Genomic DNA, 144,179 nt, shown 5'->3' on the forward strand with positions numbered 1-144,179 from the left:
ACCCTTGGGAAACATTCTAGATCCGAACTCTAGAAGACAGATGGAGAAAAGCACCCACCACACAGTCTAGAGAATGGCTTAAAGAAGGGGTCACCCTGGCAATTCCACGCTGGTTTTGAGGATGAGCAACTATCAAGAACCATGATAAAAACTGGCATTTGTAAGTTTCCCAGCACTTTCTCATACAGTATTTCACTTGAGCCCTTGAAAACAGACAGCCTTATCAATGTCCTCAACTAGGAAGAGTCTCAGCAGTCATCAGTGCCCTCTTTGAAACCGTACAGTAGGAATTGATTGGCAGGTCTACTGTCTCCCGAGTCTAGGATGCTATGGAGTTAGAGATAGAAAAAGAGCTGAGGGTACCAGGCAGAATACGGAAGGGAGTGGTCATTGGGAAGAACTCTTTGAGAAGACATGACCAGACCCTAGACAGCACTGAACTTGATGGTCAAACCTCTTAGCCCACATATCACCCACTGCGAGCCCTTGGGCAGAAGCACTTATGGCCACGTGTTTATGATCGCACGTTTTTCACCGTGTCAAGTTATTTACGTGCATGTGATCTCTTTGGATCCCACAGTGACCCTGTGTGATAGGAGGTCAAGTTGAAGATGTTATTGCATCCACCATGAAGGTAGAAAGATGTAACACAAGGAGATTCTGAAATTTGCCTCACATGAAAGAGCCCTCAAGTGACAGAGTGAGAACTTTAACTTCTTGCCTCCAGATCTGGGGGCTTTTCCCTCCCCAGGTGTGTTCCACTGTAGCCCCTCCAGGGATCGGCTCCTTGTCCTGCATCTCAGTCTCCATACCACCCTGCTGCTCTGCTCTTCACCCCCTTCTCCGGCCAACACAGCAATACATTTGATCACCTATTTCCTGTTTGATCAGCACCCAACTAGATGAGGATCCTTCTGAATGAGTTGAGAGAAGCTTCAGAGTGGCCACCTAAGGAGGATCCTGCGCCCCACCACCTCCTCCCCGAGCCAGCCTGAGATGTGAGCCTGTGTTGTGTCAGCAAGAAGCCAGCCTGGGCCAGGCCCACCCGCCCATCTGCTGGGACATGTCTCCATTAGTCATCACATCCTCTTCCCTCAGGACTGCCCAGCAGAGCTTCACACAGACAGAGTGAAGATTCTGAACTCCTAAGATGCTTCCCCCGTCCTCTCCCAAGTGCCCCTAAGGTTTGGCGGTCTAGAAGGGTGGGCAGCCCAGCTTCCCCAACCCCACTGAGGCCGCCTCCTGAGGAGAAGCAAGCCCAGTACTCTACTACTTCTGATCAATGTTCAGGGACCTGCTCTCTGAGAGCTTCCTGTCTACTCCTCCCCTAGCTGGGTCTGGCACAGCCTGGCATGCACAGAGACACTTCTCCATAAATGCCTGCGGACTCAGCATAATTAACACATGGCCTTTTGCTCAGGGTGGCTATGAGGAATTAATGAGATGATTCAGGATAAGCAAACTCTGAAGAGATTAGACAAACATCAGGGATGATTTGATGGTGGCTGTGACAGAGCCAGAGCTCTTCCAGGTAGCTCCTGAGTGGGAGGGAGGTGTGTGCCAGTGAACTCTCTTCCTCTAGGCAAACTCTCAATGCTTGGAGATGAACTGATGTTTTTAGAATTTTGCCCTTTGTTCAATTGCACTGGCATGCTTTCGGATTTCATCAGCCTCTGCTGCTGCTGCTGGTGCTGCTGCTGCTGCTGCTGTTGCAAATTGCCGCAGGTTGCTCGCTGGCCGCTGGTCGAGCGGGCTAGCTGAGCCCCGTTCCTGCCGCTGCTATCGCCGAGCACTGCCTGCGGCACCCCTGCTGAGCGCTTCCCTGCTGAGCTGTCAGTGCACGCGGGCTTGCAATCTTGCAACCCAGTTGGGCACAAAAACACAAGCCAGTCAAACTGAGACAAAGTTTTATTTAGAGAGAGGCCGTGTGCATCCCCTAACAAGTGGGTCCACCACGTGTGTTCTACCTGAGCCGGGGGGCCTCCACTTCCCCCGGAACACCCTCCTACCATCCTTTCCCAACCAATGGGAACTCTCCCATTACAAGAGTGACATGAGTAACCTGAGTCCTGAAATGGGCCCAGCTAAACAGCATGAGTCCAATTACCATATGAATGTGAATTGCTGGCTGGCAGTCATTAAATCCAAAGGTGCCTGTATTAATATTTTTGCTGTGGCTCCTAACAGCAAATGATGCCTCAAGGCTTCTGCTGAGGTCCTGGTGCCCCAGCCCACAGGGAGAACTCTGTGTGCCTGCTGAGGGCCAGCCCAGAAGCCAGGCAAGACCTTTCGCAGGATCCACCCTTAGAGGAGCCCTGGGACCCTGGCTAGATGTGCAAGGCGTACTACAGGACCTGTTCCTCAGGGGGGTTCTCCAGGTTTGGGGTGGGCCGTGGGGGAGGGGAGTTTGAACCTTTCAGAAATGAAATTAACCAGACACCCGGGGTATGGTTAATTTAGGCAGTGACAATCTTCCTCAGTGTAGAAATCATGTTTTGTTTTTTAAAATTCTTACAGAGAAAAAAAAAATTTCTTCTCCAGGTCTCGGTATTATTCTTGCCTAAACATTTGAATCTCCGACTTAGACACAGGCTCACCTGGAACATGGTTCTCATTTCTCTAGTCAAAGTCTGTGTCCACTCCCCTTTTACTGCCCTGAGGCAAGGGCTTTTATCATTTTCTGAAAGGTCAGTGTTTCTGAACTCTGGCTATGGTGAAAGCTCTGAAATTCTCCCAGCCTCCCCTCCATCCAGGGGACTTGCATTCTTTTCATGCTGAATTCTTCCATCTCTTTGAGTCACCTACCTGAGAATTTAAGTATTTTCCCATTTTTCTATGCTTCATGGAAATATCATTGACAACCCTCAGATTGATGAATCAATGGATTGATTTCTGGCCACTTTACCTTCTTGTTCTACAGAGTAATTCATTTCCATGATGAGATCATCACTCTGAAAATATTAATCAGCATTAAAAAGCCAAGAAAAGTGACTGAGAGCTCCGGGCTACTTTAGAAAGTATTCTGCCAAACACACACGCACACAATCAGACCTACAGGAAAGCTTCAAAGAGCCAATGGAGGAACAGAGAAGATTGGGGTTTGCTCCTGAGATTCAGAGCCCAGTACTTCGGGAGCCAGTTCGAGAATTTTCCAGGAGCCCTGGCAGTAGGAAACCTCTCTCTCTCCAGAGTAGAGAAACTTGAGGTCAGGGCTCTTGACTCTCCCAGATGTGTTGGCCCTCAGAACCAGGGATGCATTTGGCAGAAGTTCCATGAGCATCTGTTAAATTTAGCTAAATCGCTTGAGTTGGAATGGGCGCCATCCATAATGCAGGCTGGAGACGGTTCCTGCTGCGCTGGGCACAGCCTTCTGCACCATGGTCAGTTCATTTAATAGGCAGTCATGGAGGCTGATGTGCTGTGCTCTGTGCTGAGAAGGTCATAAGACGAATTTCTCATCCTCAAAGAATTCACATTCTAATGGCATCTGGTCTCCCCTACTGCCCGGATCTTTCCCTATCAGCAACCATTCTTCCCCTTGAGCCACCATACAAAAGCCATCAGTTGACAATCTCCTCCCCTGGAACAGCATGACAGCCCTGGTAGTTCCACAGATAGCATTAATGACACCACGGTCCTCCAGCCTGGCTGTACTTCAGAATTACCTGTAGAGCTTCTAAAGCATGCCCACAACTGGGTTCCACCACGGGACATTCTGGTTTCATGGGCCAGGGCTGGGCCAGGCATCTACCCCCAAATTTCTGTTTTCAACCCTTCCTCCCATCAGAAATAGCTGTGTGTGTGTGTGTGTGTGTGTGTGTGTGTGTGTGTGTGTGTGAGAGAGAGAGAGAGAGAGAGAGAGAGAGAGAGAGAGAGAACGCACTCCTACATTGCCAGAGCCCAAGAGAAAGAATTCCCACATCTTTGCTAGCACTGATTGAGATCAAAACATGCAGGAAATGAAATGCAGTAGGTGGAGGGAATGCTGGCCTAGAAGTCAGGAGATGGATCGTCTTCTCCAGTCCCTCTGCTCATTCACTAGCAACATGACTATGGATACATCACTCTATCCCCGGGCCTCAGTGTCATCAGGTAAAGGTCCTGGGGGTAAATCATGAAGACTTCTAAAATGAATTCCAACTCTGAAAGTCCACAATTCTTTGATACAACAAACAGTTACTCAGGCTTCTACTATATGTGGAAAGAAAAAGAATTGCTAACTACCCTTGTGATCTGGTTGAAAGTCATCAAGGGAGAAATTTAAATGCCACTCTCCAGGGAACTTAGAAGCCTCCTAACTCAAGGAGACAAGAAAAGCCTCTCGCTTCTAGGAACTTCCACACACAACAGGGTCTCAGTCCCAAACCCCAACAAATGTTGTAAAGCTAAACACCTTGGAGCCCTGAAATGGTATGACATTTGGCTGCACCCGAATCCCTGCTGCATGCCACAGTCACATAAAACAATATGATTGGCACTGCTGACTAAATCCCCGTTATTTGGAACACCAAATCCTCATGGGTTTTAAAATGAGCCTCCTGAGTCAGAACCGAAGGCTACTGGAACTGAAACGCTTTTTCTGCTCCTGCTTTGCAGGGTGTGGGTTTACCAGATGACCATCACCATCCCAGATCTGTGGAACACGACGGGCTCACCCACCCAGATAAGGAGATGAGTGATGGTTTTCTGGAGAAGTTACAGATTGATGGGGGTTTCCTATCAATTTAGGAAGTTAGCCCTGTCAATTCACTGCTCAGCCTCGAGAGCCATAATTGAGAGCAGATGGCTTTGTGACTTGACAGGCTGAATGGAGGCAGGATGTGTCCGTCCCTCTTGTCTATCATCACTTTTCTGAGATTGGGAATAAGAGTGTGACAAGAAGGCTCAAAGAAGAGAAAAGCCCTGGGGTCAGTCCATTCCCAGAACAGCCTCAGCCTGGTCAGGAAAAGCCAAGCTCTCCAAAGGCTTACGCGGGGGAGCAAAGGCCTTCATTGAAGCTGAATGGCATGGAAGCCCAGCTCCCAAAACTAGCAGAGGTCTTTGGGTCGGAAATAACACATTGTAGCCATCTCAGGCAACATCATTTCAAATATTTCATCTGGTCAATAGGAACACGACACTGGATGCTGACACCCTGGGAAGAGAAGGCAGTGTGGCTGCAGCCCTGGATTATCCCGGGCTCTTCACCCCACCGGGAATATACAGAGGTTCTTCCCACCTGGTTCCCCACCCCCACGGTGGTCAGGAAAGACCTTTGCAGAGCACAGGAAATGCCAGCATTAGCCAGCTATTCAGAAGCAGCCAACCATCAACAATGAGAGGTGGCAGGGGCGGGAATTTGACCCCTTTCACCTATTGTGCACTGGTCATTGTTGGAGACTTTGCTGTGCCTCCAGGGAAAGAGACTCATCCCCTGTCCCTGTGGATGGGGCTACCGTGGTCCAGAGAGAAAGGAACTTGGCTGGGGGAAGAACAGAGGTGGGGTGACTAAACCAAGAATCCCTAATTCTCCCAGTTAGGGGTTTCCCATGAGGGCCTCCCCAGGCCTTCTGAAGCTGGGAGGGGCTCGAGTGGAGGGGCGAGAGGTGGGAGGCGCTCTGCAGCACCCTTCTCACTTTATAATCACGTCCCACTATGAAGCCTATGTTTCCCAGGGAAAAAAAAAATATATTCTAACTGTCCCCCTGGATCAAATCCTTTCCAGTCTGACCCCTCTTGGCTTATCTCAGTGTGTCTCCCATCACTTGGCAAAAAAGTGGTCTTGGCAAAGCATGTTTGCCGAAACCTGAACATTCCCCACCAGGCCAATGCTCACATGCCTCCAACCTACCCAGCCTCACACCCGTTCATTACACGGAGGAACACTGCTCCCTCAGCCTCCACACCCATTCAACCCAACCCGTTCTCCAAGCAGCAGGTAAAGATCCACCTCTTCCAGGAAATGTTCCCAAACCACTCCAACTGATACTCTTCTCCCTCTATCCTTGAGATATATTTCTTGCTGTTTACTCTCCTTAGTAGAGGAACTTAGAGTCTTGATGTAGCCCTTTATTGGTAGTTACATGATTATATTAGGTGCTACTGTAGTGTGGGGGTTCCTCCTTGAGAGCCCTGACTCCAGTTCTTTGGCAGTAGCTGCATAACTTGTTTCTGGGTCTATATCTAACATGTCACTAAACAAGTCCCCACCTGGGGAACCAGGTGGGAAGAACCTCTGTATATTCTGGGAGAAGAGCCCAGATAATCAAGGGCTGCAGCCACACTGCCTTCCGTTTCCGGGGTGTCACATCCATGCACTTAGACGACAAAGTGACTGTCACCTCCTCAAGCTGCACAGCCACATATGGAAGCACTCTCCAACTTGTCTCTTTGGGTAGCTATCCATCTACCAAGGAGGAAAAAAAAAAAAAAATCCCGCAGAAGATGAGCTGGGCTTGGAGTTTCGTTGAAAATTTAGCCTGTGGCCTGGGAAGCAGCCAGTTTCTGCGCTTTGGCATTCTGTAATTTATGTGCCAGAAATGAGCTGAACCAACCCCCGGCATCTGGTTTTGTCCCCTCATGGCCTGCCTCCACCTCACAATGAAGAAACCCTGTGCAGGACTTTGAAGCCAAACCCAAGGATGAACCACATTTCTGTTGCCTGGGATTCTGACAATCGTCAGTATCCAGTGGACATTTGGGACCACAAGTCTTAGAAGCTCTCGAATTCTAAGTAACTTCCCAAGATCAGGGTCCCTCTTCATTTTCTCTGACCCAAAGAGCATCCTGACCTCATGGGCTCCCCACAAGTGTGTGGGAAGCCCATCACTGGGAGACTGAGCCATTAGTCATTCTATTAAGAGTTTCCAGACAGTGCGTAAGCATGGGCCATTCTGCAGCAAGCAGGAAATTATCAGTAGAAGTAGAAGTGACAGAATGTTTAGCAAACATTCAACTAAGGGAACTTAAAAGGTCTTTGAGCATTGTTAAATAAACATTTAGGATGACTGAGAGGGCAGAATATGAAATGGAAAGGAAAGTGTAAACATTTTCTGTGGGAGAGGAGCTTGGTCATTCCTCCATCCTCTTCTGGTCATAAGTCTATGAGGATGCGGGAATGGTCTGAACAAAGCTAACTAATACTTAAAATTCAATTCCCCTTTGCAAGATGGAGTGCCAGCCAGCAAACGTGCAGAGGAAAAGAGTTGCTTCTCTTTGTTCATCTCAACAGTCTGGTTTGACTTTGATATTCATGCTCAGGGTGCTGGGTAGCACCCCAGATCCAACATGGCTGCAGGGGCATACCTGGCTCACGGCTTCACCTTCCTAACTGCCCCAGCTAGAATAACAGGAAACCAGCATAGGACCAAACAGACGCAGCTGAGTGTTGAATACCTTACTGAAATCTCAGAACAAGTCCCATGGCTCACAGATTCTTATCAAAAGGGGAAACTGAGGGCTGGGGATATAGCTCAGTTGGTAAAGTGCTTGTCTTGCATGCACAAGGCCCTGGGTTCAATCCCCAGGACCACAAAAAAGGGGGAAACTGAGGCTTAGAGGGATCAAGGTCACAGAGTGAGTGGCAGAGCCAGAGTGGCACCTCCCATCCACATGCTCCAGTGCCCACTTCTTTAACACCATCACCCTGCATTTCCACAGTGTCATGCCAGGCTCATGCCAAGCCCTTCTCAGGGGCACCTCAAGCAAGAATGAAGACTAGGAGAAAAGGTGGGAGTTAGGAGGCCAAGCCCAAAGTGACAAATGGAACAACAACAATATCAATGGTGGAGATCACAGACCTCAAGGGCTTTACAAAACACAGCTTCTGTGGCCCTCCTTGCCTCTCGGAGCATTCCCTGCTACTAATTTGCAGTGAATTATTTCTCACATGGTTCCAATCAGTCCAGGCAAAAGGGAGTGAGGAACAAGCCTGAGTCAGAGGAGGGTCCAGCCTAACATCTGAGAGGGGGATTTTTGGCAATGTCACCATTAACAGAGAATCTGGAAGTCTTTCTTCATGTTCTGCCATGGGGACTCTGTTGGCCAATAGTTTTGCCAGTGCTTCATCTATCCCTGATTTCCATAGGCTTAAGGTTAGTGGGTGTGTCTCCTTAGGACAGCTCCTCTACCCAAAACACATACGTGCACGTACACACACACACACACACACACACACACACACACACAGTTGACTCCCCTGAACACTGGTGGTCAAACACTAGGGATTGCCACAGACTCATCTCCCAACAATGTACTTTTGGATTCACCTTGTAGCTCTGGAAATTAGAACTTAAAGCAAAGCCAGACAAGGCCAGTAAATAAATAATGATTTAATAAGTGCAAAAAAATTTAAAAAGAGCCAGATGCATCTAGCAGCACCTTTCTAGAGCCTCAATGACAAGCTATGCCATTGCCTCTTCCAGATCTTTCCATATCCTTGGCTTCTTTGCCACCTGCATCCCCAAGGTCTCCCCAAGGCCATCCATTTAGAAAGTAAGAAGTGATTGGCATCTCCCCCACTGTCCTTCTATCGACCTTCAGAGTCAGCCAGCATTTTGCTCTTTGCTACCTCTTGATCTCTCTCCCAGCCCAGGTTTCTTCAGCATCCACCAGGGTGGTGTAGATCGCTTCCAACTTTGCAAACTGCTTCCATCTGTCCAGGGCCTGCTTCACCTTCCTCCTCGACCCACTTCAAGCCAGAGTCTCCTCCTTCCACTGAGTCCCTCCAACGTTCTCCAACCAAGACCTTGGCTTGCTCCCTTTGTGCCAAGTACATTAGTCCTGCCTCCTCACTGAGACCCTCAATCCTTAGGATCCGAGACTATAGCTGCTGTTTCTCTGCCACCTGGCACATTAGGAGGGCTTGTTAGTTGTCCAGGAAGGGAACATCTGTCCTTCTGGTGATAAAGTCAGGCCAGCAGCAATCATTGCAACTGGGCTGGCAGCTGTTGGCTTCGGCTGCACGGGCCGTTCCAGGACTGAAGTGAACATATTCCAGATACTTCAACCAAACCTCGGCACCTGCCCAAATCTGTGATGGTCTCAACTTATACCTCAGAAGTCCAACTTTGACCTATTCCTGCTGTGTTGAACTAAATCCAGTGATGCAAGGAAAGGAGAAAGAATTAGTAATTAGCATTTGCTATTGCATATTGAATCAGTTACGAACTTCCACAAACAAGGTTCAATCTTCTCCAAGTTGAGGTTATTTTCATAGTATAGCACACAGTGACTCCAAAGAACATTTACTGCTTGTGTGATTACAACCACTGGCAGGGCCTATCTGAAGTCTCCAACATGTGTATTTGCTTACAGAGACTAGGATGTGTCATTCTCTTTGTATTGTAATATAATTATATAATTTATGCGTGAGGCTCTTTCCATATAAATAGTTTCTCAAAACACTAAAGAAATTCTCATGTTAGGAATTGAGTTCCCAAAAGCATCAGAGATGGACAAGTGACAGAACAGCAGACTGTTCTCAGTGAGGACTCTGCAGACACGAGGCTGTGGCCTCCCACGGAGGTCTGCCAGAGGGAGGCCAGGCTTCTGAATCGGAGGAGGGCTGAGACTCCAGTTCTGCCACTGTGTCAGTCAGCTTTCCATTACTGTGACAAATAACTAAAGAGAAAAGGCTCATTTTGGCTCCCAGTTCTGGAGGTTCCAGTTCATGGTTGGTTAGCCCTGTCACTTCTGAGCCTATGGTAAGGCAGCACACGTGGTGGGCAGCAGTGTGGTAGGGCCAGCTGTCGACTTTATGGCCAGGAAGAGAGAAGAGGAGAGGGGACTGGGGAGGGAAGGGAGAGAGGGGAGGGGAAAAGAGGCTGAGAGAGGAGGGGAGGGGAGAAAGAACAAACCCTGGTAACCTCTGAGGGATTCCCCTGATGACATCAAGCCTCCCACTATACCCCACTATTACGGTTTAGATGTGGTGTCCCCTGGAAGCTCATGTGAGACAATGCAAGAAGGTTCAGAGGAGAAATGATTGGGTTGTAAGGAGTCTTAACCCAATCAGTGAGTTAATCCCCTGGTAGGGATTAACTGAGTGGTAACTGAAGTGGTGGGTGTGGCTGGAGGAGGAGGGGATTGGGGCGTGGCTTGGGGTATGTGTATTTGTATCCTGCCAGTGGAGTCTCTCCCTCTGCTTCTTGATCATGATGTGACCTGCTTCCCTCCGCCATACTCTTCAGCCATGATGTTCAGCCTTACCTTGACCTTGTATACATTGCATGATGTTTAAACCAGATTAAACATACCTATATTCTCACCATTTCTTTATGATGAAAACATTCAAAATCCCTTCTTCTGGCTTTTTGAAATAGACAATGCCTTGTCATTATCCATAGTCACCTTACTGTACCATAAAACACCAGAAATCATCACTTCAATCTAACTACAACTTGGTACCCATTGAACAGCTTCTTCCCATTCCTCCTCCCTCCTTGCTCCTGGTAACCACCATTCTGGCTTACCTCAAGGTCTTGATCTTTTTAGGTTCCACATATGAATGAGATCATGTGGTCCTTGCATTTCTATGCCTGGATTACTTCATTTGATTTCCAGTTCTAACCAGATCAACACAAATGACAGTATTTCATTGTTTTATGGCTGAATAAGTGGTCCACCGCACAAACGGACCACATTTGCTTTTTCTATTCATCAGTTGATGGACACCAAGGTTTTTTTTTATTGCTAAGCTGTTGTGGATCGTGCTGAAATGAACCTGGGAGTAGAGATGTCCTTCAACAGACTGATTTCATTTGAATATATACTCAGTAGTAGGATTGCTAGATCATATTAGTTGTTCTTTTTTTAATTTTTTGAAGAAACCTCATACTTTTTTCTACAACAGCTATAATAACTAATGTACTTAATGTAATTAACTGATAAGTGAACCTCATCAGCACTTATTATCATTTTAGTCTTTTTGATAATAGCTATTCTTGCTGATGATTACTGAAGCTGAACATTTTTTCATATACCTATTAGCTATTTATATATCTTCTTTTGAGAAATGTCTTCTTCCATTTTTATAGGATGATTATTTTTGTTGTTGTTTTGTAGTGACTTGTTTGAGATCCTTCTGTCTGGATATTAATCCCTTTTCCCATATATAGTTTCCAAATGTTTTATCCCAGTCTATAAGTCGTTTCTTCACTCTGTTGACTCCTTTGCTGTGAAGAAGCTTTTTAAGTTTGTTATAAACCCATTTGTCTATTTTTTGGTTTTAGGTTCTTGTGTCTTAGCAATCTTATTTTAAAAATCTTTGCCCATCCCAATGTCCTAAAGTGCTTCCCCTATGTTTTCTTCTAATAATTTCATAGTTTCGGGTCTTATATTCAGTCTTGAACCCATTTCAAGTTGGGCTTTATAACTGGTGAAATATAAGAGTCTAGTTTCATTCTCCTGAAGGTGGATATCCAATTTCACAACACTCTTTATCCTAAAGAGTTGTCCTTTTGCCAATGTATGCTTTTGGTACCTCCACAGATCATTCTGAAGGAAAAGCAAAATCACAGAGTATACCATTATTGGTCCATATTACCCACTGAGTTACCATAAGCCAGGTCTACACAGGATGGATCCTAAAAGACTCAGGAGGACAATAGTCTTAGGGAACGCGGTGCAAGCATTCAGGTTAACAGCATGACCCCTGGCAGCTTCTCTGGTTTAGAGAAGGTAACTACCAGCAGCTGGTTTTGTAGATAACAGGGCTTAGTTCCTAGGAACAGAGGCTGCCTAGGTTTGGAGGGTTTGAGCAGAAAAATCAGATAACATATTGGAGAATTAAATAAACATATTGACCAGACACAGCAGGATGAGAGGAAAGGAAAAGACCAAGTACAGAAGTACTCTTGACTTAAGAATAGAAAGAGCACCTGCTAACTAGGGTGTGTCAAGAGATACAACTGCTGTGGTCCAGACCGACCCTGGAGCAAAGTGAGCCTATTGTTGGAAGAAAAGTCATAAATGAGAGGGGATTCCACCAACACAACCACTTGAACTTATGTCATTTCTCTCTTTAAACTGGTGAGCGACTGTAGACCTTGCCAGCCCAGGGAGCCCTGTTTCTTTCCTTCAAACTCTGTCGGAACCTTATGAAAATCTTATGCTGTTCCAGGGCCTGGCTCAGAATCTATCTCCTCTAGAGAGTCTCCCTAAGCACACCAGCCTCCTTAATCACCACGGGCTTGAAGGGCACTGTGTACTCCTATAAAAGACTCTGTGTAATCTCTTCTCAAATGGACCATGAATCCTTGAGAGCACAGATCATGTCTTATTCTCAATATTCCTTGGGTATACCTTAAGTGGTAATCAGGATATAGTATGTACTCAATAAACACCTTCTTACTCATTTCTTATTTTTCACCCATCCTCCTTTTCAGAATGTCATGAATTTCAACAAAAGACGAATAAAGTGTCTCCAGAAAAAGAGTAGGTTCTACAAATATTAACCCTTGGAAGAGTTGTTTTCAGAAATCTGTTTTTTAAATATCAAAGCAGTACCAGTAAATCAGTATATCATACTACTCTGTGATTGAGCTGGGAAGCCTCCTCTCTTTTTTATTACTTTCAGCCACAAATACTAAGCACTTCCTATGTGCAAGACACTGTTAATCGTAAGAAATGTCAAGAGGCAAAGTCTATGCCACTGGGAAACTAGAGTGCATATTTGTCTTTTTACAACTTAACCTCATCCAGCTAAAGACATTCTGCACGCTGCTGACGTATTTGGCAAGGGTTGGCCAAGAAAAAGAACTGAGTCCATCTGCTGGAAAACAAATTAGCCAATGGGGGGAAAATAGTTTTCTGAATTCAAAAGAGAACATTAATGACGTGTATAAATACATCTTTTCTCTTCCAAGAGCTGGAATTTGGAGACCATTTTTATTTTAGTATTTGATTTGAGAAACTGGTTTAGTTGTTGGCATATTAATAATGCAAAAGAATAGGGTTGATAGAGAGTCCTGGCCCAGGAGGAAGAAGTCCAATGGGCTTGGCCAGTTCACCTCTCTTCTTCCTACACACCCACAGTGCAAGCCCATCATCAGCATTTCCCTTATATAAAGTGGCTGTTTCTGGGAGAAGAACCAAGCAGTTCCTTGAGAACTTCTTAAACTTACTATAACAAGATTGAGAGTGAAATATTCCTCTGGACCATCTAATTTAATATGGATATAGTTTTGCTGTGCACAGCGCAATAGGACCTTAGCTACAAATTGTAAGTACCAAGATAAATCATCCCCTGAATTAATGTCAACATGTGATTTGACTCTAGTTTTAAGGCCTTTAGTGTTGGCATATCACTTAACTACTTCAGCCCATTAGCTCAGCAAAGATGAATAATCACTTTCTGAAATTACCCTAAGTGTCAAAGATAGGAATAGTCACTTTAGGCGAAGGTGATAAGAATCAGAAACACACACCACCATGCAACTTCCCATCCTAAGCTTGCATCTGAAAACTTGTATTTTAAAATAACTCTTCATGAGACCTAACCACTTGTTGAGGACTTCTGAGATTTGTGCTAAAAACATAACTGGTATCCAAGTAGTCAAAGTGGTGACCAATTAACATGATTCGTTCCTGTTCTGATAATTCCTGTTCAAGTTGCCAAGGACATAAATAATGACAGCACAAAGGCTCTTAGTCCTTAGGTGATGACCTTGAATCCCTGACTCAGGACTCTCATGGTGCCTTGCCTTTTTGGAGATGACATAAACCAATCTAATCTCTCTTGGCTCCAGTTTCTGTGAAAACCAAATGAGAAAATATAAGTGAAAGTAATTTTTAAAGTTTAAACAAAACAGGAATGTTTTGCATAAACATCAGAATATCTTGCAAGACTTTCAGGGTGGGAAGACTTAGAGGAGAACAGGCCTGTGACAATCTCAAGCCCTGAGTCCATGGCTCTATATCATGCAGGTAGGGTCTTATTGCTTGATACCCAGATGTCAGCATCGATGCAAGGTGAAGCAATGTGTTTGTATTCTGAGACACAGCTGAAAATACCTTGCAACCCTCTGTCTCTAAAGGTGTCAGCATTTCAAAACCAGAGGAGTCTGGGAGGAATGTTTTCCCAAGCTCAGTGACTAAGGTGGATTTGTAGGGTGTCCACCTTGATAAGCTCTGAACTTGGCTTCCAGATCTCCTTGCATAGTCCCAGGTTAGCATGGCCCATAAGAGACATTCTGTGTAAGATTTGGAAGGCAAAGAAGTAAAGCAGAAGCCAGATTCTTTTGACCCTCAGAAGAATGAGGCAGCATACCATGGGCTGTCACAACCTATGCACCGCATCACTTTCCCATGGCTCTCTTTGGTGGCATAGGGGAGGAGCAAGCCTTCAGCAACTCCAGATTCTGCCAGAACCCACCACCCACCACCACTTGAGCATCTTCGGCTTCTGGGCCAGGAATGTTTTAGGTCCTATGACAAACAGAGTAACCTCTTCTATAGAACACCCATCACCAAAGATGCAGAATTAGATGGCAAAAGACTCATGTGGGCCCATACTTATGGGTTCTAGATCATCTGTATAGCTTCCATATTGTCTTTGTTTCTCCCACCTCCTGATCACCTTCCCAGTCTGCCTGACCTGCTAGCTTCAGGATCTGGTGCCTCATTCATAAGTAATAATCTCTCATGGAGCATCCACATGTGGATAAAGTCAAATTCCTATAATGAGCCCCTTCTTGCATGTAGCCCTGAGTATTCAGTGTCTCCAATCACATCTGTCTGATATAGAATGAGCTCTTGAGATTGGACTTGGCTTTTCTGGAATTGACTTTTTGATCTGACCAGACATAAAAGTATTAAGGACTCTGTGTCCCTGTGTCCAAGTAAACATTGTATTTATTTGTCCTGTACACCGTGCTGTTTTGAAACATGTTTACACTGTGGAATGATTAGGTCAAGGTAATTAACCTATGCATTACCTCACATATTTTTTTGTGGTGAGAACACTTAAAATCTACTGTCGGCCATTTTCAAAAATAAAAAATATTGTTATTAACTAGTCCCCAAATTGTCCAGAAGACCTCTTGAACTTCCTGTCTAACCAAAATGTTATATCTTTGATCAACATCCCCCAGTCCCACCCAATTCAGTTCCTGATAAGTATTCTACTTTCTCCTTGTATGAGTTGAACATTTTTAGATTGCATAAAGAAGTGGAACCATGCAGTATTTGTATTTCTGTCCCTGGTTTATTCCACTCAGTGTCCTCCAGGTTCATCCATGTTGTCACAAAGGACAGCGTTTCCTATTTAAGGCTGAATAATATTCCTTTTATATGTACATATCACATTTCCTTTATCCATTCATCCATTGATGAATACAGGTTGATTTCATACCTTGGCTGTTGTGAAGAGTGCTACAAGGAACATGGGAGTGCAGATATTGCTTCAACATACTGATTTCATTTCCTTTAAATATGTACCCAGAAGTTAAATTGCTAGATCCATACCATGGAATATAACTCTGCAATAAAAAGAAACAGATTATTGATGAGCATACTGCCATCAATGGATCTTAAGGATATTATTCTGATGAGAGATAAATCAATTTTCAAAGATTACATGTGATAATAAATAAAATATGATTTATAAATAAATAAAATATGATATTATTTATATAACATCCCCAAAAATGACAAAATTGTAGTGATGGAGAACAGTGGTTGCTAGGAGTTGGGTTTGAAGGAGGGTGTGACTCTGTAGGGATTGTACATGAAATTTTCTTTGGGGTGATGGAACTGTTAGTAGGGATCATATAAAAATCTGTACATGCAGTAAAATTTTGAAGAACTATTTTTTTAAAAATCAAAATCTGAGTAAAGTCTATTGTAGTGTATTAGTTTAAATTTCCTAGCTTTGACCATTGTAGTGTTATTCTTGGGATGGAGCTGAGTGAAAGGTAATGGAACTCTTTATAATAAAGCACACACATTTCACCATCATTAAGAGAAATACATTTCTGAGCAGGGCTCTGGCATCCTTGAATTTTTCTAAAGGGACTATTCTATGTACTTCCAAAAAGGCCACAGAAATTGCTTCCATCAAACTGGGATCCTTAAATTTGATGAAGTAATGTGATCCTTGGTGGTAGAGGTCAAGCAGTAGCACTTAGTCCCCTAAGACAAGGTGACATGGTTACAGTAATTAACAGCTATTATTTACTATTTAGATCTGACGTGCCTCCCAAAATCTCATGTGAGACAAAGCAAGAATTTTCAAAGGAGAAAAATTAGATTCTGAGAGTTGTAAATTAATCAGTGAATTAATCCACTGATATGAATTAACTTGGTGGTAACTGTAGGCAGGTGGGGTGTGGCTGGAGGACATAGGTCACTGGGGGCATACCATTGGGATTTATATTTTGTCCCTATTGTGAAGAACTAACTATCTCTCTCCCTCTCTCTTTCCCTCCCACCCCTTCATAATTGCCATGTCCTGAACTACTTTCCTCCATGTTATCCTTCCATCATGAGAAATGGTGAGCCAAAATGAAATTATCTTCATCTAAGTTCTTCTTGTCAGGTATTTTTGTCACAGCTACAAAAAAAATGTTGAATAAAACAACAGCAGAAATCTTTGGAGATTGTAAGAATAATATGGATAACCATCTACTAAAGTCTTTCTTGATCCATAGAAGCTCAAAAGTTCTAGGTCTGTTATTAGTAACCACAACAAGGAGTCATGGCCACTGAATTCCTTCTCCAATTAAAGCTAGTTCACAATTCCAGGGCCCCATGAATGAAAAGGAGGCCAAGTCTTCTTGAAGAAGGACCCTGCTCCACAACCAAAAAGTTGTGCTATAAATCCTCCAAGTTTTCCCCCAAGGCACCTGCAGCCATTTACCAGGATTATTATAGGCTGATGGAGGAGGGTAAATAGCAAAACTGGAAAATTTGTGACAACATGGCTTGGAGAAAGAGGTATGTCTGTAGGTATAACTTTCTGAGCACTAACTGTGAAAGTATCTGTCTCATGAATGCTCTTAGAAGACCAACCACAGCAGAGAAAGATCATAAAAATCAGATGGAAAAAATGACCCTTCCTATGGACAAAATTAGTTAGCCTCATTTGCCAAACACCTTTGCCCATACTCAATGGGTTCATGAACAAAATGACCAGGACAGCACGGATGTAAGATTTGCATGGGCTTGGCATGGGCATGTACTCACTTTGACTGATAAGACTGCAGCCACAGCTGTGTTCAGTCTGCCAACATTAGACACTTAACCTAGAGCCCTCAAATACAGCACCATTCCCTGGGGGGATCAGACATTGTAATCAAGGAAAGAGCAGCAGTTTGTTCTTACTAAAATAATCACTTTCTCTGAATGTGATTTTCCTTTCATGCCCACAGTTCTCTGTTAACCCCACCAGCAGTAGATCTTTGCCTTAGTCATTGCTGTGGTATGCCAAGTAGCACTGTTTTTTGCCTAGTGTGATGATTAATTGTGGTTGTCAACTTGACTGGATTGAGAGATGTTTAAAAAATTGGTAACACATACTTCTGGGTGAGTCTGTGAGAGTTGTTTTTCCAGAGAAGACTGGCATGTGGGTCAGAAAACTAAGAACAGATGAACTCTGGGTATAGATGGCACCATCCAGGAGGCTGGAAGCTTAGACAAAATGAGAAAGCAGACGAGGGAAGTTCATGCCCACACACAGGCTGGACTCTTCTTGAGCAAGTGTGTTTTTTGTGGCTCCTGTCACCCATGGACATTAGACTCTGAGTTCTTTAGCCTTTGAATTATGGTCTTGCACTAGAAATTCTCCAGGGGCTTGGGGCCACATCATTGGTCCCTCTTATTCTGAAATCTGCAGCTTCTTGGAGAATAGCTATTGGCTCCCCCCCCCTCCAGCTTGCAGAGATCCATTGAAGAACTATTCATCCCTTGATTCTATAAGCCAATCTAATAAATCCCCTTTTAATTGTATACATTCTATGGGTTCTGTTCTTCTGGAGAACCTTGACTAATACATTGAGGAATTCCTTTGGCCACCAATAAAGTATGGCAATGGGTTCGTGCTTACAAAGTTCACCGGTATCACCATGTTTCCAGAGTGCTAAAGCAGCTTGCCTGATAGAATGATGGAATGGCCTTTTGAAAGCTCAGTTAGAGTGCCAGGTGAAAGATAACACCTTGTAGGGCTTCTGTAATATCCTCCAAAATAAAAGATATCTAAATAAGGTAGGCTACTTCTCCCATGTTCAAGATTCATAGTTTTAAATCAAAGGAATGGAAATAAGAGTAGATTCTCTCTATATTAACCCTAATATCCTTCTTTAGAAATTTTTCTTTCTGTCCCTGCACCTGTAGGTTCTGCTGCTTTAGGAATCCTAATCTCCCAGGAGTAATCTCTTTCAGGATACAAAGTGTTGGTTCCATTAAAAGACAAGTTGATACTGCCATCTAGCCACACTGGGCTCCTCGTGTCAGTGAATCAGGCCAAAAAGCGATAACTACTGGCTGGGGTGACTAATTCTGATGATCAAGGGGAGACTGGTTGGATTATTATATTAAAAAGTTGTGGTAAAAAAAAGTTTGTAATGATATATATATTATAAATAATAAAAGATATAAAGGATCTCCGACAGGAGAGCCCTCAAGAGCATGCTAAATAAATCACCACAAACAGAATGGCTTAATACAACGGAGATTTATTCTCTCGCAGTTCTGGAGGCTTGATGTCTGAAATGAAGAAGTTCTAAAATCTCTAGGGAAGGAGCCTTCCTGGCCTCTCCCAGATTCTGATAATCCCAGTAATTTCTTTATTTATCGGAGCACCACACCAATCTCTGCCTCCATCATTATATAGCTATCTTCTCTCTGTGCCTTTGTCTTCACATGGTGTGCTCCTCTGTGCATGTGTGTCTGGGTACAGATTTCCTCACCTATAAGAATACCAATCAAATTAGGGCCGACCCTAACAACTCATCTTAACTTGATGACCTCTGCCAAGAACCCATTGCTAAATAAGGTCACATTCTCAGGTACCAGAGGTTAGGACATATTTGTTTGAGGGACATAACTAAATAACAGGTTACCTCTTAGTTGTCCTGGGTCCTGTAATTAAATTAGTAGAATTTATTTGCATAGAATTATAATTACAATGGGGGAAAAAAAAAGTAATGGAAAACTTCAGACAGGAATAAAGGCTTGGGTCACCCAACCAGATAGGGAGCTATCATTAGCCAAAAAGAACAAAAGAAATAAATATGGAATGAGAAGTACAAGAAGATACTTTTAAATAAATCTATCACCCAGTAAACAATTACAGAATAAGAAATGTAATAGTTCTGAATATGTTTTTATTTTGATAACAACATATTTGTATATAAAGTAACCCATCTTTTCTCTTTTAGTCTCTTTCAATTTCTTACCATCTGATGTGTTAATAATGGCTAACCTTATATCTCAGTATTGAGGTTAAATAATATTAATGGGGAGATGTAAGTTAGCTAGAGATGGAATGAATTTTATCCCCATGGGGGCTTTGCATTTTCTTCTCAAGAGATACAATTGTCTTCAGTTGTGTAAGAAATAATTGTATTACTTAAATGAATGAATGCTTTTGATGTTATCTATCTGGAAATTAAGAATGCTAAAATAGCTGTATGTGGGTAGGAAGTTCATAAGGAGTAAATTGTGGTAAGTTTGTCTCAAATCCGCTCAGCTAAACTAGAACCATTTCCCAGAAGTCCTAAGTTCTCATTGGCCAAAGGGCACATTTGGTGTGTGAGATCTAGAGGGCAAAAGTGAAATCAAATCCTATTCTTTTCATGCTTGGGAAGTTGGTTAGGTCATCAGGCACTGCTGCAGCCCTCACACTGACGGCCACCCACCTGCTCACTCCCCTTGTTGGAGCACACCCCCGGCTCTTGCCCATGTTAGTTTTTCATTGCTGTGACCAAAATATCTGACTAGGGCAATTTAGAGGAGGAAAAGTTTATTTTGGCTCATAGTTTCAGAGGTTCCGCCCATAGTCAGTCCACTTCATTGCTCAGGGTCCAAGATGAGGCAGAACATCATGGAGGAAGGGCATGGGGAAGGAGCACTGCTCCACTGTGGCAGCCAGGAAACAGAGAGAGGAAAATAGGACAAAGCCACAGGGTATACTTCCCAGGCACACCCCCTGGGACTCACCTTCTCCAGCTGCCTCACCGGCCTCAGTGACCACCCAGTGAGTTCATTCAACCTAGGATGTACTAATTAGGTGGCAGCTCTCATGAACTAATCAGTTCACCTCTAAATATTCCAGCATTAACACAGAGGCTTTTGAGGACACCTCCTTTCCAAACCATAACACCTGCCAGATCTCTCCCTTCCGCTTATCCAGCCCCTGAGTGGTTGACTCTGTTGATAACTTCTAGTGCACATCACTGCCCAACTCCAAAACTGGAGACTTGGAGGCAGTGAGAAGTTAATGAAGGCTGGAGTCTCTGCCCAGGGTTCTAGTTCACCTGTGTGGGTTCCAGTGCCCTTGAATTCCCAGTTCGTGTTCATCTTCTCTTTCCAGTGGCCTGCCTGCTGACTTCAGATTCTAGTACCAGATAAAGAATCAGCAGCCTCACATAAACCTTTTAACTAACTCCTGTGTAAAGGCAAATTCCTTTAACAAAGACTTTGTCTAATGGTCCTGCTTCTCTGATTAAACTGTGGGGGTTATAATTTGCTATTCCAGACCCTCTACCTGCCAATTTAAAAAAAAAAAATTATGTATTCTGTAGGTGGATGGAATGCCTTTCTTTTATTTGTTTATTTTTTGTGCAGTGCTAAGGATTGAACCCAGTGTCTCACACTTGCTAGGCAAGAGCTCTGCCACTGAGCTAGAGCCCCAGCCCACATACCTGCCAATCTTAATAGGCATTTATAGACTGTCTTAGCCATTGGTTCAGCTAAAAGCTGTCAAACCTGTAAGACATCATGACAGTCCCCCAAGAACCATTTATTAATGTTACCCACTGTAGCTATCTTCTTTTAAACCAGTTACCTATCCAAACGTGTTTATTAAGTACCATTTATTTTCCATAATATATGACTAAAAGATAATCAAATTTACTCATCAGCTCAAGAGAGCCAGCATGCCTATTCAGCACTGAAATAAGTCCAGCTGACAGCAAGGAAAATTAGCTTGTGGTCAGTTTTCCAAAGGCCACAAAGCTATTTTCAGATAAGCCTGTGAGGCAAAGGAAACAATCTAGATGTGAAGAGAGAGCCTACAGAGTGGGAGAAAATCTGTGCCACCTTCACCTCAAATAGAGCATTAATCTCCAGAATATATTAAAAAACTTAACAACCACCACCAAAAAGAAAACCCAAATAACCGAATCAAAAAATGGGCAAAGGAACTGAACAGACATTTCACAGAAAAAAAATATATTAACAGTCAACAAATATATGGAAAAATGTTTAACATTTTTCTTCCCCAGCACGGACTTGCTCCTCACCTTGAGACTCAAGGAATGTCACAACAGTGACAGAGAAATAAAAAAATTAAAACTACACTGAGATTTCATCTCACTCTAGTCAGAATGGAAATTATTAAGAATTCAAATAAGAATAAATGTTGGTGAGTATGTGGCGGGAAAGGTACACTCATTCATTTCTGAGGGGACTGCAAACTGGTGCAACCATTCTGGAAAGCAATACAAAGATTCCTCAGAAAACTTGTAATGGAACCACCATTTGACCCAGTTATTGCACTCTTCAGTATATACACAAAGGACTTAAAATTAGCATACATCAATGTTTATAGCAGCTCAATTCACAATAGCTAAGCTATGGACTCAACCTAGGTGCTCTCCAACAGATGAATGGATAAAGAAAATGTGCATATACACAATGAAATATTACTCAGTAATAAAGAAGAATGAAATTATAGCATTTGCTGGTAAAGGGATAGAACTAGATTCTATTGTGCTAAGCAAAACAAGACAATCCCCCCAAAACCAAAGGTCAAATGTTCTCTCTGATATGTGGATGCTGACTCACAATAGGCAGATGGGCAGAGGAGTTCACCAGATTGGACAGAGGGAAGCCAGGGTAAGGGAGGGAGATGGGAATGGAAAAGACAGTAGAGTGAATCAGACGTAACTTTTCTATGGTTATAGGTGAATACACAAATAGTGTAACTCCGCATCATGTACAAGCACAAAAATGGGAAGTTATACTCCATGTATGTATACTATGTCAAAATGCATTCTAATGTCATGTATAACTAAAAAGAACAAAGGGAAACTTTTTAAAAAGGAAACACCTGTGAGATGAAAGCAAATAGTACCAATTTGAAGATGGAGGATCATGACAGACCTTTTCAGTGATCCAGTGGATGGAGTCAGAACCCACTCCCCAGCAGAGCCAGGGATGCAGGAAAAAGGAGAAAGAGTGGTCAGAGATGGAGGTGAGGAGCTTGTGGAATTGCCTTCCTGGGGAGTGGAGGGCATTCCTGTAGCATTCTGAGTCTATCCTGGAAAGAAGCCACGCTGTCTGAAATAGCATGAAAGAACAGCTGCACACAGCTAGAGGAGAGGGCTGCCCTAGAGTGCTCTCAACCAAAGTGGCATCAGGGACTCATTCTGTTGACCCTTCTTCAGTTGAGTCTATCATCAGAACTTGGGAAATATTATAGAAAATCGAAAGAAGACCATCATCCCAACCTTGTTTTCACCAGGACTCTAGGGTAGAAGCAAGCAAAGAAGAGTTTATCTCATGACTTTCCTCCCCATGATAAAGAAGAAGATGGTGGTCACGACAGTGACAGTTGGCATGAATCAGAGACCTATGTTCAGGATTTCCCTCTGTTGTTAAGTTTGTGACTGAGTAAATGGTATCGTCATTTGTTATCGTTTATAGGTGGTGTCCCCCAAAAGCTCATGTGTGAGACCATGCAAGAGGAGAAGTGATTGGATGATAGCCTTAGCCTAATCAGTGAGGTAATCCCTAGTGGGATTAACTGAGTGGTAACTGGAGGCAGGTGGAGTGTGGCTGGAGAGGAAGTTAATTGGGGGCTGAGCTATGGGGTCTATATTTGTATCTGGCCAGTGGAGATCTGAATTTTTCTTCCTCGGCAAGGACTTGCTCCTCACCTTGAGCCCCAAGGAATGGAGCCAGCCTTCTATGAACTTCAAGACCTCTGAAACCAGGAGCCCTCAAATAAACTTTTCCCCCTTTAAAATAGTTCTGGTCAGATCTTTTAGTCAGAGCAGAAAAAAAAAACTCACTAAAACATCATTCTTGGCTTAGTTCCCATCTTTCTGTAAAAGGGATGCTGAATCTGAAAACCTTGGCAGAGATGCTGAATGTTCACCAAAGATCCGAGTTTTTCTTCCTCAGCACAGACTTGCTCCTGGAAAGCAGCTGCCCACCCAGGGACTACATTTCCCAGACCCCCTTGTGATCATTCTCACCAAGGGAATGATGAATGCAAGTCATTGGGTCATTTCCAGAAACCAAAATGGACAAGAAACAGATGTGTCTTAACTCTCTTCCATATCCTGGCACCCAAAGCAAAGTTGGAAACCACACTTCCAGAGTGCCCATCAATTATGTCTATGTTGGAGTGAGCCCAGTCCTTACTAATAGGACTTGACATGAATGAGAAATAACCGTTTATTATTTTCAACTTGTGAAATGATAAGGCTTATCCATCAACAGAGCTAGAATAAACTGATACAGTCCCTAAGCTGTATGAAATTTACAAATACTTTCTTTAAACTTTTGACTTACTTTGACTTAAATAATGACAACCTGTGAAATAGACACTTTTCTCATTAGACAAGTGAAAACATGAAGCTCGTGATTCTGAAATGATTTCCCAAAGTCACAGACAAGCTGGAGGGCCAAAATATAGGGGCAGGAGACCTGGAATGGACTTGGGTAGGAGAAGAAGGGTAGTGCAGACATTCACTTCCCAGAGCCCCAGGTGTGATCCTGGCTCTGCCTTTTTGATCATAAGTAATTCTTTAATGTCCCTCAGAATCCATTTTCTTAATAATAAAGAGGGAATAATAGGTAGCATCCATCTTACAAAACTGTCATAATGAAAAAAGGGAAATCATTACATGGATAACACAGTGTCTGGCTCCTGATAGATACTTGGCCAATTATACTGTCTCTCATTTACTAGGTACTTACCATGTGCCAAGGATTGTCCACCCTCCTTACATCTACTGATTCAATGATTCACCCAACCACCCAGAAGGTTATGCACAGTTCTCTCTTCCCTATTTTAAAGATAATAAGATTTAGAGAAATTCAGCAAATTTCCCCAACATAACATATTCTTATCCTAGTTTCCCGAGAAAGTAGAATTAGGAGAAGAGAGAGTGAGGTGGGAGGCAGGGCATAATCATCATCAAGCTGGTTAAGATTAAGTGCAACTTTGACACCATAAACTGTCCTCCAAGAAGCTTCGTAAATCGAGACTCATCACCATCATCCAGAGCCTGGAGGGTACACAAGCATGGGCTGTGTAGGGTCCCAGGGAAGCCCCAGAGCTGAAGGCAAGAGGAGCCCAACGTGAGCATGAGGAGAAGTATGGAGTCAATGGAAGTCTGTCCTTAACTGGCCACCACAGTGGCAGCTGGAATAAGAGATATCTAAGTTGCAGGAAGCTCGAAGTTGTACATAGTTGGGTATGTGTCAAACCTAGGAAGTTGCTGGGTGACCTTGAGTCTTCTTTTTTGTGAAAGACATTGTTACTATCCCTGACCCATTTTGAGCGGGGGAGGGTAAGTTCTTTTCCAGTGGGAAGAGATTTACACAGATTCATACCCATTCCTTCCAGTCTGTGATGGATATTTGTGTTTGAGGAATGGTTGGCCCCAACACAGGTTACAGGCGTTGGCTTCATAGAGGAAAGCCAGTCTTCTACTCAGGACAGGCAGCAGGTCGGGAGCCCTGTATCACCTCCTTGAGGAAACGTATCTGTCTGCATGGTGGAAGGTGTTGACAGGGCCTGTTATTGCATCCTGCCACACCTACCAGGGAAGGACAAGACTGCTCCTCCCACTGGTCTGTGCCCTAGAGCAGGAGCTTCTCACCAGGCTTGTGCCTTCGAATCTGGATAATGACATTTTTTTGTTGTTCTCTGATTATGTAAGCAATAACACTTTCCCATTAAAACTAAATTATGTCATTGTAGCAAAACAGGAGGTATAAATATACTTAGAAGTTTGAAGAAGAAAACTATCGTCACCCAAGATCTCTCTTCTCCAGAATATAACTCATGCTGACATTTTGATATACTCCTTTCTAGTTTTTTTTTTTAAACTGCATTTTAAAGTAAAATTGAATCACACAGTTTAAGTGTTTTTTCATTCTGCTTTGTTCTCTCAACATTTTATGATAAATGTCAGCATTAAATATTCTTTCAAAATATCACATTTATAGTTGAGTAATATATTGTGTGCATTCAGTCTGTGATTTTTCACTATTATATATAGTGCTGTGGTGAAGATAATTAAATATGTCTTTGATCATATTTCTGATTATTTTTCTTTAGAAGATCCTTAAAAGCATGGTTGACAAATGACATAAACATTTCTAAGAAATCCTTATTGCCAAATTTTATTTCCAGAAAAGTTGGATAAATTTATAGTTCTATCAGCAATGTGATAGTGCAAAAGTACTGCAAAAACAAATCAGTACTTTTAAATGCTTTTTAGATTAATAGGAGGAAATGAGCTCTTGTTATTTTGAATCGTATTTCTTTGACTAATGGTTTTATTGACCAGTTCTTAGGTTTGTTAGTCATTTGGGCTTCTTCTTTTATGAATCACCTACTCATTTTATTTGGTCATTTTTTTTTCAATTGGGATATTAGTATCTTTATTGATTTGATATAATTAAGGCTGCTTATTATTTGTCAAACTCATTGCAAATATTTTCACCATGTTTTGTTTGGTTCAGCTTTCATTTTTATTATAGAAGGTTTTTAAAAATACAGATATTCTGGGGGATTTTGTTTGTATTATGAAGTTAAATCTAATGACAGTTGCATTTGTGATTTATCTCATGGATGTGGTGCTTATAAAGCTCTCCACATCCCAAGATCAGCTACATATACTTCTATATTATCTTTTAGATAATTAAGATGTGTAAAATCATAATACATCAGATCAGAGCTGACAAAGTACTTCATGTTATAGATAATGAAACTCGGGCTCAAGAGGTAAACTAACTCAAAAAACAGATCACACAGCCAGTTAAGTGGAAAATCCAAGGTTTTATTTTTGATTAAGTTCTAATTACCACACAATAAAATGCTCACATATTTAGTATTCAATCTGATGAGTTTTGACAATTGCATACACTTTCATAAACATCACCCAAACCAAGATGCAGAATGACTCCACCACCAGCAGTAACCACCACCTGATGTTTTTACTATAGACTATGTTTTCTTATAGTTTGGTTTTATAAAAATAGAATCAAAAAATAAGTGTGTTTTGTGAATGCCTTCATTTACTTAGCATAATATGTTTGAGATTCAACATGCTGTTTTGTGTATAAGTAGCTCATTCTTTTTTTGTTTCTGGATAGGATTTCACTATGTGGATATATTATAATGTTTGTCTGTGCTTGTGTTTAAGGACATATGAGTTGTTTCTAATTTGGGGCTTTTATATGAAAAAGGCTTATATGGATATTCTCATAGAAATATTTATTTGGACATATTATTTCACTTCTTTAGGGAGTGGAATTGCTGGGCCATTGGATAAATGCATGTTTAACTTTTTAACAAAGTAGAGCTAAGATTTACTGTCTGACTCTAAAGACCATGCACCAAGCCACAAGACCACACTGTCCCTCACAGAACCAACCATTAGGAGACCTAATTTAAGTCCTATCTATCCCTTTTCTTTTTTTTTTTTTTTTTTTGGAAGGAGGATACTAAGGATTGAACTCAGAGGCACTTAAACACTGAGCCACACCCCCAGCCCTATTTTGTATTTTATTTATAGACAGGGTCTCACTGAGTTACTTCGCTCCTTGCTTTTTGCTGAGGCTGGCTTTGAACTTGTGATCCTCCTGCCTGGGCCTCCCAAGCCACTGGGATTAAAGGCCTGCACCATCGCACCTGGCTCTATTCCCTTTTGTTGCTGTGGAAATTTGAGCAAATTATTCAACTTCTCAGTTCCTTGTTCCTTCATCTGCTCCAACTCCCCAGTGCAGGTTGTGAAAATTAAATGAGTTTTACAAACAAAGCACTTAAAATAGGGACTTGCACATGGTAAATTTTATTGTTATTATGTAAGAGAATATATCTACATTTGGTTCATCAAATACTGGATTCAAAGAATGGTTCTCTTGAAAAGAGCCAGGAAATCCTCCCTCCTGCCCTTTTCCTGTGAGAGTGGGGCCACCATTTAAGACTACTGAAGACAGAAGCTTCTTCTGCCCACAGTTTCAGCTGGACTTGCCACCTGATTGTCCTCGTGTCAGGACCTGAGTGCTCAAACGTCCCAGCTGCCTCTGGGGTTCTTGTCCTCCAGTTCTTCCATTTACCCTTGTGGGACTCAGCACACACAGCTCTCCCATGCCCTGGTTTTAAATATTCCTTAACATCTGAGCAGGATTCTATGCCCAGCTCCACCTCTCCTCTCTGGGCACCATCCAAATTGCCCAAGACTCCATCAGCATGGCCAATTCCTGCTGTTCCAGCCTGCAGTCGGTTTAGAAGCATGTATTTAGGAGGCAGCCCGACGTAGTGTTGTTGGGACCGAACCAAAGCGCCCCTCTCCAATCTTGAGTCTTTCCTAGTTTCTTCTATGGTACAATCTAATTCTGCCCTTTATCCATGCAATCTCTCCCACTGACTGGTAAGCTCCATAAGGGTAGAGTCTCAGACTACAGATCCTGGCACACAGTATGGCACCCAGTAAGTATTGTTGATATATAAAGGAAAACACATTTACATACAAGTTATTCAATGCTTCTCTTCTCCTCTCCTCTCACCTCTAAAAAGATGTCTGCTTTCCCATATACTTCAACTCCTGATTTTCATTACTAAATAGTAAACCCAGGGTCCGGCTCATGCTAGGCAAGCACTCTACCTCTCTCTGAGTTACATCTACAGCATCAACTTCTGGTTGTTGTTGTTGTTATAAAGATCAAAAAAGAATTGAGAAGAAAAACAGAAACCTGAGAGGGTTTTCAGATTTCTTTGGAAAATACAAGGTGGGTTAGTCAGCTTAGCATCCCCTGTGAACAAAATACCTGACAAGAAAAACTTAGAGGAGAAAAAGTTCATTCTGGGCTCACAGTTTCACAGGTCTCAGCCAACCTGTGACTATTGGCTGACTCTGTTGCTCTGAGTCCCAAGGTGAGGCAGAAGTGCACAGTGAAGGAAAGCTGCTCAGATCATGACCTCCAGGAAGCAGAAACACAGAAAGCAAAAGGCTCTACAGGGAAGATAAACCCTCCCCCGGCATGCTCCCATGCTCCCACCTCCTCCATCCACCCCCCCACCTCCTCCATCTACCCCCCACCTGCCTATAGTTACCACCCAGTCAGTCCCTTCAAACTGGGATGGACTGATTAGGTGACAGCTCTCATATTCTAATCATTTTACCTCTGAATATTCCTGCATTAACACAGAAACTTCTGGGGGACACCTCATATCCAAACCATAAAAGAAGCAAACTATTTGTCATCAACAAGAGCATTTATAAATAAATTGTGGCTATGCATGTATCATACAGTTCAAATGCATAATCCAGCAAGCACTTATCCATGGGCTTTATTCATGCACTTAGCATGCATAAATAACATAAAGTTCGATTCTTAAAATTTAGAGAGTGGTATGTACATATATGTGTATCTGTGTCACCATTTAATAAAATTCAAACATGTAAAATCATGCTATCATTATTATGATACGTAGTTATGGATACATGATATACAAAAATAAGTAGTAGAGAGCTGGGTGTGTAACTCAGAGGCAGAGTGCTTGCCTAGCATGTGTGAGGCCCTGGGTTCAACACCCAGAACTGCCAAAGGAAAAAAAAAATAGAACCCAGAAAGAAGTACAATGAAAGACATGTATATAAAATAGTATGGAAATGATCAGTTCTAAATTCAAGATGGATATTTAATTTGGGAACAAATTATATGGATACATTGTTATTAGATAATAACTGGAAGTTCTGGAGCCACAACTGGCTTTATCAGAACTAGAATGTGTGGAAGATTTCTTCATTCAATATTTATTTTGTCCATTATGTGTCAGGCACTGCTATTGACACTTGGGATATATCAGTAAACAGACAGAAACTGCTGCCTTTGTTAGCATTCTTTTTCCTTTCAGCCCTAAGGCAGAAAACCCTGTTTCACAGAAGTCCAAATGACAGTTGATGAGGGCCTGGGGCCTAAGGATCGGAAGTGACAGGTCACTCCAGTAGAATGCACAGGCTATTTCTACATGCAAGCTATGCCAGGTATGAAAATGATTTTGCATCTCAGTGACCCAAAGGATGGGGTGTTCCTGGCTGAAAAGGGGGTCATGGGACAAGAAAGAATAATCTTATGCTATTTACTCAACCCTGCAGCAGGGCCCAAGCTCTGCAAAAAAATGGATGGCATGTTCTCTGGCCCCAGGGAGCTCACAAATTAGTTCTGACAACCATTCATTCAGCAGTTCATTCAGCAAATACTTTCTGAATGAGAGTGTGGAAATCGGCACTAGGTAACTTTTCATCCTAGCAACCTAGCAAGAATGTGATCTACGGCCCACAACAGAATGTGGCTGTGGTTCGGGGGCTTGTGCAGAGATAAGAGGCACCCTGACTCCGCATAGGAATAAATGTGAGAGAATTACGATGTGCACTTATCTCTCATTAAACCCAAGTACCGGCACCACTTTTCCTTAAACACTGTTAATTCCCAAGGTCCTGGTCCCTGGCTGGCTGGGGCCCCAGACCCAACAGGTCATAACCATAACTTTCCAAACTCAAAACATCCACTCAGGGAAAATAAATCTTTGGTTCTAGCAGTCTGGGAAGGAGTGTGAGAAAGGCGCGCCTGAGCCCTGTCTGTGCCCGTGCACTGAGCATCCGACTGATGAAGCACAGTCTGCCCGTGAGTCAGAGACTCAGGTTTAAAGTCTCAGCTCTACCACTAACTCCTTGGTGACTTTGGGCCACCATTTAATTTCTCCAAGACTCACTTTCTATGCGTGTAGGCATGCTCAGATCTCCTGGGACGATGGTAGCCATGCCATTGTGTTGGGTTTCCTATGGATCCTGTAATGAAGTACACAACAAACCGGGAGGTTTGGAATGACAGGAAGCTTAAGGTCTCACACCTCTTGCAGGCTAAAAGTCTGAAGATAAGGTGTTGGTTAGATTGGTTCCTTCTGAAAACTATGAGGGAGTATCCTAGCTTCTGGTGACTCGCTGGAAATCTTTGGTGTTCCTTGGCTTAGGGCAACATCCATCACTCATTATCTTTGCTTTCATGTTTAAATCTCTCTCTCTCTCTCTCTCTCTCTCTCTCTCTCTCTCTCTCTCTCTGTGTGTGTGTGTGTGTGTGTGTGTGTGTGTATTTGTCTTTGACAAATTTTCTATACAACACCAGTCAATTGGATCAGGATCCCATCCTATTGAGGTATGACTTCATGTTAAATGATTAAAACTACAATGACCCTATTTCCAAATACTGTCATATCCCCTGCTACAGAAGAATTAGAAGTTCAATCTATGAAATCTGAGGAAAGACAATTCAACCCATAACAACCATTCCAAATCTCTAATTTCTCCTCCCAGGGTCCTGTAGGCAACCATAACATTTATTCATCCAAACTGGGGATTTGGGAATGCAAAAGGGCACTGGGGACCATGGAAGACAACAGGTGTGACAGGAGACTGGCCCAGGCAAACGGAAGATGTGAGCAGTTGCTGCCCCTCCCTGGGCCTGCGTCTCTCAAAATGAGAAGCGGGTGGAGTGGGGTTGTGGCTGAATGGTAAAGCACCTGCCTAGCATATATGAGGCACTGCATTTGATTCTCAGCACCGCACATAAATAAATAAAAATAAAGGTTCATCAACTACCAAAAAAAATATATTTTTTTAAAAAAATGAGAAGGAGACAGGCAGAGTGGAGGAGAATGAAATTGAATGGAACAGTGCCTGGGAAGCACTGAAGGCTGTGAGGAGGTGGATGCTGGGACTTTCACACCTGGAGATTAGTTGGGGAAAAGTCCCTGCTAACTTCTGAATATGATAGGTAGGATGTGTGGGGTGTACCTCAAACTATGTGACGTACGGGTGACCTTCATTCACTTGCTGGAGACACTAGGCTCCTTAACAGCTCCTGAGTTCAGAAAAGAAGGCCTCAGGATGCTCTAGAGTAATTGGGAGGTTTACATAATCATAAAGATCATTTGAGGTCAATGGAGCAAAGGTGAAATAGTATAAAGGACAGAGACTAGAACAGCCTGAGCAAATGTGCTTCATAGAATGAATCCAGAAGTACTTCTTCCTCCTCTGTTTTCTATGGTTTTATAGAGTTTATTGACATTTATTTCTTCCTTAAAAGTTTGATCACATTCTCCAGTAGAATTACCTGGGCCTGGAGTATTCTTTGTGGGAAGCTTTTAAATTATTAATTTAATCTCTTTCATTGGTTTGAATCTATTACATTTTCTACTTCCTGAGTCATTTTGGTAATCAGCATCTTTTTCATGCCCTGTCCCTTTCATCTAGAGTATCACATTTATTGGCATAGTTTTTTCATATAGTATCCTATTCATGCCTATTGGATCTCTAATGATGTCATCTCTTTCTCCTTTTTCTTTTTGCTCAAATGAGGTAACAATGCAGCAATTTTATTTTTCTGCTCAAATATACCAACCTCTGTATTCATGGATATTTCCTTATTTTTTTTAAATCCTTTTTGTTTTATCAGTTCATATTCTTTATTATTCTTCCCATCGACTTATTTTGAGTTTAATCTGCTCTTCTATTTTCTAGATTCTTAAAGTAGACAATTTGAACATTTGATTTTTATAATCTTTCTCATATATTTAAAAGTATACATTTCCCTCTATGCGCTGCTTTAGCTGCATACCCAAAATTTTTATATTTCATAGTTGATTTTCATTTAGTATAATTTTTTTTCCCTTGTAAATCCTTTAAAGGGCATCTTTTATAAACAGCATTATTGAGCCTTGCTGTTTTATCCATTCTGACCATCTCTGTGTTTTTGTTGGTATGTTTAGACCATTAACAATTAGTGTCACTAATGACATAGCCAAATTTAAATCTATAATCTGGTTATCTGTTTTCCATTTGTCCCAGTTGGTGTTTTTGTACCTTTTATTACCCTCTTTTTCCTGCTTTCTCTTTGGGTATTTGGGTATTTTTTTAATAACCTGTCTTAACTCCATGTCTGAATTATCAGTTATATCTTTCTTCAATGTTTTTAGCAGTTTTTCTAGTGTTCACATAGTCTACCTGAAATATTATGCAGAAGGCTGAAAACCTGACGAGTACCCTTCATTTCTGTCTTCCCCTGTTTGTGCTTTTGTTATCACACATTTTACTTCCACACATATTACAGATATTTCATTGGCATAGCTATATATATTTTACAATGCACCATCATTAGTCAAAAAAAAAACTTTTAAAGAAATTTTAAAATGAAGGAAATGTCCTTTGTATTTAATCATGTATTTTCCCTTTCTGGAACTTTTCCTTACCTGTGTCTCTAAGTCGTCTTTCTCTGGTATCATTTTTCACCTGTCTTAAGCACTCTCTTTAACATTTCTGGCAGCAAAGGTCTCCTCTATAAAAATTCTCTTTGAAAAGTCTTGATTTCACTCTTCTATGGAAGATACTCTTTTTTTAATTTATTCTAATTAGTTATACATAAAATTAGAATGTATTTTGACACATCATACATAAATTGAGTATAACTTCATTGTTCTGGTTGTACATAATGTAGAATCACACCAGTCATGTAATCATATATGTACATAGGGTAATAATGATCAATTCATTCTACTATTCATCCTACCCCTCTCCCCTCTCCCCTCCCTTTACTTCCCTCTGTCTAATGCAAAGTATTTCTATTTTTCTCTAGCCCCCCCCCATTGTGAATTAGCATCCACATATCAGAAAAAAAAAACATTCGGCCTTTGGTTTTGGGGGGACTGACTTATTTCTCTTAGCATGATATTCTCCAGTTTCATCCATTTACCTGAAAATGCCATAATTTCATTCTTATTTAAGGCCAAGTTATAATTCATTGTGAATATATACCACATTTTCTTTATCCATACATCTGTTGAAGGGCACCTAGTTTCCGTATTTTGGCTATTGTAAATTGAGCTGCTATAAACATTGATGTGGCTGCATCACTGTAGTATGATGATTTTAAGTCCTTTGGGTATATATCAAGGAGTGGGATAGCTGGGTCAAATGGTGGTTCCATTCGAAGTTCTTTGAGGAATCTTTCCAGAATGGTTGCACCAATTTGCAGTGCCACCAGCAATGTATGAGTGTGACTTTCCCCCCACATCCTTGCTAACATTTATTAATACTTGAATTCTTGATAATTGCCATTCTGACTGAAGTGAGATGAGATCTCAGTGTAGTTTTAATTTGTATTTCTCTAATTACTAGTGATGTTGAACATTTTTTTCATATATTTGTTGACCAATTATGATTCTTTTTGTTGAAGTGTCTGTTCAATTCTTTTGCCTATCTATTAATTGGATTATTTGGTTTTTGTTTTGTTTTGTTTTTTGGTGTTAAGTTTTTTGAGTTCTTTGTATATTCTGAAGATTAATGCTCTATCAGAGGTGCCTGTGGTAAAGATTTTCTCTATAGGCTCTCACTTCACATTCTTGATTTCTTCCTTTGCTGAGAAGAAACTTTTTAGTTTGAATCTATCCCATTTATTGATTCTTGATTTTACTTCATGCATTTTAGGAGTCTCATTAAGGAAATCAGTTCCTAAGCCAAAATGGTGAAGATTTGGGCCTACTTTTTCTTCTATTAGGCGCATGGTCTCTGTTCCAGTGCCCAAGTCCTTGGGCCACTTTGAGTTGAGTTTTATGCAGGGTGAGAGATAGGGGTTTAATTTCATTTTGTTACATCTGGAAGATACTTTTGCTGGGCTGGAACTCTACTCTGACGATTTCCTTTCCACACCTCTCCACATTTGCTGCTCCACTGTCTCCTCACTTGCACAACTTTATAACAAACAAGAAGTTAGCTTTAACTTTTATGCTTCTACCTGGATGTATCACGTGTCTTCTTATCTTGCCTCCTCTTTTAAGATTTCCATTTTATCGTGTATTTTTAGCAATTTGATTATGATGTGCCCTGGGATGCTTTTCTTTGTATTTTCCTGCTCGAGATTCTTGGGTCTTTTTGGATTGGTGCATTTCTGCTTTTCATGAGTTTGGAAATTTTTGTGCACCATTTCTTCAAACACTTATTCTGAGACTCCAATTATATGTTGTTGACAGACTGATACAGCCTAATGTGTCACTGAATCTCTGGTCACTTGTTTCTGTTGATCTCTTCATGCTTCAATTTAGATATCATATCTATCCATGTGTCTTCAAGTTCAGTGAATGGCCTTTTTCTTCTACAGTGAACTGCTGATCTCCTTCCAGTAAATGTTTTATTTTCATTGAATATTTCAAATTATTCTATTCTCTTTCCTTTTTTAGACTGTCCATTGACTACTTTTTAAACTTTCTTTTTAGTGATTGTCCTAGAGTTTGCAATATATGTTTAGAATTAATCCAAGCCCACTTTCAAATAACAACATGCTCCCTTACAGGTAGAGTGAGAATAGTCTATAATAACAAGGATTAATACTAATTCTTTACCTTGTCCTTTGTATGATTGCTGTCATTCTCACTTAAATATATACATGGGTTTTTTTCTACAAGTTCACACATAAATATTCATTATATATACTTAGATGTAATTATGTATGCGTAAGTATATATCTTGAATACATATTTGTTATTATTCTGAACAAACTTTTATCTGTTAGATAAATTAAGAATAAGAAAATTAACTTACTTTTCCTTCACTTATTTCTTCTTTATTGTTCTTTCTTTCTTCATGTAGATCTGAATTTCTGACCCATACTATGTTCCTGTACTAAAGAATTTTTAACATTTCTTATAAGGCAGATCCACTGACAAAAGAAATCCCCTCAATTTTTGTCTGAGAATGTCTTTGTTTTTTTTTTTTTCTCTAGCATTTGAAGGATAATTTTGCAGAGTACAGAATTCTAAACTGGTAGGGTTTAACTTAATGCTTTAAATATTTCACACCATCCTCACTTTGCTTGCATGCTTTCTGAAAAGTCTGATAGAATTCTTATCCTTGTTCATCTATAGAAAGCTATTTTTCTCTCTGACTTATTTTAGGATTTTTGTGACTAGGTTGAATGTGTAGTGATTTGGGGATTTATCCTGCTGGGTATTCTCTGACCTTCCTGGATCTGTGGTTTGGTGTTTGACACAATTTGGGGAAATTATCAGTAATTATTGCTTCAAATATTTCTTTTGTTCCTTTCTCTTTCTTGTCTTTTTCTGGTATTCCTATTATCAGTATATAAGACCTCTTTATAGCTCTCCCATAGTTCTTTAATATTGTTTACTTTTTTCCCTTTGCTTTTCATCTTTGAAGGTTTCTGACAATATATCCACAATCTGAACAACTCTTTCCTCAGTTATTTCCAGTCTATTAATAAGTCCAAAGTCTATTCTTCATTCTGTTTCAGTGTTTTTTATCTCTAGCATTTGTTTTGTTTTGTTTTCTCCCAAGATGTTTATCTCTCCACTTATATTACCCATCTTTTCTTGCATGCTGCTCACCTTATCCATTAAAGCATATCAGTCATGGTTGTTTAAAATCTCCTATCATAATTCCAACACCCAAGCCATGTCTGGTTCTGATGCTTGTATTATCTCTTCAAAGAATTGTGTGTGCGCGCGCACGCATGCACGTTTGTACTGTTTTGTTTTGTGCCTCTTAGTATCCCTTGCAATTTTTTTCTTGACAGTTAGACATGATGCACTGCGTAAAGGGAGCTACAATAAATTGACCTTTAGTAACGTGGTGGTGAGGTGGGAAGGGAAGGAAAGTATTCTGTCTTTTTTTTTTTTTTTTTTTTTGAGAGAGAGAGAGAGAGAGTTTTTAATATTTATTTTTTAGTTTTTGGCAGACACAACATCTTTGTTTGTATGTGGTGCTGAGGATCGAACCCGGGCCAGGCGAGCTCACTACTGCTTGAGCCACATCCCCAGCCCCAGTATTCTGCCTTGTGATTAGGTCTGTCTTTTAGAGGGCCACTGCCTTTGGATCATGAACTTCAGTGCTACTCATTTTTTTCTCCCCTTCTTAGGTGGGACAGGACAGGTAGAGCTACTGCGGTTAGATATTTCCCTTCTTCCAAGTGGAAGGAGAGGGAGGATTGGAGTTGTGTATTTTCCTATGGTCATAATGGCCAAGCAAGATAGACTTTGGTTAACTAGTTTCTCCTGAAGAAAGACCATGTTAAGAACAGAGTGCCCTGGCATAACTCAACATGTTTCCCTCTCCCCTTTCATTCCACTTGAAGCATGGGGGACCTTTCTCCAGTATTTCCTGTGAGAACCTGGTTGGATTCACAGAGATAGAACTAACCAGTGGAAAGGGGGGGGGGTCTCACTAGATCTCCTTGCAGTTTTTAATTCTTAAACTTGTCCACAGCGAGCTTCCCACATTTGTCAGTTACAGTCCAGGTAGTCCTCCAACCGTGATTCCTACAGAGGTTGCTGCTCCCGCACGTCGTAATTCTCTGTATTTGCCTGACGCTCTCCAGTTTGGAACAAGAGTTGTTGATTTTTTCAGTTTGTTCAGCTCTTTACTGTTGCTAAGGCCGAGTATCAACCTCTAAGCTTCTTCCATGCAGAACTGAAAGCTGGAAGCTGCCGTTTTCAATTCGGATATTGTTTCAGCTGTAGAAATTGAGTTTGGTTCTTTTTATATCTTCCATCTCTCTCTTCATTATCTTCATATTTTCCACTAGATTTTTGAGCCTATTAAGCACATTTACAATAGATGGAGTTTTAATAAACTTTTATTTCAGAATAATTTTAGATTTGTAGAAAATTTGCCAAGAGAGTATTAAGTTTCTGTATCCCATTCCCCCCCCCAGTTTCCCTTAATTTAAGTCTTGCATAACCATGGTACAGTTAAAACTAAGTGCTGTGGGTTGAATTTCCCCCCAAAGATATGCTGAAGTCCTAACCCTTGGTGCTTGTGAACAAGACTATTTGAAAACAGGCACTTTGCAGATGTAATTAGTGAGATTAAGATGAGATCGTACTGGAATACAGTAGACCCTAACTCTAATATGTCCGGAGTCCCCATAAGAAGAGACTCAGAAGACAGAGGCACATGTGGAGAATGTCGCGTCTTATGAGGAGGTGGAGATGGGGGTGATGCATCTGCCAGCCAAGTTTCCTGATGACCACCAGCAGGTAGAAAGAGTCGAGGATGATTCCAGAATCTTCAGAAAGAGCATATTCCTGCCAATATCTTGTCTCCAGACTTCTAGCCTCTAGTACCCTGAGATAATAAGTCTCTATTGTTATAAGACCCCTGTTTAGGGTACTTTATTACAGCAGCCCAGGAAAACAAGACAAATAAGAAATTAACATTGGTACATTACTATGATCTAAATTCCAGACTTTATTCAGATTTCACCACTTTTTCCACTCATGTCCTTTTACTGCTCCAGAAGCCTCTCCAAGACATTGCATTTCTCCCCAGTCTCCTCTGGACAACGGCACATTCCAGGCTTCCCTTGTTTTTCACAATTTTAAGAAGCACTCCTCAGCCTCTGTAAGTGTCCCTCAATTAGAGTGTCTCTCCTATTTTCCCCCTGTTAGGCTGGGGTTATATGAGTTCTGCTGGAAGAATGCAGAGAAGTGAAATGTACGACGTCATGTCCTGGAATATGTGACATTAACATGACATACACTAGTGATGGAAGCCTGAACCACTTGGCTAAGGCGGTATCTGCCAGGCTGCTCACTGTTGGAGTTACCATTTTCCCCTCCCATGCTCTAAATCCAACCTCGCTTGGGGAGGGGAATGGGGAAAATTAAAATAGTTTTCTGCTAATTCCATCATGGCTGTTTGCTTCTGGGTATGTTTCTTTTGAGCAACTTCTTTTTCTCTCTCTCTCTCTCTTTTTTTTTCCTCTTAGTTATAGGTCGCATTTTCCTGCTTCTTTGCAAATCTAGCAACTTTGAGAATTTTACATTCTAGAATATTAAATTTTGTTGCATTTCTTTAAAGAGTGTTGGATTTTGTTCTGACAGTTGGTTAGTTAGACATCCGATGAATATTTGGGAATATTTTTTAAATCCTTTTTCTGGCAGGTTATACAGGAAGGGGTTATTCTAACCTACTTAGTACCACTGTTCAGGTGTGTAACTTCTGGGGCTTTTGCAGAAATAAGCTTTCTCCATGCTGGGTGGTGGAATGGAAGGATTCCCAGTCCTGTATGAGCTCTGGAAATAGCTTAGCCGACAGATCCTCAGGAAGGCTTTTTTCCTTAGCAGCTATTTTTCTCCCATCTCACAGATTATCATCCCGCTCAGCCAAAGACTCAAAAGGTCCCTGGTGCACATTTCTCCAGCCCTTTCCCTATATGGTTCATTTATCTCTGGTACTCTGCCTCAAAAATCCCAACTACATCAGCTCCCAAACTCTAACCTCTGGCGCCTAAACTCAGCAGGGCCTCTGGGTCTCTGTCTGAGTTCCCTTTCCTCACACCACAGTTCAGAAATTCACACCAAGCAGACAGCCAGGGCTGTTGTAGGGCTAAACTCTTCTGTTTTCCTTCTCTCAGCAGCAATCTTAGCCTGTTACCCAGTGTCTGCAGATGTTTTGTCCAGTTTTTTATGGACAGAGGAACAATTTTCATGGCAGTAGAACAATTACAGATGCTGTTACCACTGAACAGTGGGCAACAGGTCTAAGTTTTCCTAATTCCTCTCTTTCCTCTGTTCCCAGAGAGGAGCGACCAACGGCTTGCCGCCATTCCATTCTCTAAGAACTTCGTACTCCTTCACTCCTTTTCCATTCCCCGACACAACTGGAGAACCCTACTGTTCACAATTATGTATATTACATTCTATTAAAATAATGTCTGTTTTCCATCTCCTGTCAGAGCCCCTCACCTTCCTTCCATCTAAAAGGGTAAAAAAGAGATGGAGAGATGGAGGAAGAGGACTGGTGAGAATGTACTTCTTGGAAGAGGGTTGGTGGATTGGCAAGCCGATATGGATGTTTCTCTCTTTCTCCCCACTTCAGGCCAAGCAGCCGTGCAAGCCTGGCTGAAGCCATGAGGGGAGTCCCTATGGACACTTAAAGATGTTCCCAGGAGTGGGGAAGACCAAGGGTCAGGGGTCTGACTCTCAGCAGGGAATCTAAGGGCAGACCATGGCTAGTTTTTTTCAAAGGCCATGATGAGAAGGCTGCCCTGGGCGTGGCCCTGGAGAGGCCTCGGGCCCCAGATGATTCTTCTGGGCCAGAAACATTGGCTAGACTAGAGCCATCTAAATGTTCACACTGGATAATGGTTCCTCCAGGACGAGGTGACCCCAACAGAATGATGTGGGCTGTACCTACAGAAGCAGGAATGGAAGGGCATGGCTGTGACAGCTGCAAGATGGGAGCTCTCTGTGGAGAGGGAAGAGATGGCCAGTAATCCTTAGGAGTCCTCCCAGGAACAAGCCCATCACTGGGCACCAGCCAAATCAGAGGGTATTGATCCAGATTACCGCACACCAAATGAGCGGCAGGGCTTCACTCCCCTTCCCATTCCCACAAGTGGGAGAATTCATGGGGGAAATGTCAGGAAAAGGGATAAAAATTCCACCTGCTCTTCCTCCACTGCAGGTCCTAAGGCTGGGAGGAGCAGGGAAGGGAGAAGTTTAAGTTGAATAAGAACTTAATATTTTTTAATTAGCCTAAACTATTTGGTACATGAAGAGGGACTGTTCCTTAGTACCCACAAGGGAAGGAAGCTCTGTGAGATCTGAGTTCCCATCCAGGGTGCTCAGAGAATAGGCCCCCACATACCAGCCCCTGTCCTCCCAGTCCTCCCAGTCCCTGCCCCTCCACTCGCCACACAGAGGTGTAACTATGACCTGTGCCTTCTGTGGTCTGTCTGCAGGGAGGAACTAAATCAGGCTGCAGGGAGCAAACCTCAGCAAACGGCGTGTGGCTGGACAGCCTGTCACTGAGGGCAAGTGGAGCCTTTTTCAGGGAAAACAATCTCTTCAACTACCTGCCGTGGCTTTTCCTTCGATCTATCACAGAACGACACTTCATAAAACGTGATTAAAATGAATTACTTTTTTTTTTTAATTTAATAAAAACAAAGGCTACCCATGTGTATTATTGGGTGAGATGAACATAAAATGACTCTGTTTCTCCCCAAAACATTGACAGCCGGCTCTCAGATCATTCTCTGAGTACTGCTGGCCCAGCCAGGGACCATTAGCAACAGCCAGTCCAGGCTGGTGCTCTCCAGAAGCAGCCAGCCATTGAAGCTGGCATCCCAGAGAACGCCTGAATCTATCCCTCCAATCAACAGCACCATGCGCAGGAGGACCCATCTCTCCTTCCCTTCCTCCTGCTCACCCTCACTCTTTGCAGCCTCTGGTAACCACTGTTTAACCTCAACTTCTATGAGATGGATTTGTTTAGATTCCACATACAAATGAGATCACGCAGTGTTTGTGGAGATGATCGCTGCCAATGTAGACCTGAATCAAAACATCACTTTCTAGATATGCATCAATATTATGTGTCCATCAAAATAAATAAAGTGCTTAAAGATTTAAAAACAAAAAAAGAAAAGAAAAAAACCACGGGCCTTTCATTTCTCCCTGCCATTCTCTCCAATCTTCTTAAAGCAACTTGTGATGAGGAAGTATCATCTGGAGCGACGACCGTTGGTGGTTCCTCCAGAAGTATCTCCATTTCCTCATTCTCTGCTTCCAAAATCACACTGTTCTCTCTGCCCGTGGTGCCTCTTCTTTCTTCGAAGGCTCCAACTCAATGCCTCCTGCTCCACTTCTCCGATCCTCCTAGACTCTCTTCTTCTGAGACTTTGCATGGGAGTTCACACATACTTCTCTTATTTTACTTCCTACCCAGCACATTGGCTCTGTATGTCCATGTCTTCCCTTTCCTGTGAGATTGTAAGCTATTTCTGCTTATTTTTGCCTCCTTTATCATATCTGGCACAAAGGCTACCCCACAAAGTTGACTTTCGTCGATGATTAAAAAATAACACACTTCCTCCTTCAGTCTGGATGGAGCAGCCCAGGCCGAGATAAATGGCTATTTGTCTATTCTTCCTACCTCCAGTGCCAAGAAGGTCCAGGCCCTGATGGAAGCTGGCCAGGACATCCTATCAGCACTGGGGAAAATGATTGGTTGCTAAGTGGACACTTTGGAAGGGCTCTGTGCCTCTCTAAGCTCTTAGAAAATGAGGACACCAGCTGTCCCCTGTCTCAGTCAAGTAGGACATTTCCTTTCATCTCTCTCGGGCCTCTTACTGCCCAGCGGGGTGTGAGAGCCCAGTGCCAGTTGTCCCTAGATGAGGAAGCAGACTTGACAGATGGAAGATAGGTTAGTGTTGTGTGAAGGGAAACGACTTTTGTTTAGGCCCCCAGGGTGCGTGGCAGGCACGAGGCATGGGTACAGGGTAAGAAGCTCTGGGAGGAAGGTGCCGCCCAGCTGGAAAACAACCCTGGTTTGTTTTTGTTCCTGAATCTGAGAATGTGCCAGGAGTGATGGCAGCCTGCAGGCACAATGTGCCACATTTCATACCTTCAGGGACCAAACCCTTGTCCCTCCTGCCTCTCAGGGAGGCAGCTCTTCCTGCAATTCAACTGGGACGCCCCTGCCGTAAATCAGATGGGGCTTCTCCCAAGTTACAGGCCGTCTGAACAAGGCCACCAAGGTATGTGAGGAGGAGGAACGGCTCCACCTAGGTTGGCTACTGTACTGAGGCTACCTGGCCTTCCACAGCAGAGACAGAGTCCCAGCCTGCAGGGCCAAGAGCAAGCAGGTCCCTAAGGCAGACTCCCACCACCACGTCACACTCCACAACAACATCCTCCCAAGATGGGTCCCTCTGGCGAGGATTCCTTCATGGACCGGAGGAGGAGCCCAGAAAGAAGAAAGACAAGGCAGGAGAAAGAAAAACAGAACGTTCAGAGGTAGGCTTGGGGCCTCAGGAAGAGAGATCATAGGAAAACAATGTTTTCAAAGTGAGAAAAGACAGAAAGAACGTAAGAAAGAAAATAAGGACATTTGAAGAGGGTAGGAGATAAGAAATGGCAAATAAAAAATGTTAGTAGTCAAAGTTTGGGGGTTTTCTCTGTTGGTTGGCTTGTTTGGATTTGAGCTGCAATCAACAGGGCCTCACACTGTCAATCACGTGCTCTGCCACTGAGTCCCATTTCCAGCCCCAGTAGTAATGATTTTTGAGGGCCTCATTGATTGACAGAAAATGTTCCCTAGATCCATTTCCCCTGTATGGGTGCTGCTTAGGTCAAGCTCTCTGTCTGGCACCCAGGATCTGGGTCACGTGGGTAAGCTGTGAGTTTCTATGTGAAGCCCATCGTTTCCTGCCTTTTCTTTATCAGCAACCACAGTCCTGGGAGCCCAGAGGGATGAATTTCCACTACTCCAGCTGGGAGGCTGAAGAGTGGTGTCATCTCACAGAGGAAATCTGTTGAGCTGGCTGGAAAAGTGTGTGTGTGTGTGTGTGTGTGTGTGTGTGTGTGTGTTTGGTGTGTGTACACAAGTGACTTGTCTGTCGAGTTGGAAAATCCTGCCACTGTGAGAGAGCTGATCATTTTTAATTCCAGTGTCTCTGTTTTCCTTTTGTAATCCTCAGTGTGGTTGAACAGGGGATGGAAAACACTCCACCAAGGATTTTTTTTTTTTTTTCCATCAGGAGGCCACTAAACTGCGTAATTCAGAAATCAGGGTCTGCTGCACACGTAACTTTCAATTCACATATTCCTGGACTTTGGAAATTTTCTTTTGTTCCAGGAATGAAAGAAGGGAAAAATATTTTTTTAATTTATTTTTTTTTATTTTTAATTGTGGTAAATACACATAACAGAAACTTTACCATCTGACCCCCTTTTAAGGGTACATTTCAGTGGCATTAAGCACAATAGGATTGTGCAACCCTCACCACCCTCCGTCTCCACAACTCACTTCATCTTGCAAAACTGAAACTCTGCACCCCATTCCTCCTCCCCCAGCCCCTGGAGGCCCCCAGTCCACTTTCTGTCTCTAGAAAAAAATTTATTAGTGCATTGTACATAAAATTGGGTTCATTTTGACATAATCATACAAGCGTGAAATATAATTTGCTCCAACTCAGTCCCCAGTACTTCTTCTTTCCCTTCCCTTCTGGTTCTTTTCCTCTACTCTACTGGTCTTCCTTCTATTTATTTATAGTTTTTTTTTTAAAATTAGTGCTTTATAGATAAAAATAAAGGTAAAATTCACTGTGATATATTCCTATATATATAAAGGATAGTTTGGTCAATTTAATTCCACCATTCTCTCTCTAGAAAGTTGACTTATACACTTAGCTTCTAAGAACATAAATAGAATCATATAGCATTTATCTTTTGGGATGGGCTTATTTCATTCACTTAGCATAATTACCTTAAGGTTCATTTATGTTGTATCATGTATCAGAATAATCTTCCTTTTCAGGGGTTAATAATTTTCTGTATTATGTATACACTACATTTTGTTTTTCCACTCATCTACTTTTTTGAATATTGTGAATATGAATATGGCATACAAATTTCTTCAAGATCCTTCTTTCAGTTATTTTAGGGATATGCCCAGAATTGGAAATACTGGATCATATGCTACTTCTATTTTTTTTTTTAATTTTTTAAGAACCCGCCATGCTGTTTTCCCTGACAGCTGCACCATTTCACATTCCCACCACAGTGCACAGGGATTCCACTTTCTCCAACCTCACTGACGCTTGTTGCTTCCTGTGTTTTTGTTAGGACCATCCTAATGGGTGTAAAGGGACATCTCACATCAAATTGTGCTTTTGATCGTATTTCTCTAATGATTCGTGATATTGAGCATCATTTAATGTGCAAGAAGCACATACAGCCAATACAGCAAATAGCTCTTTGCATATCAATTTGCTTACCTTTTTTAGAGAAATGTTGATTTGAGTCCTTTGCCTATTTTCTAATCAAGTTATTTGAATATTTGTTATTGAGTTGTAGAAGTTCTTTATACATTCTGAATAGTAACCCCTTATCAGACTTACTGTTTGCAAACATTCTGTTCCATTCTGTAAGTTGTCTTTTTGTTCTGTTTATTTTGTTCTTGGATATACAGAAGTATATCCTCTTAATTTCTTTCCCTCTTAATTTTGATATAGTCCAATGAATCACTTTTTTATTCTCTTGTTGCCTGTAAGAAACAGTATTTCAAGACAACTAATACTGTGGGTCTTCTCAAGATGCCACTGAGAAACAGAACAAGATGGAACCCTGCCTTGATTATTGCAAAGTGTGTGGGCCCAGGGTCTCAGACCAGCCTCCAAGGAGTGGGCTTTGAGCAGGTTAGGAGCTAACCCTCCCTTTCTGTTACTTTCCCTATTGAGTCTGTACATGAGGTTTTCAGAAATCCTTTCTTTGCAGATTTGTTTTGTTATCGTTTCCTTGGGTTTTATTTTGATGGTGGTGGATTTTGGAGGGTGTTTTGTTTTGTTTGGGGTTTTGTTTTCATTTTCTAGGGTTGGTTGGTTGGTTTTCCCTTTCTTCTGAGCATGGTTTTTTTTCAAGTCCTGGAGCAAAGAAATGTAAAGAATTAACTTCACATAAAAGATCCAAAGCTGAACCACGTATTTAGAAGAAAACATTCCAGGTTTGCTGGCCAACTCAGATCTTGACTCCTTGCACCAGAAGGGATCATCCTGAAAAGTCAATAAATGGTCCCAGGGGAAGCAAGCCAAAAGCAGACATTTGAAACTGTTCTGAAAGATAAACAGTTGAAAGCATCTTAGCAAGAAGATGTTTAGCATTCAGGGTCCTGGCTGTATCTTTTATGAGTCCTAATTCTCGTCCAGTATCAGGCACTGGGTCCTCTGCCAAAGAAACACTGGGAAACCAGCTTTTCTCTAATTTCATTGGTATGTCAGCAGCTGACAGACATCATCTGTGAAGCCAGACCAGTCTTCAAAAGTACAAATCTACTGGAATGAATTCACCGATTTCCTTTCATAAAGGAAAAATAAAGTTGATCTAATGGAAGAAGACTTCAACCTCATAGTGACAACAGGAGGTGGGGAAGGGGTTCCTAGGTGGGGACAGTGAAGCTATTGGAATGCTCTGCCACCTCTTCACCATTTAGAGTAACTTTCCCTTGACCCGGGAGGTTCCCCATTGACCCTGGTCCACAACACTCCACAGACCAGCAGTTTCTACCCATTCCTCTCTCTTAGCCATCCAACGCAAGTTCCTTGAGTATAAGCCATGCGTGAGGGCAGTGAAAGTGGAAGAGGGTGACCCAGAACCCATATTCCTAGTTTCTATCTTGGAGATTCCTATAAATAGGTTAATGTGATTAAAAGTCATTCAAGAAACAAGAATGAGCAATACAAAACAGACTTAGTGCCACACAATTTAATGTTCCATTATATCCCAGGAGAGGAGATTTTGAGGAAAGGAAATCCTAGTGGCCTGATACGGGAACTGCGTTACACACAGAAATACAAGTACAAATGCAAGCACACATATCCCAACACCTTCACCCACACACGGTGACACTAATATACACCAATATCACACACACACACACACACACAGAGCTATGCTCCAAAAATTATCTCAAAATGGATCAAAGACCTAGGAATTACTACTAGAAGAAAACATAGGTTCAACACTACAGCATATAGGCCCAGAAAATGACTTTTTCAATAGGACTCCTAAGCTCAGGAAATAATGCCAAAAGTTAATAAATGGGATGACATCAAATTAAAGAGCTTCTGCACAGCAAAGGAAACAATCAGACACGTAAAGACTACAGAATGGGAAAAAAAAAAAAACTTTGCTAGCTACTTTTCTGACAGAGGATTAACATCTAGAATATATAAAGAACTCAAAAAACTTACGTCAAAAAAGCAAATAACCCAGTCATTAAATTGGCAAATGCATTAAGCAGACAATTCTCAAAAAAAAAAAAAAGAAATACAAAAGGTCAACACATATATGAAAAGGTGTTCAACATGATTGACAATTAGGAAAATACAAATCAAAACTACACTGTGATTTTATCCCATACCAGTCAGAATGGCATTCATTAAGAATACAAATAATATTAATTCTAGAGAGGATGAGAAGAAAAGATATACTTTTACACTGTTGGTGAGATTCTAAATTAGCACAATCACTATGGAAATCAATGGCATGGAACCACCATGTGACCCAGCTCTACCACTCCTTGGTATTTACTCTGAAGAATTAAAACCATCCTACAGTGATATATACATATCCGTGTTTATAGCAGCACAATTCATCCAAACTATGGAACCAGCCTAGGTGTTCATCCATGGATGACTAGAGAAAGAAAATGTGGGACGTACACAATAAAGTTTCATTCAGCTGAAAAGAAAAGTGAAATTGTGCCGTTTGCAGGAAAATGGATGGAACTAGAGACCATTATGCTAAGTGAAATGAGTCAAACTCAGGTTAAAGGTTCTATGTTTCTCTCATATGTAGAAGCTAGAGAGGAAAAGGGAAAAGAAAGATGAAGGCGGATCTTCTAAATATTAAATGGAGATCAGTAGAGGAAAGACACCAAGGGGTGCAAGTTGGGAAGGGAAGGGGAAAGTGCTGAGGAGTGGTACTGGCCAAATTGTGTTGTTATATTGTGTGTTGTGTGCATGTACAATCATGTAACAGCACATCTCATCCGTGTGTGCAATTATAATGCACCAATTTAAAAATGTGGAAAAATAAAATAAAAGCTCTGCTCACCAGGCACAGTGGCACACAACTGTGATCCCAGGGACTCAGGAGGTTGAGGCAAGAGGATCACAAGTTCAAGACCAGCCGGGACAATTTAGCAAGACCCATCTCAAAGTAAAATAAAAAGGGCCGGGTGTGTACTCAGAGATAGAGCAACCCTGGGCTCAGTCCCCAGTACTGCAAAGACACACGGACAGACAGCCATACGCACATACACACAGACGCAGAATGATTTTGAACACTCTCTTTCCCTTAAAAACTGAGAAGTGGGGCAAAATCCAAAATCTCAGGGACTTTTAAAGAAGTTCAGTGGCCCATGGCTGAATTATAATATGTCATCATCCTTTTGCTCCGTGCCAAACAGGTTTTAGGTGCACCCTATAAGAAATGCACACCCCCCCCCAAAGTTCCAGGATGGTTGGATTGTTTAGGAGTAACTTAATGTTCATGGGATGTAGTCACCGGGATTTCAGAGAAATTGAAAAGCCAAGCTTGGAGGGTTTGTTGCAGAATTCCAAGTGCTCTCTGTAGATGTACATTTGTTCTGTAAATGAATGCTCGTCTTTTATGTACCCTGGCTCGTTTTCAGCACAGGTCAAGTTCAAATGTTTCATGCAGCCTGGACAGTGACTGGGCCTTGAGGAAATCCAGGTGGTTCTGATTAGGTCTGGAAGCACATGACTCGTCCAATAGAGAACCCAATCAACTCCAGAGGTCTAAGTTCCTGTCTCTGCCTGCTAGGTCCAAGTTTCATTCCTGAAGGAATGTGATTTCCCGGTTTAGAAACAAAATCTTTGATTCCTTCTTCCCACCTACCCTTCCCACAAAAAGTCACCAAGAAAAAAAAAAGACTGGCTTGAAATAGAGGCCCCAGAGGTTTGTCTGGACATCACCCACCCTTTGTAAATCAACATTTTAATGAGTTCAGTGCACATGAAGCAGAAACACAAGGGTCACATTTCCTCCGAAATACTTGGGGGTGGGGGTGCAAAATGCACTCCAAATTTGGCCTCATCCAAACTCAGGAGGCAGTCCAGGCCCTAGTCAAGTCTTTCCTGATGTTTGGTCCAGCAACTGAGAATGGTTCCCCACACAGTCCTCAAATGGGTCAGAGCAAGAAGATGCCCACAGTCCTGTGGCTAGCACGTGACTGTGACAGCAGCACCCACCTTGGATAATCAATACCAATGCGGCCAACTGTCAGGCAGAACAGAAAGCAAGCCATAATGAAAATAGTGAAAGGGTCTGACATGGAAATTCCAGCAGGAAACAAGCAATTAGATGAGAATAAACATTCTGAATGCCACTCACAATCACCTGAACACACAACAGTGATCATTAAAACAATAGCCACAAGAGCCAAGCCCCTTGCACCTTGAGAAAAAAAAAAAAAGAGTCTTCCAGAGGTGGAGCTGTGACCCTGCCCCAAGGCACACATGCGACCACGAGTGTGTGTTTGTGTGTGTGTGTGTGTGTGTGTGTGTGTGTACACGCGCGTGCGCATATGTGCCTTTTAAAACACATGAGTTTTATTCAACTTGATTTAAAAGTTGGATCTTTTTCCCCTCGGTTGAATTCACCCCTCCTGCACAAACACGTTTCCATCCATCAGGCTGGAAGGAGAAAATAGTGAGTCAGAAAGGAGAGAGGGTTTTTCTCTGGACCTGCCATAGGTTCAGTCTGGGGATTGCTGGAAGAAAAGACTTGTCCCCCAATATGGAGCTATGCTGCCCAGCACAGGGTAGAAGTAGGGTCATAATGAAGAGCTTTATTTGCTAGGAGCTAAACAGGAACACAGCAGCTGTCCTTTTTCTTCATCAAGATTCAGGACACAGTCAGGATAATTCCTAAGATTTCAAGGATGAGTTCTTTCCCTCCAACCAAGTGAATGGAAATAAATGCAAGCCTATATCCTGGCGTAATCTAACCTGTTCCTACTTTGTCTTCATCATGGGATGTCACCATCACCAATCCCCAGCCTTATATCATTAACGGCTGTCAGTTCTGGCGCTGCAGGGAGGAGGCATCCAAAAGTCAGGAGGCAGCCTAGGAGAACTGAGAGGATGCAGAGAGTTTACACATGGCCATGGCTGGCAAGTGAGGAAGCTAAGCAGGCCTCATGCTGACATTAATTGCAATTTATAGGCTGGTACTTATTTTTTTTTTTCCATAGCCAACCACTAGCTGCCTCCTCCTCTTTTTCCTCCTCTACAGGAACCAGGGTCTCTCTAAGCCTGGCCCAAGTTATGACCCATGTCAGAGGGAGGTACTGCTGCTAGAAGTCATTGAGTAACCTACCATGACTAGCAGCCAAATTTGGATTCTTAGTGGCCTCAGATGCCAGCCTGGGGAGGGAAAACTGACCCTTGAGGAATCCAGTTAATTCTATGGCACCCTCCCTGGTTGTCCCTGGGCCACATTGTGAAATAGTCACTTGAGTCTTGGCACATAATCCCTTTATTCCTTTGGATGAGGGATTTGATCCACTAGGTAAAATTACCTAATTCTCTAGAGAAGTAGGCAGGAAAAATGAAAACTCAGGTACTTAAGCCAAGCCCCTCTCCATCCCCATCCATTCCCAGATTTAAATGAAAATGGTGGATACTAGTGTAGATCAGCAAAGAATGCAAAGAGATGGAACTGTGTACAAAGAATTCCACCAAGATCTCCCATTTTCTTTCTAATTCTCTTTCTTGGAAGAAAATCTAATGGGTACTTCTGGGTATTGATGGTGTTCTTTAGGTCCTGACATGTAGGGGATCTCAGGGAAACTCTGGCCCATGAAACCATCCAATGCATGGGCTTCCTGAAGATACTCAAGGGAAGGAAGAGACAAGAACTTTTCCTTAGAGGTCACCACTGCCCACAGTAAGCTCAGCTGAAATCCCAAGGATGGGACCATGTGGATTCTGTATCTTCTACTGCCAACTCCCATCCGCCAACTCCTGGTGCTCAGGTGATAGGAAGAGCAACTTAAATCAAAACCACGCAGCAGGTTTCAGCTGTGGAAAATTGCTGGCTCCCTTCTCCTCCTTCCCACCTCCTCTTTCTCTTCTTAAACACACACATGTAACTTTCCTCCCTTTATTTAAGCAAACAACTCTCTCCATGATTAAGCACAGTCCCTTCTTATCTAAATAGTCCACAGATGTATGAAGACACGGGAGCTTTCTGCTCCTATTTGGAGCTTGTTCTGGTACCCATCTCCTCCAAACCTACAAAAAGCTGTCTTCCTTGGCCTGTGCCGACAGAAATTCCTAACGCCTGCCGCCCCAGTAAATCAGCCCTGCATGGCAGGTGGGCCTCAATTTATCAGAGGTGGGATTTCCCCTCCAAATACTTCAGTCACCCCGCGTTTCTCGACTTCTCCCAGAACCTGAGTTTGAAACTGCCCAGATGTGAGCAAATGGAACATGAAAAGTCCCAATTCTGTTGTCAAATCCCTGTATCACTTTAGCTGACCAGGTAAGTACCACCAGTTGGTTAACTACGATAACCCCTGTGGATGTGAGGATGAGGGGATGTGCGGATGAGGGGGGCCGGGCATGGGGAAGTCTGAAAAAGGACACAGCTTGGAATTTTAGTTTGCTGAGGAGGAAAAAAAAAAAAAAAAAACAGATAATGGGATCTGTGTTTCCAGAATAAGCAGAGTCAGGGAAAAGAATCAACCTGGAAGGGGTTGAAATCTAAAGCTGGGGGTAGAGGACTTGGCCTGGAGTGCTATAAAATCTAGGGACGGGGCATAGCTCAGTGGCAGCACACTTGGCATGCACAAAGCCCTGGGGGGTAAAAATCCAGTAAATGGTTTAAATACTGGTCCTAGCTTTGGGTTTATGATCGGCTATGACCAGCTCTCACTCCTATTTATCTTCTCAGCCCAAAGCATGGTTCATATTTTGAGTTACTAGCACATATGTTCTATACAGGGATCCCAGGGATGGCATTACCACAACAAAAGCAAGGACACCACCAGGCCATTAGTGTCCCTACCTAAAGTGTGTTCTGCAGATCAGCAATCCCAGACTCACTCCGGAGCTCATTAAAAATGCAGAAATGCCCCACCTCAGACCTACCAAGTCAGAATCTGCATTTTAACATTGGTTACTACAAGACTCATGTGCATACCAGATGAACTCAGCCCTAAAGGGAAGAACAAAGTCATTCCCTCTCATATGAAACTTACTTTTAATAACCAATACCCAGGGAAAATAATTCACCAAACTTCAGACCGGATGACAGCAATATGACATGTGCAGGTAGGGAAAAGGAAGAAAACAAATAATCCCTTGACTCTCATCCCCAGCCCAGTTACCCTATTAGAATGTTTGCAAAGATGCAATGGACTGCGGGCACCTGAAAAACCTAAATGCATGAGTTACAAGTTCAAGGCCCCATCACAAACCTTCCTAATCAGAATGTTTGGGGGTAAAAGCTGGAATGGTGTGTGAGCAAGTTCCCCTCAGTGATACTTACACCTGCTAAAACTTAAGAATGGTTCTAGTCTTCTCTCTTGTGATTGCTATTGGATGATGAGTACAGATTTCCCTTCCTTGGAAACAAGTGTGAATTGCTGGCACTTCTGGATCCATTGTGGGAAGATGGCTTTTAGACCAATCTTACTTGGAGGAGGACATTGTGACCCATGTCTTTTATTTCCCAAAGGTATGGAAGCACCTGTGTAGTTCATTAAGGTGGGCTGTGCAGCTTGAGGGCAAGCCTGCAGTTCTTGGTGCTGTCAGCAACCTTCAGCGTAAGACCTGAGCAGTTCTGGCCCTTAGGCACCCCAAACTCCAAGGCAACTCCAGCAGCTGCAGCTGAGATGCCTTTACACCCAATTCATTGTCCTTGTGCTGGTTTGTTAAAAAAAAAAAAAAAAGAAAAAGAAAAAAAAGTCAAGATAGCAATGGGAAATTGTAGGTCATGGTGATGAGGCTTCGGGGTAGCCTAGAAGAAGTCTTCTTTCATATTAACTACAGGGGAATTAAAAGTAAATGCTAATGTTTTCACCTGGCTATGCTAGCATCCCATGATTTCCCCAGGTACATTAGTACATGAACAACTTTTTGTGCCAGAAGATGACTTTAATAGAATCTTAGAAGTCTTTTTAAACTAATTTTTTTAATGTCTCTGAGATTGGGTGTGGGCTTTGGGGTGATTTGGGGATATGCTCAGGGGAAATGTCAGTTGTTTCAGGTTTGGAGGTGCCTTATCAATCAGGGAACTACTTCATATGAAGTCATTACTGTAATTGTTTACAGAATTAAAAGTCACATGGAAGAGTTCCTTAGGCAAAAAAAAAAAAAAAAAAAAAAAAAAAACCTACAGCTTAATAGGAAACAGCTTGGGCTCAGCAGAGTGTGCCACTCAGGGTCCAAAAGGAAGCTCAGCAGTAATTCAGACCCTGTGCCTACACAACTGGAGTTCAAAGGCTCCGGGTTCTAACTCCAGCAATGCCGGTGACCTACAGGTCCGCTGGCAAGTCCTGACCATATCCCATCTTAAGACTCTTCATCTGTAAAGAAGGAAGACATGATCTCTAACGTCTCGTCCAGCATTCCAGACACAAACAAGTTTCCAAGTCCTAGCTGGTAATTTGAACACTGATTTGGGCCAGAGGGAAAAGAGCATCTAAAACCAAAAACATGGAAAAGAAGCTCAGGCAGAGCTGGAAACTGTCTTCGTGTAGAGTAAGTGTTTAACCTCTCTGAGCTGAAACACAGCCAGGAGAAGCCCCTCAGGCGGTTATCCATAGGAGCACATGCTCAATGCACAGGGAGGGTAGGGGAACATCCAGTGCATCTCGGGGTCTCCCCCAGCCCACCCACACCCAGTCAGCAGTTGAACTGGAACCAGAAAACACCACTGAAACAAGAGCCAGTGGGTATGTGTGCAGCGGAAGAAGATGACAAGTGTATGATGGGGGAGTAGGGGATAGGGAGTCACAATTCACACGATTGTTGATTAATTGAGTGATTTTAGTCAAGTGAATACATGGCAGGAAAAGCATGAAAATAAAATGAACACATACGGGAATTACTATTAACATAAGTGATAACATCAAAACATCTGGTAAAATGCATTTAAAAAAACAACACAAATGAAATGGAATGTAAAACATTTTCACAGTATTCAAAGCTTGTGTAAAAGATTTAGGCTCTAAGAGAGAAGGACTACAAAAGAACTCAAGGAAACGGGAATTCCATCCATGTCCTGCGTATCTTCTGATGACAGACAGGTCAGAACGGCCAGCACATTATTCTGGGGGAAAATTGTCTAAGGTGCACTTCTAAAACAGCTCGGTCACTCTGAGCTCAACACATCTATGAAGTTACAACAGAGCAACTAGCTACATGGAGTCTGATGAGAAAAACAGATTCTAGGTTTGGGAAATGGGATTTCTGTAATTTACAGATCCAAATGAAAACTGGAGCTCTGATTGGATTCTGCCCTGGGGAGAACTTGGTGCTAATCCACCAACACCAAGAGCCAAGTGTTACACAGGATATCTTAAAAATAAAATGTTCTTGGAATTCTCAGCTCCCATGCTATCTTCTAAGATAACTACTAATATTCTTCAAAGATTTAGCTGCGATCTGACAAAGGCCTCATGGGACTCTCTCCAGAATGATTATTTTAAAGCTTCACGAATCCAACTTTCGCACTAGCAAAAACTATCAAATCACTCGTAGACCTCCTCTTTTGGAAACCAATGACTAAGCCAATGAATCTGCACATTGGTTTTGTTATGTTCTTTGTTTAAAAAAAAAAAAAAAAAACAGCTGGTAATAATGCAGCTTTGGGCCCATGGATAATCACCCATTTCGTCCTGAAATTGCTGATGTGGTAGAGACAAAGCTGATGTGTGTCTAAATTCTTCCACCAAAGTACACAGTCAAACCCAAAGGCCAGAAGCTCTGCGGCTGGGTGAAGTGTGCAGCCACCATGCGCATTGCCAAGTTATTTTGAACCCTTTCTGAAATGTTGCTTCCTACCTGAGAATTCCCGTTTAAAGAGTCGTACAGCATGGCCATCTGCTGTTCCTTACTCTTTCTGTGGTAACTGCTGGTACCCCCCCCAAAAAAAAATCCCTCTGTAAAGGGCCCTGATTTATGACAGACTTTTGTCAAAATGTGCATCAGATACATAACGATAACTGAGCTCTTGACTTAATCCACCAAAATGAAGGCCCAACTCCATGCACTCATGAAATTGCTCTGAATATCAGTTGGACAAAGAAAACTATGATATATCTAATTACTAATATATATACACACACATTTATAAACCATCCAAAATTACAGGCAAATCATTTAAATTCCCCAATACTTTAACGATCAGAGAGGAAAAAAAAAAAGCATTAAAAGGATGGGATTACTAATTGTGAGAGGTTAATTACATCAGGATAACTCTCAGGTAGGTAACTGAGTCTCCATGCTGATTTTCAGACTGGAGTTTTTCATAATTAACAGAATCTTCCACTGCTTCTGTGTCAGCTCAGGGCCACTTCAGTGATTGACACCGGACAGTTTCACTACTATATTCGGATTGGGTATGAATGTTTGTGCAGAGGGACAACCACTAAGGTCCTTGAGATGTGATAGGGAATCAAGAATCAGGCTTGGCAGAGGAAATGAATGTGTTGTTTTGTTTGTTTGTTTTAGAATTATTTGCTTTACATTGGACAAAAAAAAAGGAAAGTGGTTTAAGAGAACTGTTTTATTTACATCACTTATTAGGCATAACGGCTTTGAGGAACATCTCCTGGCACTTAGGAAAAAAACTGCAGAGATGGTTTGCCTTTGAAACTCTCTTCTTCAATGAGGACATTTATGTCAACTTTCCCTCAGAAGAAATGGGGTGGGGGAAATACAAAAGTAAAAAGTGGAGGGGTCAGACAGGCAGGATGTTCAGAATTTCTTTGATCTATAGGAAGCCAAGTTTAAAGGAATCAGTTCCTTCACAGGAGAGCATAGGATGGGAAGTGCTAGGAATTTCATCAGTGTTGTGTTAGCCCCAGGGCATCTGAGAACTCGGGAAGGAGGACCTCAAATCCACCTCCACCTGAAAAGGCCCAGTGAAAGAGCTTCTCCTATGGATCAGAAGACCTTGGTCCTGATTCACCTTTCAAATGCTCAATGTAAACTTTTTTAAACTTTGAAAAGTCGGTATGTTTTTTGTTGTCCTTTCTATTCTTTTAAAATGTGAAATGAACATGTGAAATTAGAATATGAAGCTCTTCACCCAATTTCACCATTTACCCTGACTAGTTATTTGCTGAAGCATTCAAAACATTTTCTTTTCTTCTTTCTGTTTTTTGGAAACAACTAACCATGCCTGAAAATCCTCATCTCTCTCATGCCCACTGTGTTCCTCTTCCTTACATGAAAGAGGGCACATGTGCAGCCCCACACGTGTGTGGAAGTGAGGTCATATACAAGGCCATCGTGAGCCACCACACAAAGGGCATCTGAGACTGGCCAATTCATACCAAAAGAGGATCCCATGAGAGAACTGAGGGCAGAGCAGGCAATGACCTCTCTTCTAGTCACTTTGTTTTCAATATTACCTACTGCTTTTCATATTACTTTCAAAATTTATCTTAAACAACAAGTGCGGTGTATGTGTTTCTATCTGAAACAGACAGAGAAGTCATCTGGAACCAAAAGCAATGCAATTTACCAGCAGAATTTCCTAGTTCCAGAGGCACAGATTAGCTGGCAGACCCAAAAGCAATTTATAACAACACTAGGAAAGATGTTCTCTCTCACTTTTTGCCCAATCTCTCTCTCTTTCTTTTTTTAACTGGCAAAAAAAAAATATTTTCTATTTTTGGTGACTCTGTCCCTGGGTGAAGCACAGTGGCTGCTATTTGGCGCTGCAGATCTTAAAAGCCTTCCTAATCTAAATGGCCCTTTCCTTACCTGGACGTGGCTATACTGGGGTCTGGAGTGTGGCTACAAAGGGAAGGGAGTGGGAATCTGCAAGAACAGAGCCAGCTGGGTGGAAACGTCCACTACCAACAGGAGCAGTGTGTGGGAACCACCGGGTTCCAGGGTCGTCCGCTCTTCCCCCGCCCCTCACCCCCACCCGCGGCTCCCTCCCCCACCCACCCTGTGGAAAATCACTTAAAGACCGACTGAAAAGTGGGGCATTCGTGGTTCTTCATTTTCTTCATGAAGTTTTTGAACTCCTTGTTTTTCTTGTCCCACTTGTGAATGGCCGTCAGCAAGTACTGGTTCTTCACCTTGCGGCCCATGATGAGGAAGTGGTGGCTGAGGTTGTCCAGCTGGTGGCAGGGACAGTCTGCCCCATTCTTCAGGAACAACACCAGCTTCTTCAGCTCCTTCTTCTTGATGGGCCCCAACTTCAGGGGCTTCTTCTTCTTGGGGATAATCTTTTTGTCACCATTTTCTTTTTTCACTTCTTTGATTTTCATCCTCAGGGCTACAGAGGATGGGGGGGAAAGAAGAAGAGAAGGGAAAAGAAAGCATTTTAGAACACAGTTTTTCATCTAAAACAAAAACCCAAACGCCTGGCTGATGTGGAGAGGAAGAGCAAGAAGGAGGCAGTTCTGGAAATGAAAACCAAAGTCTCAGTCACTCACCACGCCGCTGATTCTGACCCCTAAGATTTTATGGAGTCTAAGGGCATCTCAGGAATTACCATAGGGCACCATAAGACTTCCAAATAAATTTTCATAACTAAATTGTATTTCATTTTTGTAAACCCCAAGTAACTCAGAATATCCTACGATGCTTTCAGGGAAGAAAGGGGTCAAACCATCCAATTTAATCCATGCAACCTAATGTTATAAATTCCAGCAAAGAAGAAATCCTACTCTGATTTTTTTTTTTTTTTAAGAGAAAGTAGATTCAAAAATTCCTTGAAAGTTGGGTCCTATAAATAAGGCAGAGACAATCTGCCGCATCTCACATTCAGCAAGGGAAAGTTAAAGAACACTTTGAATTGTCAGGCTTGGGTGCATTAAATATCCACATCCAACTTCAGCATGGGCAAAATCAGAGTTCTCATGGCGATCTCTCCATGGAAGTTGGACAGCGGGTACTGCTAAGGTCCCCTCACCACTAGTCAATCAACCATTTACAGGTACCACTAAGGTTCTACCAACTGAGAAGACCAACACAGACTTAGTGCGTTTGACTTTGACTTCCTGACAGATCAGAGCAAGCCCCCATGAGGTTGTGACAGATAAAACTAGGTGATGGTCTCTCCTCAAACCTAATATGGTACAGGGTTGCTTCTGTTCTCAGTACAACCCCAGCAGAAAGGAAGAATAGGCCTACCCACCAAGTCCATCTCCTCTTTTTTTCCTCTCTACGGACTGTGCCACAACTTGGAGTCTTTCTTGTGTGTGGGGACGGTTGTTTTATTTTGTTTTGTGGTGCTGGGAAAAAACTCAGGGCCTCCCACATGCTGGGCAAGCATTCTACCCCTGAGATACACTCCCAGCCCTTAACATTGTTTTTAACCCATGGGCCAGATCCTTCAGTGATGGCCAGACAGGATCCATCGATAAAGACAAGTTAGTATGGAAACACTCAATAAACTGTAGACATGCTAATTATGTAGTGTCACTTTCACAATTGATTCCCCTCTAGGAACTGGCCAACCCCAGGTATTTAGAAATTGGAAATCATTTTTCAGATGCCAGTCACCAGATAATATGGATGTCCTTTGAAATCTTCTGAATTAAAAATCACCAAGGCCCTCTTTTTAATAACCCAATGTTTCCACCTATACTCCATAAGAAGTCAGTGATCATAAAGACGTGTGGCATGCTAGAGAGGGTTCTTTTGCATGTATTTACTCAATTGATCCTAATAACTTCATAAGGAAGGTACAATTATTTTCCCCAATTAAGAGATGACAAAACAATGCTTGACTTGTTGACTTGCCCAAAGTCATCAATCCTAAACAATATTGGGGTGGGGAGCCAAATCCCCAGTCTTCTTTTTGCATTTTATTTAGAGACAGGGTCTCACTGAGTTGCTTAGCACCTCACTTTTTTGCTGAGGCTAGCTTGAACTCGCAATCCTCCTGCCTCAGCCTCCCAAACCGCTGGGATTACAGGTGTGTGCCACCATGCCCAGCATCAATCCTAAACTTAAACCCATGTGTGTTGGTCAGTTTTCCATCACTGTAACAAATACCTGAGATAGTAAACTTATAAAGAGGAAAGGTATATTTTGGCTCACAGTTCCAGAGGTTTCAGGGCATGTCAATTGCCCCATTGCTTTGGTGAGGCAGCACTTAATGGTGGAGGCACATGGTATAACAATCTTTTCACCTAATGATGGCTGGGAAGCAAAAAGAGAAAGAAAGGAAGAAGAGGGATAGAGGCCCCAATATCCTCTTTAAGGGTATGGGCCCTAATAGCCTACCTTCCTCCCATGGGGACCCACCTCCTACAGGTTCCACCACCTCCCAGTGGCTCCACAGACTAGGCAAGAAGCCTTTGAGACATGGACCTTGGGGGACACTGATCCAAATGGCAGCACCGTGTCTGATTGTGCACTTTTAATCATGATGCTGTCCTTGCTGACTCTGTGGTTCCAAAATTCTTTGTAATAAACCCAAAAATTAAAGAGTGCTCATTAAATGGACTGAGAAAATAAGGGAGAGGAATTCAAACACTCTTCCCACATTTTAAAATGCAGTGATGAAAGAGTTCCTGGGGCTAAAAGAGACTACCCTAGCAAAGGAAGAATTGCATTTGCAAAGGCTTTGTTATTTAATATTTAGTTGATTAGAAAACCACACCCTTGGCTAACCCACAAGTAAAAAAAAGGGCAAAAAAAAATCCTAGGAGCAAATCTGTAATGAATGTGTCAAAGTCAGTAAATTAAATCCTCTCCCACTGTTTTCTTTTTCTGACAAAAGGAGTTCCAGATCTTGATGCCTACTTAACTCAAGCCCCATATAATAGCCTGGGCCTGAGAAATGCCTCACCCCAAGGGTGGCAGAAAGGTCAGAACTGGGTATTAATGAGCAGACTGCTCTAGCTGAGGATTAAGACTGACCTCCAAGTTGTCCCAGGCTGCCCAGCACACGGGAATGATTTGAGCACAGCTTCCCAATGAGTTTGGTTTTTTCACACTCTCTCTCTTCCCTGAGTAAGTGACTGCCCAGGGCTTGGCATCATGCTTAGTTCCTATCCCCACAGTGGACAGAGCACCTAGGAACCAACAGGTGGGAGTGCAGTGAAGGGGAGGCTTCACCCCAGATATGCCCACACAGGCCCACACCTGGCTCAGTTTCCATTGCTGCCTTACAAACCTTGAATGAAGGGGTGGTTCAACTGAGAAAGGACTTCACCTGTTCCAGTGTGTGGTTTACTGAATAAGAAAAATTCTCAAGGGGGTCAAGTGAGGGACCAGCAAGAAGAGACTCATTGCCCAGGCCAAAGCAGAAACAAATCTCATCTCTGCCTCCCCTCTGCAAAACAGAGCAAATAGGAATGGGAGAAAGCACTTGCTATGGTTCAGATCTTAAGAGGCCCATGTGTTAAAGACCTGGCACTCCTGGGAGATGATGAAACCTTTGAGAGGCAGGGCCTAGCAGGAGGTTTTAGGTCATTGGCAGAGGCGGGCGGGGGGGGCAAAGACTTGGGGGGATTATTGGACCCCAACTCCTTCCTCTTCTGCTGCTTTTTGTTTCCTGGTCTTGAGGTCAGTGGTTTTGCTCTGTCATGTGTTCCTGCCATGATGTGCTGCTGCCTCACCCAAACCAATGAAGCCAAATGAACATGCACTAGAATCTCTAAAACTGTGATCCAAAATAAACCTTTTCTCTTTATAGTAATAGAAAGCTGGCTAATACAAACTTGATCAAAGAAAGACTGCAAAAGGTAAAGCAAGGGAGTAAGAACAATTCTGCTCCTCTCCTTAGACCCTCCAAAAGGTGAACCAGGTTATTAGATAAGTCCCAAGCTACTTCCCAAAGTCTAAAGCTTGAAACCAAGTGTTTCTACAGGAGTGACCAGTACATCACCTGGAGAGACTAATGGGTGCACTACCTGACAATGTAGGAATCCTCTTTTCTGCAGAGGAGTGAGCCATTATTCACTGAGTAGCTGCCATGAGTTAAGCTGTATAGATAAACATAGAATGGGTGCTCTGCTTGTGACTCCTTGTTTATTACAGCAACCATGCTACATAGGTATCATTAGTATCTTATTACAATGGCAGCACAAGGCCACAAGTTGCATGAGACACAATTTGCAAGAGACACAATCAGGATTAGAACCCACACCTAAACCTATAGAGTATACTCTCTCCTACTGTACCAGGACTCAGTTTAAAATATTGCTTCATTCTTTTGATTGTGTTGCTTTTAATCACAACTCAAATCAAAAATTAATGTTTCTTTGCCATGACCATGTAAAGGAATTTAGTTTACATAGGTGGGGGAACGGCGAGGGGAGAAGGGAAATCAGATGATGGAAATGTGTTATGCATTAGACTATTTACTTCTTGCCATTTGGATCACTTTCTATTTTGAGGTGGGGAAAACAGGGAAGAGGGAACATATGGCCAGAAATTGCTAACATCTTTCCATCATGCAAGGGTTTATTTCAGGGATGCAGATTACCAGCAAAGTTTGGATAGGCAATTACTTGTCTAAGGTTGATTTCTTGTGCCTTATTGATGTATCTGCACCCCCCACCATGCCACACCCAGGCACTACAGGGACAGGGTGGGTGATGGCCCAGGGATAGCCAGGAGCTGACCACCACTGCCTCCCCAGTCCACCAGGCTGACATGGCTACATCGCAGGGATTTCATCCCTGGCTGAGCCCACAGTGCCAATGGTGGCAGAAATTAGGGACAACAGCTGACCAAAGTTCTGGATCCTAGATTCTGTGTGACCTCAAAATCTGGTTTTAAACACCTGGTGTTTCAGTTTTCCATCTGAAAGGTATACAGCACAATCTGACCACTAGCCTGGCAAAACTTCCATCCAGAGGATCCCAGGTTAGGCAAAACTGAGAAACCATCTCAGTTCATCCCCAGCATTGTCTCTACCTTGGATTTGTTCTTCCCTCCCATCATCATGTGCCTGGCTCACTCTGATGGGTAACACTACATCTAAACTCCATCTCAGACCCTTGATCTCAGTTACCTGTAACAGTTGGAGAATGAACTAAAACAAAACAAAATACCTTAACAACTTAACATCCCCTAAGGGTAAGATATTATTCCCACCTATCTATTACTGTCAGCAAGAATTCAGAGACCCGGAAACCTTAAGAACCAAAAACTTGCAGCTGCAATTAGGGACTTCCGGGTCTTTCTCAGCCATCTGAAAACAAATAATCCCTTACGTTTGAGTAGATCATTAAAGCTTCATTGCATTTTCAGTCACTCAAACCATATTTTTTGCTCACAAATTATACTTCCTTGATAGCCTTCCCACAAAGTTTGGCCATATTTCCGAGGCTGAGATGAAAATCAGAAAAGTCATTCCACTCATCCCAAACTCATACTTTCTTCAAAACTATCGAGTCCTCCTGAATTTCCTGCTTTCACTAATGGAGCCACCATTCTTCCCATAACCTAGACACAGTGCTTAGACACAAGGCAGACACTGGCCAGGGGCCAGCCATTTATATAACCAATAATCTGAAATTTCTGTAGGGATCTTAAAAGAAAATGATGGGGAAAGTAAGAATGGGGCTGAGTTACGAATCAGACTTGTCACTCATCCGATTACAGATAACAGTTACAATGAAGGGTCTAGAGAAAAGAAGAGAAGTGGGGAACCCCAGGAAGCACCCTTGCTGGAGTGACAGCAAGGAGAAAAGTTGTTGTAAAAGTCATCAGAGGCAAAGATTTTTTTAAAAGAAGAAGAAGAAAAGAAAGAAAGAAAGAAACCAGGCAGCCCAGTGTCACAAAAACCACAGGAGGAAGCAGTTTTAAATGAAGGTGATGCCCCTCAACCCCCAAAGCTGAAGAAGTTTGAGTCTGAAATTAGGTCACTTGACTTGATGATTAGGGTCACTGGTGCCCTATGGAAGGCCAGGATCTGAAGGGGCCAGGGTGAATTCCAGAGAGCTAAAAACCAACTGGAGGTTAAAAAAAAAAAAAAAACAAAGGCATGCCATACAGACAACCACTAGACTCCTGGAAACCTACAGAGTTACCACTGGCCACTTTGGGCCAAACAGATTGAGCAGGTACAATCATTTCCATTCCTTCCTGAAATCAATTTAAGATTATAGTTTAAAAAAAAGTTATAAACATAGGCACCAAAATGGTAAGGGAAACAAGACTATATCAACAACATTTTGTATACCAGAAAGCAAATTGGACGATGGAACCTGGCTTGCCACAGAAAATAAATGCTGAAATCTAACTAGTTACAAGAGAGATGCCAGGAAGAATCAAGCTGATCCACACTGCAGGATCCAGAAGTGGTCATGGACTGGGGCCACTTGCATACCAGTGTAGAGGTGATATGAAACATGAGGACTGGTATAAAGTCTGTATAGGGACATTCAGATCCACTCCCCTGGGTCATGAATCCAAGAAAACATTCCCTTACCAGCTTCAAGAGTAGCCAATAGGTTTACTCTATACAGAAGGTTTAAAGCAGGAACATAGGAAGAAGGGTGGTAAAGTGCTACACAGACCCCAAAGGGGTAAGTGAAAATCTGCACAGTAAAAAGTGGAACCCTCAGATCTTAGGACACTACATTTATATCACCAGGCAAAAGACCGAATGCTTTTCCTCTAAAGAAACTAGTTGCTCCAAAGGAAAGATATATGGGCCCCCACCCTCACCCCGCAAGAAAACCTCCAAAATGAGGCCCAAAACTCATAGGCCCTGCATATAAACAAACAGTTTCCAATTTCATACCTCACTCTTAAATTCAAATTCAGTCAAAATTGGTAGGATTTAAGGAAAGTTTCTGAATGTGAACGGTAGAGACCAAAACATTCAAAACAAATAGGAAAAAAAAAATTTCTTTCAGAAATAACAAAGACAATGCAGCAATCATGAGAAAACTTTTAAAAATGATAGTATTAGATAAGATACTACATTCATAAAACAAGAACAGAAGTTGTTATTAAAGAGAACCATCAGAGAACAGGAGAGAATACTTGGATATTTAAAATATAAGATGAAAACTAAAAAAAAAAAAAAAATCAATACAAGTGCTTTAAAATGGGATTGAAGAAATTTCCTGAAAAACTGAACAAAATGACCAAGAGAGAAGAAATAGAAAAAAGAGAAGACAGAGCATATATCTAAGGATCTGAATAAAAAGTATTATAGGAAGACAGAACCAAGAAAATTAATGGGAAAAAAATATCAAAGAAATAATACAAGAAAGTTTTCTATAAACGAAGAACACGAGTTCCCAGGTTAAACAGTATCCAGCACATGAACCATGACATTTAGAAACTTCTAGAGAAGAGGAAAATATATATCTAATACAAAGGATCAGGCAACAGAATGGCAGGCACTAGATTTCTCAATAACCAGCAGTAGAGAACTATAAGATAATGAATGAATGTCTGCAAAATTCCTAAGGACCGGGTGCGTAGCTCAGTGGTAGAGCACTCTCCTAGCATGTATAAGGCCCTGGGTTTGATCCCTAGCACCCAGTACCATTAAAAAAAAAAATTAAATGAATAAATAAATAAAATCCCAAAATTGGACACTGGGCTGAATACATCAATCAGCATATGAGAGTAGAATAAAAATATCTTCAGGCATTACAGGATTAAAAACAAAATTATCTCCCATGTAGCTTAAGAATCTATAAAAATGCAGAAGTAAATAAGAACAGAAAGCATTCAAGCAAGATCAAACATAAAAAAGGCAAAAAGAAGGCTTAGAATGTTTTTCCATAATAGGTGCAGAGTGGGCTTAAAGCTCAATCAATCCAGACTGAAACTGAGGCAAGAGGGCTCAGGCACAGGGTCTGATGAAAAATCGGCCAGAAAAAGCAGAGGCCAAATTCATAACATGAACATAAAAAGTAGGACAAATAAAATTAGACTATTAGTATCTCAAATACACACCCACACATACACAGGTGAAAAGAAACGAAATGTAAATGCAGTATACTTAATGGCTTGGCTACAAATGATAGCTGCATAACTCCAATAAATTAAAAATTGAATATCAACTCAGTTAAAGTATGTTACAACTACAAAGGAGAAATAGTGCAAGGGAGAGAAATCTTTAACTTCAATAACAGAAATATCATTAAATAATGTCTAAACATTAAAATCAAGAAATCAAACAACTTACATGTCATATATTTGCTCCAGTTTGCTAAATATCGCATGAAATTGCTAAAATGGTTGAAAATTATTATTTTGGGGTCATGGGAATTTGGGGTGAGAAGGCATGGGGTAATGAACTGCAATTTTTTATTAAAAGCCATTTATTCCTATTTGACTTTCTAAACTGAATTTATTTGGAAGCAAAAATACTTTGTTTTTTAAAAGTTTATAGTCCAACAAATTATAAAAATATAAACGAATCACAAAATGTGAGATCATTAAAGAAACAAGAGATTACATTTTTAGGCCATCCATTCTCCAGTCAACTGGAGCAACTTGGCTTTAGTTGAAACTTCTTAGGGATTTTTGAGTAAGAATTCTGCTTTTTCGACCTTTTGGGTTTTTTTGGTTGGGAAGGGGGGTTGTTTTGTTTTGTTTTAAGGGAACGAGAGAAAACCTGCAGTTCTAGTCAATCCCCATAAAGTTTCAGACTAAAAAAAAAAAAAAAAAACATTAGGTTAGAGTGTAGAATGTGGATTATTTACTTTTGAACTAGAAGGGACATTAAACTTCTTTGGGATGATTCTCAAAAGTAACTTGCCGAGGTTATACAGCTGGAGGTTCTCACAGCTGTGACTCCCACTACTTCCTTGCTCCTATGTCTGGAATGTTAGTAGGGAGTAGGAGAGTAAGAGGAGATGAACAGAGTCCCAGCAACTGTGGGGACACTGCACCAACCCTTGGATACATTCTCTCCAATAGATGCCAATGAAAAAACTCAACCAGGGGCACATACTAGACTGCACATCCTGATTCTGAAGAGATTTGTGTTTTTCCTAAATGGCTTTCTCTTTCAGACAGGTCCAAAGATTCCAAAGAGATGACTTGAGGAGGAGGGTAAGCCAGTCACAGAGACAGGTAACCTCTTTACAAAGTGGCTTTTCACCATCCAGAGTCAGCCAGCCACTTGGATCAGGAAGGGCACACAGATGGGCAACCCATCAGCCTGAAGACCCGGCCTGTAGCCCTCCTACCACACGAAGCCTCCAAGTGAAAGAGTCTATTCAGATAATAAAGCCGCGCTAAGTTATGAAGACAGAGGGACCCTATTTTCTGCTTCCTCTGCATGGTTCACAAATCTTGGGTGGGCGACCCCAAGGCCCGAGGCAGAAAGCACCATCCTCAAATCAACTGTGCAAATGAGACTGGGGAACAGCGCTGGGTAAGGGCCCTTGGCTCTGACAGACTGCTGCTTCTTTCCAACACTCAGCAGAGGGTCTGGGCACCATGGAGAGCTGGCTTTGAGGCATTAGGGCCCAAATGAGTCCTAGTGACAAAGGCCTCCTGATGGCAGCTTAGTGGAACCCTCTGTTCCCAGCAGGAGCTGGTGTTTGGCATCATTAATTCGCTTAGCAGAGAAAGGAGTTGGCACTTTGTCACAATAACTCAGACTCCCTCCCCTGACCACAAACCACATGCTGCATATTTACATGCATTTACTGACTATAGCTCATACATTACAGAAAAAAATATACCTAAAAAGATTGAAAGCAGCTTTTTTTTCCCCTCTTATCTATAAGAAGCAGATGTAGAAAATGCTTTTAAGAGACTCTTTTGAGGCAAATTATTAAATTGAAGTTGTCCTGTTTTCTGGATCCTGGACACCTTAGGGAAGTGGTCAGGCAGGAGGGTAGAGATGGCAACTCTACATGCTCCCCCAACATTCAACACACACACACACACACACACACACACACACACACACAGCATCAATTCCAAACATCCAGAATCCCACTGCCTAACTGCTTGACTTTGTGGATTATGTTAAATCCCTACTGATTTAAGCTAATAGTGCAAAACAAAAACCCACTTTGAGAGCAAAGTACTGCCCTGTGTGATTTTATCTGGGAAAGGGTGTGTGTTGGTGGCACTGGTAGCAAGGGCTTGGGTCTCACAGGACAACAAAGTAGAGCTCGGGCTCTTCCCTTCCCAGGGCACTCCATCACCACCCCCACCTGCCAGCTCCCTACCCCTAAGCAGGAGACAGAGGAGAAGTGAAGAATCACTTAGAGTCCACCATTGGGATGGACTGGATCATGGCTCCAAGTCTAGGCAAATCTGCCAAGGAAAACAGCTGTTCCTACCATGGGGTCACTGGTTTTCCATCTCTTTTCATTCTACCTCCTGGTGTTCACCCAAATGGCAAGCTGACGTGTGAGATGGTCTCTCAGAAGGATAAAGATGAGGAGTGGGAAAGTGGGCTTCAGAACTAATGAACTAGAAAAGCCATGAGTTGCTCTCCCAGCTCTGAGAGATGCTTAAGGTCTAACTTGAGCACCACCAAAATCACATGTTAAAAATGCAGATGGCTGAGGTCCACCCCTGAGTGTCTGATTCAGAAGCAATGGGATGAGGGCCAAGAATTCCCATTTCTAACAGGTTCTCAAGAGAGGTTGCTGCTGCTGAGCTGGTGACCACATTTGAGAACCACTGGTTTAAAGGGTTGGAGGGTGGGGATAGGCTGGGCTCTTTCTTCTGAAATGTGCTGCCTGTTGGCTATCAGAGCCTTTGTTTTCTGACTTTGCAAGTATGGATAGCTATGAATAACCTTGGTTATTCACAGTGGCACATTTTAAGGACTCTTTCTTGAATGATGTTTAAACAATCCAGGGACCCAGGGCAGCCCCTCAAATTCACAGAAGTTGAGACTGACGGCAGGAAGATCAGCATAGCATGTCCAAGAACCCAGCTGACCAGGGGCAATGTGGTGTGGCACCATTTACAGAATTGCTAAGGATCGTGAGACACCAGTTGCATAGCTGTTGATACTTGCAAAGTCAGAAAACAAAGGCTCTGACAGCCAACAGGCAGCACATTTCAGAAGAAAGGATCCCAAATCCATAGTCAGCAGATGCCTGCTGACTAAACCCATTACTAACTTTTTGTATAAACTTGAATGAATCACTTTACTTCTGCGGATCTTAGTGTAGCCATTTTCAAAACAAATGTGTTAGGCCAGTCATCTCTATTCCCATACCATCACTGGCAATCTAAATCTAAATCTTCGTATTTCCTTCTTCTGTCTTTGAAATTCAATATTGAAGCCTAGGCCATCCAAGAGGGGAAAAAAAAAACCAAACTTGTCTGTTCACATCATCCAAATACTTCATTTGCACGTACCTCAGCCCAGACCCAATAGCACTGATCTTGGTCATGAAGCTGTCTAAACACAAGGACAACCCCAGAGAGGGACCTGAAACACTGGAAGCATGTCCAGCAGACTGTATGCCATCTCATTTGACAGATGGCAAGAAGAGACCTAGAGCAGGTGCTGCATCCCCCACCCCCCTTGAGATGGGATCCCCCTGAAGAAGCGTGAGTCCAGTGCCTCTGTACAGTGGCTGCCATGGGCACACCTCAGCTCTTCTCCTTCTATTATTTTCTCAGTCCAGTTCATTTAAAGGCAGAGAGTCCACTGCAGGTAAAATGTATGCTTTTCCTCCCCATTCTTCAACACAAGCTAGAGTCCATCTTCCCCAGGAAGCCCCTAGCCTGTTCCAGTCTTGACCTCCATGGCCTTCCCTGTCTCAACCTTTGCATGATAATTTCCCAGGTGTACCTTCTATGTCCTTCCTCCCCACTGCAGGTTCCTGCCAGCCTTATTCATCTCTGTGCAGGAACAGTGCAATGCCTTACCAAGGAAGGGTTTCTCACACTGGCCCTTTTCACTTCTGAGGGCTTTCTAGGTATAAAAGGATTCAGGGAGGGAGACGTTCCAGGGATTCATCATAAACTTCTGCTAAGAAAGCTAAAAAAGAAGGTCATGCCCCAAATCGCTCATTCGAATCATCATTCAATTCTTTCTATATCCAAGCCCACCAAACCGAGGGTCCCCATCACAGGTTAAGTTCTTCTTGCTCATTCACACACCTGTCCCTGCCTATCTATCCAACTTCCTACACTTACATTTTCTTTCCCTTTTATTCTTTTTTTCAGCCCTTCTGGGTTTTATGCTAATAGCAGGGACGCTGGGAAGAAGAGGTTGCCTTGGCAGCCTGCCCCAATTTTGACCCTTGGCAAGCACCAAAGTCCAGACTGGGCCCACGACACATAAATTCCCATCCACCAGACAGGCAGGCCTGGCTTCACTGCAAACCTGGAGACAGTTATAAAAAGGGGACAGAACACACATGGCTCTCCTATCACCCACCCTGCAAAGGCCCACCAGAAATAGACACGTCAGGCTGGACGACAACATGCACCAAACAGGACGGATGTTCCTAGAATTTCTTGGAGGTGAAATCGGTCTTGGCCTGAAATGGATTTGTTTGAAGCCAAGAACCTAAAAAGTGAACTGTAGCCGGCACCAGCCCTGTCTCAAGGCTGGCACTGTCCCTGTTTACTAGAGTTCCTCTTCTCTGCCAAGCTTGGCCGGCCTGCATCCAGGGCGGCCATGGCTATCAGCATGGAGCCGAATATCCTTCTGGGTCCTCTGCTTCTGGGTCCTCTGACCCTCCTTGAGTCTTTTCTCTCTCAACCCATCCAAACTCTCACTCACAAATAACACTGCAGGGATTCTGAGAACCTGAGAACCAAAGGAAAGCAAATAGTTTAGGAAAAATGAAGGCAACACAAACTCATAAACCCCCAACTTTGCTCTCCTTTCCTGCTTCTTCAAGACAGCCACCTATTGAAAAGAAATAAACACAAAGCTTCCTACGGCTCTGGAGGCTGCTGACCCATGGAACCACATTGGCCCCAGGAGAGGGACAACTCCACAGAGACCTGCATGAAGTCGAGTGGTAGAGCAAAGACTCAGTAACAACAGAGAGACCTGCAAGAGCCCATGACACCTACTGGGCCAACATTCAGGCTCAACTCTCAATGCACACCTACTGTTCAGAAGGCAAATGCTTTCTAGGTACACTGACCAAGTTCCTAGCTCCAAAACTAACAGCTTTTCTTTTAATGGATCACAGTACCCTCCATGTATATATAGCACTTCTCTTCCTACTGAAGACAGGCAAAATCCGGGATTAGAGTGATGGCTGAGTACCACCGGACAGTCCTGTGAGCCCCAGCTCCCCCAGTGGGAGTGCCCATTACTGATTTACAGAGTCAACCCTCAGAGCTGGCCTCCCACTTCCCCTGAGTTCCTCTTCCCCGTTCTCCTGCTATGGGCCAAGTCTCCTGCATCCTGTGCAAGGGCTTCCACCCCACACAGGGAGTGGGGAGGGGTCTGGAGGTTTTCTCCAAGTTTTTCTCCAAGTCCCCCCAGTGATTTCACCCCCTTTATGTTCCCACCTCACAGACCTCACTTGCAAGCTCCCCATCACAAAGCCAACAACATCCAGGATGCCAGGCAGACCCTTCATGGAGGTGCAAGAGGAGCAGGGTAGCAGCATCTCTCACTTTCTCAGTATGGGATGATGACTGGTACAGCCACAGGCAGGGAACCATGGAAGGCAAATGTCACCTTGCACACAGTCATAGCTACAATACTAGCAAAGTCGCTTCAGAACACAAAATGTTCAAGCTGTTGGCCACCATCTAAAGATTTCAGACAAGTGGTGGGTGGGAGGGCATCCTGACAACTGTCACATGCTGTACAGACACCAGGACAAGATTACATCTATGGACAGATGTGTATACAGACACATTATATAAATAACAGCCGTGGTGCCAATTTGTCACAAATGGTGGGTCTGCTGTGAAACCAAGCTTCAGATAGCACACGCTATAGCCAATCATCATCATAGCCCATGTGCAGCATTCAGCGTCACACCCTCAGGGATGAAGAATTTTGTTGACACGGCCAATTGAGAAAAAAGCATCCTCAAGATCTAGGATTCTTTCCCAAACTTGCTCTCGGGCATTGCAGTCTACCTTGACCATGATCCCCCAGAGTATCTGGCAAGTGCATATCTGTGCTCAACAATCAACAAATAAATAAAGAATTTTTAAAGGGTCCTTATTTGTCTGAAGACTTTGAAATGAGCTGCTGGGGCGATAAGAACACTAGAAACCTTTAGAGCATTCAGTGCCAGGGGCACAGTGGGGTCCCCTCTTGTCACCCTGTTGGGCCTGCTTTCTGAGCCTTTTGCGGTAACTGTCAGTTGCCCTATCTATGTCTGAACCTCACTGTCCCTGCCTTGGCTGCATGGCAGATATCCTGTCACCCCAAGTGGTTAGATGTGCATACCTCAGGGCTCTGGGTCTGACTCCATTCACAAAGCCTGGCCGTATGTTAGAAATTAGATCTTGTCACATCCTCTTGGCCTCAGAGTCTAAACTGCAGAGTCCTGCCATATTCTAAACAGCTCTTTGCTTCCCAGTAGGTACCAGAAGCCAGAGTCTGCCAGTTGTGACGGCATACCTTGGGTTGCTATCACATACCTATAATTTCCTCCACCAAATAAATTTTAGATAGATAGATAGACAGATAGATTGACAGGTTGATTGATTTATGCCTTTAATCTATATTTTATTCATTCATTCATTTACTTTATTTTCCTTACTTTGTATCTCATTTTTAAGTACTGCTCTGCCTTCAGAAGACGCAGAGAAACACAAATATTTTTTTACTCTAATTAGCCAAAACAACTCCAGCTTTAGAAATTTGGATTCATTTTCCTACAGTCCCTCAAGAAGCTCTCTGTGACTGTCTATCGTCTCATTCTTTTTTCACCCCATTCCCCAAAGCAGGAAAATTCCAGGCCACCCTACACATAGAAGCACTGCTTAACATAGATTTTTTGCTTTTGATGACATGACTTTTTTAAAAACATGTATTCCAGTTCTGTTTCTCCCTCTCTTTCTGGCACAAAGATTTTAAGATCTTTATTTGCTGAGCTTCAGGACACAGTCACATCTTTGCTGCTTTTTTCCTTGGTTACAACAAAAAGCACTTTCCCTTGATGAGCGCTACAATGAGAGAGACTACCAGGTAGGTATCCTTACTTTTCCTCCTTGTCTCCCTTCAAAGTCTGTGGATTCTCCCTTTCAAATGAGAGTGGAAGGATTGTCAGGCCTTTTCCTGGAACTATGTCAAGTCCTCTATGTCAGACAGACTTGGAGACTAGACAGGAAACCCAGAGAAATCATCCTTGCAAATGCAACAGGTAAACACCAGATGGCTTTTCAGCCATTCTCAAGATGTACTGAAAAACAAATCCAATTTCAGGATCAGAGAAGCAGACCAAAATCAGCAACTGAGCTTGCAAAAACCTCCCACATCAGCACTAATTTTTATGGAATTAAAAACATCCAGGTGAGTTGGCACACACTTATAATCCCAGCAGCTTGGGAGACTGAGGCAGGAGGATTGTGAGTTCAAAGCCAGCTTTAGCAACTTAGCCAGACCCTTTTTTAATGCAGGGAGAAGTACTATGTAAATATATTAAAGAGCTGTTGATCAGAGCGAAGCAACCTTGCTGGATGTCCTTGCCACAGAGGATCCCACTCAGACACCAGGATTAGCACTCCTGTAGCTCCACAGCTGCCGAGAGCATTTAGCAGGGACCCTCAGCATGGCAGTGGGTGCTGGGCTGGAAATACCCAGGGATCTCCAGATTGGCTAACAGCAATGGAGACAACAGCTCAAGGCAGCAGCAAACAAGGCAACCTCAGAGATCTTGGCTTCAACCTATAGGGGGTACAGTAGCTGCTCATTAAATGGAGCCCACAAAGGGCAACACAGGGAGTAGAGTCACCAATACCCTAGAGACCTCACAAAGCCCTTCGTGAGCAATTGAAGAACTCAAACAAGTGCAGGCTAATAGGCTAACATTGGTTTGGGTAAAAATGACATCATTCCTACCCATAGGCTGCAAGGCCAGGAACATTTTGGTAAAAAACCTGATGTTTAAGTGCAGGGAGAAAGGACAGAGTGCATTTCTCACTGAATGATTGCTGTCTTTCTTCCCTGAGGTCAGACAATCTTCCATATATCCCACAGATGTGCCCCCAGAGTAAGCAATGGCCATACCAACCAGCCTTGGGTCCCTCCTCTTCCTACCTAGTGGCTCATGCTGGCTGTTCTTCTATAATGGAGTCCATGGTAAGATTTCCCTCAAAGAAAAGAGGCTGCTTAATGGCCTGAGTGTGTTTAAAAGATGCCATTGTTTTTCTTCTGCTCCTGGGGGTTCAACCCAGACTCATGTGCATACTAAGCATGCTCTCTGTACCACTGGGTTACATACACCCCCATTTTAAAGAACACTAACTTGGGACAAACATGCAGATCTTTCAAACAGAATGGGATTTAAGAGGCCATGTAACCAGAGTCTCATTTTATAGAACAGAACACTGAGGCCCAGAATAGAAATGAGACCACCTATCACTCAGGCATTAGCAGCCAAGCAGACCCAGGACAGACCCCTGTCTCCCCAGGCACCATTGCTCCCTTCCCTTCATTCCCTACACTTTTTTCTCTTATATTTTCCTACATGTGCACATGCACACACATGCACACACATGCACAGTCCCAGAAGCCCCTTAGATTGCAGTCCCAAGGGCTCAAACTGCCTCCCCCACCCCCTGCTCCCTCCTTCTCTAAATGCAAGCAGTCCTCTCCCTATTTCAGTGCCAGAACAAAGTGCCAAACCCCAGAAAACAAAGCCCCACTCCAGCCTGAAGAAGTACAACCCCAGCTCGTTATCAGATAAATCATTTCCTGAAAGAAATATGGCTGTAATAGAAGAGGAGAGCCATGTCCATAGGCCCCTCCACAGTCCTCCCAGCCCTCTCACTTCAGGGAGAGCCTGGGCAGAGCTGCCCTGGGCCCCTCATTCCTCCCAGGACCACTCATCAGACAAAGAAGCAGGCTGCAGTCTTGGGTCCAATTCAGAAACCATTCACTGAGCTCCCCTGAGGCTCATCCAGCAGGTATGTCCCTACCCTGTCTTCCAAGCATCCAGAGAAGGCAAAGACCTAGCACAAAGTGCTCGCAGCACCACAGAGAAGTAAGCCCAGGAGGCCACCAATGACCTCACCAGGCCCCCTAAGAAGTCTTGTGCTAGAGTTTTGGGAGGATGTGCCCCTCTGACCCTGCTGCCACTGGGAACTTCCAGATTGAGAACTCCCTAAAGAGAGAGAGAGAGAGAGAGAGAGAGAGAGAGAGAGAAGAAAAGCTTCCAAACACCAGCTCAATCCAGGTTTCTCATTCTGAGGAACCTGGATGGCAAGGAGGAGAATACATGCCTTCAGCTGATCCAAACCAGATTCCTCACACCATCCAAGTCCCAGAGAGCATGAGGAAAGGGAGCCGGGATGGGGAGAAGGAGCAAAAGAATGGGAAAGCTCCCCTGTGCTTCCCTAGGCTTGCCTGCTCTTGACTTTGAGCAACCATTCCAAACAGGGAAATCTGCCAGGAGATACATTAAGTCTGTAAGAGAAGAAGGCTCCAGGCAAAGAGCTGTCAGTCACAGGGAAAAATCAACACAATATATTGATTCTACTCTTTTCTCAGTGAAGGGCAGCCTCATGCTCAACCCTCTCACCACCTCCCCCACCCCATCACACACAACTGTAAAAGAAAAAAATAATTTTTTTTTTCAAACTCACAAGGAAAACTGATACCCAGGGAAGCACAGGGAGTGGGGGGTGGGGGTCCAGGTGCTTTTGCTTGCATGAAGGACAGAGTGGGGGAAGGATGCAGGAAGCCATCCAATAGGCCCCCTTCCTGGCAACTGGACAGCTGTTCCCCAGAGTCATGACCATTCGAAGGCTCAGAGCCGCCTAGTCTTCATCTGCAAGCCTCAGAACCCATACCTTCTGGTATTGCACATCCAGGTGTTGTCCCTTTTCTCATCAAAGAGGTCTGTCTACTTGTGAGGCCAGGGGCTGAAGAAAAACACACTTTAAGGATAGGATTTCTACACTGCCAGTGATCTCATGAGCTGGAGGACCCCATTTACTCCTCCACCTTCTCCAAGAAAATCATCTTACATCCCCCTTGAGAAGAAAGTTTCACCCACCAGCACAACCGCCACTGGGTAGAAGTCACCCACCAGAAGACACACCGCAGGTGCTTGGAAAATCCTTGAATCATGGGATTGGAAGGGTTAGAAGGGACTTTTTGCATCATACTTTCTGGCTTCTAACAAAAGTAGTTCTCTCGTATCACAGACGAGAGGCCATCGTACCTTTGTATAATTCTTGTGGTGCAGCCCCCACTGGATGACCAGACAGCCCATCCCCTTTGTTGAACAGAGTTTTATCACTGCAACAAGTCCAGTTCTATCAGCTATGCAGCATAAGTATTCTCTTTGCTGGATTAGACAGATTCGGCTCTCTCAATTTTCATCCTGACATTTGTAATCCTGAAAGGTAGACATCCTGAAGCATGCAGGCTCATCCATTTGAAGAGAAGATGTGAGATTGCCAGGCCTGGAAACTGGAAAGGAGTCAACCTAACACTGCCATGTGTGGAAACCAGGGGCCTGGTAGCTTACTTTGTCCTCCTCACAGATCCTGTCTATACAAAATATCTGCCGTCAGCCACCAGAAGCTAAAGGAATGCAGAGTGCTCATTCTGCACACTTAGAACTGGGTCAGAGGAAGAGCACTGAGAATGTTGATAAAAGCACTAGTCATTTGCTACAAAAGGTTGATGGTCCCCAGGCATGTCCATCTGCCCCAAGTTCTGCTGTGGATACTGTCCCCTTTTGGAGGGCAAGGTCTCAAGTTTAGATCCTCTTAGCCTCCTCTCCTACCCAGTGCTTTCAATCTGATTCTTCTGTTAATATCAGCTCCATTCAAGGGCCCACAAGAGATGCATACAGTTAGCTCAGCCTCTATTTTAATAAGCTCAAAAATTCTTTTTAAGCTCCTCTAAGAAAAACATTACCATGAACCAGCTCCTGCTTAAAGAGGAGGCCTTTTGTGGAGATGCCAAGAAGAGTTGTAAGATGGCACCTTGTGACTCAGCCACCACAGGGTGAGTGACATGTCATATATAAACTGGACTTTGTAGTTTCCAGGATGCTAATACAATCTATACAGTTCGAATATCAGTTCAGTGAAGTATTTATGATTATCCCCCACTTGGCAGATGAGAAAATTGTGGCTCAGAGAAACTTCACTTGACCAAACTTATGTGGCAGGCAAATTGTGGAATAGGAATTAAAACTCAGTTCTGAGACTTTCTTAATAGGACCCCTAAAGCTCAAGAAATAATGCCAACAGGAATGGAATCAAATTTAAAGACTTCTACACAACAAAGGAAACAATTAGGAATGTGAAGAGAGAACCAACAGAATTGGAAAAAAAATCATTGCTAGCTATTCTCTGACAGAGGATTAATATCTAGAATATATAAAGAACTCAAAGAACTTTGCACCAAAAAAAAAATCAAATAGCCCAATTATTAAATGTGCAAATGAATTAAATAGAGACTTCTCAAAAGAAGAAATACAAATGGCCAACAAATACATGAAAAAAATGCTCAACATCATTAGCAATTAGGGAAATGCAAATCAGAACTACACTGTGATTTCATCTTACACCAGTCAGAATGGCAGTCATCAGAATACAACTAATAATAAATGCTGGAGAGAATGTAGAGAAAAAGGACCACTTTTACACTGTTGGTGGGACTATAAATTAGTACAACTACCATGGAAATCAGTATGGAGGTTCCTCAAAAGACTGGGCCTGGAACCACCAGGCAATCCAGCTATGCTACTCCTCAGTATTTACCCTGGAGAATTAAAAGCATCTTACTGCAGTGGTACATGCATACCCATGTTTATAGCAGCATATTTCACAGTAGTCAAACTATGGAATTAGCCTAGGTGTCCACCGACAGATGAACAGATAAAGAAAATGTGGCATATATTCACAATGAACTTTTATTCAATCATAAAGAAAAATGAAACTATGCCATCTGCAGGAAAATGGATGGAACTAGGGACCATCATGTTAAGTGAAATAAGTCAAATTCAGGAGGTTAAGGGTCCTACGCTTTCTCTTGTATGTGAAAGCAAGAGAAGAAAAAGGAAAACAAAGCTGGGGAGTGATACTGGTCAAATTATATTGTTACATTGTGTACATGTAGGAAATTGTAACAATAAATCCATCAATATGCACAACTACAATGCACCAGTTAAAAAATGAGGGGGGGAAAAGTATGTGGTTCCATAAAGGTTGAAATAAAAATCTCAATTAAAAAAAAAAAAAAAAAAAAAACTCAATTCTATAGAAAGCAATTACTGAGAGAAAACTTTTTCTGTGTTTCCAAACTGCTTCTCTAAAAGGCACTATCAACCTCATGCAGGTAAAGAGGTCCCTATGCCATCCATCTCTAGGTTTCTCAGTAAAGACAGGGAAGAACAAGAAGCCCAAGGACACATTTAGGAGAGGGATCCCATATGTAAGGACCAGCCCCAGGAGAGGCAGCTAAGGTCAGGACATCCACCAGCCACCCAGACCCTGGTCAGAGAATTCTTATCATACAATATGATACACTGCTCTTTGCTATGGTCCCACAATCTCTAACTCCACCCCCAACTTAACTCTTCAGTGTGTGCATCCAATTCACTTTTCCTCCACTCCATGGTATTACACAAAGGCTTCTAAGAAGAAGGCCAAAAATTTCCAGTGGATATGCCTGGGGAGTCCACGAAGATATAACATCAAGAAACCCTAGTCAGAGTTCTTATACAACAAAACCGCATTATTTCTAAGCTGGAAGCCAGAGAGACCACCAATGGGGACCCATCAATTCACTTAAGGATGCAGGTTCAAAGACTTCACTGGCTGGCCCACGTCTGAAAGGCAGCACTGAAGTCGGATCCTAGGATATCAGAATCTCCTAACATAGAAATTTTTCTTTTTGGTTTTGAACAAGTGCATAAACCTTTGAGCCACAAAGAGAATAAGTATCTTGGCTGCACTGACAGGGGGTAGAGCCAGACCTTGAACTCAGGCCGGTCTGACTCCTAACACTTAATGTGTTCCTTCCAACATGCTTTTTTTTAAAAAACCCTAGGGATCACACCATGCCCTTTAGGACAATTCCTGCTAACCACTGGAATCTGCTAAGGAAGTGACTCCTGCCCAGAAAATCAGCAATTTTAAACAGATTTACTGAAAATACTAAAACCTAAACAAGACAGGTCTATTTAGCATTTGGAGTGAAAAACAAAACACTAAGCCTTGGAAAGATGGCCTTTGGTTTGCACAATGTCAACCACTGCAGAGAAATCCTGAATGGGCTTCTCTAGAGCCCTTCCTGAGGAGGGAGAATTAGCAGCATGTTCTCAAAGACCTCTCTGTGAAGCAGTGGAGGAAGAAGCAAGCCTCCGGTCCCATGAGTGAAGACCACAACCCTGGGAGAGCCCGGCCAGCTGCGATGGACTCCCCTTGAGCTTTGTAAGCAGCTGGCAGCTACACTGTGCCCCCCCACACAAACACAAAAGGGCCACATGCACATGATCCACCATACCACAGCCACGCACTAGTGTCTACCTTCACACCTCACGGACTTAGCATACATGTGCAAACACCAATACTGCATGCCACACTGCTCACTTGCATCTTCACACACATCTCAGTCATACTCATGCACCCACAGAGATGTAAACACACACACTCCATCTATATGCCATGACCCTCATCCTTTAATATAGCTGCAGCTTCTCTTGCCTCCCTCCTCCAGAGAAGCCTGAGACACCTGAGCTGATCCAGTCCCCAGGCCCTGTCTAATGTCATTTCCAATCCAGCGATTATGGGGCTGGATCCAGAAACACTGTGATTGCTGCCTGCCTGGGCCACTAACAAGCTCAGGAGAGAAAAGTCAGAGCGGTTTATGACAGCTCCTAATGACGACTGCTCTTGGTAATGACCAGCTCTGCGGTGACCCAAGTATGAGTTGATTATAGGCTCTGGCTCCTGCTCAGCACACCCAGCACAGAGGCTTCCCGGGGGCACTGACCGCAGCAGATGGCCCCTTCCCTGGCTGCTGGGACCTCATCAGGCCTGCCTCCTTCAAGTGGGTGGCCCTGAGCTGGCCCACACCCAGCCAGTACCACCCTGAGCCATCTCATAAGAGACATGACTGTTGGCCTCCTCTCTCTCCCCTCCACTTGTAGGCTCTCCTAAACATCTCACCCATTAAAGCCTGAAGTTCTGCCATTAGTACTTCCTTCCTTTGGACCTTGAGGTCGTCTTCATCATCTCCTTTTCTTCTATTTGTTTGCTTATTTAATTATTTAGAGTGACAGAACATTTTAAAACAGGTTCTTGATGTTTTCCCACTGCCAACAGGCATTGTTTCCCTTCTTTACCATGGCATTCAAGACCCTTGGTGACTGGCATCTGCCTACTTTATCAGCCTCATTTCCAGACACTCATCACCATACACCAGACAATTCAACCACAAAGAGACTCACCACTCTCCAAAATGCAGACAACTTCATGCCTCCATGCCTTGATCCCTGCTGGACACTCTGCTTAGAACATCCTCTGCCCATCTTTTCTGCCTAACAAACCACCACCAGCAGTTCCTTGGAGGACAGCATGTTATGCCTTCTCCATAGCTTTCCTTGACCCTTTCCGAGGATGAACTATTGCCTTCCCCACACTACTATGGCCCCCAGTTCTTACTAGTACAAAATTTGACCATTTGGTCAAGCAGTATTCTATTCTACTTACCCTCTTCTCTCTAGGCCGTAAGGCCACTGAGGGCAGGAACCACATCCTAACTACATAACTCTTTTATGTACAAGCCTGACCTGCACAATACACTCATTTCAATCCACCTGGCATTATTAAGCCTCCAACACTACCATGTGATTAAATTCATCAAGGTGCTTTCCTCCCCAAAGCAGGAAATACCACAGGAGTAGTACAAAACACAGGACGCTGGGGCCTAAGAGGCACAACAGATGCACCTGGTAGAAGCCCATAGCAAACCTGAAACTTTCCCTCCAGTGACCCCAAACTTTGAGGGGCCCTAGTCTTCACATGAGCTCACCCACTAATAGATCCCCAACCCCACTGCCAAACCTTACCAGCTCCTATCTGCTCATTTCAAGGCATGATAAAGTAGATGCTCTTTCTCATCCAGGTGACTCTCTGCAGGGCTTTTCTCTCCTGATATAATTTTAAAGGCAACATGCAACCAAAAAGAATTTGCCTACTAAAAAATCTCTCCTGCCTGTACCTATATGCACTGGTAAGAGCTATCTTATAGCCAGGAAAGGCTTTACTTCTCTTGCCAAGGACCTAACTCAGAATTCAAAGCACCTGGAGAAAGGAAGAAGCTCAGAACTCTTCAGCGTGCAGGACTAACTTTCTCCAGCTGCCCTGCTTGGCTCTGACTGTGGAGACCCCTCCCTCTTCCCAAAGCAATATAAACACTTCAGTCTGCACAGGTAAAATCTCACCGGGTGATAGTTCCAAAGTTAGGGGATGTGTTATAAAAGACAAAGCAAGAATCTGTACTCAGTAGAAGCCCAATGATTGTATACTCAATCAAATTTGCAAGAGTGCATGGTTAGATTTTCAAAAGAAAACATACACACCTGGTTTTAAATGAATGCGTGTTAAGAGTAAAGAATCTGTAACCTGAGAGGCCGGGGTGCTGGTCAGCATTTGGCACCTTGCAGGCAGCTGATCCTCTTTGCACCTCTGCATCTTAGAACAAAGGCCCTGACTCTTCAGCCAGCCCTGCTCCCTCTGGTAGGAGAGGCTGCCTGCAGGTTACTACATGGAGATTAGGGGCTGCCCTCAGTGGTTCAGTCTTGCCCTTCTACTTCTCAGCACCTTGTCCAGGGCTGACAACACGTACTTGCTTGGCTGACCGCCTTCCTTTCCACAGCTCTGCCTCCTCACCCGGCTGGTATCTCTGACTAGAGGTCATGGCCACAAGTGGATTGGTTGACAACTCTAACACATGTGGGTTTTCAATTCACCTGCCACTCCACAAAAGCAGGCCCAGCACTGCTAGAACCTTGTCACCTTTTTAGTCAGGCACACAGACAATGGAGAATTAGAAGGACCAATTCCTTCTGTCATACCTCAATCAGCCTGTGAGTCCCCAAGTATTTGGACAGGCCTAGCACTCTAAGAGGATGCTGAGCTCATGGCTAGAACTGACAAATGAAAACTGACATTCTTCACCTATAGTTATTTACCTGACAGGTTTTGTCACTGGAACACTTATTACTTGTTTGAGTCCTAACACCTTCCCCTGCCCTCATCACCTGACATCAGAATGCCCTTGACTCTCTCCTCTGATCTTAAGCCTTACATTTAGCTACTCATCCCCTCAAGGAAACTTCCCTGAATTTCTGTAGCTCTCACAGAAGACCTCTCCCTCCGTCAGGCCAGAGAGCTAAAACAAGCACTGAAGCTTCAGAAGTGAGTGGATGACGGAGATAAGAGTGGCCAAGGCCTGTCTCACCCACTGGTTTCTTAAATTGGTCAAGGGCAGGAACTGAGTCCTGGGTACAGAGTGGAGACCGAAGGCAGTCTGGAAGGCACATGGGGGCCTGTGAGTCCATGAGCCATGCATGGTAAGATGGCAAGGCCACCCCCCGTGAGGCACCGCAGGATGGAACATGCTTTTCAGGTAGCTGTTGTGTCTAAGGGTTTAAAGTGCTTATTTCAGGCCACAGACACCGAGGTAGGGATTTCCTTCAGCCATAAGCCATTTCCCAAGTGTGAATGGATTCATATCTAATAAAAGACACAGGTCTGAACTAATTTTCAAAAAGCTCACAAACAGAGAAGAACACCTCTGAGATAGTCCCAAGAGGAAATGTCCTGGAGAGCAGGCTGATAGAAGGACTAGAGAAAACAAGAGAAAGAAAATCCCCTTCATAATCCTACCTGAATGAGAAAGAACACTGTTTAGGGAACCTGACTCCTCATTTTTTGCCACCACCAAAGTACTATTTTGGCACTCTTTACGACTCACAGACATCCTTTCAGAATTTGTAAATGATTTCCCTTAATTCCTGCCCTGAAGAAAATACTCCTTTATTCCCCCCAAATACCTGCAAGCCAGTAAACATCAGTTCTTAAGAGCTGTCTGTGAGCAGCCTTCCTCCCAGGCCCCAACCCGCTACAGAACCTGAGAGACCAACTCTTTTTACTCTCAAGACTCAAATGTGAGCATGGGAGCTCTGCACCTGAGCCGAGGCTCCCACCCCAAAGCCTTCCTCCAACAGACACAAATATCACCTGTCCTCTGAGGTGCTTGCTTCTCACCCCTGCTCCGCCAAGGAGGTCAAGATAAGAAGCACCTAGGATGGGGCCGAAGTCATAGGAGTAAGGTCTTGCAGTAAGGACCCCAGAGCACAGTGATCCTGAAGCTCCAGCATCTCAGACTGCAGGAAAACAAAGAGGTTTACAACTCAACAGTCCCTCTCTGAAAAAAATGACTACAGGCAATTAGCACAATATAACCCTTTGAAAGACCTAGAAAACTGTATGTCAGCTCCTTCGTCATCGCCCTCCACTTCTTCATTACTGCATCTCTTAAAACTGCCCTGGGTTCTTATTCTTCCCTGCACCGGGCTCGTCTTTCCTCTTGATTCTAATACAGATCTCTTGAAACCACTAACAACAAAACCAGAGGCTCTGGGGAAGGAGAGAGAGAGAGAGAAAGAGAGAGAGAGAGAGAGAGAGAGAGAGAGAGAGAGAGAGAGAGAGTTTCCCCACTATAACTCCAATTCAGCAGAATCCAGAAGGTGATTTCATCCCCTACCACCATGCCCTGGCCCCAACTCCCAAATCATTCAACACACACAACCCCCTGCCAATTTGATTCAACAAACGTCTATTTTCAAAGAAACCTAAGCTGGCTGCTTCTGGTTCACTTCCCTCAGAACCGATCACAAGCTGTCCCTGTGATGCTGAGGGAAGCCGTCCTGAGGCTTGCCCCCTCTGAACCAGGAAGTCCCCAGGTGCCAGCACTAAGTGGCACTCAGATCCAGGAAGGCTGACGCAGCAGAGGCGACTCCTGAAGACCTCAATGATGCCAGTCTGTCCAGCCAGCCAGGCTGCTATGCCAGGTCCTTTCGGGCACATCGAGAATGACAGCGCTAGTGACAGGCAAGGCCTCTTACACGGCAAAGCCGTAGTTCAAATATTTATTGTATGTGTCTGGCTTTCACACGGAATTTGCAACCTGCCAGTTACTAGTGTTTACCTTGGTAGAAATTCACGGGAAATCTTAGTCTGAACAGGCCCAGAGTTTATTTTACTGCCAGATAAACAACTTTCTTTGATAAATCATCCGTGTGACAGTGTTCCTGAAAGACTAAACAAAGATTTCAAGCACAATCTATAGGCCTTTGAGAAGCCTTCCAAAGCTAATGCATGTTTAATTGGCTGCTCTAAGCAGGTTGGGGCAGGGCAAGGGTCTGACATTTCTTTGGCCATTTGTTCTCTTTAAAAAAAAAAAATACAGATTGGAGCTTCTGGCTCATTTCTACAAAACTGGATGAAATCTACCAATATTTAAATGCTCCTTTGCCTCTGAATATAGCCTATTTCTTTGGTCAAAAGGAATGAATATCACAGGGCAGCTGTTGGAAAAGAAAAGGAATTCTGCCCAGGAGGTGTTGCATGAGAAAAAGGGGAGGGAGAGGAGGGGCGACAACACAAAGGGGCGCTAAAATCTCTCTGAAATAGACCCCAATAAATTATGAGGAGAATATATTAGGTAAAAGGTTGCTTAAAAGCACCTAAAAACACACAAAAGAAAACTTAAGTGGACATGTCCTGGAAGTGGCGTAGATTCGGTCATAATTCTTTGATGGCTTCCAATTGTAGAATGACCTCAGGTTGTCAGCAATCTAACTAAAATGCAGAGGTCCTTCTTTACTATCATTCATAAGTTTTGCAGTTTAGGGGCAGCGGATGTTTGTTTGTGTTAACTCTAGTACCTAGAAGTTGCAAAAATTTTTTTCCAAACAGGTCTTTTAAAAGCCTTCTTCAGTTTAATCCTGTCAACAACTGATTGATTGATTCACTTAATTTTTGCAAAACTAGCTAATTTCACGAGCACTAGAATCAAATCCCCTTTCCTAGGCAAAGTTCTACCCTGAAACAACTTTATAATAAAAGAATATCATTCGTGTGGATTAAACAGCCATCACATTCTAGTGACTGAAATTAATTAATCTGATTAATTAATTCAATTCTCCCCACAATGTAGTGAGATTGGAATTACCATTCATATGTTGCAAATGAGGAGGGAAGTTCAGGGAGGTTAAGAGATTTTCTCATGGTTGCTCAGCTTGAAGGGCTGGGATTCAATCCAGGTCTGTCTGGGCCACAGCCTGTGTTCTCTCTAGTCTGCTACACTGCCTGCCTCTCTCCACCAAGAAGAAATCCAACAACCACTGAGCTCTCTCTCTCTCTCTCTGTCCTTGCAGATTCCACCAACTCTGAGAGTAAAAGAGCACTCAATGCCCTAACCTGGGAGGCTCCTCCAGGGCTCCTGGCAGGATGGGAACATGAGGGGCATGAGAGGACAGGAAGGCAGGAGGGTATGAAATCTGGGTTGGCTCCTTAACATGTGCTGATGAGAAGGAAAGCTGTCAGGAGTCCAGGTGGAGGAGCCTTGGGCAACAGAATGACTAACTCCTTTTTCTTTTCTTCAGTCTGTAAGAGAAGGGCATGGACTGGCTGATCTTCAGGGTCCTATCCAAATTAGCAAATAACTGGTACAAATAACATGGTGCCCACAGCAAAGGTAGCATGCATGGGCTGTGAACAGCCCTGTTACCCCAGCTCTACCCTTAGCCCTCTTTTCCCATCTTCCCCATCAGAAAAGCTTCAGAAAATAAAGGTGAACTTGAGGGCAAATCCTTCTCCTTGCTCCCCTTCTCCTTGGGAGTTAACATATACCACAAAAGATGAAGACATGATGCTTAGAAAAATAAGTCAGATGCAAAATGACAATACCATAGGATTCCATTCCCATAAGGTCCGTGGAGTAGTCATATTCATAGGGACAGAAAGGGGAATGGTGGTTACCAGGGCCTGGGGAGAGTGGGATGGAGAGTTAATGTTCAGGGGGTACAGAGTTTTAGTTTGGATGATGAATTTAGATGGATGGTGGTGATGGTTGGTCCACAATGTAAATGTACTTTAATGCCACTGACTAAACAGTTAAAAATGGTTACGATAGTTTTATGTTAATAGGATATGCCACCCAGTGAAAGAAAGAAAGGAAAGGAAGAGGTGGGAGGGCTCAGCCCGTGGGTCAGGGCCAGAGTCACAGAATTGCGATGGGAGAGCACTACCAAGCACACCCAGATCACACTGTTTGGCAAGTACCCATCCCAAGGAATAACCCAGTCAGAACTGGACTTAATCCCAAGTAGAAGTCATGGGTCAGCTGGTTCCAACCCAATTACGGCTATACCTAAATCTGCCTCAGGACAAAGAAAGGCAACCATTCCAGCATGACGCAAGAAGGGCAAAGGACTGAATGAGAATCAGGTTCAATAAATACACGGACAGTAGAGGACAGGAGAGCTTCCCAGATCATCCCTCCTCACTTCATTAGTGAAACCCATACAAGGAGGCCTCACATGCTCAAGTCAAATCACTGGTTACCTCCATCCCTGGAAAGAGCACCAAAGGGAACAACTGCTGAGTTCAGCTGTAAGATACTATCTCACCTTATCTGCTCATCATCAAAATCTATTCCTGGATACAAGCTACCACTCACTGTAAGGAAACCCGAGACATGGAGAAGATCTGCCCAGTGTGGCAGGACGTACACACAGTAGCAAAGGAGGCAGAGAGAGGAATGAACTCAGTTCCAGAGGATGCAATGCCCCATCCACAGACCCCAGACATTTGTGCCCTTGCACACATTTCAGTAGACTTTCATTGGTTTAAAGTTACTACAGTAAATTGATGCTCAGTGGAATTTGCCTTATCTAAGCATCTTCTGCCACCATCATAGCCAAGAGAGAATCCATGATGGAGGAAGGGCGCATTATACTCACTGAAGGGGGAAAATTTGGCTCTTTATAGCTTTTTTTTGGGTTCCTCAATGTGTGACCTCAGCCTAAATTGCCAGGGGCCTGATTCCTTGGGAAGAACCTCCAATCTGAGACTGGATAAGCAAGTAATTGACAAACACGACTCCAACTGGAAGGCTTTGAAAGCTTCTGGTTAATCAGGATCTCGGCACTGCACCATACACTCTCAAGCCCCGGGAAAACTATTTAGAATAAGATACAGATGGTAACCCATGTGTTACACCTCCAATGAACTTAACAAAGAGACAATTCCATGTTTTCTCATACACAAAACAACAATTAATTCCAAGCATTTACAAATCTGTAGATAAGATATGTATTTTAGACATCTTCAGTGACAATAAAAACCAGTTGTCTTAGCCTGCCAACTCTATATGGGGGAGGGGGTAATCGCTCCTTCTCCCATGTCTATTTAACTTTGATTAAACTAAATTTCTGGATGTTAGGGTTGCTTTTTCCGGACACACAATAGACACTCAAGTCACTCAAAGCAGGGCATGTAGGGCTGGGGATGTGGCTCAGTGGTAGAGTGCTCACTTAGCATGCATGAAGCACTGAGTTTGATCCTCAGCATCACATTTAAAATATATTAAAAAAAAAGATATTTTTTAAAAATTTAAAAAGCAGGGCATGTAGCTTTCCTTGAACTTAATTAAACACATAGTACATATTTACTGGGAAAGGAGCTCTCCCCTTTAAAATCAAGCAAGTCCGATATCCAGGTCCCTGTCATTCACGGACTCTTCTGACAAACCTTTATTTTTTGCCTACCCTGTATAGGACAGTGTGCCAGGGACTTTTTGAGTACAAATAGGCCTTATTTTATTCACTCTGAGACTCAGATTCTTTTTGCATTTTAGCATGAAGGATGTTTTCTTTGTCAGTGATGCAAAACGAATAATGCATCTCATAATTAATGGGCATCCTACACTAGGTAAAATATGGCATAAGACAGACGCTGCTCTCAAGCAGCTTACAGATGTTGCTGTTACTGGGTTGGCAGCCAATTTTCCTCTTCTTAGGGAGGAAACTCGTTTAGTTTGGAAAGCCTAAACTCCTTTTTGCAAGACAGCAAACTGCCCTGCTGAATGAAACTACAAATAGCAGCACAGTCCAGATACCTTGAGAGAGGTGTGAGGCAGAGTGAGAACAGATCAGCAGAGGTGCAAGGACCTCAGAAAATATTTCTTCCAGGAAATATTCCAAATGCTAACTGTGAGAGCTGCTTTTCTTTTTCTTTCCTATTTGGCTAATATTAGTGTTGCCAAGTACTGTTTTTTTTCTTTATGAGAAAACATATAAACCAAAAAAAAAAAAAAAGAAAGATACTCCCAGAAGGCAAGGAAAATTTCTGGGAGTAAAGGAATATTTTTGTACTGCAAGAAACTATGGGGCTAAAGAATTGCCACCTGAATTCTTAAGCTCAAAAAACTCAAAAAAAAAAAAAAAAGAAAAAAAGAAGTTCCGAACTATCTGTAGTGAAAGTACTAAATATCATCATGCAAATTTCTGCCAGAAATGCTTAAGGGTTTTTACAGGTACTGAAGAAAAAGCTCAGAAAAGTGGCCAGAAGCGAGGATCTTAACTTCACAGCATTTATAAATCAGATCCTCACTTCCCTGAGATAAACTAACCTGAAGGAAAGATGGATGTAGGCACTAAGTTGTTAACAGCAAGATTATTTGTGTGGCAGCTCGCAAACTCTACATTGGCCTATTTAAGAGGCAAGAGGAGTACCCTGATGTCAGTAAAGCAGAGAGAACAAAAACAGAAGAGTGCATCCTAATTTAAGCATAGCAGGCAGGCTGGCCGCCATGTTGAATTTAGAGACTTTGCACCACCTAACTTTTGGCTTCCCACATCTGGTGCTTGATCCAGGCTGATCCAGCTGCATTCCAAAGCATCAGCACACAAGCTTTTCTGCTGATGTTTTTCCCTGTTGGGGGAAAAAAATGTGCTCTGAACTGAGGGGGTACAATGCAGGGGTGGAGAGAAAAATGGCCAGGCAGACCCGCCAGAGGGTTAAAAATGCATTGCCCAGGGGAAGGTAATGGGCTGGGTATGGTCAGCTCCACAGAGGTTGCCGGAGTCCAAGGATATGCAGGCAAATGTGTAAGGGTGAGTGCTGACCCAGAAGGAATGCAGCCCTTGCTTCCAGATCTCACAGAGCCTTCTAGCAACCTATGTCTTCCCACCAGGAATGGCAGGACCACTTAATGCAAAGTTTGATCCCTGGAGTAGGGAGTCAAACATTCTTTTGCTTCTCTGTTGTGTGTCAGCTTGCATTGTCGAATGTCTTTGTTTCCTAACTGAATCCCATCAGCGTGGCTGACTGCCTCACTTATTTGAAATGAACTGAGCTAGGAAACAAGTTTCTCAACAAGGCTGTGTTCTCCAGAGTGCTAAGAAGGGCAGAGCTAAACTCGGCTCCTGCAGAGAGACAGTGGGGTGCTAGGGGTCCTATTTATTGTTTTATAAGAATATTTTTTTTAAAAAAAGTCTTTCCTGCATCCAGGGTAAAAAAAAAAAAAAAAAAAAAAAAAAATCCAGTATACACCATACTTGCGCTGTGCAGTACCTCAATGGCAAAGTCGAAACACTGTTCATCATTTCATAAGTGAGGAAGCCAGCACCATAGTGAACAAAAAGACTCCAGGTGGAAAAGTCAGATTCCTTATTTATCAAAGACGATGACTTGATAAGATGATCTCTAAGGTTCCAGAGGAACTCTATGAACCCAAGAAGAAAGTAAGCTCAGGGCTGAAGGAACACAATCCCAAATAGCTAATTACTCGGCTTCACCAAAACCGGATTGGTTATTAACAAAAAATACACCCTCCTTCCAGTAAGCAGTATGCTGGTGGCTTGTTGATTTAGTAGGTGCCTGCTGCAGGACGTAGCAGGTGAGTTATCCTAGTGCCCTCTAGACCTCTGCCCTACATTATAAAGTCAACCTTGCCCATCCAAATCCAAGGACTGCCTCTTCAGACCACGTTTAAGAATCCATCTAGTTCAACTAATAGCCACAAAGCCCCCAGAATTTTGAGGGACAACTGGAAGACTAGGGAGGAGACCCAATGATGATTTAAGGATATTGAGTTTCAGATCAAGATTCTGAACACAAAGACATGGATCTGCTTTTCTCAGCTCCTTAATGTTAACTTTGGCCTTGAGTTTCTGCAGCCCCAGGAACTTTAGAGCCTATGAGCTATAAATTAACTACCTCACTCTACAGCAAATCACTGACTAGTGTTTAGCCAGGAATTTTTTAAAAAGCTAAAATTTACATTTTAATTTATTCAAGGTAGATACTTTTGGATGACGGTGTCTAACATGGTGCTTTGTATTCAATAAATGTTGAATGAAGGGACACACGCATATAAATGATAGACACACTAAATTTTGAGTTTCTTAATGGGAAGACATCACCTGCCAGTCTGCCACACACTCAAATCCAAGGCCTTCTATCACTCTTCTCTGGGGTGCAGAATCTGAACAAATCATATGAACATAAACTAACCACTAATACATTACCTTTCAGAGTTTAATATGATTCCCTGGGCTTATAAAAGGCCAGGGGGCCAACGGCTAAATGTGAGTGTTATAATTTACCATATCTGAAGAGAATCAAAGTTTGTTGATTCTCTTCAGATATTATAAAGCACATACCTTTAACTATCCCTCCGAGGATACTTTGGGATCTCAGTCATATCCAAGCCCATTCTTCCTGTCCTGACCATGCAACTAAACACAACCTGTCAGGATTTCTAAGAGATTTTATTTGTGCCCTTGTTTCCTCAAAGTCCTTCGGGAAGGAACCAAATGTATCCTGTGGATGAAAATATTGTTGCTGCCAAGGTAGTGTGGAGCTGTATAGCAAGAGACTCACCAGCCTCAGCCCAGTTTGGGGTATCCCCTAATGAAGCAAGAGTGTTACCATAAAGAAGTAAATACTACTACTATGAATTAGGTGGAAGGACATCAGACTTCACATGAAAAACTTCAGGTGTCCTCTACAATTTTATTTGAGTTCTTTTAAAATGGCAAAAAAAGAAGATATGGTATGACTCAAACACTGATAGCAAAAAGGACAGGAGACCAAATTTTTCCAAGAGGTGCCATCATTCTCCTCCAAGAACAGAGAAGCCACAATAAACATCCATTCTCCTGATGCTTTCTGTAGCAAACAGTTTGAATTCTCCAACTTCCATCTTCTGCAAAACTGCAAAGACTCTGAAAACGTACCTGTTGTGATGCACAATTTCCTTTGACTTGTGTATGCACCCACATGGGTGTGAATTTCATTCAGACATGGCACTTCACTAGTACAAGACCTTTTTTGTATATGATAAAGTTTAATAAGTGGTAAGTTTGATTAATGAACACGAAGTGATTCTTGATGAACATGAAGACTCATATTACCTACCTTTATGCTTTTCCTGATAAGAATTCTGTAAGAAATCCAAATTCAGAAACACAATGCAGAGAAACACATTGTTCAGCATCAGGCTGAACCTGTCCTTCAGCAAACCAGCCCTGGCCCAAGCACGTCTCTGCATCCATTAAAGGTAGAGCTAGAGAGATGAAGGGAGCTGGCCCTCCAAACGGAAGCAATTCACATTTGCTTTTCCTAGAGAAAAGACTCCCAGATTGTTGAGAACTCAGGTCTCCTACCCTCAGACTATGAGAAACCATCCCCGGAGTCCCTGGGATCTGGTCCTCAGGCCACATCCTTCCAGCTCCGGGAGCCCTGGGTGCTGATTCAGAATAATTTGGAAAAGGGGAGAGAAATCGCACCACTGTGGGGATGTCAATGTGCTTTACCTGGAAGAACATGACTGGGATTCTCCTCTGAACCCCCCTACCTCCCATTGAAATTTGCCCCTCCTGGGAAGGTACCCTGCAGTCAGCCATTTAAACCCTGTGTAGAGTAGTGCTGACATCTAGGGGTGGATATAAAAAAAAGAGTCATGCAGACCGAGCCCAGCAGGCTGCCCACTGGAGCAGGTGAGAGGGGACTGTGCCTCCTGGTAACTTCCCAAGGTTGGTGTGTTCCCAGGCTCCTCTCCACCTATCCCCACATCTGCCACCCTGTGCTGCTAGAGAAGGTCTCCCCAGTCCTATACCGTGACACCTCCCTGTGCAGAAAAGTACAAACGGTTTGGCTTTAATAGAAACTGCTCCTTTCCTGCCCTAGTCTGTCTTCTGTCTACCTGAGAAAGCAGCCATCTGGAGAAGATGGAGGAAGAGAATGTCAAACTCCAACAAAAACCCCCACAGGCTCTCTGATCAGGAGACATAGGCCAGGAAAAGGCAGGGGATTCCAACCCCCCACCCCAGACTGCCAGGAACACTTTCTTACCAAACTCGCTTGCACAGAGATGTTCAATGATGGCCTCAGATTTCAACTCATTGTCACATGGAGGACACACAGTTGTACCTAAGAAGGGAAAGGGGAAGAAACAGAAAGCTGTAAGTTATGAAAAGAAAACAACCCCTGGGGAAGAAATGGGCCTGGGGCCAGGCTGAAAGTGGTTCAAGTCTTCTGGAATTTGTAAAGGATGATCTGAGAATAGAAAAGAAAGGCTCTTGAGCCCAGAATCTAGAGCCACAAACAATCCAATTGTTTCTTGAAACATTTTGGCCTAGAGGAGCTGAATATGACACATTATTTAAGGTGTCTGAGGTAGATGAAGGCAGGTCCTGTGAATCATGACTCAGGGGCTATTGCGAGTCCCTGGGAAAGGCTTGAATAGATCTAGTCCATTATTTCCTGTCCTTTGCCCTCTCCCTTTTAGGCCCCTCTGATTTCTGCACCCCCCCCATCATTTGCATACTCCCAACAAGACAACCTATCAATTTGAGACCAGCTCTCTAGAAGCCAAGAGAAAAAGGAGTCAAACTTACTAACTTCAACCCTAGGGCCCTGAAAACCCCTCTCCAAAAAGGTCACTTCAGTAAAAGTTAAAGGCTGAGCAGGAAGCAGAGCAGCTGGGTGGGGGTGGGGAGACACTAGTGAGGGCCGCCAAATGGGAAGATGGAGCTGGCTGGGGAGGGACCCCTTGAAGGCTCTTTCATGAGCCACTGTGAAGTGCTTTGAAGAAGTGTGTGTGTGTGTGTGTGTGTGCGCGCGCGCACGCGCTTGCATGCCACTGGGAAGCAGCTAGGCCCCAGGAGAAGAAAATTCTGAGACCAGGGCCAGAGGCTTTCTCCAAGTCAAAATGCTGTCAAAGCTGGGATCCCCCTCTGTGGAAGGGCAGAGAAAGCACTGCAATGGAATCCTCCAAAGGATGAAGTGACTTATCATCCCTGCCATGGCCATCATTATCTATCAAACAATGTGAAGTTTATGGAAGATCTGGGAGCACTAGCATATTCTGAGGACAGTCCACTCCTTTCCCTCACATTGCACAGGAAGGTCACCTTGAGACTGAAGCCAAGGGAAATGGAAGACCAAGTAGGGTTTCGTGTGCTGAGCATCTCTACCCTTTGTCTTCCTTCCCCATTCCCTTCTCCAGTGGTTTCTGTAGCAGCATCTCTTTCCCCTAAGAGACTCCCCATGTCTCTGACAGCAAAAGCACCCCAAGGTGGAGGAGGAAGCTGCCACCATCAGGGCCTCCTGATGGGCCTGGTTGCTCCAAGAACTCTCCAGTCTTCTAAGCAGGGGGCCTGAAGGGGCCAGCAGAGCCACACCTCTTACTCTGTGTTAACAAGATGCCTCTTCTATCTGTGCTGTACTGCACCCAGGACCAAACACCTTTCAGGTTTTCAGGGCAGCAAGAACCATACTCCAAACAAAGGATGGCATGACGACCTTTAGGCCTGATGCTGGGAACATATTTTGCACCCAGAACTTGAAATCAGGTTTTAGAGGTAATGCTTTTGGACAAAAAAAAAAAAAAAAAAAGAATTTTCCATTATGATTCTTCTTCCTTGGGAGAAGAAAAAGAGAAAGGAAGTCCTGCAATATGGAAAGGACCATGTCACCTGCTTTGGGATTTTTCTCATTTGGATGTTCTTGCATTTGCTTTGTTTTAATTTTTTAAGTAGAACTTATCACATTGCAAGGTTCTACAAACATAAAGTTAACCAAACAAGTAGCAGGTCCATTTCTGCCGGCTCCACACATTCACTGTAGCCCCTCTCGGTCCCTCTGGTCCCCTTGGCAGTCATAGGCTCTGCACCCCACAAGGGTATTTTCCTCAGTCCCATCAATTACATTTGGACTTCATGAATTCCAAGGAAAGAACTCCATGGGGCAGGGTGAACTCTGTGTGTTTTCAACATGGCTTTCCCTCATCTTGACTTTTCTTACAGCCAGACTCTGGAGCAGCTTTATCCAGAGAAAGAAGGAGGAATGTGTAATGCAATATTAATCTGCGCCTCCTCGTGTGTCCTTGGGGCCCTGCAGGCTGCCTTGGCAGGAGAAATCCTCCCAGGCTTTCTTTCGTCTGAGAGGTAGAAGTAAATCACTGTTTAAAAGTGTGTTTAAAGTCATGTTTAAAGCAAATGAACAGAAAAAGAAAAGGTTTTATATTTTATTAATTTTTAAGGGAGAGAAGAGGAGGAAGCCCAACACTGGGAATCAAAATTAAGTGAAATCTTTAAAGACAACACACACATACACACACCACCACCACCACCACCACCACCACCACCACCACCACCACCAGATCTTCCCTGGCCAACTCATTGTGAGACAGAAAAGGAACACTAAGGAAGATTCTTGGAGAAGTGAGGGCACCATCACCTCTACAGTCTGACTAAAACATCCAGGCTGATTTAATGCACAACATGCCTAAACAACAACTAAACTAAATGTGATCACTCATACAATTTGAATCAGTAAAAACTGGCAGGAAAGGGGAACAAGTTATTGGCCTGGGAGTTTAACAGGTCTAATGTAAATTTAAGATTTAGAAATCACTTTCCTGGAAAAGGAACAATTGCCTTTCCTATAACAGAAGTTGATGTGACTTAGGCATCTGCCCTTGGGGGGGGGAAATCTTTTGAGTCATTTCTTAATATCAAGCTTATCCTTAATAACAAAGTGCTGGCCAAAACTGTATATGTCCAAGTATGTGAGCAGAAACCAGACTAATGTATGCAAATACAAGACCCGGCTTTTAAAATCCAGTTTTAATTTGAAAGAATAAAGGGTAAATGGAGTGTATCACAGTGCTTATTCTCATTCAAAAGGTCCAGTTTTTGTCCTGGAGCCACTAGCTATAAAGTTTTGAGGACTATTAGTTTGGTCTGTCTCAGCCTGACTCCTCCTACACACACACACACACACACACACACACACACACAACTTGCTCCTAGCTCTACCCTCAGCTGAGAGTCAATGGCCAGAAAGTCTCAGGGGAAGTCATGTGGGGCTCCCTCATACCCAGGGGCTGCAGTCTTGAAAGGAATGTGTGCCCTCTCAGGAGGACACTTCCCACCAAAATCGCTGAGAAGAGAACAAGTCCAGAATCCCACTCTTGACTGATTGCCTCACAGCTTTTCTGTGTTGGTTCAGCAAAGAACTGGTCTTAGGAAAGTAACCACCTGAGCCCAGAGCAAGAAGAAGACAAGCAAAACAGCAGCCACAGGGTAAAAGGCATTCAGAAGTCAGCAATGGCCAGGCATCCCTCTGCCACAGCCTTTTTGGAAGGTTGGGTTGGAGGATTCTTTCCTCTCATTAGCAGGCCCTACCTCATCTAGCCCCCCACCACCACCTCCACCTCGTCCTTAAGAATCATCTACTTTGCAAAACGCTATTCTTCCAGGGGTCTCCACTTTATGTCCACCTTCAGTCTCAGAAAGAGGCAATCATTTGTGGCCATGGGGAATGGATTCAGCCCAAGCAAAACTGACCACAACCTCTCAAGCATGGCAGGACTGGGATAAACCCCCAGCTGGCTGAGGAAGTAAAGAAGGAAAACCCTGCCGGCTACAGGGGATGGTTCTATACCAACAGAGCCAAAGTGCTTTGCTCTGGGTAACTGCTCAGCTCTTGCTCTCAAAGAGCTATACCCCACTGCACAAGATTAACCCTGAGAACAGAGGTGCCAGAAGTCAACATTACAGGCAGGTTGACTCCTATTCTTCTTCCCACCCCCAGCGCCGGGGCCAGTGGTATGGACTGGAGCCCATGCCACCCAGTGTTGGTCCCTTTGGATCCATCTCCCTCCCTAGAATAAACAAGAGTATTCAAACTTTGGGGCAGCCCTCTTCCCACATCTCTTCCAAAGTGAGGCCACCACTCACCCCTCTTTTTATCATCCACAACAGAGGTAAATAATACTGAATACTTCAAGATAAGCTAAATTCTCCCCACTCCTCAAGGAGCTCTCAAGATGCTGGGCCCTGTGCTAAGCATACCTGGGGCATAGCTCCCCCATCCTAGATTAATCTGAGCCTTAACTCTGCTTTAGAAGAATTCAGGGTTGGATTCACTCCTATAAAAGGCCCAAGGCTGGGTTTTGTTTGCTTGTTTGTTTGTTTGTTGTGGGTTTTTTGGTTGGTGTCCCCCCACACACACACCAAAGGAAAAAAAAAAACAAAAAACTTTTTTTCTCCCATTAGAAAACTGCCCTTTAAACGGGAGGGGTCTCTGAGAGGAACCTGGAGCGGTTAAGAATTTACAAAGCCCAATTTGCAGCACCCTACTCCCCGTGGAGGAGATGAACAATGAGCTAATTACATTTTTATCTTTCTAATTACCTGAGGATTTGTGTAAATGAGAGAAGCAGGGGGTATGCAAGGATGATGGAGAAGAGATTTTCTACTTCCTAAATCTCCCAGATTCAGGAGCTGTTACCTGAAATGGGGTGAAGAAACAGAAATCTCCAGTTTCTAAACTTTTTTTTTTCCTTGGCCAGTTCTACAGCAGCCCTAGGACTACTTGACTGAATGACCAGCTAAGGAAAGAAGTTTTTGTTTGAATCCTCTTGGAACCTATGAAAATAAAACTGCACCTAGCATTCTCCCGATCTTTCTGGGCTTTCTACATTTGAGTCTGGGGGTTTCCTACCCAATTTCCTGATTAGGATGTTAAAAACTTTGGATGGGGGCTTGGTACCCTCCCCAAAGAAAGTAGACCTCTCCTTTTTACTGGAAGGGTAATGCTTTGTTTCAGGTATGGAAAAAGAGACTGAATCCCAAGAAGAGCTGCTCCAGGGACCGGACCAAGCCTCTGCGGAGTCCGAGGCCGAGAGCCACCGCTCCTAAGCAAGCGACACCGGGCACCTGGGTCTCGAGAGACCAGAGCGACACTTCGGGCAGAATAGGCGCTTTTAAGAGTCAGTAGGCATACCTTCAGAGCCACGTCTAGCAGCACATCTCAACTACAGGGAGGAGTGGTGGGACGGGGTGGGCTAACCAGGGCTCTAACGTCGCCCCGCTGAAGCCCTGGCGGATCCCGCGGATAGCGCCCGCTCTGGACACGGGGCTCCAGGGAAGGGACGCCCTTACCTTGAGGCTTGGAGGCTTCGGTGGCATTGGGCGGGGTCATAGCGATACAGACGTCTCCTTCGGGGAACTTGTCACACTTGAGCATCTCTGGCCAGAAGAAGCCGAAGAACTGCATGACCGGCTCGCACGAATCGCGCACGGCCTCGCAGAGCCAGCGGCACGGGTAGATGGGCCGGTCGAGGCAGACGGGCGCGAAGAGAGAACAGAGGAAGACCTGGGTGCCGATGTGGCAGTTCTTGTTAAGCAGGGGCACCCAGCTGCTAGCCTGCTGTTTCACCTCGGCCATGGTCTCGTGCTCCAGCAGGTTAGGCAGCACCATCTTCTTGTAGCCCACGTTGTGACACAGGCGCAGGTCCACTGGGATGTCCACGCACTGCGGCGGCTTGGTGTAGAAGCGCCCGCTCTGGTACGAGCCGATGTCCGACTGGAAGCTCACATAGTCGTACTCGCTGGCCGTGCCCGCGGCCAGAAGCCCCGCGGCCAGCGCCAGCAGCACGCCGGAGGCTGCCCAGCGGCGGCCCCCCGCGCCGTGCCCGCTGCCCATGCTGGCTCAGAGCACTAGCTGCCGCGACGTCGGGGCTGCCGGCGTTACCTTCACGCGCGCGTCCCGCCGCAAACTTTCCGGATCTCCAGGGACAAAAGGAGCCGTCCCCAGCCCTGCCCAGCACCGAAGCCGCGAGCTCCTGCCGGGTCTCCCGCCGGTGGCGGCCCTCTGCCTGCCGCAGGCGCTGTGGCGGGAGTTCTCACCGGGAGCGGAGCGCAGCGCCGCGGACCAAGTGCCGTCCCGGCTCCCAGGAGGCGCAGCGGACTGCAGGCGGGCGCGCGACACCTCCTCCCGAAGCCGCAGGACTCGAGTGCGCGGTGCTCCAGTGGCCAAGCCCTCAGAGTCTTCCCGCGCAGCCAATCAGCGCCTGGCTGCCGCGAGCCGCACTCATTACCCTGTCAGTCACCAGCACAATTAACCAATCGCTTCACGGGCGAAAGGATTTGGTTTACTAGAACTAGACCTAGGTCAACACCCCTTAAAAAGCAAAACCAAAAAATTAATTAAATAAATAAATAAATAAAAGAAGAAGGAAAGACGAAAGAAAAGAAAAAAGGAAAAGTAAAGAAAGTAGGGTGGGGGTATACAAACAAGTGCCTAGTGGATAAAGAGAATATTTAGTTCTGTAGTTAACTTGGGCCAGTTTGGGGAAAAGCAAAGAATCTTAATGGGTCTTACAGATTCATGAGATTACATTTTTTTTTAATGCTTTTTCCTAATTTTCTAACAACTCAGCAGACTAGCGCCTCTGCTCCAAGGTTTTGTTCTCTGTAGCAACAATATAAAGACCGGTCTTTTCTGGGCTAACTGGGAATTGGGAAGGCTGAAGTTGAGGGGTAGGGGCTGCTTTTAAATCCCCAGTGTGCTCAGTTGGGCCCCCGTGAAGATGAGAAGGTGGCATTTGGTGTTTGCTGCATTTAAAAATGCAACATCTTCCCAGGTGGGACAACAGGATGGTGGTCTTCAAAAGCACCCCCAGCCGTGGATAAAAGTTGCTCAGTATGGTGGGAAATATTGCTCACAAAATTGTTAGCTTCGAGAGGACAATTTTTTTAAGTTTTAAAATGAAGTTTAAAAACCCTATTCAGAGCCCCAACCCAGCTGACAACATGTCTATGTGTGCAGGCATATACACAGTGACATGTTTGTGGTGTCGAAAGTCAAAACATTAAAAACACATGTGCACCTATCATTGCGGCTTGTGTAAATAACAAGTCATGGCTTGGGCACACATGCTACATTCAGACCCAGTCAAGGAAGCTTAGGTCAAAACCAAAGGTCCCCCACGAAGGCAGAAGCCAAGAGAACAGTCTGAACAGAAACAGGGCTGTGCTAGTCCCCAAGAACAGAGTCTTGGGCTGGGGCTGTAGTTCAGTGGCAGAGCGCTTGCCTCGCACATGTGAGGCACTGGGTTGGATCCTCAGCACCACATAAAAATAAACAAATAAAATAAAGACATGCTGTCCACCTACAACTACAAAAAAAAAAAAAAATGCCCAGAGTCTTGCTGCCTTCCTCCACCTCCAAGTTCCTGGATATTCTTTGTACGTTTCAAACATTCCCCTGATAATAGTCAAGCTCCATAACTGAGAGGGTGAGCATAAAGGATCCCAGGGGCAGAAGTCAACAGTAAACATTTTGTGAAGTTCACTGGTCTCCTGGTCAGTGTCTTTAAGTGTGGGAAGAGGGAAGCTGATGATGCTAAAAATCTTAATGAGCAAGGGGATGCTACCCCATGTGGCAAGTGAGCCTCAGATTTTAGCTCTCAAGACAGAGAGAGGCTGCCGTATGAGGGGCTGCCTTGCTGGGCCAGCTTGTTTGTAAAGCTCTCAGGGAAACTTGCTTTGGACTCTGCAGACTAATTTCATAATGGACAGATTCCAAGCAAAACAACTAGAGTTTGTGAAGAAGCAGGGCTATTTTCTTAAAAGAATCAAGCCCATACAGAGGTTGTATTTACACGATGCACTCAGGAAGCATCTGTGGATGGTCAACTTTGCTATCCTCTCTAGGCCAATAAAAGCTGACCCAAAGCAGAGGGGCAGAAGAGGGGGAAAGACAGGGAGAATACAGAGCAACACTTTGGATGTCCAAGGGTTAATCCCAAGACAATTAGTAATGCTCAGCCTGAGGAGCTATGGAAGACATTCCTCACAGAGAATAGACCACAGGAGACCAGGCAACTGTGTCTCAATTCAGGGGCATTTAGAGAAAAATGCTGTTTGGTAGGGGGTCCTTTTCTCTCCTCAGGACAGGCTCTCAATTCTGAGCCAAATGTGTCTGTTTACTTACTCACTGGAAAGATTGGCGTTTGTAGATAACATCCTCTCACCCTGAATCCAGACTAAGCTGACCGCCACACCGCCCCCACAATATTGACACAATTTTCCCAAATGGTAGGAGGACTTTCATCAATCAGCCATTAAAATTCTGGAAACCCAGAGAAAATTCATTCTGGCAATTCATCCAGGTAACTGCCTCCACCAACCCTGAAGTCTCTCAATGCAGGAGTTGCTGTTACTCATCCATTCATGGGAAAGCCCAGCGTGCATCTGGTCACCCACATTGACACTGATCACCCCAGTGCCCAACCTTCTTACCTCATCTCCTGAGTCTCACAGGGCTCTGCCTGGGACACAGTTGTCTCTAGGTCACACAGGAAGTATTAGTATTAGTAGACACCAGAATTCTAAATCTAGTACATTTCTGGTTCCTTACAAGACTCAACTGAAAAGAGAGAACTGTAAGTTCCACAATTAGAACAGACTCTAATCCAGTCCCAGGATTTGGGGAAATGACTATTGTCAAGTTCACATGCTGTATGTAGCACCCAGTGGAATAGGCTGATGCCTTTTTATGATTTAGAGGTGCATATGGTATTTTTGTCCTTTTTAACAGTATCAGAACTTTACACTTGGAATCCAGACTTCCTTTCTCTAATGGTGTGTGTGTGCGTGTGCACATGCACACACCGGAGAAAGTTCTAGAACAAAGACTCTAAACATGCTATCGACTTGACACACATCTCCTAGAAACCATGGTTCCTGCGTATGAGAACTGTGGGACAAGAGAAACTCAGGCTTCCCTGTTTCTCCAATAGTTTAAATGAACCAGGGAAAAATCAAGTTTAAAACTTAAATTTCTCATTTTGAAAAAGTTCTGATTTTCCCACACTGCAAGTTTGCAGTAGATGAACATTGGAAGTGCATTCTCTGTTGCTTCACAGAACCAGCTTAAGGAGGTATTCTTAGTCTCCCATCGCTTGAAGCTGATTATCCAGTCAAGCAGGGTCACCAGGAGCCTCCCGGTGCCAATCTGGTGGCCTCTTCTTGAATAAAACTGGGAGGGGAGGAGCCTTCCCAGCCCATTGCTCCTATTCTATTCTATTATCATGTCATCAGTGACTTTTGAACACTCTCCAAAGATACACTCAGCATCCGCTCCATCAGCCAGCAGCATTACACCAGCACAAAGGGGCTCCTGCCTGTGGCTAGGGATCAGGGTTGGGGAGTGGAGTGGGGGGACATGGGTCTGGCACAAGACAGAGAAAAGCATTCTGGTCCAGAGTCAGGAAACAGGAGGTATGGCCTCAGTTCTGCTCCTAAGAGGCTGGACAACTCTGAAGAAACACACTCCATCCCTCTGGCTTTAGAATTCTCCAAAACATAGCTATTCATGCCTGTTCTGCTGTCTCCTGAAATAATGGGTGTTAGTTCTCAGCATCTAGGCACACATAAGGTGCCCCATCGGGCTTTCAATTGTTGAAAAGCTTAATTTGGTACAAGATGCCATAAAGCTCAGTGATGTTCTTAACTGGATATCTTTTCTATCCCACCATTGTGGCCAAGCAATCTCAAGCCCCCCAACTTGTTCAGGAACTGATCTGATCTGCTATTGGGCTTTGGGAATGTCTGGGAAGAACATTAAAAAGTTGGAGTGGAAGGCAAACTCCAGTCCACCTCTTCCTATGTAAGTGTTCCTCTGTCCCATTTTTGATGGAGGATAGCTTGGCATCACAGCTGCCATCACTGGACCCTTTTGCTTCTTTAGGACATGGACACCACATTGAAGCAATCCACCAGAATGTTCTTCCTTCCCTGGAGAGAAACTGTACCCTGTAATGGCTACTCATGAGACGATCCATGCATTGGTTCCTACTCTCATCTACCAGAGTAACCTTGAGAAAATGCATTCAGCCATGCCCTTAAATGGTGAGGCCATGCTCACAGTTTCTGCTTCTCTGCTCAGATGGACATTTCAACCCACTCTCCAGATGACACTTTGTCAAACTGGGCTTGACAATTTTCATTCACTCATAAATATATATTCTATTATCATATCATCAGTGACTTTTGAACACTCTCCAAAGATACACTCAGCATCTGCTCCATCAGCCAGCAGCATTATATTATCTTCCAGGAAGGAGAGATCTAAAAGTAAAAGATATAATTTTAACATGATTTGTAAACTAAAAATAAAGCTATCTAACTGGCTACTTCTCAGATTCAAACCCTCATAGACTCTTGGACAGTTCCACAGGACAAAGCCCAAACTCCAGTAGGATTTCAGGATCTTACCCTCCAAAGTCTCTCCGCCACCTCTTACCATCCCAGTCTCCAATCTCAAGGAAATACTTGCACTTCCCCAACCTACCTGCTTCTTTCTTGCTTCCCATCTTTTCTATGAACTATTCTTCCATATTGCTTTTTCTGTCTCTAATACCCTCCATTTCCTTTATACAAACTTCTTCTCATAGAATTCATGAAATTAGCAAATAAAAATATAAGGTTCCCAATAAAATTTGAACTTCAGATAAGCAATGAAAAATTTACAGTATAAGTATGTCCCATGCAATATTCAGGACACTCTTATACTAAAAATTTATTTCTTATTTATCTGGAATTCCAATTTTACAGAAGCCCTATATTTTATCTGTTAAACTCACCTATTCCTCCTCCTAGCATGGCCTCTCCAAGCAGACATGCCTGGTTTCCTCTGTGCCCATCACTTCCCTCCTCCATCCTTAGTTAAATTAATAGCCCTCTTTTCCCTGTGCTCAGAGCCTATGCACACATCCCTATGGCACTCAATCTACATCTTATAACGGCTGACTTCTTAGTATATGCTATGTGTCTGTGAGCTCTTGGAGAGCCAGGACCTTGACTTATTTGATCTGTTCCATGCCTGCATCCCCAGCATCTAGCCTATTGTATATATTGAATGTTCAATAAGTACATATAAATAAATATGTAGTAGACAAAGACAAATATGTGAAATACCCAGGCTCATCCATGTTTTGTACTTCAGCGTTGGTGTTGCACAGAACGTCTTGAGAACCAAGACAATAAGTAAGCAGAAATAGCTCACATAGTTTCTTTTGTCTTCAGGAAAGAAAAATCTTCCTAGATCTGAATCCTAAGGAAACTGGTCCTCATTGCTTTATACAGAGACCATGGAGCATAGGATTTTAGTACTGGCTCTCTTCCCACACCAGAGCTGACCTGTGAACAGGGGTCATATCCAAGTCACTTCTTTCCCCACAGGGACTGTACCCTGTACCCAATGTAGTAGGTTGCTCAGTGAAGGATGAGAAGTGGGTGGGCTTAGGAATGCACCAGCCAGTTCTAGGAGGAGAGCAGAGCTTCCTGTAAATTCTTCTTGGACAACTCTTCCCCCAACCCCCAGTTCAACACTGTACAAAAACAGGCACGAGTACCTAGAAGTCTAGGGTTTCTGGAAGCCTCTGACAGTACCTGGAAGTGAAGAACAAGAGAGGGGGTTCCAAGATGCAAGACCTGGTTGCCACATCTGGGTTTCAGGACCTCAAAGCTTCACTCAGACTCCACAGAGCAAGAGAGAAAGGCCTTTAGGAAACCCCTTTCCCAGGGAAATGAAGTGAAGTGGCACATGCTTTGGAGATGGGAGGCCAATAAATCTGCCAGCATTGCTGCAGGATGGGCAGCAGCCCAGCACCAGGAAAAATTCCCCCAAGGAGCCCCATGCTTATTTACCTAACCCTTCATGGTAAGCACACCAGACAGTCCACTGCCTTCCTGTAGGATGTAAGCAGAAAAATAAATAAATGAGGTGCTGGCAAGACGGGGTGCCCATCATCACTCTCCTCCCCCACAGGGGAGAACCCCTCGGCTTCACGCCTGATGCCCTCACCCTCAGCTGAAAAAGCACCCATGTCCAACATCTCCATCCAGTGGTGCTGGAGAGCCTCTCCTGCCAGCTCTATTTTGCCTAGATAACGCATCTACCCTTGGCGATCAGGAGCATCACTCATCTAGGTTAAGGCAAAGTCCCCTGTTGAGCAGCAAGAGGCTGCCTTTCTGCCATCTTTCCCAGTTTACACACTATGTGTATTATAACGACTGGGCACAAAAAGCCTCTGAGCTAACAGAGAGTTTCAGTATTTCTAGCTGACAGAAGAAGACACAGAGGTTCAGTGTGGTGGGATCCTAGGCTGGCAGTCTACCAACCAAAGCACTCCGGTGTGAAACAAGCTTAGGTCAGGAACACAGATCTTTGGATTCTAATTCCTGTTGACTTTTTAATAGACCAGATTGCCTTTGTTCAATGCCAGTCCCTGGGGAGAAAGACCTGGAGCACCTTTGACAGTCAGTCACATACTATTGTGAATTCATCCAGAAGGTTAAAATGCTTTTGAAAGAGGGGAGGGTGGAGATACAGGACTGAGGTTGGGCAAGTGCATAAGAGTCCTGAAACTGTGGGTCCTAGGATAGAAGGCAAGGAAGATAACACAGCACACACCTGCAGGACTGGAAGTAGGAGATTTGGGACTGCTGCAGGGAAGGGTGCCTATCCTGTGTCACACAGGGGACCCCAGTTCTCTGGGCAAGCAGCTGCCAAGAAACCCAGTATAGCTGACCTGCCAACATGGGGAGGCCCCAAAGAACTGTTCTAGTTGTGAAAACACTGAAAGAGGGCTCTGTATATACCCATAAGAGAAAGATGGGGCAATACGAGGATTGGCCCAGGATAGATGCCAAGAGGTCTCCAGTCCTTTCTAGAGCCTGGAGATTTTGAGAATTTTGGTCTTTTCAAAAGTGGTAATAAAAATATTTAAAACCTAATATAACATGGGAACCAACCCATTGGATTATAGAAAGACAAATGTCACCTTCGAGCCTGGCAGGAGCGTGCCAGGTAGGCCCAGCACTGGGGCTGCTCTGACAGAGGTGTGAAGTGGACATGCAGTTTCTAGTCTCACGCCTCTGCCTTGCCACCAGGCCTGTATTCCCAGTCAGTGTCTAGGACTCAGCTAACCACCTGTCTCCAAAACCTTCCAGCTAAAATAGTCAGACTCTGTATGCCCCAGACACGACGGTCATCAGAGATCTTCTCTTCACCTTTTGCTTGCTTACATGTCTCGAGTTCTTCCAGAAGTTTCTTGAGAAATTATATATTTTTTATCTTTATACTTCCAGCGTAGCCATATAGCAGGTGTGTAACAGACACATACTCACTAAATAAGCTGCCTTCTCAAGACCAGTCTTATGGTCAGGCATGGGGTGCATGCCTGTCATCCCAGAAGCTTGGAAGGTTGAAGCAGGAGGATCACAAGTTCAAAGCCAGCCTCAGCAACCTAGTGAGGCCCTAAGCAACTCAGCGAGACCCTTTCTCTAAATAAAATACAAAAAAGGCTGGGGATGTGGATAAGTTGTTGAGTGCCCCTGGGTCTAATCCCTATTACCACCCCCCCCCAAAAAAAAATGGTCTTATTACCCAACTCTGTCCAATGAGAAGTGAAAAAACATTTTTGAATAGACAGTCTTAAAGGACATGCACCTAGACTCTTCTATCTTCTTCTTGCCTGGAATTCAGATGTGATATTAGGAGGTATCCCAGTTATCTTGCAACCATGAGACTATAACCATGAGTATAAATGCCTACACACAAGTGTGGTGGAACAGAAAGACAGAAAGAGCCTAGGTCACAAAGAATCACTGTACCAGCCCTGAGCTGCCTACCCTTACATTGTTAGATGAGTTGCACAATCTTCCATGCTTACTTGTTTAAATCCACAGTCATTTGGGTTTTCTCTTTCAGGCAAAAAAAAAAAAAAAAAAAAAAAAAAAAAAAAAAAAAAAAAAACTAACCCAAATAAATAATTTAGGGACTCTGGCAATAGTCAGGAAACTCAAAGACTGAAGGATCAATTTTTACTATCTCCTAGGACTTTGCTACTCAAAGCTTAGTCCTCAGACCAGCAGCATTAATGTCTTCTGAGAACTTATTCAAAATGCAGATGCTCAATCCAGACCTTGCATTTTAATAAGATTCCTAGGTGAATTTGGTGCATATTAAAGACTGAGAAACATCATTTGGGGAATCATCTACTGTGTTTCTGGAAATCTGTACATCTTTGTTTTGATTCCTAGAACATCCTGTTCTGAGTGTTACTGTATATGTCAATGCTTGGACCCATGTGTTAGTTACACTGTGTCCCTCTATTTAGCATACAGTTGGTGGATCCTGTGGAGCCCACTTTTCAGAAGAGGAGATTTAGTGGTGGAGAGGTTCATCAGCCACCCAGGTACAGAGCATTTAAACAATCAGATGAATTCAAGTTCTCAAGCAGAAAGAGGGGACAAAGCAACTCTCGTTTCTTAAGGAAGGGCCTCCCGAGGCCCCTCTGAGCTGCCAGGAGCCCCACAGAACTTTCTTTCTTCTCCCCACACAGAAACATAAGCAGCTGTGTATCTGGAGGCTTCTGAAATGAAGCAGTTTCACACTCTATCATATTTAATATCTGTTGCTATACAAACATTGCCTTTTATCAAATCCTTCTAACCCTAATGTTACAAGAAAGCTTTAGTTCTCCCACCCGGAAAAACATAATTTGTCCATCAAGCTCTTTTGTTCTTTCTTTATTTTTAACTGTAGTCTAGACCACCAAATTGCTTAATATGGAGCATAAAGCTCCATAAATAACAATTTCCCAAATAGAGCCTCTCAGTCTTGGAGTGTTTTCCAAGCTCTGCATTAACTCCTCCGGTGTGAAGGGCTTTCCGGCCATTTTGGTCCATAAATGTATAACCAGCTGCTCCTTAAATTGCTGCATAATCCTCACGACCATCGCTTATGTTTTCTTTTACTGCCATCATCATCATCGTCTTGACAGCAGAGTGACTGCTCTTTCTGGAGGGTGAAATGCTCTACATCCTGCATGATTTTAACTCATCTAAATTCCTCACCCCAAGGAAATTGCCTCCTCACAAATAGGTATTTTAGATTAGAGTTTAATCCCAGGCTCCCTTTTCTCCAGACATAACCTTGGCCTACGGCTGGCCCCTTCTGAGCTATCCTCTCCTGGAATGAATCAACAAGTACACATTGATCAACCACACAGTGTGTCCCTGGTCCTATGCAGGGTCATGTGGGGAGAAAGATCTCTATAATATATTCCCTAACTCCAAGAAGCCTTGGGGTGTGGAGGAAAGAAATACACGAAAGATATCCAGGAGACAGTGTGTGTGTGGAACAAAGGGTTAAACGGGGCAAGTGAGAGCAGGGAGTACACACCCACCTTATAACTAATCATAGTCACTAATCAGTGACTAATCACCTTCTGACATATCATAGTCAATGTTACAGTAATCTTGAATGGCTCCCAAAGGCCATGTGCTGAAGATTGGGTCACCAGGGTTGGGGGCGTGGCTCAGTGCTAGAGTGCTTGCATAGCACGTATGATGCACTAGGTTTGATTCTTAGCACTGCATAAAAACAAATAAATAAAATTAAAAGAATTTTTTTTAAAAAGATTGGGTCACCAGCCTGTGGCATCATTGAGAGGTAGTGAAATCTTTAAAAGGTAGGGCCCAGTGGGAGGAAGTTAGGTACTGGAGGCTTACCCTTGCAAGGACCCTGGACTCTTCTTCTTCTTCTTCTTCTTCTTCTTCTTCTTCTTCTTCTTCTTCTTCTTCTTCTTCTTCTTCTCTCTCTCTCTCTCTCTCTCTCTCTCTCTCTCTCTCTCTCTCTCTCTCTCTCTCTCCCCCTTTGCTTCCATGGCTCTACCACATGCTCTCCACCATGATTTGCTGCCTTGCCACAGGCCCCAAAACCACAAAGCCAGGCAACCAAGGACGGAAACCTCTGAAACCATTAGCCAAAATTCCCCTCTCCACCTTTTAAGTTGATTATCTCAGGTACAAACAGCTAATTAACATAGTCAGCTAGGACAGTGCCCTTTATCTTGGTGGATTCATCTGCCTTCCCCACTGCCCAACAGCAAGAGAAACTAGCAGACATCTTACGGTCATGGCCCAGAACAAGCCCACAGGATGCCACCTCACCCCACTGTGGCATTAGAGGAATAAGATTTTGATTCTGTTCAAATGGAAGGTAGTCTTTCTCTCTTTTCTACACTCACATACCCCTCCATTATTTTGTCCAGCCCCCTACCTCACTCAAACTATCCTCCACAAATAGGCCTTCAGCTTTGCTGATCAAAGTTTGGGTAGTTGTTGTCTCCCAAAGTTTGGGTAATTGCTGTCAATGAGAATAAGTACACTTGTAATAGATTTAAGGGTGTGGGGTGGGATACAGCCAGGCAGTGCTAATGTCCAAAAAAGGAAAGGAGCTCTGAAGAATGAGCTCACCCAATCCCAGAGCCAGGGAAGTCACACTTTCAATCCTCTGTCTTGTTAGGAAAGACACCTAAGCCCACAGGCTGTTGCACCCTGCCTTCCCTGCTTCCTCCCTTGGCCGAGTTTCCCTCCAGCTCTCCAGAGTAAGGGAGGTCCTGGATGGGGGCCTAGCTTTGCAAAATGCCGCAACCAGAGGTAGTGACCCAGAGATGCACACAAACCCCTCCTTTGTACTTAAAAGGCCTATGTGATAAATGGGCAAATGCAGGCTCTCCGTCTCCAACGCCTTCTCCCACTTATCTTTCACACATCATATTTCTCCTGGTCCAGGCATAACTGAACCCAGAACAAGAGATCTGCAGACTACTCAAAGCAAGACCCTCGACCCCCATGTCCTCTGGAGGAAGTATATTCCTGATGGGAAAATTGATGCAGAGGAGAAGGGCTGCAAACCCAGGTTGCATGGTTGGTGTCTGTGCCCTGCAGAGCTGACCTGTGAGGGAAGACAGAGTGCAGGCAGGGGCCAGGGGCCCTGTTACATAGAAGCCCCTGGCTGCCTCCTGCTCTTCCTGGCCATCTAGGCTCCCTCTTCATCCTCTCTGTCCTGACACCCCTTTTCCATTCCTAGCTCTCTTACTGGATTCTCAGTCACTCTCAACATCTTTTCTATTCAAGGGGGTGCCTTCCCCACAGAAGATTTTCAGGGCTCTTCTGTGTGGAGAGATACCCCCAGACAGATAGCTCAGCTGCTGAGCAGTTCCCCTCTGGGGCTGGGGCCTGCAGGCAGGAGAGTGGAGTATTGGGGGAGGGAGCCTGAGGAATGCCGCCCTCTTCCCAACAGGCAGAGGCCAGGCCTTGGGGCATAATAGAATACATTAGTCTCACAGCCATTCAGCTCTGCCTCTTTAAGAACAATGGCGGCAACTGAGCTGATTTTTGCCAAATGACTGGCTTTCGTCCATTCGGAGCAGTGTGGAGCCCGCCAGACAAAGTCCATATTCAGGGCTTCAGAAGGACTTGGGTGATGGGCACTAGGGCACCAGCTATTTTCTAGACCCTGCACCCAAACATCCTAGTGCTCAAGAAAGAGCCCTAAAGCTGACACCAGTCACCCAGACAATCCATAGCCCATGCCAGTCCTGAGATGGGGGAAAACCAATTTTGCGTTCAGCATGAAAGACCTGATCCCAGGGGTGGATTCCAGAACAAGCTTTATTATCTGGAGTTTACTTAGGAAAAAACCAATTTGGCTGCTATCAGGGAATGCGCTGTAGCCATGTCAACCTAGGTAGGGTACCTGCCATCTTGGAAAGAACACTGAGCAGAGTCCAGTCTCCCAACCCCAGGGAACTGAGTGTGCTTTATAATCCCTTCCCCTGTCTGACTCTTGGGTTCTAGCACAGGAGGAAATTAAGCTAGATAGACTCAAATCCCTTGCAAACTTTGTGATTATGTGTAAAAAAAAAAAAAAAAAAAAAAAAAAACAACTCTGATCATGCTTCCTTTACCTTTCCAGACTGAAAACAAAATTTGAAAACTTGAAAGTCCTATGCAAATGTTAGTTAGTGACTATTATGAACCTTAGACAACACCAAATGAGAGCTATTCAGATGGAATATTTTTTTATTTCTGTGGCTCATATATTAAAGCAGGGGAGATCATTAACTTACTCTCTGCCATTATTTACTCTCATCACCATGGGGGAAAGATCCAGGATTACTGGGTCATAAGCCTTTAGCACTTTTTTGTTATTATTGTTGTTAGTTCTGGGGATGGAACCCAGGGCCTCACACAGGCTAGACAAATATTCTACCACTGAGCTTCACTCCCAGTCCTGTATCTTTTAATCATTGCATTAATAATATTGCTGCTATTAGAATTTTTGCCTTGATTTTGTTGTGTCCCTGAGAAAGTCATTCCAAGCACCAAGAGATTTGACATTGGAAACAGAGTATCTTTGGAAAGAACATTATCCTGCCAATTCAGACTCAGAGATCCCTTCTCAGTGAAGGTTTTCCTATTAAAAATGGTCCCTGCCCCTCTCCACAATGCCCTGTTCCTTTTCCCACATATTGTCTAATGATCTTTGAATGCCTACAGTTCATCCACTTATTTTGTTTGTTGTCTGTCTCCCACCACCACTGACACCACAATGAACACTTCCCAAGGACAGATTTGTATCAATTTTGTTGACACATCCCACAGAACTGTGTTCTGGTATCTGATAAGGGCACAATAAGTAAAAGCTTGTGGAAGGAAAAAAGAAAAAATCCATCCATAAGGGGGCCATGCCAACAAGGGAGACTTGGAAGGTCATATACCTGTCATACCAGGAAAGTGCTTGGCAGATGCTCATTCCGGGTTACAAGGTGAAAGACAGAAAAAAGGAAGGATTAGATGAATATCAGAGAAGAATACAAATTACAAACAACTATAGTATGATCCCAATTTTGCAGAAAGAAAGAATAGAGAAAAGAAGAAAGGATGGAGGGAAGGAAAGAAGAAGAAAAAGCTAGAAATCCTGGAAATGGGATACTGAGATGTTAACTCTCCCCGAGTGTTAGACTCATAGATGGTTTGTACTGATTCCTTTTTGCTTTTCTTCAGGTTCTAGAAGTTCTATAATAACCATTAATCACTTTTTGAAAAACAGATAAAAGTATAAATATTAATTTTAAAGGAAAAAATCTGGGTTCACAGAACCCCACCCATCTCCTCAGGGGCTGGAGGCACAATATGAGTCTCTGATAGTAGCCTCCATTACATAGGTTCTGAAAAAATCCTACTTCATTTGAAATGTCAGGTAATTATTGCAAAAGACTTGGTGGGGAGAGGGAAGGTGAGCGATGGCTCACATTTTCTGGATAATTGCCCCCATTGTCCAGTTCATGATGCATGTGGAGTCATATTCTCCATCTTTCTTCCAGACCACACAGAAGTGAATAAAGGAGCGAGGATTCTTAGGCCAACAATCAATCAACAAATATTTAATGAGCTCCTACTATGTGCATGGTTGGTGCTTGATTCTCTTGCTTGCTTGCTTGCTTGCTTTCTCATTTGCTTACTTGCCTGCTCATACACATACCCTTCTGTTTCTTACACCTTTCACCACCCCAGTATACTCTTCCTGGGCCTCTTGCCCTCCTCTCTGGGCATCTATTCATTGAACCATGGATCCTCCTAAGAGGAGAAACTCTGAGCCTCTTCTACTTGCTCCAACTCTAGGCAGGGGAAACACAAGAGGGCTGAAACAGGGTCTGAGGTCTCACAGTGCGTTTTGGTGGTCACCAGGACTCTGTCACTTCAAGCCCCCTCCACCCTCCTGGCCCTTCTCAGCATGGAACAAGTGCTGCCTGCAGGAATCCACCCATAGGCGGCCATGCCAACAGGGGAGACTTGGAAGGTCATATACCTGTCATACCAGGAAAGTGCTTGGCAGATGCTCGTTCCGGGCTACAGGAATTCATCCTGTAAGAACTTGCTACACCAAACACACCTTTCCCACTTGAACTGGGCCCTGTCCCAGGACAAGGAAGGATGGGTAAAGTCTGCCTTGGGTACTGCAGAGAGTGCCTGAGTTCCCTGCAGAGACATAGCAGTGCTTGCTTTGAGGAAAGGATAGACAAGCCATGTGTCACCCAGAGAGGGGAAGCAGAGAGCTGGATGGCTCAGACATCAGGGAGTATGTCTGGACATGAGTCAGGATCCAGTAAGATTGCGAGGATCTCCCACAAAACTAACAAAAGACAGGACAGAAGGACAGCAATCCCTGGCCTGACTAGGACTCAGCCTTGGCTTCTCTGCAGGGCATCAGCATGTGAGTGCCAAGCCTTGTTCTCCAGAGAGCTTCTCTGCCCCATCCCAGGACCCATGGTAGATTGCACCTGCGACATCCTAGCTTGTCGCTAGCCTCACCAACAGCCTCTGGCCTCTTGCCTTCACTTCCCTCACATCAAAATGCTTTCAGTGTCCCCACAAAACAATCTCCAGGAAACCTCAAGCTGAGCAGAGAGGAGAGGAAGACACCAGCTTACTTCTTTCTTTGCAGTCCACCTGAGAGCTTTGGTGTTCTGATTGTATCTCTGTGCAGCCCACCTCGTGGAGTGCTGGTTAGGGGCCTCAGACCATACCCAGTGCCTTCCTTCTTCCCTCTCTCAGCTCTCCTAGGCAGGAGGACAATGCCAGCCAGAACCAGAGGAGCAGAGCCAGGGATCCCCTCTGGTCCTTGCAGCATAGGGAACCTATGGTGCAAGGAGGGAAGAAACCTAGGGCTGACAGGGCTTCTAGGCTCAGAACATTCTCTAAAAGAAAGGACAGTTCCCCACCTTCCAGGGGATGCCTTACCTGGTAAAGAATCTTGTCTTGACAAAGTCATCATAGTTTGGAACTTGTAGTCATTCCTTCAGCTACTCCATACTGGACCCTGGGGATTCAGAGTGAACAGGGGATAGACTATTCTCATAATCAAGGAGACCTCCCCAAGAGACCCCCTTCACCTCCCCCACTCCCTGAGCTAAAGCAAGCTTCTGATTCTGACTCAGATTTAAGATTTGATAAAAACTGCTTTGTGTCAGCAACCTTGATGATTATTGACATATACATGAGCCCAGGAGAGTCTAGGAGGTAAGTTAGTTCTGAAGAAATGGAGAGTGACACCTTGTAAAGCAATTTGCCCAAAGCTAACAAGTAGAGGAACTGAGACCCCAGGCTCAGAAAATCTCAGAGCTACACGGTGCCAGTGGTTTAGGGGTAAAAGTTGGAGAAGGAAAGCGGTTCAATCAAAAAGTTGACAAATTCTTTTCAAGGCCCCATTTAACAACGTTTTGCATGCCATGTCCCTTGGTAAGAGCCTTTTACGTCTGTACTGGGCCATGCAGTGCCCAGGAAACAAAGGGCCTGTCCAGGATGGAGACTGCTCCACTACCTACTTACCAGGGCAGTTGCCCTACCCCACCCTGGGACCCAGGAAAGAACCAAGGAACCCTCCACACTTTACAGCCAGCCATGATGCATGGGAGGATGACTCTTTACACAGGGGGCACAGAGGTGGGCATTCTGGAACTGCTTTCCAATCTGTGAGGCTTTTTCCCTTCTGTCTGTCGCTCTTTCTTTCCTCCTTTTAAAAAAAGAAAGCAAGGTCTCTATTGTATCCTATTGTGTACTGGCTGCCTGGCCGCTGGGTTTTTTGTTTTTTTTTTTTCACCCTGTCTCATTAAGATGGATGGGGCTGCTGCCTTATTAATAATTGGGAAGGTTCTTCTTTGTTCCCCTTTCCTCTCTTCACTAACGATGCCTGCTCCAGTGGCTCCATAGAGACTTGCAAGCCCTCAGGCTAACCAGAGCACCTCCACTGCACTAGGGGCACTCGCTGCCAAGGCTGGTCTCCTGGCCCAGTCAGCGCATCCTGCCCTAAGAAAGAGCCTCAGACTTCCCACCTCCAGACCTCTTGCATCACAGGAGGAAGGACTTGGAAGCAACCGCAGAGACCATTGTCCAACCTGAGGGGGACTGATGCACCTCCCGGAAGTTACCCGGCAACTTAAGAACTCCAAGCTCTAGTCCCCCTCTGTGCACCCCATACTTTGTGCACATTGTGCCACCTTACAGCTTTTTTTCTGTGAGCTATTTAACCAACCCATTAGCAAACATGCATTAGTTGTCATGCTAGAGGGAAAGAGGATCCATTCCCTCATCACTTCAATCAACTCTATATATAGAGAGCCAGGCAGGCCAAGGGGCCTTCTCTCTTGGCCTACACTTTCTAGTGAAGTCAAGAAATACCAAACAAGCACATAACTAAACAAGAGATAAGGAAAGGGAAGCCATATGGAAAGAAGTCAAACAAGGTGGATTATATCCGGAGGGCTTCAATCAGGAAAGGCCTCCTTGAAGAAGTGGCATTTAACTCAATACCAAGTGGCCATTATAGGATAGTTCCAGCTGTCTAAGGAGAAGCTAAGGTTCTGGACATCTGGGGTATCCTGCATGAAACACTGGGGGACAAGTAGGCATTAGGTTTTTGTGGGCCTGACACTTAGCTAGATGTGGCTGGGGTTTCAGGATGGAGACAGAACCTGAGATGGGTCATATCCAGGCTCCTGAGGTTGCTGGGTGGTCCAGGCCAGGCAAAGGCAAAAACTCAGGCAGGGGGCAGAAATAAGGTGGCCAGCTTATGAGACAGTGAGGGGTCCAGTTATGACATGTGGCAATTGTTCACCTCTTTGTCCCAAATCTTTCTAATGCTATCTGGGCCACACCTTCACTTTTCTCTCTCCCAATCTTGCTGTCCTCATTCCAGATGGGTGGAACCTAACTTAGAGGTGGGAGGAGATCAAGGAAGACATCCCAGGCAAGGGACCCCTTTGGGCCTCTCTGGCCTCTGGATTCTGGCTCTTCTAGATGAAGAAGAACCCACATTAACAGAGAGGAATGGCATAGACGGGAACATCCAGGTAAATTAGGATTCCTTAAGAGAGAGGTGGAGGCTCCATCAGCTTGCCAGTAGTTTGTAAAGCGTTTGGCTGCATATATGGTGTTCTGCTCACAAGTTTAGACTTCACCAGGCCTGCCCTCTCTGCAGCATGAGTCTCCCTCACCCTACCAGCTTGACTGCCTCCTGATAGGAAGATGGGTGTCTATTCTCAGAAAACACTTCAAAGTTCCTCTATGGGCACAGAGTCCTATCAACCTCAGCCCCACCCCACCAACAAGGAATAAAATGAAACAGGAGAGATGATATTTGCTTTTTATAACACTAATTGATTTTCTTTAAGTCCGCCTGTCTTTTTTTAGGCACTGGGCTTATAAACTAAAGCTTATTCACATAGCCAAATGAGACAAGGATCTCTTTGCTCACAGGGATGTCCCAGTTTGAAGGATTCCAGCCCCCAATCCCCCTCCCCCACCACTGCCATGTCAAGAAGATTAATGCCCTTCCTCCAATCTGTGAATGGGAGGCAGGGCTGTCACCGATCTTCCAAGGAAAGCCATCCATGTTTGTATGGGAGCGAGGGAGCCTGGTTGAGTGGGAGAATGCACATACACACATACACACCCACACACCCACACCCACACACACACACACACACCCTCCCAGGATTCACAAAGCAAGGCTTCTCGTTCTCAACCCAGTTGAAATGCCCAATCAAAATTTATCATGGCATCTGAGTGAAAGAATTAGGTTGATCCTTTGTCTGGAAGCTGGCAGATCCCATCTGGGAGGAGGCCGGGATTCGATCTGGTTGAGTTAGCCCGACAAATTTAATAAGTCTCTACAGTTACTTCTTTTTGTCCTAGCCTCGAAATTTACTCTGGGAAAACATGAACAAATTCAGTGATCATTTTCTGAGTGGCTACCATACACCGCGCACCGGGTGGACGTGGGTGCTGAGGTGTATGTGACAGTCCTCTGTGGCCAGCCATCTGTATACTGGCAGCATGCTCAAGGTCTTCCCTGGCTCCCATTTGCTCTACTGTCCTGCCTCAGAGTCTGATCAACTTTTTTTCTCACCAATCTGACTACTAGTGGCCTTCCTGCCTCATAGCCCTAGAGGTACAATAGGGAAGAAAGAGGCTTGCTAAATCCTCACTCGGCCCCCCTCCTGCCCCTATCCATATCCTTAAACCCTCCTTAATTTGATTCTTAACAAATTTACACATTTTTTGAGCATGTTCTCACAGACTAAAATAGCAATAATCCTTGTAGCTCTTTTATAAGGGGCTATTAATGCATTTAAGTGAGATAATACATTTTGATGTTTCATGGTGCTTGACAAAGTATTCATCACCTGTAGAATGTTGGCCATGGTTATTCATCTTTGGTGGATCACAGGATGCTTTGATCTTCTTCAGGACAGTAACTGAAGTATATTCATCTTTATCCACTAGCCCCTGCCTCAGCATAGACTTTTGCATACAGGAAACACTTGTTAGTTAGACATTTGTGAAAATTACTGGACACACATTCAGTTCCAGGTGCTGATTTCTCAGAAGCTCATAGCATCAGGTTTGTCACCTATGGGATCCGTACTGAGGTACTAGAGACCCAACAGCTCTCAGTGTTGGCACAATTGCAGGCTAAGGGCCCTGGGGGTCTATAAACCCAAAAGAATCTTTAATGGTAGTCACACAAGGAAATGGGGCTGCAAATGGAGGGGGATGAGGATGAATTATTGTGGAGGAAAAGAACACCTTTGAACACTCATAAAAATACCAGAAAAAGATGAGTGGAACATTCACACTCACCAAGAGGTGCCCCTCTGTGCCTTTGACAGGATTTAATTGCCTTAACTAGGCACAGTAGCATGTGCCTGTAGTCCCAGATACTCAGGAGAATAAGGCAGGAGGATAGCTTGAAGGATTCCTCCCAGGGCTGCTGTCTGCTAACATAAGTCAGCCCAAAGCACAGGACTGGACCCACTTACCCAAGAGCCTTGAGTAGGTCTTACCTGGCTATTGCCTCAAATCCTAACATCAGTGCCCTCCATCTTTACCTCCCACTCCTGCTATGTGGCCAAATCAAACAATTCATCTTTCCCTGAAAGTCACAAGGCTGCCCACCTTACCACCTTTACACTGCTGATTCTTTCTTGAAAGGTTAATCCCGTTACCTTCCCCATTGGAAATTCCCTCACCAGTCTCTCCAGGTTCAATTCAACTGTCCCCTCTTCCTGACCCACATCAGCAGGACCACTTCTCTGAATGCACATGGCAGTCTGTTCTCCAATGTATGGCCCAACTGTCATGCTACTGAAGCCAGATTTAAAATTAGATAGTCAGTGTAGTTAGGTAAATCAGGTCTAATATCTAGTGAAATCTAAAATGGAGGCCATGTTGAGAATGAATTCCTGGAAAAGTTGAGCAACTCTCGGAATGTTAATGAAGTCCAGGAAACAGCCCCCAACAGATTTGAAGATAGCCCATCCCAAGGAAATGTTAATGAACAGCCCCAGCAGATTTGAAGATAGCCCATCCCAAAGAAATGTTAATGAACAGCAAACTTGAAGATGCTAACTCGGAAGTGCCCAGATTACTTCTTTGGCCCACCTGTGTCCCAACTCTTCAGGCCTTCCCACCTACATTCCATCACCGAAAACTATAAAATGGAGAGACAACCGCACTTCCAAGGATTCCATCTCTTGGGTCCCCTTCTTCCTCCGGGAGAAGTCTTTTCTGCTGTCCTTTAATAAACTTCTAATTTCTACTCTGTCCTTGCCTCGGCGTGCTTCTCTGGTGTTATTCTTCAACACTGGGGAAGCAAGGACTCGTCACCGGTCAACAACGGTAACACTACTTTGTTTTATGTGTGTGTGTGTGTGTGTGTGTGTGTTTATCGCTCTTCCTAGACAGGAAACCTGTAAAGAGCAAGGAATGGGTCTTGCGTATTCCTGCACAACTCTTGCACAATGTGCAGTGGTTGGATAGATGGATAGAAGGCTGGATGGAAGGATGGATGGATGGGTGAATGGAGAAGGGAAAGGAGGGAGGAAGGAGTGAAAGAATAAACAAAGAATGAATGAGTAAACAAAAGACCCTTTGCTGTTAGATTCGCCAACTTCCTAGTTAGTAACCAGAGGGCCCATCCTGAGAAGGTGGCCTAGGAAAACGCAGTCCTGCCCCTCCTTTTCTCCCTGTGGCTTCCCTTTAGCAGCATTCGTCACACAGGCCTGGACTCATTGAGGAAAAAATATGCAAAAGCAGATCAGGGTGGCCCTGCCCCGTGAAATCCTCTTGTTCAAGGGCCACTGCCCCCACAGGAAATCAGTGAGGGATAGACCAACCTGCTGGGCCCCTTTGTCCTATGGCCCTGACACCCCGGAAGCTAATGGTGGCCACACACAGCAGGAGACACACTCAATCCCCTCAACCAGGGCCACACTGGTTGTCAGCAGCAGTCACAAATCCTCTGTGCTACTGAAGCCCAGCTAGAACCAAAACCACTTCCTTCCAGAGAGGCAGTGTCAGTTAACCAGAGTGCCACTTACAATGGTCCTCATTTCACTGAGGCTTTTGCTTGTTTATTTATTTTAGATCTCAGTATCCTTCATAGAAAAGGGGGGGGCGGGGCTGTAGCTCAGTGGCAGAGCACTTGCCTTGCATGTGTGAGGCACTGGGTGCCACCATATAAAAATAAACAAATAAAATAAAGGTATGCTGTCCATCTACAACTACAAAAAAAAAAAAAAAGCACTGGATTTGTAAAAAAGAAAGAAAGAGAAATGACCCAAGAAAATGAGCTGACGTTAGAAATGTGGTCAAGAAGAGTTGCAGAGAAATAAAGGGAAATGGGTTGGCTTCTAGAATCTCAGTGACAATTTTAGTAAAAGCAGCACAAGTCACTGCTCTGAGTTAGCAAACATAGCACTCCTACAGTCCACGCTGCCCATGTGTGTGTGTACAAGTAGGAGATTGCCTGTCTTTGCTGATTGATTGACATGATTTACAAAACCTGCACACCAAAGGGTCCAGTCCAGGTAATCAAAGTCTTCTATTGCTTACTTTCCTCTTCGTAGCAAATGAGAGATGCATGGAAAGTACTGTGACTACAGCCCCTGTCAGTCACTGCTCTTGTTGCTGCAGAGGACAGGGCACCCATTTTTCCATCCGGGGGTATGTTGTAGCAACTTTCCAGTCACTTCTGCTACACATGACCTTGGCAAGTCACTGAACATCTGCCCCTCAGGTTACTGCAAAGTGGGGACATGATCCTGGTCTGGTTACTATGAGAATTAACAGAGATACTATGTATGGAAGTGCAGAGTGCATCCTCCGGAGCGCAGCAGGGGTTAAACAAACATGAAGTTTTCTTTCCTTTCTTCTACACTCTAGATCATGCTCACCCACCGTGGATCCTTGGCAACCACTCCTGAAGGTTTCTCTCTGAAGCCCTCCAGGATCTGGTGATTACTTTGGCTCCTACGGTGAGCTATGTAGCAGCCTCAGACCCTGGGACAATTCTCAGACATTCCCCATCAGAGCTGCAGGGAATCCAAGCAAATTTCTGCCCTGGCAAACAACTCAGGTCCCACACATGCATGCTCCCTCAGTGCTTTGGCTAAGAGCAGTAACTCAGCAATCACTTAGGAAGCATGGAGCTGTCAGCCCAGAAAGTTCTTATCCCCATCCACAGATGCCTGTCCTCTCTGACCACCCTTTCACCCAGGGGATAGGGCTTGCTCTATCGCATACCTGAAATATCTCATTTAATCCTCATGACAACTCTATGATATAGGAACTATTACTGTCCCTTACAGATAAGGACACTGGGGCCCAGAAAAGTAACTTCCTCAAGGTCACACATCTGATAAGCAGTAGATTCAGTAATTTCACTCATAAGGCCTAACCCCCCAAGTCCAAGACTGCACCCCTGAATCTTGGAGCCTTCAGGCAAGAGGTTGCAGGCAAGAAGAGTAGCCCACACCAGCACCACACTGAGGCATGGGAGACCTACAATGTTTATATTTCTTTCTAATTCTCAAAACAAGCATTTGGGGTATTATTTTCCTATTTCTGCAAATGAGAAATACTGAGATACTGAAACTTCAAGTAAAATTGTTAAGTTGCTGAGCTTATGAAGCTAATTTCAGAGTTACCTGATTCTAAAACCTGTGACTTTTCCACCGGTCAGATCACCTGGCTCCCAAAGGTTAGTGTCAGACACACACAGGAAGACCAAACAGCCACCTCCACAAATGTTTTTAAGAGGAAATGAGAATCCTCTGCTCAAGTGCTTCTCCATGACTCCCCAGGTACAAACTAAATTCCACCCTAAAGGTTACAGCTCACCGGCCTTTTCAAAAGCCCTGCAAAGTATCAGTGGTAATGAGTTATGCTATCTGCGACAGGGACACATGAGCCGGCCGACAGATTAGCAGGGCTGCCTTTATCTGGGCTGAACTGTCTGTTGGTAAAGAACAGAGCCCAAAAGGATTATGACAGAGGATGGGGATACTGATTTCCGGGGGTAGGGGGAAGGGTGTTGGATGTTCAAGGTACTATCAGGGTGACCTGGTGGAGGGAAGCCTGAAAAGATGGAGTGGGAGAAACCAAGGAGAGGAGTGCCAGATGCCAGGTCTACATTTTCCTGCAGGAAAAAAAAAAAAAAAAAAAAAACAGCTCTCTGAAATGCTGTGAGCTCCATTACTTCCACCAGCAGAGTTGTGAGCATCTTAATTCTAGTGGCAACACTTACAGCCTATCCCGCCTGCTGGGCACTCATAAGACCCTAATCACTGGGAGCATAAGTACTGTGAGGCAGGAAACATTAGCAAAAATCTATATAAAATGTTTACCATAACAGTGATTGCAAACCAGCTGGTGCTCAATAAGCAAAAGCTGCCATTATCATCGTACTCCTATAATTATTCTTGAAAATGATTTATTTGTTTATTGGCATCCTTCATCCATCTTCTCTGCTTTCTCCACAGTTCTGAGTATGGTTCGATCCTTCCCTATCCTCTCACTCTCACTCTCTCCTCCATTCAAGCAGGGACAACTGAGTCACAGACTCCAGTCCAAACCTCTAGAACTCTTGTGTAAACAGAGCTCTGCGACTGAAACTTTACCCTAGACATTGAAATTCTGCCCTTCCGAGGGAGGACTTCTGGATGGACGGATGGAGATGTTGCCTCATGGTACCCAAAGCATCGAAACTGCCTCTGCTCTTTAAGGTTACCTGATCCTCCTGGGGTGGAGACCCTGAGTTGTTCAAAATAGGTGGCTCCAATCTTTCTCCAGATGGAGCCTCTGTAAGTGCTGACCTCAAACACCTACTCGTGCCTCTGCCTTATCATCACATGCACGCCTGTCAGAGGTGGGAATCTGGTGATGACTGCCCACACCCTACATCTTGTCTTATCTGTAATGGGAATCCAATAAGTACCTGCTGCTGATTTGATGTTCAGAGATTGCAAGAGAGCAAGTGGCTTTCAGGAAAGTGTGAATATGATAAAGAACATCTAGAGCTGGCTCCTGTGAATTACCTTTGGATTTCAAATATGGTGCATCTAGGTGCAAGGGAGATTTGGGGTTGAAAAAAATCTCCCTTATAATATTCTTACTGATCACAGTCTCTCACAGATAATGAGGATGAGTGTTGTAATAGTAAGCTATTGCCACAAAACGAACAACTCCAAAACATAATGGTTCTGCTCACGTGTCTGATTGTTGGCAGGCTGTTGCAGATGTTGGCAGGATGACAAAATGCAACTGTGCCATGTGTCTTTCATCAACAGCAGAAGTTCAGACTTCTTCACACGGTGGCCATCATGGGTACCAAAAACAGCAAGAGAGGACAAGTCCCACACCACAAGTGCATGTCAGTCTTTGCTTGTTTTGCAGTGCCCCAAAGCAAGTCACCTGACAGAACTCTGTTTCAGAGTGGGAGTGACATCAAAGTTAGCATACAAAAAAATGTGATTCCAAGAAGGGGATGAGTTTATAGCCATTCTTGCGCTCTACCACAAGGATTCGATGAATCATTTGGTGGACTATCACTCTTTAACCCATCCCTCTACGAAAAGAGCATCTAGAACATCTCTTCTGCTGAATACCTGACTTACAACACATGCCCCATAAACATTTTAACAGATGCATAAATGAGTAATTTCACATTGAACAAAAGATAACCATGAATGAATGAGTAAAAGGAGAGTAAGAGAGTCAAATGAGTGGATTTAATTGTTAATACTCAAAAAGGCTGAAGAAATTTGAGATCCTCAGCCCTGGGAGAGGATTCTGAAATTTTGAGAAGCAGCATACGAAAGACACACAGCTCTTAGGATACAAAATCATTAAAGAACATAATATTTGGAGAGAAAAGGCTCATGGGCACAGTCAGAAAAACCCAAAAGCCCTGTGTCCTCAAACTGTGTTCCTTCTCCAATTATAACATCATTAGTTGATGTTCTCATTTTTTTCATTTCAATAAATATCATCTACTCTAAACCAGGCACTGGTCTCTAAATGCCTAGTGTTGCCAGTCAAAAGTTGTTCTAAATAAGTGGGTCCCAGGCCTTTTCTGAAGCATATTTCCCATCCATGTGACTCAAACTGTCACTACCGTGTTCTCTCCCTGAATCCCAAGGGAATGGCAGCAATTGGGAGACTTGGTCCAGAGCTGGATTTCTGGATTGACGGGTTGAGGGATCCTGGTCTATACTACTTCTCAAGTCCCTTTTGCTCTAATGCTCTAGGATAAGAACTGAAAGCACAATAATCCGGTGTGTGGCACATGCCTGTAATCCCAGATGATCAGGTGGCTGAGACAGGAATATTACGAGTTCAAAGCCAGCCTCAGCAACGGCAAGCCACTAAGCAACTCAGTGAGACCCTGTCTCTAAATAAAATACAAAATAGGGCTGGGGATGTGGCTCAGTGGTTAAGTGCCCTGAGTTTAATCCCTGGTACCAAAATAAAAATTTAAAAAAAAAAGAACTAAAACCATGATAACTACCTGAATGATATCATCTATCACAACCATTAATCCTGAGTCATGGAAAGAGCTAATGTCCAGCCATTAGCCAACACAGGAAAGCCAGTAAGAAATAGAGAATAGCAAGACAGGATCTTCAGGGCATCCCCAAAACACATCTCCTTGGCCATGTACAATCCTGACCTCCCAAACCTATTATTTGGCCAGCATCTTATTACAAGCCCCCTTCCCTAGTCAAGACAATCACCTAATTCAGAGCCCCAACCTGCAGGAAACAAATGTCTGGTGCAGCCCCCACTGGAGCCGGTTAGCCCTAAATACAAAATGAAAACAAGTGCAAAACATTAGGCACCTCCTGAGAAAGTAGCCTTTCTGCCCAGTGACTTTACCAGGATGAGATGGGGGTTCTCTTAACTTTTCTCTCTTCCTCTCCAAATCCTTCTGGGAACCCAGTCATCCTTACCTCGTTCCTTCCTCCTATAGGCTGTATTCCTCCTTTTATTACATTTTAATGATGTGGCTCATTCCCCTACCTTATCTTCAGCCCTTCCTTCCACTGTTTTCTTCCCCTTTGCCAGCAAGCATCCCAACACCTTTCCAAGTCCCCATCTGTCAACAGCGTGATATACAATTGATTCTTCTTCAGGATCCTGTCTTCTAAGCAGGCATCATTTCCTAACTTGCCTGCTCTTCCCTGGTTCCCAGCCATACAGGCTCAGATTTTGAGGTCCATCTTTAATAACATCACATGCCCCAGACAGGAAATGATTCTAACAATATTGCTTGAAGAGGCTTTCATCTCCCTTCCCCAGCACCCAGTCCCCACACAAGCACGTGGCACCTTCTATCCATCACCCTCCATAGTACCTCTAGCACCATCCCTTCTCTTCACTCTCATGAACACCACCTTCCTTACATCTTCTCAGGACTATGGTCAGAGCTTTCAGGATCTAGTTTCTTCTACCTCCCCCTTCCCTATGAACAGCCTAGACTTATACATCTCTATATTTGGTTCCTCCCACCCTTTCTTCATCCTGGAAGGATTCACCTCTGCCCTGCCACATCCTACCAGTGCAGCCTTCTCTAGGTACCCTCTCACCTCCTACGCTGCCCCTCCTAGAAGTCATGACACCGTCCTCTGAATCCCTATAGCTTGCCAGATGGGACGGCATTCTTTATATCATCATGTCCTTGACTGAACCAGAAAGACACCCTTGGGTAGATTTGTTGAATGAGTGTATGAATAAGTGAATGAGGCATGAATGAAGCCTCCAGCTTCCAGAGAAGGCAGTCATGAAACACCTGTAGCTCTCTGGGCAAGGACTTTGGGATTCTTGCCCAGAAGCGATTTGGTGTAAAAGTATCACTCAAATTATTTACCATAACTATGCCTCTTTGACAGCAGTCTACAGCCACCTCTTTGTAGAGGCAATGAAATTAAAATCCGTTGTGTTGAACCAAATTCCTTGAGCAGCCCAACCTCCACCCCACCCCCACCTAAGGAAGATGGAAAGCCAAATCTCCAATATTCCTCCCAGGAACTGTGAGCCTTCTTGGCTGCTCAGCACAGGCCACCCCACCCCCACCCCAACTCAGTCACTGAGCTCATGTCTTGCAGCCTAATTCATTTTCTAGATAGATGGAGCAAAGACTTAGCAAATATTATTTATGACTTTGTGATAAATAAGCCTTTTACAGGAGTGATTCAGGGAGTTCTGGGGAATTTCAAGGATAACTTTCAGCAAGTTTCAAAGGTCGGGTCAGCCTGGGATACTGGGCCCATAGTATTCGCCATGCCGTTCATCTGTTTTGAATTATTAGTCTTACCCAGCTTCAGCTGGCTCTCAATGGACTGGCTGTGCTTTAGCTAGCTCTCTGGCTGTATTTTATTTCGATAGTGGGCAAGGGGATTTAATAATTATTTGTGCTAGACTGACAGTGGGGAGAGTAAAAAGAGATCTTAATGAAATTCAAGCTCAAGCAGATGTGCACAGAAAAAAGGTTCTACCTGCCCAGCCACCCCACATCCATTAGTCTCCACAAACCCATGCACTGAACAGTGGCATCCCCCTCTGGGCAGACCAGAGAGGGCACCGTGCTGAGCCAGGCATCACAGAAGTGAGGTCATGAAGGGCAGGACTTTCCCAGAGGGGTGGGAAACCGTGGGCCAGGCCGGCCCGTCTTCCTGCATGCATGATGCTTCTCAGATCCTGTGCAGAGGCACAAAAGTAACTTCTGAAAAGCAGGGACCCTATTTCACCCAACTTCACACTCTGCCTGCAAATAGTGCACACTTAATAAATTTGGGTTGGATTGAACTGGATCAAATAGAACTTCATTCTTTTTAAAAAAAATTTTTTTTTTAGTTGCAGATGGACATAGTAACTTTATTTTATTTTTATTCTTTTATGTGGGGCAGAGGATCAAGCCCAGTGCCTCACACGTGCTAGGCAGGTGCTCTTCACTGAGCCACAACCCCAGCCCTAGAATTTCACCTTTATTCCCTTCCATTCTGATTGTGTTTTCCTTCTTTCTTTAGTTCCTTTCCCCCCTTCTCTTTTCTCTAGTTTTTTGTTGTTGTTACAGATTTACTTGATAAGTCTGTTTACTTGGGGTGTTTGGGTTAATTTTGATTCACCCTCAGAATACATGGGCTTGAGGCACAAGTTTTACTTGTGCCTAAATGTCTTTCCAGACTTTTCTCTCTAGATAATTTGGCAAAATTTATTTTTTCCCGACACTGAAATCTATCCATTCATTGTTATAGAAATAGTATGGGATAAAGAATTTTAAAATACTATGTCATAACCTTAGAAGAACAAAATCTGTATCACCTCGTCATAGTCTTAAGAATAGCTGGGCGTGGTGGTATGCCTGTAATCCCAGTGGCTCAGGAGGCTGAGGCAGGAGGATCCAGAATTCAAAGCCAGCCTCAGCAAAAGTGGGGCACTAAGCAACTCAGGGAGACCCTGTCTCTAAATAAAATACAAAATAGGGCTGGGGATGTGACTCAATGGTCAAGTGACCCTGAGTTCAATCCCTGGTACTCCCCCAACCTCCAAAAAAAAAAGAATGACTTTTACCTTTCACCTGCTCTTCGCATTGGAAACCCTGTCCTGGCATATTCGGTGAGGCACTCATTTAAAAAGGTTTGGTAATGTTAACTGAATGCAGAAAGCCTAAATCTGTTCATATCTTTTTGCTCCATGTTTTTACCTCCAGAAAGCAGAAAACCATCCCCCTCTGTGAGAATCAATCAAGGACTTTCTTTGTCTTTAGACAAAGGCACATTCTGCTATGATCCCCTGCTTATACACATCTGTCCCTCTCACATTACCTGATAAATATGGCCTAAAGAAATGCTATATAAAAATGCTTGGCTGTTTTTTTTTTTAATCAAATGATATTTAAAGGTACTTGTGGGAATTTAAAGGAACATCTCTACAATGGGGACAGCCCTCTGATTTACCTACCTATTCAGTCTGCATCTTTCAAAGAAAAATTCATCTCTTCTCTGTTCTTCCTTCAGAAAAGACAATTAGCAGTTGGTGGGCTATTTGCAATCTCCTTTCTCAGACTTAGAGACTGGGACTGAGGCCCAGCAGGGTGTGCCTGTAAGCCAAACTTGTGGGTAGGTCCAAGTGGGAACCCAGCCCCAAGAGGGGGGTTAGAAAAAAGAGAACAGCTGAGGTTATCAGTCTTCAAACAGGCCACTAAATCATGAGGGAGGGTCTATTCCTCGGGATGCAATGAGATGGAGTAGCAGAGAAATAATAAGCCTATTGGGCAAGAGATTGAAATCCCATGATAAGGGCCTTTGATGTTGCTGGTTTTGACTTGCTCCTGCATCCTGCTGTGTGTTGTGCCAGGTGCATTAAAGCTGGGGACAGAACCAACTGGGCCCCCAGCTTGTCTTCCTGGTGATCTTGGATTTCTGTCAGCCCTGATAGTTTTCTCAGCCTCCCTGAGCACTCCATATAATGTCCTTCCATTTGAAAGGAAGTTTCCCAATTAATTAATTACCCACGTGAATGAGGAGCAAGGGGTTCCTATTACAGTTGACACATCAGATCTCATTCATGAAGAAAAGGATTCTTTTAGTTAACAGGAGAAAGAAATGAAGACTTTCCCCTAATACTTCAGAGCATTGGGGCCCAGTCACATTTCTGACATCAATTGCAGAGCAAGATCATTTGGCCCTTTTCTGGGTCACCTTCTCCAAGGTCTTTGCTCTGTCCACTGCTGCTAATTTCTCCTTCCTTTCCTGGCAAGCCCCTTCTTTCTTCATCACCTTCCCCAGGGAGAGGGCTTTAGGGACAAAGTCCTCATTGTTGGTTCTAGTTAATTATCACTGTATAACAAATTAGCCCAAAGCCCAATGATTTAAATCAACAAGGTGTTATGTCCTTTCATGTGTCTGTTGACCAGTCAACTGGACAATATTCATTTGGGTCTCTTGTGGGTTAGAATCAGATAGGGTTGGACTAGCCTGGACAGCCACATGGTTTATTAACATGACTGACATTGGAGACTACTGTCAGCAGGTCACGTGCTATTGACCAGAGCACCTTCATGGGCTTTCTCTGGGTGACTGGGTCCCAAGCAAGAATATTCTAGGAAACTACAAAGATGCTTCTGAACTAGCCTTAGAAGTCCTGAAAGTCACGCACTCCTACCACCCTAATTCAGGCAAGACAAGAAGGTAGCCCAGATTCAAAGGGGAGCTAGACCCCACCTCTGGATGGGATGAGAGGTAAGCAAGAAAGGAGGAAGGCACTTGACGGCAGCCACGGAGACTTGATCTCACGGTTGTACCATATTCTTCTCTCATTTCAAGATTCTAAAACCACTTCATTCACGTCTGACCCTAGACTGCCTCTGTTTCCCTCCCTTCCAACTCATTTAGATCCCCCCACTGCCAAAGAGGTTTGACAGCTTTCTTGGGAAAGCCAATGAACTGAGCACAGCAGGTTTTGACCCAGAGAGTGACTGCCTGGAATATCACTGGAAAGCTTCTTTGTGGATGTTACTAGGTTTTGAGAACAGCAAAGAAAGTTCATGGATCTCAATGGTGTCACACACACTCCAGAGATTTTCACGTGTTCCTCCAGCATACTTCTTTTTTTTTTTCTTTTCTTTTCTTCAGAAAACAGAATTGGAAACCAAATGGTAAACTGCCTTCTAGACTTATATTTAAGATGAAAAGTAGTTAAAGCAGAAAAAGGCAGAGGAGTAAAGTAAAAAAATCAGCTGGAAATTTTAAAAAGCAAGCGGCCAGGCACAGTGGTGCACACCTGTAATCCCAGCAGCTCAGGAGGCTGAGGCGGGAGGATCACGAGTTCAAAGCCAGCCTCAGCAATTTAGAGAGATCTTGTCTCTAAATAAAATACAAAAAAAGAGATGAGGATGTGGGTCAGTAGTTAAGTGCCACTGGGTTGAATCCTTGGTACCAAAAAAAAAAAAAAAAAAAAAAAAGCAAGCAGAGTCTTGAAAATGAATCTTGCAAAGAGTCAAAGTTCTGCAGAGAACCAATAAGATTTACACTGAAACCTTCACACTCCAGAGTGACCACCATCCCCTCACCCACCAGAGGCTACAGCCATGAAACAGATCCAAGAAACAGGAAGACCAGTCATCCCATCAGTTTTGCCCTGTAGAGTGAGTATGCTGTCCTTGCCTGCTCCAACCTCCTCCCTGAGCCATTAAGGGACACCTCAGCTCTGATTCTCTCTCTCCCCTAAAAGAATCACTGTCCCTGTCTTCCAGGTTACCAGGGAGAAGGGCAAAAGGACACATAAGAGTTATTCCTGGCTCCCTTCCTTGCTGTAGGACACAGGGAAAGTAACCCCCGTGGCCCCTGCCTAAGCCTTTACCTACCTGGGGCTAAAGATCATGTGCTAGGCAGGGTGGCACATGCTTGTAGTCCCAGCTATTCATGAGATTGAAGCCAGAACATCAGAAGCATTGCTTGAGCCCACGAGTTCAAGGCCAGCCTAGGCAACACAGCAAGACTCTATCTTTTTTAAAAAATAAACAAATAAACAAATAAACAAAAGATATGAGTACTTTGTTATGTTTGTGTGTGTACACACATATATATTTAAGATTACTTATGTGAAGCCTCTTCCAGTCTGTAGGGCTATACATCAGTAAAGGGAATGAGGAAAATACCGTTATTTGTATTTTGTACTCATATGATTTCTTTAAAAATTATCTCCCCAGAAGTTTGTGAGCTTCACAAGCTTGGGTCTACCCTATTTCACTATTCATAAACTGTGGGGCCTTCTCAGGACTCATCTCAGCTAGAAAAGAAATGTTTGTACTACTGAGTTGATCTTCAGGGTTTCTTCTAGCTCCCAAATTTTCCCTGAGGGAAACTAAGGTTAGGATGAATTGAGGATACAGACATCCTATCTGATCAGGCTGCACATGGAAGCAGATGGATGTACCTCCAGCCCCTCAAATACTTGAAGTAACTCATTTGTCCCCAACCACCTTCCCTCCAGGAGCAGCCAGCTCCTTTCAGGTCACCGTGGGGATCAAGTTTGCAAATTTGATCCACAAGTCATCTTCCTGAAAGGCAAGGGATCTGGGTGGGTGGGGGTGGGAGAAGGGTCTGATTCAGCTCTGGAGGTCTCTATGTTCTTTAGCTGTAATCATTAGATCGGAAAAGGGGGGAAGGGCCAGAAGCAGAGGCGGGGGTGGGGGGTGGGGAGAGGGGGTAAAGGGGAAGAAAAAAAAAAAAACAACCTCAACACCAACACAAAAAGAGACAGCCTCACACTCAGCTCCTCTGGGACAGGAGAACTCCATTCAGAGTTTTCAGAAAATAGGGTCAGGCATGTCTTGTGACCTGAGACCCCAGAGCTCCTCTGTTCCCCATAATTATCTAATACAGCACTCTCCCTGCCAAATACAATGAAACAATTTGTCACTTCAATTATCTGTCAGTCAACACTGAGGCCTTTTCAACAGGCCAGCACATGTGTTTGGAGAGTTTGTCAGTGAGGGCTGTCTAGCCAGACCCATAACCATGGAAAATGGAACCTTTGTTAATGCTGGTTCTTAGAAAAGTAAATCCATTCAATCTCTCTCCTCTCGCTCGCTCTTCTTTTCTAAACGCCTTCAGTTTGGAATTTGCACAAGGAACTGAATTGGTCCTGCTCTGAACCTTAAATGACTGGCCAAAGGATTTGCATGAGGAAGCAGAAATTAATTATTCTTTTCGGGGCTTTTCCCCCCTCGTTTTCTGTAATTCTGTGTTTAGAAGCAAGATTACACCCTGCGTTACCAGCGCATGGAGTTGGTGAGAGGGGCCAGGGATGTGGGGGCACGGGGAGGCAGGGAGGTGTTTGCATTTGGTTAGTGGTTCCAAGTTCAGCCCAGCCAGTGGCTTCCCAGCCTCTCCTTTTCCTTCCTTGAGCAGAGAGAGCGGGCAGCTGGACACCCCTACTGTCATGTAGAAGGCAAGACCAGGCACCCTGCCTTAGGACAGCTCCCCTGTGGACTTCTGAAGATTCTCCACTTTGAGAAATAAAGGAGAGGAAATGGACAATCTTGCAAGGCAAGCCCTGTCTTTTATTTCTAGACACAGACCTGAGGCTGTTAGCTCCTGTCAGAGCACAGAGATCTCTTCCCTCCTCCCTGTGCAGGGAGGAGGACTTCTTCACTCTGAAGAGACCAGACTCTTCCCTATGGGGAGACAGAGACCTCTTCCATGTAGGGTGAAAGAGATCTTCTCCATTTCGGGCAGAGGACAGAAACCTCCTCCATGGGGGGTAGACAAAAACCTTCTCCATGGGAGAAACAGAACATCCTCCATGTGGGGGAACAGGAACCTCATCCCTGGGGGGAACAGGACCTCCTTCTTGTGAGGGCCAAGCAGGACTCCATCACCAAAATATCCATGGAGAAGTCTACATATCCCAGAATGGCCTAATACACTCGATACCAGTGTCAGACTGTGGGTGAAGCTGCATGTCTCCATTTGGGGCTGTGACCATCAGGTTGCTATGAGACAGCATGCCGGCAACAAAAAGGACCCTTCCCAGCTCAGGAGGTCGGCACACAGGGAGGAGCTGACATGTTTTGAAGGTGGGAGCTGGTGGTAGTACACATGGGTCCCTACTGGTAGTGGCAGGTTTGGAGTTTAGTGACTTCATTGTTTTCAAGGTGATTTTTAAATACCCTGTCCTACAACAAATGGAATTACAAAGTATTTCAACATTTATGTACACAGTTTCATATATGTTGGACAGTTTTATCCCACTGGAGACAATTACAAATTGGCCCTCTTTGAGAATCTGTCCCTGCCACACCAGCCCCATGCTCTGTAGTCCCATAATAAGCCGGATGCTGGAATCCATTACTTTCTGCTTTGGGAAGAGTTTCTTTCCCCTCCTTCCAGCCCTAGATCCCAACACCACACACACACACACACAAAAAAAAAAAAAAAAAACCCACATACGTGTTTTCCAGACATTGGAATTCTGTCCCCAGGACATGGGACAAACAGACCCCTGAAGACTTTGAAGCCAAAATCTCACTGTCTCTCAGGTGCACTAGGGTAGGGCCATCCTCTGAGAATCCTAAGGAGAATCCTTCTTTGCTTTCTTTCCTTTTCTTCTTGCTTCCTTTTACTTTCTCTGTCTCTTCTTTCTTCTCTTCCTCTTTTTGCTTCCTCTCCTACCCTTCCCCAGCCAGTCTTCTGTGTGTGTTATTTTCTTCTCTCATTCTTTTGGTTTTTGGCTTCTTTTCTCTTTTTTTTCCTCTTCGAGCCCAAAGAATTTCAGAACTCTCCCTGTAATGCTAGGTTTCTACAAAAGGACAAATGGGTCTTTTCTCTATACTTCATAGGTAAGAAAATATAAGCCAAATTCAATCATTGTCAGATGAATAAATTGATATGTAAATGCCAGGTAGACCCTGCGGGGGTCCCCTAATGAGTACCCCGGCCTCACCCCCAAAACAAAGTGTACATTCTCCGCTTGACGTAGGTGGCAGAGTTCCTCCAGGGAGAGATCCTGGCAACCAACCCGAATGTGGTCCAAGAGGTGACTGACTTTTTCCTCCCAAGCTGTCAGTAGTGCCTCTCTTCAGCTCTTGAGGAAGAGTGCATCCTGGGGTACGTGGTGATGGGAAAGAAAACAGCCTCTTTCTAAACAAGCACTCTAGAGGTTAACTAGGCCCTACAAAATGACTGCTCACTTTGAGAAGCTACACATGTACCCCAAATGTTAACAAGTAGCAAACTTATTTTGAAATGTTTTCAGGAAACCGTAGAAGAGCAACGAAAAGCTTCATTAGCATAGCTTTCTAATAACCCTGTGTTTTCAAGGGTGTTCATTCTCAATGAGCCCCAGCTTCATTCTCTATCAGCTTTGATTCTGATTCACTTGGGATCTCCAAAACCAGGCCTATCCTGGGTAAAGGAAAATTAATACAGCAAAAACACAGCATAACCACCAACCATTAGGGCGAGATAAAAACTACACCCCAGTACGGAAAGCAATTCCAAAAGAAGAAATTTTTAAGAGTCAGAATCAGGATTCTTGGAGAAGAACCTCTTCTGTGAAGGTCCTGTGTAGGATGCTGTGTTACAGGGAGACAAATGCCAAACCTCAAAGCAGAGGAGGCCAAACAGCTCCTCACAACCACCAACACATGAGTGTGGGGTCTAAAGTTGAGGGGAGTGGTCTTCAGTCTGTTTTTTCTCAACTCTGGGACCAGCAAGCCAAGGCTCTCACCTCCCCCACCTTTCCCCAACCTCCCTGCTGACCTACTCCCCCTCCTCCCAGATTCCCTTCATTTCCTTGACACTAGTGTTTAACCTTTCACCCCTGGCAACCTCCACTGTTCGCTCCTTGGGAAACACGGTGACACCAGTGCCCTCTCTCCTGGTCATTCACCAAAGAAAGGGGACAGAAAGGGCCCTGGCTGAATAAGCATTCTGTGCTGCCACAGGACAGCGAGCTGTGTCTAATTCTATCTCTGGCCCCACGCAGTTTAGAAGCATTTCCCAAGGAGCCCTTGCTGCCGTGGATGATTCTCCCTCAGAAACATTATCTTTCCTTCAGGCTTTTGATGCTCTTACCCTGCCTTTAAATAGTCCCAGCTTTCTTCCACATGGCCTATCTCCTTCTGAGCCCAGGAAACAAGGAAGCGTATTCGTGGGAAGAAGTCACTGCCTGTGACAGTGAATTCAGGGACGACAGCCAGTCTATCGAGAAAATCCTTCCAGCCAGAAGGAAAAGGAAAGGGAGACCCAGAGGAAATAAGGTCAAGCTTTGAACTAGTGTGCTGCTGTTCCCCTAGTCATCATGGTATCCCTGAGATGCCCAAGGACTTGGGGTCCAGCCTGAATGCCTTCATGCTACACTCATTTGGGTAATCAAGGCTTTTAATTTTTTTTTTCTATACTCTTTTCATTTAGCTTTCTCTGGCTTTAATCATAAAATACCCCAAAAGTTGGAACGTGTGCCATTTCTCTTGGGTGACTCCATAGAGTAAATATTTTTATACAGTTTATCCAGAAACCCAGAGATGATTTGCTGAAAGCAACCCAAATGCAAATTCACCATCCTTCTGAGAAACAGTGAATAAACCTTTTTTAGATTGTGAAGCCAAATTGCTCAAAAGACAACAATGCAAAATTTTAAAACACACACAACTTCATTGAACTCAGACAGTTACACTGTCTATTTTTATTTACATCTAAGTTAGTAAGCACTGTTAAAGAAAAAATTATCCAATGACACTTGTTTACCCAGAAACAATTTGTCCAGAAACCCAGAGATGATTTCCTGAAACCAGCCCAAGTACAAATCACCATCCCTCTGTGAAACCATGAATAAGCTGCTAGGGTTGTGAAACAAATTTGCTCAAAAAGCAATTATGCAAAATGTTAAAACACACACAACTTCATTGAACTCATACAGAATAAACCATTTAAAATTATATTTAATCTAAGTACTTACTGCTAAAAAAAATTTATTCAAGTATACTTGAACACCCTGGTAAAACATAGTAAGAAAGACTTTATGAAGGAGGACTGTGTTAGGAAGAAGGACCACTGCAGTGGGGTCTTGCAATAGAGGAGAAAGATTGGGCTCAACTCCGAAAACAGCATGGGAAGGTGGGAAGTGATAGCCAAGATCAGCTCAGGATCAGTAGATTTTAAATTACTAAGAAGAAACATCAGGGATGAGGGGGATTCTAGCCAAACTGATCTAATAGGATTCTTGCTGGAGACCAATCAAAGGTGATCAGACATTACCTGGGGGATGGTAAAGGACAAGGAACCTGATCAGATATGCAGGATGGAGGGTTCTAGCTAAACTCAGTTGGGTTCTTTGCTAAAACTGAATTTTACAAGGAAGTGCACAGGTGGCCCTAGGAGAAGGTTCTAAAGCCTCACTGAAGTTTGGCTAAGCAAAGAATCTTTGTCAGTTCCCTCTCTTCCAAAGAAAGAAGAGATATTTTTCTTTCCTTTGAACATTAAAAGTTTATTTTCTTGTTTGTTTGTTTCCTTTTGTTAATTAAGGACCAGCTGAATGATATGTTGAGACTTGGTAGTAAAGGCTATCTTTTCGGTGGTGTGAGCCATTGCAACTTTACTGAGAGGAGTTTAGTTTCCATCAAAATAAAAGGAAAACAAAGATTAATAGTTAGAACAAACTATAAACTCAGTTTCTGAGTCCAGAGGGCAGTTTATCAAGATTTCTAGATGCTGGAGTAAGGATAGGCAGGGACAATCCACAGATTTTCCTGGTCTGCATTGCAAATGTCACAAAGGTTATTCGCATATGAACACTTTTATGAACATGATTCATTTTTAATTTTAATTTTAAAATCATTTTTAATTTCAGTGGCTCCAAGCCAGAAGAGTGGGAGAAAATTGGAAATACTAGTTTGGGGAGCCACAGCCAGAGATTGGAGGAAACTAGAATTCAGAATGCAGGCCAAATTTCAGGTAAAAAATAAAAACATCAGTCTAATGTTGAGTACACTGTAGTTTTCTTCTGAAACATAATTTTTCTCTCCAAAGTCACCCTCATTTCTACTAAAGATAACCAAACTAAGACTAATTTATTTACAAAATAATTTCAATCTCATTAAACTTGGCCTAATTATTTATATAAGTGTAGCCAAAATAGTAATTGACCATACAGTCCCCTTTTTTTGGTTTGCTTTGCTGGAACTTTTGATAAGAAAACACAGATTGGACTTGCAAAAACAATTTGAAGCTAAGAAGATAAGCCAATGACTCATCATTCACTTGTGGTATCTAAACATTTGGGAGACATCCTCTCTTCTTTTTGTTTCATATTTATTTTTTTCCCCAATTTGTTATTGGTACATTATAATTATGTAAAATAATGGGATCCATTGTTACATATTCATACATGCACACAAAATAACATAATTTGGTCAAATATCTTTCCCCAGTACCTCCCTTTCTACCTCTCCTCCATCCCCTGGTCTCCTTTCTATATTCCTTATATTTCCATGAGATCCATCCCCACACACAACTCTTTCTTTTTCTTTTCTTTTTTTTTCTACAGCTTTCACAGATTAGAGGAACATATGACCCTTGACTTTCTGAGTTTGGCTTATTTTACTTAATATAATGTTCTCAAGTTTCATCCATTTTCCTGCAAATGACATAATTTCACTTCTTTTAATGGCAGAATAAAAGTCCATTGTGTATATATACCACATTTTTTTTTGTTCATTCATTCATTGACAGGTACTTAGACTGGTTCCATAACTCAATTATTGTAATTTGTGCTGCTATAAACATGGGCATATGCATGTATGCTATAGTATGCTGACTTTAATTTTATAGGATAAATTCTGAGGAAGGGTATAACTGAGTCGTATGGTGATTCCATTCCTAGTCCTCATACTGATGTCTATAATGGCTGTTCTAATTTACAATCCCACCAACAGTATAAAAGTCACTTGAACTTTGGGCCCCATTCTCCACTGGGTTCTTTCCTCAAAAGACTCAGCATCTTCCTCTACATCTTCTCCAGCATTTATTATTGTTTGTATTCTTAATGGCTGCTATTCTAATGGGAGTGAGATAAAATCTGTATAGTTCTGATTTACATTTCCATTATTGGTAAATATGGTGAACATTTTTTCATATATTACCTGACCATTTATAATTCTTCTTTTGAGAAATGTCTGTTAAGTTCATTTGCTGATTTACTGATTATTTGGAGGTTTTTGTTTTCTTTTGATTGGGTGTTAAATGTTTTAAGTTCCTTATATATTCTGGATGTTAATCTTCTGTCAGAAAATTAGCTAACAAAGATTTTCTTTCATTCGGATTCTCTCCTCGTGCTCCTGTTTCCTTGCTTTTTAATTTGATGCCATCTCATTTATTGATTCTTGGTGTTATTTCTTGAGCTTCTTATTGAGGACATTGTTGCCTATGCTTATATGTCAAATTATTGATCCTACATTTTCTTCTGGCAGTTGCAAAGTTTCTGGTATAATTCCTAAGTCTTTGATCCACTTTGAGTTGACTTTTGTGCAGGATGAGAGGTCATTCTTGTATGTATGGATAACCAGTTTTCCCATGACCAGTGTCTTTTCTCCAGTGTATGTTTTTGGCACCTTTGCCAATAATCAAATGACTGCATCCTGGTCCATTGGTCTATATGTCTGTTTTTATGCCAGTACCATGCAGTTTTGGTCACTATAGTTCTGTAGTATAATTGAAGTCAGGTATTGTGGTGCCTCTATGTCTCTAGCATTGTTTTGGTTTTTTTTGTTGTTGTTGTTGTTGTTGGGTTTTTTTTTTTTTTTTTTTTTTTTGGCTAGGAATTGCTTCACTATTCTGGGTCTTTTATTCTTCCAAATGAATTTTAGGACCGTTTTTTCTAGTTTTGTGGAGATTGTCATTGGCATTTTCATGGGATTACATTGATTGTTTTTGGTAATATGGCTATTTTAACAATATTAACTCTGCCTATCCTTGAACATGGCAGGTCTTTCTATCTTCTAGTGTCTTCTTCAATTTATTTCTTCAGTGCTGTATAATTTTCCTGTAGAGGTCTTTCACCTTTTTGGTTAGATTTATTCCTAGGTAGCTCCTTCCTCCTTCCTTTTTTTTTTTTTTTAATGGTACTGGAGATTGAACTCAGAGGCACTCCACCACTGAGCCACATCCCCACTGAACCACATCCCCAGCCCTATTTTGTATTTTATTTAGAGACAGGGTCTAACTGAGTTGCTTAGCACCTTGCTTTTGCTGAGGCTGGCTTTGATCCTCCTGCCTTAGCCTCTGGAACCAGTTGGATTATAGGCATGTGGCCCCATGCCCAACTTCTTCCTTTCTTCCTTCCTCCTTTCCTTCTTTCCTTCCTTCCTTTTTTTTTTTTTTTTTTTTCCTATGAGTCCTCTCTGTCCTCTCTACTTTTCCTACAGGAGCTTCTTGATACCTAAAACTCTCTTCTCCAGTCTCCAATGACTGTCTTCACTGCCAACTGGATCCACACCAACCAGACTCTCTTCCTTTCGGGTACAGCCCCTTAGTCACTTGATCTATGGACCCCATTTCCACTGGGGTCTTTCCTCAAAATACTCAGCACCCTCTCCCACCAAAAAACAAACATCTGCAACTGGAAAGAACAGTTACTTGGGAATTGGGCAAATAAATCTTAAAAGCCTTCTCCATAAGTTTTGGTAAAAAGTTTTAATCCTTATTTAGTAGGTAATCTCAACTTGTCCCTGTTTCATCAGAAACACAATTTGAATGAAAACATCAGGTGGAGATACACCAGTGCATTTTCTTACTTTGTTTAACTGCCTCTGGACTAAAATGCTTAAATAAAAAGCTGCAAGATCTGGTTACATCTCTCTGCATGTGTCCATGTATGTATGCAAGTTTGAATGTTATGTACAGTAGTGTGTTATATAAAAAACCCTCTTTTATCCATGGTTTCCCTGTCCAAGGTTTCAGTTACCTGTCGCCAACTGTGGCCCAAAAATAATATATGGAAAATTCCAGAGATAAACAATTCACAGGTTTGAAATTGCAAGCTGTTCTGAGCAGTGTGGTAAAATCTTATACCATTCCTCTCCATCCCTTCTAGAATATGAATCATCTCTTTGTATAACATACCCACTCTGTATACACTATCCACCCATCAGTTACTTAGGAGACATTTTTGTTATTAGATCAATTGTGGTATTATAGTGCTTGTGTTCAAATGACTGTTTTTATCCACAATAGTGGTTTTAAGCATAAGAGTAGTGATGCTGACAATTTTATTATAGTATATTGTTATAATTATTCTATTTTATTATTATTATTAATCTCTTACTGTGACTGACATAAAGTTTATCATAGATATGCAAGTAGAGGAGAAAAAAATAGTACATGCAGGGGTCAGTACTATTCACAATTTCAAGTATCTACGGGAGGTCTTGGAACATATCCTCTGTGCATAAGGATTATTATATACATGATATTTTTCTCCCTCCAAAGATGTTACAACTAAATGCCCAAACTGACTTAGGGAGAAATGAGTCCTCAAATAAAGTATTCATGAAAGTCTCAGAATAATAGAAACTGACCCAAAATTTTTACTGTTCATTAATTTGTAATAATCTTTGGCACATAAAAGCTAGTGTTAAAATTTTTGGTAAAATAAAATAATAAAATGGGGGCTATCTTCAAATGGTCAGCATTAAATACAATACAGACATATATTTTTGCTTGGTGTGCTGGTTAGACAGGCTTGTGTTATCTCTGCTATCATTTAAGACCATGAAGTATAAACCCAACTTAAAATCAGAATGCATAGCAAAAATGAATTGCCTAATACATGTCAGTTGTGAAAGAAAAAGAAACAAAAAAGATTGTAAAAACCTTATCTTGTGTGTTCAAAGCTAACTGAGATTTGAAAAAAATTTATAAGGTTTTATTTCATTTTTATTTTAGGAGAATATTGATGCAAAAGTAGAATTTAGTCTTCTCTGTTAAAATGACAATTTTTTTTTGCAGCATGTAGTATTGGCCTGAGAAGAATGTGAAGGGTCTTACTTACTTTTTAAGTAATTGGCCTAGGAAAAAAATAATTTTTGTTTTATCAAGATAATGTCTTGTCTTCCTTCCTTTCTTTCTTTCTTTCTTTTTCCCCATGCTGGGGATTAAACCCAGGGTCTTGTCCATGCCAGTCAAGGGTTCTACTACTGAGCTACATCTCAACCTCTGAATGTTATCTTTTATAAGGCCTTTTTATAAGGCCTTCAGAAAACTGAGTCTTCTCAATATTAAAAGAGCTACATTTTTGTTCATAACAATTCAACCTTCTATATTTGTCCTTAAACTTTTATTTTCATTTTGATTAAATACATAACAAAGATCATATTTAATTGAGTCTTTTAACCCCCTCAGATTTCTGATAAACTTTCCAAAATATAATCCTAAATAAAGTTTTTGACCTTGAGTTAACTCTAGGATTTTCTAGTTGGGCTCTTGGAAATCCTCAAAAGATTTGTCTCTCGCCTAATAAAAAAGAAATATTAAACTTCTTAGGCTTATATGGTGTGTTAAATGATTCGGAAAACATTGTCAAAGAAAAAGTGATACTAAACTTTAAGTACTATTTATGGGTATGTTATAGATAAAAGTGTTACAGAAATTATGAGCTACTTACAAACCTAATTATGTTTTCAGTCATAACTCTGGTTATGTTAAAATATAAAATGGCACAAAAATAACCAGATTTCCTTGTGAGTTCATCATCATGCCGAATTCACACCAAACCTTTAACCATAGCCATTGTGTTTTGTTATTCATCGTTCATTACTGTATTCTGGTGCTTTTATGAAAGCTTTTTATTTTTTTTCTTTTATAAGCAACTATATTCCTAAAGTTGTATCTTCAGGGAGAGACATGAAAAGGACTCTGACATGTATAGGTTTCTGATAACTTTAAGATCACAACATTGGATTGGGTTAAGAATTGTAAAGAAATTGATGGGTTCATGCAGTTACTATCCCAAGATCAAGCAGAAAGGAATTAATTATATGAGACTGAAGGAACTAATGAGGAAAACTTTTTAATGACTTTTTAAAAAAATTGTTGTTGATTTTTTGACTGTTTGGTTTTCCAGAAGGAAGATAGTATTTTTTTAAGCTATCTATGAGAAGCAATTGGGTAAAGTAAAAACCCAGGTGAAAAAAAAAACTGAAACATTTTCATTCTTTTTTTGCCCAATTCCTCCAGGTTTGAAAACTAATTATGAGTATTCTTATTTTTAGGTCAACATAGTTATTTGCCTAGGTTTAATAAGGATTTTTCTTCTTGTAATAGTTCACAATTTAAAACATTAGTTATGTTACTAAGGCTTTCACTGGAATTTCATATTTTCAGATATGCCAGACAGCTTTGAAAAAGTCAGACTGATTTTACAAAACAAAACAAAACCAAAAAATCCCCTCTTTGGAAAAACTTGCCAGAGCATTTTCAGACCAACAGGTGAGTAACAAATGTATTATCCTGGCAGATTCAGAAACCTAAGGATATTTCAGATCCCTCATGAAGAGAGGACTTCATAAAATTATCACTGTTTGCAGATGATGATTCTATACTTAGAAGATCCAAAAAGTTCCACAAGAAGATTTCTAGAGCTAAACTAAATCAGCAAAAGTACAGAATACGAAGTCATCATACAAAAAATGAAAAGCTTGCCAGCTGCAGCAGCACACGCTTCTAATCCTAGCAGCTGGGGAGGCTGAGGCAGGAGGACTGTAAGTTCAAAGCCAGCCTCAGCAACTTAGCAAGGCCCTAGGTAACTTAGCAAGACCCTGTCTCAAAATAAATAAATAAAAAGGGCTGGGGATGTTGCTCAGTGGTTAAGCACCACTTGGTTCAAAATCCCCAGTACCAAAAGAAGGAAAGAAAAGCTTCCCTAAACATAGGAAGAAGAAACTTTCAACCCAGGGAATCGGGGAATAATCCCCAACTCAGAAAATCAGAGCCAGGAAGAAGACTTTCCAGCCTAGGAGGTACCTTTCAGAGCAAACCTGGGACTCTAGCCTAGCTTCAGAGGGTACACTCATGACAAAAATCCAAAGGCCTCAGTTCCCACTATCAATATGATCCAATCCAAGTCATGACACCATAACTATTAAAGAACAATGACACTTATTAAACATGATAAAGAAGACTATTCAGTACCATCTCCATAGATATAGGAATCCTTGCAATGGGTTCTTGCAGTAGGTGGAAGAAATTGAGCTCCACTTTGAAAGCAAAATGGGCAAATGGGAATTTGTGGCCAAGAAGCAGAGGTGGGGGTTGATCAGTAGAAAATCCATCAGGGATTCTGGCTAAACCAACTTTGTCAATCAACTTTCCATCACCGTGACAAAATTCCTGAGATAATTGATTTATAAAGAGTAGAAGTTGATTTTGGCTTACAATTTTGGAGGTTCGGTTCATGGTCACTTGTTCTCATTGCTTTTGGGCCTGTGATAAGGCAACACATCATGGCAGAAGCATGTGTTAGAGAAAGCCATTCGTTTTATGGTGGCTGGGAAGCAAAAAACGGGTGGAAAGCATAGGTCCCAATCTCCCCTCCCCAAGGGCATAATCCCAGTGACCTAACTTCCTGCTACTAAATTCCATCTCTTAAAGGCTCTACCACCTCTCAATAGTGCCACAAGCCTTTAACCTATGGGCCTTTGCAGTACTTATCTAAACCATAGCCTTGACCTAACAGAATTCTTGCTGAAGACAGGCAGGGTGATGAGACATAAACAGTTGGGGACAGTTGGGGATGAGATGAGATTTTTAGGATGAGGCATTCTGGTTAAATTGACTTGTCATAACTCTTTTGCTAAAACCATATATTTTTTAATATTTATTTTTTAGTTTTCAGTGGACACAACATCTTTATTTTTATGTGGTGCTGAGGATCGAACCCAGCACCCCGCGCATGCCAGGCAGATGCACTACCGCTTGAGCCACATCCTCAGCCCCTAAAACCATATTTTATAAGAAAGTGCACAGATAGACCTAAGAGAAGGCCCAGGAGCCTAACTAAACTTAGCCAAGCAAAAAGTCCTTGTCTGAATTACCTAAGTTAAATGAATCTTAAAACCTGCTTTATAATTAATCATCTGCTTCTAATTTCTAACATTGTAACTCAATAAAAGTAATATATGATCATACAAAATAATTGCAGCTTTTGAGGGAGGTTGTTACCAAAAAAAGGGCAGCAGGGTATAAAAGCCAGAAGTCACAAACCCTGGGTTCTTATCCTGGGTCTGCTTCCAAGTTGTTAAAATGTCTTTAGGCAAGTTATTAATGATAACAAGTTATTAAAGGTAATAATTAATTCATAACATGGAAATTAAAAGTAGAAGGTTGCTTTACTCACAGGTCTTAAGAAAGGGTCAAATTATATTAATCTGTGTATATAGCAGCACTTTCTGGATTTACAGGTGAGTTGGCCCTGGACAGAACCCAAGTACAGATTTGAAAGAATCAAATGAAAGATATTTTTATTTAGTCTTCAATGCACATAAGTCATCTTGAATGTGGATTTATTTAAACACATATTTGGAATAAACAGGCATCACATACATAATCACACAAGTCAGAACAAACATTTACTCAGACACATCCTGGCCCAACTCTTGTGAGTATCCTCATTCAGACCAGCCAAAGTGTGTAGAAAACATCTGAAGTCAATATTTTTTTGTTTTTGTTTTGCAGTGCTGGAGATCAAACCCAGAGTCTTGTCTCTGCTAAGTAAGTGCCCAGCATGTATGAGCTACACACACCCCCCAGCCCTGAAGAGATTTTAATTCATTCCCCTGACCATGGTGATTATGACCTAATCTAAAATGTTGATTTCAAATATATTTAACAATGCAATGTATTTACTTTCATGCATGTTTAACTTTAGAGAAAAAGAAACTATAAATTGAGTCAGGGAGAGATGCAAATATTTTTCATCGCTTCATCCATGTGGCGATCCAGTCTGCAGTCCATTTTGGATAGAGTAGAAAGAAGCAATGGGGAAGATCAAATGGTGTGGATATGACATTTGAGGCAGCTTGTAATGACTTCACCCAAAGGGAAATTGGAGTTTCCTCACAAAGTGCCATCTCAGCAAGTAGGGGAGGTAAAAATGTTAGGAGCAGAAAGCAAATGCATTAAAATTCCATGGAAACTAACAGGTAATTCAACTACTGGGAAGTAGCAGCCAGAAGGAAGCTGGAAGTTCTGATGAGAGGTTCTGAGGAACAATGCTGCCTGTGCAGAGCACTCCTTGGGGCCTTCAGGCTGTGAAAGACCCCCGATAGACATGCAAATAGGAAGGGCCTGAATAGACTTCCTAGAGCTGGCTGTCTACAAGCCCTGGGAGAAAGCTTGGGGGAGATAGCCCAGCATACACCCTGAGCCAAAAATAACGTTTGCACTGTAAGGATATTTAGGTCGAGCTGAAATAAGCCATTGAATGCTTAAAAAAAAAAAAAAGTGCCATTGGATTCTGAAAAGGCAGCAATCATGCAAATCTGAAGTTTGCCTTAGTTAATTGGTCAGAGGACTCATCAATTAATCATAGGCAAAAAGCTATTTGGTTACCATTTTTTTTAAGATGCTTTTTAAAGAAAAAATACTAAAGTTCAAATGTCTGAATTGACAATCTGAAGAAAAGTAGGGAGGCCTTTATGTAGCCTCTGTAATTCACCTGAGCCAACAACCCAGATCAGTGTGGTTGCTTAACACTCAGCAAGGGGTCACAGAGCCCTCCAGTGCCTGGAAGAGTCTTTTCTTGGCCCAGTCACCGAGGAGGAACAGCAGAGAGTCCCCAGGGAACAGCAAAGATCAGGCTAGTGTCCCACGTCCCTCCACAGGCTGAGCCCTGAGAAGTACCACTTAAAGCCCATTGAAGCTCCTCCTGTCACAATCTGGGGGAACTGCCACTAACTTTAATGCAAGGGAGCAAGAGGCCAAAAATCTTCTAAATCAGTTTTTGTGTTCGATGTTAGACTAATGATCCAGAATTTGGACTTTCTTCTCAACGCAATGAAAATTTACAAACTGCAAATGTCTTTTATTATTAATAACATTGTTTATTGATTCAAAAAGTACACCTGTCATATCTCTTCTTGACTTTCAAGTTAATGTTTGTTGAAATTCTTTTAGTATTGTATATAAGTTCCTGTCTCAAATGAAAGTATAAAAAAGTTTTCAATAGAAAGAATAATGAGTGGATGAGAGAAGCAGAAGGTGAGTTGGATCTGAATGAAGTGAGTTACTGAATTGTTCAAATTTTTTTCCATGAAGTTCACATACAGTGAAATAATTCTTTCTAAAAGGAATAAATTAGCTGTTAAAATGTTTAAGTAAGTTTTGACTAAAAATACTTTCTTGCACACATAATGGTCTATAGTTTTGAGACAAACTGACCACCCTACCCAAATTTTGCTTTATAAAAATAAAGACCTCTTAAAAAATGGTGAAAACTTCAAACAACTTACATCAGCTTCTTCCTGATTCACTAATATCCAGGGGAAAAAAAGTCATTTCTCTAACTTCCAAGTGCAGATGATTATTCTTTATTGTTTGATTGGTTGATTTTTGGAAATATCCTCTCCTACCCACCCTAACCTTCCTTCCTAAATTTCTTGAATCTATCCAGAGGAAAGACCAGGAAGTCAACAGCCTGGGGACCTGGGAATGTATTGGAAGTAAGTACTCTGCTCAATCTGGGGAAGTATAATTCTCCATAAGTAACTTCTTATAGGTATAAGCAAACCAGCTAGAAGCACTTGCAGGAGGATGCTTTTTTCCAACTATTCCATTGGTCTAATCCACCTAAAAATAATAGGAAATAATCACATTCAGAAGAACAAAACTACTTGTAGGAAAGTGCTAAGTTGTAGGATTGCATTATTTGATTGTTTCTTGTTGCTATAGTGGGACTGACCAGAAATCCCTTTCCTTATATATAGGGAATTTAAAAGATACTATTTTCAGATAATATCATACCTCCAAAGAAAAGAATGAGATACATATACAAGTAGCAAGGTGGCTCTAATAATATGATCCAGGTTGAGAAAACTGTCACCTCTGCTTTAAATTACATATTTACTTTCTTTCTTTCAAAATAGGGCCTTAAGCATTGGTGGTATAGTGGTGAGCATAGCTGCCTTCCAAAATAGGGCCTTAAGTCTTTGATAAAATCTAACACCTGTTCATGTTAACAATGCTCAAGAAGCTAGGGATCAAAGACACCTCAACATTATAAAGGCCATTTATGACAAACCCAAAAATAACATCATACTAAATGGAAAAAAAAATCTAAAACCATTTTCATTAAATTCAGGAAGAAGACAAGGCTGTCTACTCTCACAACTTCTATTCAATATAGTCCTCGAAACATTAGCCAGAGGAATTAGGCAAGAAAAGGAAATCAAAGGGATGCAAATAAGAAAAGAAAAAGTCAAACTATCTATTTGCTGATGATATAATTTATATCTTAAAGATCCGAAAAACTCCACCAGAAGATTTCTAGAGTTTATAAATGAATTTAGCAAAGTAGCAGGATACAAGATCAACACCCACAAATCAATAGCTTTCCTATACTCTAACAGTGATACAGTCAAGGAAGAAATCAGGAAAACCCTCCTATTCACAATAATCTCAAAAATAATAAAATACTTGGGACTTAATCTACCAAAATGGTAAAAGAGCTCTTCAATGAAAATTATAGAACACTGAAGAAAAAAATTGAAAAAGACCTTAGAAG

General features: G+C 43.2%; 1 protein-coding gene across 1 annotated transcript; it reads right to left on the minus strand.

The window, feature by feature from the left end:
- Window positions 1-56,186: 56,186 nt before the first annotated feature.
- Window positions 56,187-96,503, minus strand: Sfrp1 (secreted frizzled related protein 1). Its single transcript, XM_026409339.2, has 3 exons — window positions 95,799-96,503; window positions 90,700-90,777; window positions 56,187-56,509 (listed from the first exon to the last, which is right to left on the minus strand). Exons 1-3 carry the CDS (start codon window positions 96,340-96,342, stop codon window positions 56,187-56,189), a joined length of 945 nt encoding a protein of 314 aa, XP_026265124.1. The 5' UTR covers window positions 96,343-96,503.
- Between the last annotated feature and the right edge of the window lie 47,676 nt (window positions 96,504-144,179).

This window comes from Urocitellus parryii, chromosome 14 (assembly GCF_045843805.1).
Source record: "Urocitellus parryii isolate mUroPar1 chromosome 14, mUroPar1.hap1, whole genome shotgun sequence".
Classification (NCBI taxonomy): domain Eukaryota; kingdom Metazoa; phylum Chordata; class Mammalia; order Rodentia; family Sciuridae; genus Urocitellus; species Urocitellus parryii.

Bases quoted from the DNA above. Each gene is read 5' to 3' on its own strand.
- Sfrp1 (XM_026409339.2), bottom strand. From the start codon at position 96,342: ATGGGCAGCGGGCACGGCGCGGGGGGCCGCCGCTGGGCAGCCTCCGGC. The intron at 90,778-95,798 runs GTAAGGGCGTCC...TTCCCTTCTTAG, and splicing joins CGAAGCCTCCAAGCCTCAAG to GTACAACTGTGTGTCCTCCA. The intron at 56,510-90,699 runs GTAAGAAAGTGT...CATCCTCTGTAG, and splicing joins TCTCTGTGCAAGCGAGTTTG to CCCTGAGGATGAAAATCAAA.